At 35.2% G+C, this 121,896-nt stretch overlaps 3 protein-coding genes and 1 long non-coding RNA gene across 6 annotated transcripts; 3 read left to right on the forward strand and 1 right to left on the reverse strand.

Moving 5' to 3' along the window:
- Window positions 1-12,661: 12,661 nt before the first annotated feature.
- Window positions 12,662-51,932, reverse strand: LOC129794285 (protein vestigial). The gene is made up of 8 exons (XM_055835071.1): window positions 51,104-51,932; window positions 48,019-48,950; window positions 38,022-38,211; window positions 36,163-36,378; window positions 26,219-26,310; window positions 24,221-24,399; window positions 24,045-24,145; window positions 12,662-16,130 (listed from the first exon to the last, which is right to left on the reverse strand). The coding sequence occupies exons 2-8, from the start codon at window positions 48,112-48,114 to the stop codon at window positions 16,081-16,083; spliced, it is 924 nt and encodes a 307-aa protein (XP_055691046.1). The 5' UTR covers window positions 48,115-48,950; window positions 51,104-51,932; the 3' UTR covers window positions 12,662-16,080.
- LOC129794032 (uncharacterized) lies at window positions 24,931-25,349 on the forward strand. Its single transcript, XR_008750987.1, has 2 exons — window positions 24,931-25,064; window positions 25,128-25,349. It is a non-coding gene; the product is annotated as an uncharacterized LOC129794032 (long non-coding RNA).
- A 6,493-nt stretch (window positions 51,933-58,425) lies between the features above and the next one.
- LOC129794033 (myocardin-related transcription factor A) lies at window positions 58,426-89,133 on the forward strand. 3 transcript variants are annotated; one of them, XR_008750988.1, is made up of 6 exons: window positions 58,696-61,300; window positions 74,803-74,994; window positions 75,118-75,255; window positions 78,489-78,554; window positions 78,656-82,275; window positions 83,044-89,133. XR_008750988.1 is itself a non-coding variant. In XM_055834609.1 (5 exons), the coding sequence occupies exons 1-5, from the start codon at window positions 61,243-61,245 to the stop codon at window positions 81,802-81,804; spliced, it is 3,603 nt and encodes a 1,200-aa protein (XP_055690584.1). In that variant the 5' UTR covers window positions 58,426-61,242; the 3' UTR covers window positions 81,805-89,133. The 3 variants fall into 3 exon arrangements, 1 of the variants encoding a protein (XP_055690584.1); XR_008750989.1 differs by having other exon boundaries at window positions 83,083-89,133; XM_055834609.1 differs by having other exon boundaries at window positions 58,426-61,300; window positions 78,656-89,133.
- A 4,550-nt stretch (window positions 89,134-93,683) lies between these two features.
- LOC129794034 (regulating synaptic membrane exocytosis protein 1) lies at window positions 93,684-121,600 on the forward strand. The gene is made up of 12 exons (XM_055834610.1): window positions 93,684-95,354; window positions 95,605-95,697; window positions 99,907-100,269; window positions 104,854-105,099; window positions 106,051-106,301; window positions 106,379-106,603; window positions 106,674-106,897; window positions 106,967-107,091; window positions 107,622-107,835; window positions 108,163-108,224; window positions 115,920-116,101; window positions 116,964-121,600. Exons 2-12 carry the CDS (start codon window positions 95,662-95,664, stop codon window positions 117,715-117,717), a joined length of 2,682 nt encoding a protein of 893 aa, XP_055690585.1. The 5' UTR covers window positions 93,684-95,354; window positions 95,605-95,661; the 3' UTR covers window positions 117,718-121,600.
- Window positions 121,601-121,896: the final 296 nt, after the last annotated feature.

Consider the following 121,896-nt stretch of genomic DNA (forward strand, 5'->3'; position numbering starts at 1 on the left):
ATAAAATAATTTTAATGCTCAAAAATGCAAAAATTGAAGCCCGCAGCTTTCCCATCTGCGGAGCAATCTCACCGCGGAAAGATCGCGGAAAAATGTACGTAGTTGGGAGTGGAGAAAACGTGGCACTATGCAGAGCATTTGGTTGGTTTGCAACAAGAAATGGGGTCCGTGTTGGGAGAAATTATTGGCACGTTGAGAAAAAGAGGTCTATTGATGAGTATTTAGGAGAGTGCAATGCTTGCAATTTTGATTGGGGTACTTGGGCGACACATTGTGCACATTTCGCTCATAGAGAAAGGCATTCGCGTGTTGCAATTGAGCTGTCATGACATTCGCGGAAGACTTCCAGGAAAAGCGCGCGCTCTGGCACACGCTGGTAACGGTCACCAGCGGTGCCCATCGTAAATACCCTCCTTTGCGTGGGGGACGCGCGTGGTCATAAATCGCGAGGTCATCAAATGTCCATCTCGCTGACATTCGATTAAATATTCATCAACTTTTGCCAATTTTCTGCTGCATTTCTTTGCTGCACATTTCGCGCCCTTTCCACTGCTGTCCCACAAAAATATCACATATGCGCTACGGAGCTTCTTGGCTTCCTTGCAGGGACCCCATCAGGCTGCGTAGGGGTCGCATGTCCATACAGAGAGCCCAACAACAACGAAAAAAAAACCCTCACAGAATTCTTTGGCATCATGGAACAAAAACGAATTAATTCAGACATTTGAGAGACACAATAAAATTCTTCCTCCTCGTTCCCGGGGCCCCGACTCCAAAGGCGCGGGACATTTTTCCGCCAAAGACAAAGTGCCGTGTTTACATTTGGGGAAGAGAAATTTTAACTAATTTTAAAATTGGACAAAAACCACGAAGAAGCATTTTTAGTCACAATATTTTTTGGCCCCGTCTTAATGTGTGTGCACCTCGAGGGAAAATTTACACGATCCCTAACATAATAAACAGCCACAAGAAACAATTTGGAAAACCGAAATATCTCCATCGAATAGAGAAGAGAAATGGGAAATGCATGGGAGCATGGATCTCACGCAAGTTTCAGGATAGTAAATGATAGTATCTGTGGCTAGTTTCGTTCTCTAGCCACAGATTAAAGGATAAGGTCAAAATGTTAGAAGAAGTGATCTCTGATCGATTTTGATCAAAGTTCAATCAGAGTCTCTAAAGGTACAGAAAGATCATAATAAAATTTCAAATCTAGGTGTAAAACGGTTGAGATTTCGGGGTTCCTTACAAGAAGAAACAGAATACAATTGCCCAAAATCGTTCCTTCTTGTAAGGAGCCTCGGGATTTCAAAAAAATTCCGGGAAAATCTCGGAAAAGTTCTTAATTTTAGAAAAGAACATTTTGATCAATTGAATTGTTATTTAAGATTTCTAAATCAAATTTAATTACATAAAAAAAAATGTTTGATTATAATTTTTCAAATTTTTTTCATCATTTTCTGTCTTCTTATTCTATAAAATACGAGGTAAATTGTCGCTTCGCTCCAATTTACCTCGCCCCGCTTCGCGGGGATTTGTTGCGCTTCGCGCAAATTTTAGATGGAGAAAATAATTGAGATGAAAAAGGTCCAATAGAAAAATTATTCGTTAGTAAAAACCGCCTGGTATCAGGAGTCTCTGTACCAAATTTCATCACGATCGGACCAACGGTGTAGAAATGCATAGCTGTACAGGAACGAAATCCTTTCTTTATTATATAGATGGGCCATGCAAAATCTCCAACAGATATTTCAAAGAGAAAAAGTGAATTTCACACAACATTAAAGGCGCCAAATTCAAAAAGTAGTCAAAAAAGCATGAATTTTATATGAGGGCTATGTGAAGGGGGGCTTTGGGGGGAAAATGAATGCCGTTGGTAAAAACCGCCTGGTATCAGTAGTCTCTGTACCAAATTTCATCACGATCGAACCAACGGTGTAGAAATGCATAGCTGTACAGGAACGAAATCCTTTCTTTATTATATAGATATCTCAAAATTTAAAATGGAAAACCGATTTAAATAAGAAAGAATACATTATTCACGCCTGTCTTGGATCTTCTAAATAGGTCTGATCACAAAAATTGAAAAGAAGTAGAATGAGACACTTTCCTTGCTGTTTTTTCAACGTGATTTCCTGGGGAATTGCCCAAAGTGGCATTTTTGGGTGAAAAGGTCGTGAACAGCTGCGCGAGAGCGTGGAAATTCCCCGAAATCCCACTCATAACTCCTCCAAAACAAATCCATCGCCAAGACACTATTTATTGGTGATTTGTTTGAGTGTCAGGGCAAAAGTAAAAGTGCTGCGGCATTTCTCCTCCTATATGGCCTCGCATATATACAGTCGGAGGTGTTAAGGTGTAATTGGAGACACATTGTGGAGGGATTGGAAAAACATGAGCTGACAAGATCAATGGGTTAAGGCGTGTTAAGCGCATCACACACTTGAGGGATCATTAAAACCCATTCTCATGGAGGTGCTTCCGAGATGCATTTTAGGCGAAATTTATGGGTGTTTAACGATTTCCGTGGTTCACATTCGTGGAACCATAAATGTGGGTATTTTGCTGCAATTCTGTGGTATTTGACTGTACAGAAGGATTGCACTCTCGCCTCTTTGCTTCCATCCTCTTGCTATGTGGGTACACGATGACTGTGGAGAAAGCATCCCTTGCTGTGCAGAAGTATATATGGCAAAGTGACATCGCATCTTGCACGCATATATGCACATTACATTCCTCGGGCAATTCGTGAAGACATTTCCAGGGAGGAGATGCCGGCTAAATGCATTGAAGAGATTTCCCCAAAATGAGCCCATAAAATGCCTCCTTGTGGCAATAAGACATCGAAGGGCGAGAGATTGCGCGCACCATGGAGGGTTGATGTGTAGCCCAAAATGAGGAGATCACAATAAATCAGTGCATTGCCGTGGGGTTTTACATGTGAATGTACCGCCAGGAGCTCATTATAAATTTCTGCTCAACATTCCACAAATGATTCCACAATTCCACTCATAAATCCTCAGGCGCATTATAAACCGCATTTGAACTCCTCTTGTGGCACTTCAGGCAGCCAAGAGCTTATTTTTCCAACATTTAGGAAAATTATACAATTGTGAAAATTATTTATATTTTTTTTCTTAAATTATAGTCTCGCGGGAGACTCAAAGAAAGAGCAAACAATGAACATTTTATCGCAAAATGCAACTAAAATTAGAGAAGGAATTAGAGGGCAATTAGAACTAATCTCTTTTATTTTATCTTTAGAGTTGGACTGTTGACTACAAGTGTTTCTCAACAGCCAAGAAATGTTGATTTTTAATTTTGTTCAGGTTTTCAACTTTTTTCCTCCTAGCACGAATGATGCCTCGGCCATAGAGCAGATAATGAGGACCCAATGGTTTCAAAACTTTTTTCAACTATGGGATAATTTCGTCTTGGACCGAGGCTTCAGAGATGTTAGGAGGTGTTTGGAAAACGCCGGTTTTCATGTGTATATGCCGCCAACCATCCAAGAAAGTTGGAGACAAGTTTTTCCGACGAAAGGTGAAAACAAAGAGACTTTAGGAGCACAGAATTCCTTCCGGAAGCGTCGGCAGGGGAATCGCGTCTTAATCCAGCTGAATTAAAACAAGTTAAGATAGTTCTTTGCTCCTAAAGTCTCTTTGTCATCCAAAAAGGAGCACATCAACTTACAGATATTTGGGCGAACCATTCAAGATTATGCACAATGATGAGGTGGGTTGTGGAAGCCGTGAATGGTCATATGAAACGATTTAAGTATAATGCTGATAGGAGATCTTCCTATGATCAACCTAACATTTATAAAGACATTCAATTTGTGTGTGCATTAGAAAATGCATTCGGTAAACGCTTCTACGCGTACAATGACAACATATCTGTTGCTGAACGAGCTCTACTCCTGCTGGATCGAAGAAACTTGCTCCAGCCACTAGTAAGTCAGCTGATTTTAAAGAGACAAGGTTCATTTACAAGGCTCGAAAATTTTAATGAGGAACTACCACGGCTTCAGCTGCAGGATTTTACTCGCGTAGCTGGCCCGTATCATCTCAAATTGGCACCGTCCTATTACGCACAATATCATTTGTCTTAAAGGCGAGAATTTGAAGTCCTCAGAGAAACTGTAGTCTCAGATTACAATGCTGCCATGACTACAATACTCCTTATTGTCGTTTGATGAGGAAGGTTGAGTCACAGGGCTGTTATGATGTCTCTAACTACCCCCAAAAGGCTATGCACAAGTAGTCATGGCCCGTGGGCTCATAGGTAATTGGAAGCAACCAATCTGTTATGACTTCGATCAGCCTATGACAAAAGAAATTCTACATCAAATTGTACAGTGGGACCCCAGTACAACGACCGCTTGGTTTTACTACTCTCGCGCATTGAAAATAATGAGTGTGAAGAGTACATCCGAGTGGTCGTTGTACTGGGGTCCCACTGTACAAGCCTTCAAAGAAATTAACTTCACAGTGCTCACAATCGTGAATGACATGGGGGGAGGAAAAATCGGAAAAATTGAGAAAATTGGAAAATATAAAATTTTATCCCAGATTTTGGAATTGTGCGATTTTTTCTCTACTTTTCTTACCTTTGATTGACAAATTACTAATTTTTTACTCCTCCGGGAAGGTGAACAGATAATATCCAGCAGGAACCCTCTTGGGGCTCTTGGAGGCACTCTGAAGGACACAATTTTCCACTTCGCGTACACATTTTCCGGCTATTTTCCACCAAAAAGCATTCCTCTTTGAAATAATATTCACGAACCACACACTATTTGCAATAAAATTCACAAATACCGCCTGTTTAAGGCATTTTATTTCTTCACTATTGCGAAATAAATGTCCTCAACTATTTATTTGTCCACTTTTTGCACTATTTTAAACTACTTTTAGACATTAAAAACACTTAAGAACTCCTTTGGGACAAAAAAAATCCAAACAAATCTCGCGCGTATTGCTCTCGTATCGCTTTCGGTGCTCTCGGCACTCTCGGCCGTGCGTCCCGTTTTCATCATCAAACACATTCAAACATTGCTCTTCACATCTTGTAATACAGAGATCAATGGCTAGAATCTAAAAGGTTGATGTGATGAACTCATCAGTCCTGCATAAGGATATCATTAAAGTAATGGAAGTTAAAAGTTTACAATCCTGTGATTAATCAATTAAATTCTTTCCGATTCTCTCAAAAACGCTCTCAAAAGTTTTAAAAAATCAAAAGGTAAGGTATGAGATCAAAATTGTCTCTAATATACTAAAACTTTGGATAGTTTATGCGGAAAACAAACAAACTGACTCCATGGGATATTAATTCGATTAAAAATCAATTTATATGTCACGCTATTAGCATTTGATTGGCTATATATTTCTGTTTAATCTTCTAATCATTTTCTATAATCTTTCAATCTCTCGCGGGGCATTCTTCTCTTCTCAGAATTCTATACTGAACCCATCCGAATCATGATAAATTTGCCTTCCTGCCACCATCGCTTATCCAAATCTTTCTTGAGAATTTTTGATTTTTTTTGTTTTAATTTTTTAAGGAAAAGGACTCAGCAAGGGTTAGAATTTGCTCAGTTTTTTTGTCTTGTTCCACTTTACTGGATCAAAAGATGCTTAAAGATCAATCAGAAGACAAAGAGTGTCAGTGAGTTATGCTGCGGTGTAGCGACCGAAGAGAGTGCAACATGAACACTTCCTCCTACCTGCATTTTGGGATCATTACAAGAGTGGAGAAATCCATTAAGCAGCAGGCAGTCTGAGCTGAGGTAAGCGCTATCAATCTTCAAATGTGTCACCACCTGTTTCCCATGAAGTCCCCAATACTCGGGAGCCCCGCAGCCCATGGGAATGGGTGCCGCATGAAGGGGAAGAAATCGAAAATCGAAGCCCAATATTTTGGGTAATGTCTCCTAATCTCTCACTTGTATCTGTGCGTTGTGGCTGGTGGGATTTTCTTAATTATCGCCCAAGGAGAAAAATCTCGCATGAGGAGCGAAGCGACTAAATAAATTTGTTGTGTCCCCGATGGAATTGAATAAAAATGTGGTGAATTAATAAAACCACACTCACCATAAATTCCTCGGGGGCCCATTAGTTGATGAATTATGGCGAGAAGGCTTCACCATCTCAAAATTTGTTCACGCGGGGCGCCAAACAAATCCCCCAAAACAATTTTTCCTCAAAAAAAAAAAAAAAAAAAAAAAATGAAGGAAAATATTGCAGATTTTCCCTGCAGAAATAGATCCACGTCAAGCAGTTTGTTATTATGTATAGAATAGAATGTCCGCACGATGAAAAGTGTGAGTAATTCGATGCGGGGAATCGCAATTCTTGGCGCGACGGCGTCAAAACCGCAAGCAGGAAGATAAACTCCGGAAATTGGCACACATTTCAGTGTTGTCAAATTCCTTAAATTCAAACATGAAATTCCAGAGATTCGTTGTCATGAAATTTATGACTTCGGGGTGAACCTCTTCTCGATATTGGGATTCAAAGTAGCTACCTATTATACACCCGAAATGCCCCTGAGAAACGCGATTGGAATTGCATGTGGAGGTGCAGCCAAAAGATCCATCAATTTTTTTGATTCATTGCTAATACATAACTATGAAATGAAAAATCGTGCTTCAGTGCACAATTTTTACGAGACATTGAATGTTTTTATTGAAATCAAATAAAGTGTATTGGCTAGAGTAATGGCTCTTGGAGTTAAAGAACTTTTTCCTTGCAAATCACAAGAAATTCAGATCGTACCGTCGTGTGGGGCAGCTTGAAATTTTTCTTTTTATTGTATCATTTCAGTTTTAATCTTGAGCCAGAATTTCATTTGTGCCTGGAAATACGTCTTTAATAACCTATTCTAGATCTATAAAAATCTAGATTAGGTACTGAAAAATATGTCAATTGAATAAATTATTTTTACATTAGATTGGGGAAAAATAAGTGAAAATGATAAAAAAAAATTATTTTTGTTGAAGAAATGAAGTCTTATATTTTTCATTAAAAACCATGAAGGCTCTCAAATAAAAATGCACAAAGTAACTCTATGTGACGGTACTGATTCACCTATTTACCTGTGAAAGAAAAATAGGACAATTTTGAATTTTTAAAGTTTAAAAAGCATGCAACGTGTCCTGTAATAAAATCTTTTAATGCGTTTCTAGAATAGAAATTGACAAAAATCATGCTCAAACTGATATAATAAAAGAGAGACGAAAAAAAAATTGAAGATAGGAATTAGAAGAATATTATTTATATCTCTCTGCCTAATTTATTAAAATGTATATTATCTAATCAATTTTTACTAATTTTTTTAAAATAGAGTTAACATATATAAAAGGAACAAATCTGAAAGCTTTTCTGAACTTTTTTGCTTTTCAAAACATTTATTTCGAGGATTTTCTTTAAAATAACTCTCAAAGTGAAAGAAGATCCAGCAAAACCCAAGAAGAGGCCCAAAATGAAAATTGACCTCACAAATTATCACATCTTTTAAGCTAAATTTCCTTTTGAGCTGCATAAATAAGATCTCAAATTACTCCAATAAGCTCCCATTTCACGAGAGAGAGATTACTTTGTAATTAATGCAAGCTTACTCACGTCTAGTGCTCGTCCCTCTCCGAGCTGAGATGTTTTGGGGATCCTCTTCAAAAAAGCGGAGGCTGGGTGATTCCCGATGGGAGATCACGGTGGATTGATGCTATCGCCATGGATAATTTATTGGGAATCGATAGAATGTGGACACGCAGGGACTCCATGTCGTGATTGGAAATGATGGTGAACGGTGGGCTTGGGAGTTCCATTCCCGTGGTCCTGTCAATGACATCGCATTCCCTGGCACAGACTCCTTGCGGTGCCCGCGTCTTCTAGCCCCAGCAAAACTACAACGTATACATACACACTTAAAATTTTCACCGTAAATTTTACGGAATGGGCATTCTACGGTATTTCTGCACGCATCTTAGTTAAAATTCTTTAACTAAAATTTTAGTTAAATGAATTTAACAGAGAAATACGAGAAAACCGAAATATTTTAGTTTTTTTAACGAAATCTTAGTTAATTTCTCTATGATGTCTCCGTATATTTTAACAAAAATCTTAGTAATTTTTACGGTAACGACAAAAATTTTAGGGATTTTTTTTAGTAATTTTAACTAAAATTTTTTAGTAATTTAAACTAATTTTTTTTAGTATTTTTAACTAAAATAAAACAATTTAAACGGTTTTTTTTGTTTTTGTTTTTTTATTAAAATTATAAATAAAAAAAAAAGTATTAAACTCAGGGGGCTCACAAGTTGACTCCCTGATGGAGTGAAAACTTCCACAAACAAGACACAAGAACTCCTCTGCGCGTACAAATTGGCTCCCGGATGGGACGAAAACTTCCACAAAGAAGGCACAACTTCTCGGTGCGTACAAATTGGCTCCCGGATGGGACGAAAACTTCCACAAAGGCACAAGAACTCCTCGGTGCGTACAAATTGGCTCCCGGATGGGACGAAAACTTCCACAAAGGCACAAGAACTCCTCGGTGCGTACAAATTGGCTCCCGGATGGGACGAAAACTTCCACAAAGGCACAAGAACTCCTCTGCGCGTACGAATTGGCTCCCGGACGGGGCGAAAACTTCCACAAAGAAGGCACAACTCCTCGGTGCGTACAAATTGGCTCCCGGACAGGGCGAAAACTTCCACAAAGAAAGGCACAAGAACTCCTCGGTGCGTACGAATTGGTTCCCTGATGAATGATGTGGGAAATCTCGGTGCTTTAGCGCTCACGCAATTCCCTGTCGGTGAGTAATGTTGTCATTTAGATAGAATTTATAAAGAAAATAATTAAATATGGCATTACCTTCTTTGCCGGAAATTCTGAATGAGCAAGAACTCCTCGTTGCGTATAAGATGACTTGGGACGACGAGATGACGTGGGAAATTCCCTGAAAATTCTGATGAAAACTTCCCCAAGACTGCTCACAACTTCACTGCTTGACATCAACTGACAAAGTTTTTCTTCGCGGCGTTTCTTCAGGAACAAATTCAAAAACCGTTTTTTTCAACGAATATTTTAGGTAATTTTACTAAAATTTTAGTGAGTTTTCATCGAAAAAGACTAAAATTTAGTTTTATTTTACTAAATTTCTACGTAATGATTAAAAGACTAAGAAATTTAGGTTTTTTTACTAAAAAAAAAATTAACTATATTGATTTCGTAAAAAAAACCGAATGAATTATTTAATTTAACTAAAACTTTTGAAAATTTTCTGGTTTTCCGTTTAAAAAACACAAATTTTCCCGTAAATGTACATTTACGGTGAATTTACCAGCAAATTAACTAAAATTATTTTTAGTGTGTATGTACCCATAGGAGAGAGGCAAATATTTAAGCGCCATCCCACCGAAAATAGAGTCAATAAATCGATCACACCAATGATTTATGACTGGTGAGTGCGAGTGTTTGAGAGGGAAATATTAATTTGAGGTGTTCTGTGAAAAATGAGCCAGATCTCGGATCCATCGGCGATTCCACAAAACTCCGATTGCTGCCCACCGATAAGGCCCTGGCCACAAACCATCATGTCTCGCTCAGTGATCTATTAATATTTCTCTTCCATCGTGTCATCTACACTGTGTTTACTCATGTCTCTCTGGATGATCCCACTGCTTTGTCTGCAATGGATTGGTTTACATGGAAGATATGACCGTAAGTGAGACGAAATTGCTTTTGGGATCGAAGAAAGATTTTTTATATGGAAACAGTCATTTTAAAAAAAATTGTAAAAATCAAAAACAATTATTCATGAGCTAAAAAAATCTGTAAAATTTTGTATAATGTGTTGATTTTTAAAAATTGAAAGAAAAATGTTTGAGACCTGATGAAGAATGCGTAACCCTCCGAAATGTCATATTAATTTAACCCTTTTGCATCCAATGTGGCAAAGCAAAACATCTTCTTCAACTTCTTCTGCGTGAATTTAGATGTATTTCTAAATAGAAAAAAATCATATTGAATTCATAAAAAATTGGAAAAATAAAATGTTTTATATTTGGGTCTATGCAAGACCCAAAAAACGCAAAAGGGTTAACAAGAAAATGATTAAGAAGTATTTTCCGGTTCTTCATCATCTTTGGACTTGCCTTCCAAGAGTTTTAATAAGAACAACGTATTTCTTTTTGAGAAAAGAGGAAAATGTTTAAAATTTTCCCTCTAATTAACTATATAAAATTGGCCAACAGCGCCCTCGTCCACCGTAAACGTTTTACGTGTTAAGTTCTACAACCTAAGAATTTTATAGCTATTGACAGTAGACTTTTAAAGAGTTACTTAGCTACAATATTAATAAAAAAAAATATTTTTCTTTTGAAAATATGAAAAGCTTTTAACATTTTTATCTACATATTTAAAGAAAATAATACATTTCACCTGAATTTTTGATAAATAATATATTTTTTTTTAAATTCGGTTATTCAAATAAAGAAGCTACCACTATGTAATCCAACACAAATCACTGAGCAAAAACTAATGTAGAACTAGAAAAAAAAATACAACGATACACGACATGATCAATAACCTTCCGAAATCTCCAAACACAATTCTTCTGCTCTACAAATAGGTTTTGCTCCCAAAGCTAGAGCGGTGGATACAACACTCACGCAGTTACCTACCTATTGCGGATGAAGCATTTGAAGTATTGCGAATGGAAATTGCTCAAGTACCTGGAAGTTTATTAATCACTCTACAATTTGCAACATTCGGGATTTCTCAGTTCCAGATTCGCGCATCAGAGTGGATTTTTTTTAAATACATTTCATCTGTTCGTGCCAACGATGGGTGGGAAATAAAATTCCAGTTGAAATTTCAAAAATATTTTCGTAATTAAACACCGAGTTTTTAGCATATTTCGGCGGATTTTATGTGCTCGCCCGCAGCCATCAGCATTGTAACGACATTGTCGTCTATGAAGTCAATTAGCAACATTCATTTACGCATTTTTTCGCGGCTCTGTTTCTCCCACATTTGGGTTAAAAAATTTCCGCAATTGCAGAGGCTTCCATGCGCATAAATTCATAGCCCAAAAATGTAAATCCATACCGTGCAACCTGTTGGCCATATAGAGAAAGAAATTCCCACACCAAGAGATCACTCGGTGTCTCGAGGAAATTTAAATAAATCACAGAAAGAGCAGAAAAATGATAAATGGACAAACATCCCGCCCTTTTTTCTTCACTTTAGAAGCACCCGGGAAAGAAGGAAAAAATACATATTCACCCTGCAGACGATTTTGTATCATATTTTTCACCCCAATAACTTTCTATATAGCAAAAACAGCAGACACTTTTTTTCCCCAACAAACCACTCGACAGATAATAAAATAACACTCGAAATGGCGAGACTATAAATCAATTTTGCTGCAGGAACTTCTGGTGCAGAGCCGCGAATGGAATTTTCTGTCGCGAATTTGCACACGCAAAATGCACTTGGGCGGAAATTTCAGGACAATCGCTACATTTCTTGCACCTTGTGGATAGATATCTTACTGTGACATCAATGTAGAACGGAGGGAAACTCCCAATGCAGTAACTTGGAATATTATGTATGTTGCGAAAATGCAATTTGCATGCTCATTTTCACCTCAGAAAAATTTTCAACTCAAAAGAAATTTAATTTTCTAAAAGCTCGTGGAAAAATGCTAAAATAGTTTTTTTTTTTTAGTTTTAAAATGTGAAAAATATACCTAAAAAACAGCTTTAAATGGGCTAAATTAAAAAAAAAACTGTTTAAAATTAGGACTATTTGACAGTTTGTGCAATTCTAACGTTTGACGTACTTTTACTGTCATTTTTCGTTTTTGTTTGACATTTCCTTTTTATCTATAGATGTTTTTCTTAAAGTTTCAAGTTTATTTTTTATTATTGTCATTTCTTTTCTATAATTTGACACTTCTTTTCTAACGTTTGACATTTTATTTTTTAATTTGGCATTAATTTTTAAGTATGACGATTTTTAGAAAATATGACAATCTTATTTAAAACATTTTTCATGTAATTTTTAGCCTGGAAATAACTTATTTTTTTGATAGAAACCAAACTTGTTAGCCAACGCCATTAAAAAAAATGTTTTTTTTTTTAAATCTTTAAATGAAATCCATCTAAAGGATAATTTTTTCAAAAATTCATTAAATTTTATTATTTCTTCTGCGAAAAGCTGCAATTAAATTTTCAATTTTCACATTTTTTTTTTTTCAATGTTCCTCGAAACATTCCCACATTAATCTCGCATGGTACCTACTTAATGGCCGCATCCCAATTATCCCAGAATTGTCCCTGGTTGAATCCAAACGCAGCCAGATGAAGTAAAAGAGCGAAATCAATCACTGCAAGTGATCCTGAACCGTTGAGTTGCGTCTGGTGGAGTCTGGGAATTCCATTTGGGTCTAATTAGAAAAATTGTCTCATAACATGGCGAAAAAGACACTGTGAGTGTCCTTATTAAGACCAGGAAATGATTTTTGGTGAAATAAATCATCCAATGTGGGACAAAAATGACGAATTGCCCAAAACAACACGCATATGGTACAGACCATCCGCAACGATAAATCAGTGGATTTTCAGGGGGTGTGTGTGTGAAGAAAAAGAGGCTTTTTAAGTGATTTTTAGAGCAACATTTTGTCTCCACTTTCTTTATTCATCTGTCTTTCAGTAATTCTATTGTATATTTGGATTAATTTTAATTTATTTACAGAAATTTATTCTCTTTTTTTGCCACTTGAGTGATGATTTTCTTTCTCCAAAAAGGGGTTTTCTTCTTTCTTTATTTTTCTACAAGAAATGTGTGGTGTGAACAGATTTTTTTTTCTATAATCCAGCAAACTTTTTTCTCTTTAAATCTAAGAATTGTAGTGATTGTTTGACATAATGTCATCCTGGTAAAGAGCTGTCAAGTAGGTAATGTCACAATTTTGACTGAAAAATAACGCAACGGATTTTTTTTTACCAAATCCATATTTTATTTCTTCCTTTTGTGGCTTCTGAAAGATCTCTAATTTTTTCCTTACAGTGTAGGTATACATTACATTTTCTTATTTTATTAAACATTATGATTTTTTCGTTCAAACTATGACATTTCATACTCAACCACCCCATGTTTAATATTTTTCTTATTGGTTTTTACAATGAAAAATTGCACAATTTCGATCATGTTTACGGTCTAATAATTTCATTTTTACAATTTTTCATGCAAGAACAAAATTCTTCGATGGATTTTTTACCTTGTTTCATAGTCACTCAGACATTTTTTCTATATTTACACAAAAATTCCTTATAATCAGCTCAGTTACAAAGAATCTAACAAAAAAAAAAACTCTGTAAGTTTCTCAAATATTTTAGTTTTTCTATTTACAGAAATTATTTGCTAAACTTATTTATTTTTCTTACTATTTGTGAAGTTCTTGTATCTCTTTTTTTTATTACACATTATTGGTAGATTTTCTTGCCATGTTTTTCGCTCAATAAAATCATTTAAAATGATGAAAAGAATATCTATAATTTTTTTTCTTTTAATGGAAACAATGAAAATTTAATTTTATTCAAACAAAAAAAAAGTTTACATATTTAATTTAGTTTTTGCTGCATCCTGTTCGGGGAAAATTTTTGCATTTGAATTATTCATGGTTAGCCAACAAGTTAATTAATTCGGAAAATTTTCAATGAAAAACATCCGCCCAATGAGTGCAATTAATACTATGGAAAATTCTTGTTCTAATGGACTCTGTTACTGCGTGAATTTTGGTCACATAGATGAAATTCACTGGACTACACCGTGCTGTTTTCATATTTCTCTCTTTGACTCCTCTGTGGCTCTTTTCATCACAACAATTACTGATTTTCCATTATCATTAACCCACGAGGGCCTCTCAATTGAATTTGTCCACCACTCGACATTCAGTCATGCGGAAAAATTTAGGATTTATTATTTAACCATTCGGTTCTCGTTTTCCATAATTTTCCACATCGCTTGGCAATTAAGTCGGAAAAAGAGAAGGAAAATGTTGCAATTTTGCTCGAATTTTGTGTCATTTACCAAATTTTTAATTTTTTAAGTTAAAAAAAAATTACGTCAATAATAATATTGTGGAAAAACGAGTTGGAGGGCATTTCCAGCATTTCTTTGTTCTTTGCCGTATCACGAGATTAATTCCTGGGTGCATTTAATTGGCGGAAAAATAAAGAGTCCATGCAAAATAAAACTCCTAAAAGTGGACTAATTAATTTAATAATATTTAATAAGTGCCTCCAATTTTCCGCCAAGGAGAAAGAAGTTAATTCATGGAAGAGGCCTCTCGAGTTTCCCTCATGTTGGGGGACTAAATTGCAAGAAATGGCGTGAGTTGTTTGCATATGCGCGCAAAGGAAAGCGAGTGTTTAATAACAATAAATTATTATACGAAAAAAAATATAATAACATATAATATTGGGAAGAAAATGTGCCGAACTATGATGAAAAAAAAGGAGCGATTATTAAATTCAACAATAATAGTCGCGTGTAATTAAGTTAATTAAACATGGCAACTTGCAATTTATAGCGGTTGGTGCCGCTCGATGGGAAGAAAAACTTTTCTTAAATAATTCGTGTGCATAGGCTTGTTTTTTCTTCGACTTCAAACACCAATTACTGTCTGATAGCTTCGCTCTTTTTTTTCCTCTCGGGCTCTCTATTTTTCTTGTTTTGGCATCAATCTCTTTTTTTATTCAACGCATCTTTTTATTGCATGATTCCATTTTCCTATAAACGCGCAAGAGCACGTTTTTCCAATTGGCAAAGTGGCGCGTTTGTTTGATTTTTCAATTCCTCAATACAGTCTGTTTGATAATAAAGTGTTTCTATTAACCCATTCGCGTGAAACATTAACTGAAACATGAAACATTAAATTTTCCCTAATTTGAGTTATCAAATTTTAATTGTTTTGCCAAGTGAGAAATGTGTTTTTAGATAGTAAAAGAAGATAAAGAGGACGTTTTCACTGAGAAATATCCACTGATACAATATACAAAATAAAAATCCTGATACAAATAACGAATGTTTCAATGTTTTTATGTTTCATGCGCATGCGAAATGTTTTAAAAAAATTAAATTATTCCGTTAATATGATGAAAATAATGAAAATTAATGTAAAATTAGCGCCCTCTGTAGAACAATAAACAAATCCAATTTTTGTTGTAAATAAGTATAATCTAATATCGATTTAATGCCACACCTATTTCTCAAACAGACTGGAATGCACCCACAATACATGTTTTGCTGTGTTCGTGATTTTCTATATAAAAATTTACACAATTAATGTAACGTTTATGTAATTAATACTTTTTATCTGTTTGAATCTCATAATAGAAGTAAGAAAACATTTAAATAAACTTTCCGCCACTTCTCGGTTCTTTTGATGTTATACATACATATTTTGTAATGCAAATTTCCTTACAAAGTCACTCACAGCTCGTGGCGAATATAGAGATGGAAATTTTCTCAGAGATACTGTTAAGAGACCAAAAGAAGTCCTTTTCCGGTGTAGAAAATTCTTTTTCCACATGAGACGAATTAAACTCTCCAAATGGATGTTCTCATCTGAAACCTTTCGTTGTCGATGAAACCTTCAACAGGGTGCCAAAAGTCCCTCACTTTTAGACGCAATTTATATGTTTTTTATGATTTTTTTTTTTGTTTTTAACCACGCTAAGACGAAAGACACAACATTTTCACGGAAAATTTGAAAAGAAAATCTACAACGAACACTGACTCGTTCTCACCACAAAAAATCATGCTACACGCTCTCGGGTGATTATTTTTTTTCTTTAAACTTACTATCACGATTTTTTTTCTTTAAATTTCTTCTTTATTTTATTGAGTTTTTGTACCACAATTCGTTTATATGCTACACTTTATTTTTTAAATTAGTTTTCACTAGAATAAACTCTGCGTGTTTTATTCTCGACACATCTCTCTTAATGGTTCTTTTAAACTAATACTGCGGCACCAATTTATCTTTGCTAAATTCTACAGCCTTTTAGAACCAGTAGAGGTCTTTCGATGATTCCTGGACTTGGGCTTCGAGACCTGAAAAGATACAAAAAAAAATAGTTCATAAATTTTAAATTTTAAATTCAAAAATTTAAAAGGAGTTTATTCATTCTTATACGGAAAACTCTTCATTTGAAATACAAGTTTCAGAATTTGCTAAAGAATCTTTTCTTTTTTACATTGATATCAATAAGAATGAGGTGGGAAATCTTTGTCTAAAAAATATTAACAATGACGTCAGCAATGTGGCTCTTTTAACGAATGAAACATGTACGTTGATGTTTCATCAATGAGCTTTGCAATGTATTTTTATGTTTCATACATTGGGTGAGATGAAAACACAATAGTGACGTCATTGTTTGCATTTTCAAGCAAATATTATTTAATTTTCTCTTTTATTTAAACCAAGATTCCATATTTAACCTATTCTATGTATATATTCTTCCTTAAATAAGTATCTACTTTAATTCTACAATGATCGGTTGTATTGGTTCTCTGTTACGTCCTTTTAGAGATTTTCATGTACAAATTTAATTTAATCGATTGCAGCAATGTTAAATGTATATGTAGTCAGAACCTCCCCAAGTTCACTCCTGTATGTCCATTTTATCTGGTCAAAAGGGAAACAGGGGACAAGGCAGAGGCAGATACAGTACAGAAGCTCTCGGCGGTCCAGTGTGTACTCCAAACCCCGGGCGAGGGTGTTTTACGCCATTGTGTCGCTTTGGGGTGGTGATGAATGAAATGTCTGCCGAAATGCACGACGGGATGGCTTCTCCTGGAGGGCGGCGAAAATGTCTCTGCTCCCGTCCAGTACGCTTCCCCCTCGTGGAAAATTTATGACTCCACTCGCACACAAGGGGTGACTACATGAAAATGTCTGCGCGGTGGTGGGGTGGTGGCTGAAATGAATTCTGCGTCCTCCACCGATGCGCGTCTCGGGGTGCTCAATGCAAATTTCCACCCTCCATGTGTGTTTGTTTGATGTAATATGCGGTCGTGGTGACAATACCCACATCCGTTTGTGCCTTCGAGACTACGAACGCGTGTTTGTGAAATCTCTCCCCATCGGGTTCAGCCCTTGTGCGACATCACAAGGTGTATTTATGAGGTCTGCAAACATGCTTCACTCGCTCCCCCGAATTTCGCCTCCCTTTTTTCCAACAAGCCCACACATCAACCGTCCAACCCGGAAAATCGGAGGGAAAGTTAGGGTTCAACTGAGTTTGGATGTGGGGTTCAATATTAGAGAACATTTTATGAAGGGTTGCTTCTGCCACTCACAATTTTTCCTCTCTACACGGCTCTACATCGGGTTTGTTGATGAGGTTGAAAGAGTAATGGGGCAAAGGGTTTAGTTGGGAATAAAATTCAAAATGTTCACTGAACTTTTGAAGCAAACAAGTTTAACCCTTGAAATTTGAAGAAATTAAAGGTATAAAACAACCCTTAGGAATTAAAGTTTTAATTAAGCACAAATTCATTTAACAAAGAAAAGTTTTATCCTTTAAAGTTCCCATGATGGTGAATTTTTGATATGTTAGTTTTTAAAGTTTCTGTAAAGCTTCTAATATTTTAGTGCTTAAACCTTATGAGGGCTTTTTTGGTGGGAGCTGAGATGCTCTCTCCGGGGACCTTGACGCCTCCGGAGAGAGCATCTCAGCTCCCACCAAAAAAGCCCGCAAAAATCACGTCAAGAAAAAAACCACCAAGTAAACCTTATGAGTTTTCCGCCGTTTTTCACAAGACAACCCTTAAGAAAAATCTAAAGAGCAAAAGCTTGCTCTTTAGTGAGAAAAAACAACGAACAACGTCTTTTTAGCAAAAGCTATGGGTACAGCTTAAACCTCTGTTTCAAGGAATAAAAATCTTCCATATTTAACAATTTTCTACCTTTCCCTTAGGAATTTACAGTAAAAGTTTAAGGATAAAAACTTGGATAGCAATGCCTCGTTAGAATATTCTTTTTTATACAAGTCCCCAAAAAATTTTCAATCAAAGGTCAAAAATCTTAAAGAGATGTCAGAGATTTGAAACTCCTACGAGCCACAAAACTCCGCAGGGAAAGTACATTTTTTTTTGCTCCTTCCGTATCCTGGAAAATTGATGTCTTTTGGGGAGAATGCCAGCGGATGCGCAGATGAATGGCAATACTGCAGAATGGGTGGAACAGAGAAAAACTTAGGGCATAAAGTTGGTGCAAAAGAGAGGTGAAAAATTGCGCGAAAATGATATTAAAGTGGAAGCTGTGCGAAGAAAAAGTAATAAGGAAAGAAGCATGAATATCTCGTTGAGGCAACCAATGCAAGATGCCGTCGGTGAGCTAAGGACCGCCTCTTTGGGGCATCGCGCGCTCAATGTATATCAACACAGAGGCCCCCAAAGGTTCCCCGCGTTGATTGTAATCTCGCAATGGTGCAATTGAGTGGCTCTTGTGGACGCGATCAACTTGCGAGAGAAACCATGTGCAAATGTCTCAGATTCCCGCGCATGCAAATGGCCATTTGGGAGAAGGGAAAAAAAATAAAAAATTAAGCTGCGCCGAAGTCGATGGCGATGCCGATAGACATTTAAGGTGACTCCTAATTAATTGTTCTCTCACATTTTATGGGCAATTTACAATTTAATGGTCCCATACTCGCACCTCAATTTCTCCATTTCGTTCACAAACTGATTCAATCTCTTCACATTTTCACACTAAAAATACATAACATGGGAGGAACCTATATAATACTCTCGAAAAGCACTTAAATTAACCGAAGAGCTTCTGAAGGAGCATGGGAATGTTTTTTTATTAATAAGAAAATACATTTATGAGGCTTTCCAATAAAACCAATAAGTACCTAATAAATTGGAAAGTTAACGTTTAAGTTCTAATTTAAAAATTTAAATTAAGTTATTGGCAGGAATTTTGACAGAAGTATAGCTACATTGACAGCTGTCATTACATGACAGTTATTAATCAATGACAGCATTCTGTAAAATTAAATTTTAATATTATTTATTTAATTTACATGAATTTAAGAAGAAGTTGTCTAAAATTAGGATCGATTCAAGATATCTACACGAAAAAATAATAAAAATTAAACCATTGACATGAATAACTTTGACAGAACTTTAAGTGACAGTTGTAAATGTCACATTGACTTTTGCAATTTAATTAAACTGAATTGAACCAATAAATCCGCCTCAGTGAGATGTTCTAATTTAAGGTCAATCAAACCCTTACCTACTATTTTCAATCGATAGCACTTATATTGGCAAATTCTTGAGACGGAGTCCCAACTAAAAAAATTCCTCAATGGTTTCCATTCAGTCTGAGTTAAAAAAAAACACAATTCCACCACACTGTTGTGTGTATGTTGGATCGATGAGGAATTTCTACAGTCCATATGAAGGATTTCAACCCAAAATTCAACAAAACACTTCATTTTGACCAGAACAACAATGCCAAGGGGAACCAATTTCCACTGCGAATTTCTCACCAGAAATTTAATTAAAAGCCCCGGTGTAATTTTAAAATAATATCAAACATTTTGCACATTTAATCATTCCTGGGGTGCAAAACGAAGAAACTCCACCAGGGATATTTTTCCTGGATAATATGGAGCGAGAGATGGGGCAGGAGGAAGGGTCGATGAATTTTGATGGCGGAAGAAAGAGGAAACTCTCGGTGATGGACTTGCAGGAGGAGATTCAATTTGAAAGAGTTGGGGGGTGGGAATTTCTCGGATGGAGTCAGTGAATTAAATGAGGGTGGATTTTGAGGTCTACGCAAGGGGCAAAATTGAGGAATATTACAAACGTTTCTATATGCTTTGTTTGTGCTTAAATATTCCGGTGCATATGGGGTTTAATACATATTGAAAGAATATTTAGAATTTATTTTATATTTAGGGGAAGCTGGGGCTTGGAACTTTTTGTCTATATTTTCAAGGATTCATCCCGGTATCTTTGTGTAACAAATTAAATACCTTCACCTTGAAGTAAAAATAAAATTAAATCCAAAATTAATTTTGATAAAACCTTAATAGCAGCCCAATTTACAGTTGTGTAGTACAGAGATATTTTCCGCAATAATAAAATTATTTCTTTTGTAAACCCCCAAAAGACCATGTGGAAGGATTTATTTCTAAAATTGTGAAAATGTTTAATTATATTTTATACGCTGCGGTTCTCCTGTGTGGCCAAGAATTTTGAATAATGAATGAAAATTCCCCCTCAAATGGATTTTTCTTTGCTCTAGATGCTTTTGAAAGGCGAATAGAAAGCCAGTCACATCTGGAAAACGCGTTTATGGTGTTTGAAAATTTAATTAAAATTTTAACTCAAAAATATCAAATCTCATGAGAATTCTTCAATGTTTATTGTGCTGAAAATTAGAGAAATACCCGAAATATTTTCCATTTCATCGACTCTCCCTCAATTCCAAACGTCTGTGGACGAATTAAAAAAAGAAAGAAAGAAATAGAGCACACCAAACGGATCCATAAGAAGGTTTTTTAGAATAAAAATCAGAAGCCTATTTCCATGTTTTTGTGGAAAATTCTTAATTAAATTAAATAAAAGAAAATCCCCTTCTTGTATTTTTTCCATTTGAATAAATGAAAACTTTCTGGATGAATTGCAGAACTGCCTGCAGATCATTTTGCACACCCATCCACAACCACCGTGGTACAGCACATCGCGGCTCTGATTGTAGTTTGCTTTGGTGGAAGGCAAGAAAATTGGTATGAAATTAAAAATGGAAAACAAACACAAACACATCCACGAGGTGCTATGGCAAAAAAAGTTGCAAAGTTTATGCGAATGCAGACACATTGAGTGGAATATAAAAAGAAAAATGCCATAGAAAGGAATGCTGGAATGCAATTTATAGAGTTGCACAAAAAAGTTGTTATAGAAGCATTTAATATGAGTCTCTGTTCCTTTCCTTTGGAGATGGATCATTTTTCCGCGCAATCCTTTAGCTGATTTGGGTGTGAGAGCATATGTATATGCGAGAAAGCGTTGTACAGCTTCGTGTTAAAATGTACACCGAATTTCTTGAAATTAATTATTATGTATGCCAAAAATATGCGTTAAAAATCAGAAAAAATTTTGAATACTTTTTTGAATTTTGAATCATAAAATGTTTGTTCTTAGTAATCCACTAAATTCAATGAATCGTTAAATTTTTTTTAAGTTTCATGAATTTGATAATTTTTGAAGAAAAGGACCTTTGTTCGGAAAACTTATGAAATTAAAATAATGGGCCTAATTCAGCGACCAAGGAACCCTTGAAATCTTTGAATTTTTTTACTGAAATTTCAAGATTTTAAACGAATTTCAAAGGTTTCTTGGTTGCTGAATAAGGCCCAATATTTGAATTTGGCGCGCGCTCTAAATGGTGAATTCGAGTGGTGAAAATAGAGAATGTGGGGAAAAAGGAATGACTTGGCAGCAAAAATGATAGATCGGATTTGGAAGGCAAAGTGTAATTTATCGCGTATAATTGAGGAAATTTAGTGAACAACCTTATTCATTTTTATTTCAACAACGAGGTAAATTGTCGCTTCGCTCCAATTTACCTCGCCCCGCTTCGCGGGGATTTGTTGCGCTTCGCGCAAATTTTAGAGAGAAAATAAATTGTGATGGTTTAAAGGCAGATTTGGGCCACTTATCAAACCCAAAAGAAAAAACTTGCAAAGAGAAGAAATCATTTTCATACAACAATTTAGGCGCCAAATTCAAAAATTTGCAAAAACTGCATGAAATCTCTATGGAGGCTACCTGAAGGGGGGCTTTGGGGGGGAAATGAATGCGGCCATCTGAAACCGCCTGTTATAAGGAGCCTCTGTACCAAATTTCATCGCGATCGGTCAAACGGTGTGGATTTGTATAGAAAAGTCGGAACGACGATTACCAACAAACAGGCCTTTCTTTATTATATAGATGGGAAGCTCTCATCGAAGGAAAAAGAAAAAAAATTGCAAAGAGAAGAAATCATTTTCATACAACAATTTAGGCGCCAAATTCAAAAATTTGCAAAAACTGCATGAAATCTCTATGGGGGCTACCTGAAGGGGGACTTTGGGGGGAAAATGAATACGGCCATCTGAAACCGCCTGTTATAAGGGGCCTCTGTACCAAATTTCATCGCGATCGATCAAACGGTGTGGATTTGTATAGAAAAGTCGGAACGACGATTACCAACAAACAGGCCTTTCTTTATTATATAGATAAATGAAATATTTTATATATCGAAAGAGGTGAAAAACACAATAATGACGTCATTGTCTAGATTTTGAGGCAAATTTTTATCAGCTTAGAAGTTTCTAGCAGAAAATGCAAAGTATTCTCGGTAATTTTTTAATCTCCATCGATGTCCAACAACAACGAATAAAATCCTTTTTAAAAAATTCATCCAAATTTGACGAGGAAAAGTTAAATTAATCCCGATTTTCGCTTTCAGTTAGTCTTCTCTGGTGTCTTCGTTTACGCTGTACACCGCATTACATGACTTAATCCCCCTTGGAGTCCATTCACTTTTTCAGTGTCCATGGAGACGCTATAGAAAAGTGCGTCCAAAAGGAAAACTCCGCACTGTGTGTCTTTCCCCCGTTTAGAGCAATTGATTTTTTTTTATTTGACTTCTCGGTTTTTCCCTCTTCTTCCACTTTAATCGTCCTTTTGACGCAGAATAATGGTTGGGTTTCATAAAATTAATTATCATTTCACGTTTTGTCGACCTAATTATAGTCTCATCGAGAATTTGTACCTCACAAACTCTCTTTTGCTCCGCAACCATACGCATAGGCGCATATATAGCTAGGAGTTGGTTTTTTTTTGTTAGTTAGTTTAGTTTTGCCACCACTTTAGGAAAAGCCACCATAATTGGGGGGTGGAGTTTCATTGATATTTTTTCCACACACACCATTTAGCCATTGAGTATTCTTGCGGCAGTGCTGATGCGAAGAGGCAAACGGGAGGAATGTATGGTGGACTTCTTGAATGGCAGCAAAGGAATGTCATCGGGTTTTGAGCCACTTGCGCATATGCGCGGAGGAAGAGGAGCGCAATTAAAAGCGCATGCATTTGTTATATTAACATTCCGAGCGGCTCATTTTGACAAAGATGACTATCTGTCATAATCATTGGCCATTTGTAATGCGGATGGTGATGTGCCGGTTGGCTTCTGTGGTTGTCTCTGATGAGAGAGATTCGAGGGTTGTGACAAGGTGTCTTCTCATATGGGGGGACAACCGCCAGGTATATTCGCGATGAGTGAGATGGAGATAAATCCGACGGCTTTTTGCCAATATATGTGCGAAATGCATTTAGAAGAATGAGCTCGACTGCGTGCGAGATGATGGATCCACTTCTTGAGTGGTGCCCCAAACGAGATTTCTCATCCAATCCCTTCTTTGCGGGACCGTGCCGCAATTTGGCGGTCAACAAAGACACTAAATCGCCACGAAAATGCCAGGAATGTAGATTCTCGGCAATTTGTGCCCTCTCACAGACACGATACTTTTTACTCAAACTTACTTTTTGTGCCATCAATCGATTTCTCTGTGAGCATCTTTTCGGTTAATCTTCGAAAAGATCAGTGAGTCTTTCCTCATGATCTTGATAAGGTATTGATGAGGTCTATCAGTACTCAGATTTAGAGATTCGATTTCTTTTGGTACGGAGTAATGAGATTTTTCCTTTTAGTAAATTCGTAGCAAATGATTTTAATTTGTGATTGAAATGATTAAAATTGGACAACTAGAGAACCATTAGATTGTTCTTTGCAAAAAGAATTTAAAACTAAAACCATTAAAATAATTTACCTAAATACGTAATTGAATCGAGAGTTTTATCGTGAATAGTGAAATTTAATTTATTTCAATCCAAGCCTATATTCCTTAAATCATTTATGTAGGATAAAAATGTAGGATATATGTATGTATGTAATAAACTTACCGGCCATTGAGGGGTAGCTAGAGTACGCGGCGGCACTCTCGAGGGCATGTGCCGTCTGTTGGTCGTGATGCAATCTGTAATCGAGCATTTGAGACCATTTACTACGGGCGCATATTGTAGAGTACATTGGTAAGAGAACTCAAAGGCCAGGCTCTAGCCTCGCCAAAACTTCTTACCTCGACCCATGTCCATATTGCTGAGGCAGCCTCAGTAGACTCCCATATTGAGCCATGTTGTGGTGATGGTGGTAAGCGTGAGCCGCATGGGCGTGCGCGTGAGCCGCGTAGGAACCGTAATGATGAGGAACCCAGGGATCCGTTGAGTAACTTCCGTCCGCCGAATACAGGTCCGGAACCTAAAATTGGGAATTATTTTTATTATTTTAAAGTAAGTTTCTTGATTTCAAAGAATATCAGTTTTGATTCAGAATTAAATAATTGCATATGTTAGATTAGATAGATTTTTTAGGCCTTTTTAAGTGAAGAATTGAGGATTATTTTATTCAAATTATTTTATTTTGTCAAAAGTTAAATAATGAAAAAAATTGATGTTTCTGAGATCTTTAAAAAGTCAGAAAAAGACATTTCTATTTTTCTCAATTTCATTGCATATCGTCATTTCCCGGGCTAAAATTTTCATTATCAATTCAACAATGGCACGTTTTAGAATTAAAAATTCTTTTTTTACCATAAAATATTTTCTTTGCTGCTTTGTACATTCTAGAAGTTTTGCCACACGTGTGGGATATCAAGTGAAACTATTAAAAAAATGAAACTTAAAGTTATTTCATTCATTTAAAGAATATTAAGGAATTTGATAAGAAACTATTCAACAATGAAATTGATAAGAAATTAGTATAAAAGAGTAGCTTTAACGCTCATTTTTCATACAAGCTTCGCAGTTGTCTTCAGAAGTGTTGACAAATATTAAAAATCTTCAACAATATGAAGCTCTTCAAGTTCTTAATCTTCACCATTTTCTTCTTTCTTGCTTTAACTACCACAATGGCTGCAGTACAAGGTAAGTTGAATAAATATAATAATTTTTCCTCAGAGATTTACTAAATTGAATTTCCTTTTCCAGGGAAGGGCAAGGGAAATGGCAAAGGGAATGAAAAATGCATCGATGAAGTCTGTCAACAAGTTTGTGAACAACATGATTACGAGAATGGAGGATGCATTACTCATGGAGAACATGCTGGAAAATGCATGTGCTATGAATATTTTTAATATCACAATTTCTGCATAATTTATTTGATGTTTGACCACGCTGTATGTTGGAATAAAATTGTGTTGGTTTGGTAAATTTTCTTTCTTATTGTTCTCTCGAAATTGAGAATGTAATGATCTAACTAAATAAAAGAAATCTTATTTCATTGTAAGAAAGCTGTTCGTTTTGATTAAGCTTATGGTTTTCCGGGTTTTCCTGGAATCCTATTTGCCAGACAGAAAAATTTAAACCATCATTGTTTTATTTTTCTGAAATATTTTACAAAATTATTCTTTACTTACTTTGAAATATTTAAAAAAATATTATATTAACTTAATAATATATTAATTACTCGCTCTGATTTTCTTAATAGAAAATCTTGATTTATCCTTTTTTAATATTCTTTATTTTTTCAAAACTACACCTATTTTTTCTAAATCAATGGGCCCAATTCAGCGACCAAGAAACCCTTGAAATCTTTGAATTTTGTACTGAAATTTCAAGATTTCAAGCGAATTTCAAGGGTTTCTTGGTCGCTGAATAAGGCCCAATATTATATAAAAAAAAACATTTTTTCTGCCCATGTACGAACATTTTAAAATTATCACTAACAAACCTGTTGACTAGAAACTTGAATGGTAAATAAAATATTGTGCAAAATTATTTCATTAACTTTATCTTTCACCTCAAATTCATCACGATACAAGGTAAGAAATCATAATTGATGTGATTTGAAATCAATCACAAAAACACTAATTAAAATCAATAAATTACCACGCGAGATGAAAGGAATTTGTGTTTTAGGTCAATCAGTGTATATTAATTGATTTTTTTGTTCAAATCTTCGACAACATTAGATGGGGGATAATAGAGGGTTATTAGAGGTTATTCTGAGGGTTAATTTTCAGTTGAATAATTTTTTTTAAATAAAATGTTACATAGAGAAAGGAAATGCGATTACTTACTTGAGGATGTGTGGGCGCCGGAGTCGGAGGTACGTAGTTGCTATTCCAAAACGATGCTGGAAAATTTCTCGCCGACATCGGACTGGATCCGTCTGGAAATTACAACAAAAATTATCCACCTATTAGTGCAACAATTAAGCATAATTTTCCCATCTGTTACACACTGGCAAATTCACAAAGACAATGTTGCCGTTTGCAAACGTCATAAATTGCCGTTGATAAAAGAAGTAGCAAAAGGCGGGAATTTAGAGAAATATTCCACGCGCAGAGAGGGAGGTATATGAACCAGATGAAGAAGGAATCCCATACTTTTTTTCACTTACCCCCCCAAATTGCCTGTGTGACTTGTTCGGCCCTTTTGATATTGGAGAGTGGTCCATGGGGCACTTTGTAAACTTCTCTCTTCATCGATATTTTCGCCACAATTCTCCATGGCATCCGCGACGCGATCTCTCTCTCTCCATCCATGCAACTTCTTTTTCCCGCGATCACCAATGGTCAGCATGGAATGTGTGTTTTTGCCATTGGGATTCGGTAGTGTTCTGCGAATGTGTCGTAAGACGAATTTATAATTCAACCCATTCCGATAAAAAATCGATTAGATCGCTCTTTGGAACTCACTCCGGAGAGAACATCAAACAATTCTTGTTCTCGCATATTTTCCCATAATACGTCCTCTTTTTCCACCAATATTTCTTCTTTGGGTCGCCCCGTTTCCTTTTACCATTACCAAAAAAAAAGAAGCAAAACCTTATCGTTTTTTTTATTTTGTAACTTTTTCTTGTTCTCCCTCATAAACTCTTCCACATCCACTCTTTTTCCCTCAACTTTGGGTACCAGAAGAAGATTCAAATTGAAATATTTTGTATCAATGTGTTCATGTGAGATTAATTTATCGATAAATATGCAAAATTCATCTTCAACTCCGTGGAGGCGCCTGGTGTCCTCGGAAGAGAGAAAAAACCATTGAAGATAAATCACCAAAAAATCACGTTTTGCTTCATTAATTTCATCCTCGCTGTGGGTTTACGCATTTTTCTCAGAGTGTGCAAAGAAAGAAAGAAAAGAAAAAGCCCAAGAAAGTGTAACTGCGAGAAAAAAAAACCTCCCAAAGTGCCTTCAAACATATAAGAAACAATTAACATCAACTGAGCAATAAATAACCGTCGTCTCAAAACACTCTTAGTCGCAAGGAAGGAAAAAGAGTGCTTGAATGAAAAAAATTGTCACACACTGAATAATTCCTCTTATTCGCCGTACCATCCACAAAAATGAGACACACTATAAATTTTATAATTCATGGTGGCGGAGCACATGTTTTCGCAATGGGAGATCAAAAGCACATCACAAGAGAATTCCTCGTCTTTCGCTCAATTGTCTCTTAATATGCCAAATTCGGGGAGTTGTATTCTTTCGCACGAAGAGGGAAAAGACTTGTGAAAAATTGTATATTTTGTCAGGGAAATTACGAGAAGGAACAACTAATTTATTTTGCACAATTTTGCATTACTTTCTTTGATTTTTTTAGTGTCTATCAAGAGAATTTTCTTTTAATTATTTTAATTTTATTTCAGTTTATGAAAGTTTTATTAAATGAGCTCATTTTTCTTGATAAGTAGATCAACCCAGAAAACTACCAGGCGTCTCCATCGTGTTATCTATTTTGTTATCTATAAATTAGAAACTTTAAACCTTTTGAAATGAAAAAGAAAATACGATGACTACCGCGAAGCTTAATCTAAACTTTAATATACCCACACAGAGCTTTATTGAATTTTCTTTACGTTTTAAAATTTTCTTCCTTCCCATATTCTCAACCATTCTTCATCATGATTAAACTCCTCTTCATTTGAGCTTTTATCTTTGTGATTTTCCTCCAAGAAGCGAAGCAATAAATTGTTCTTCAACAATGAAATCACCCCACCATAAAAGCTCTGCGTGCACAAAAAGTTAAGCACCCTCTTATATTTGTCATCAAAGAGCCCATTGATTTCTGTAATTGTTCCGTGAGAAGAGTTTGCTCAAGTGAAAAGAGTCATTTTGTGGGGTTGTGACTCCCCATTGCGACAATTCCACGTCTCTTTTTGAGCTTTTCAGCGCAACGTTCTTCTTTTGAATACAAATTCACTTTTTTATGCCAACTTGGGGTGAAAAATGGTGAGAATTTGTGAATGGATTTCTCTGGGTTGACGCACTAATTGTTCCGATAATGCTCGTTGAATGAATTTGCATTTATATTGACAATCAACTGCCATAAATTCTGCACCATTGAGTAGATAACCTCAGGCAGGAGTGCTTCTGTGCATTGCGCGGTGTTTCTAAACGAGCAAGAATTGCTTAATTAAAAAACTTTTCAACGAGAAGAAAATTTCTCTTGCGCCGTGTTCTTTTCCTTTTGAGTGCGCGCCCATGATAGTAAATTAAATGTCTTGCGGTGATTTTCCCCAAAGAATGTGTGGGCAAAAAAAGAAGGGCTGCGTAGGAAAATTGTGTCCAAAATTAACTCGTCTGCGTGAGGAATTTTTCTTGGGAAAAAGCACAAAGTCATGCCGGTGAAAATAAGAGACCAAAAGAAAATCCTGAAGAGTTAATTTCCATTTAATTGGTTGCATTTCGGTCTTTTTTTTCGTGTTTGTAAGTTAATTTTGGGGCATTTTTTCCCTACACACAGTGCAGTGATGAAGCGCGCGCCCCTTTTCACCTCAACCCCATTAATTCAAACCCAACCGGAAAGTGATTTTTAATTCAACGTTAATTTCCATTGAGCCCAACTAACGATTCGTTAAGTGTTTTGCGATCATAACTGTCGCCATCAATCATAAAGATGTGCACTGAACGTGTTAGGTTTGGTGGTACATGCGGTAAGATGACGGGTGTTTGCGAGAAGAGGAGTCGCAGGGGGAAGAGATAGAAGCGGAGGAATTCATCGGAAGATACGAGAAAGAAGAAGTTTGAGACAAAAAAATTAATTTATGGATTTCAGAAGCTACAAAAGAGAAAAGAGACATTGAATTCCATTCTTGAAATTGTTCCATCACATATACCAACACAGCAAGGTTTATTTACAAATTTTGCTCATAGGCTTTTTCAATTGAGAAAATCATCAAGTGAATTCCAAGTGGAATTAAAAAGAAATGACTAATAGTAAACTTCAATCAATAAGCTTCATGAAAGCTCTCAATGATATCTAATTTAAAAGCTTTAGTACAAGACAATTTGCATACAAAAAAAAATCAGCGAAAAGTGCATTAAATCAGAAAATCAAATTTAATAGAAATGTCGCATAAATAAGCAAAGGATGAGAATAAATTTATGGTACTTTTAGTGATTTAACTGAAGGTATAAGTAATCATTAAAGTCATCATTAATTATTCTCGTGAGTACCACAAATCGCAACGATATGCAAAATGTATTTCATTTTCTCCTTCCACCCCTGTCAGTCTCTCTTTTTTCCCGCCAATGCATCACCACTCTGTCACTCAGGCACTTAATGAACTCCACTGCTCATTAGAGTTCTCACCGAAATAATTAAATTGCGAATTTCAGGGAAATTAAGGGAATTTCTGGGAAATTTTAAGAAATCAAAGACATTTCTTAGCATCTCAAGGAGGTTGGTCGCAACATGGTTGCAATGATGGGCTGAAAAAAAACTTCAATGTGCATTAAAATTTTATTTTATGACACAACTAAATTGACAGCACCAGGTGTGACAGCTGTCAAAATTTAACTTCTTCTCGTTTGAATTGTATAAACAATAAACGAAGAATAATAGGATTTGTGTCAATTTAAATAAATGATTCAAAATGCATTCTTTTCACAAAAGAATAATTTTTCTTTTGCAAAGTAATTTTCTTTCACTTGCTTTAATAAAGACCTACTAAAGCGCATTGGGTTACTAAAATATCGCCTGTGAAATTGAATTATAAAACGGATTGCGCTGCAGTTTTGTATGGTGCATCGGAAAAGCTGCAGCGGTAGCGAAATTCTTGACCTGGGGCCAACTCTCTTGAACATCATCAACACATGAGAGGAGCTGTTTTGCTCCACATTGCCCACAGGGACTCCCCGAAGTGAATACTGTGAGGAATGGAATTTCTGAATTCCTTTCTTTTCTTTCTCTCTCTCTGCTTTGTCTGCTTCGGAGTCGCTCCATGGAGAGATTTTTTTTTGAAAAATATCGTTACTATACATACTTCAGGAATAGGACCTCTCTTCTATTGTCGAGTTCTATTTTATTTGCGATTTTCAAACATTCAACGAGGAATCTTTAAGAAAATTATTGTGTAAAAAAAGTTAATTGGCTAGAGTGCGAAAATAGAGAAAACCTTAAGTTTCATGCTGATGAAATGAACGATTTATTGAAGAAAATTGCAAAGAAACTTAAGAGAGTTATCAAATAGTTGAGTGAAAAGCTCTTCAAGGGATGAGTTGTTCTGCAGATCAGAGTTGTGATGCATGATGATTTTATAGATAAAGATAATTTATTAATTTAAAGGATTTTAAGGATTTTTTTTAATTTTATTAAAAGGATTTATCTCTATCATTTAAGTAGTAAATCATCAATTTTATAGTTTTTCTTATGACAAAGTATATCAAATTCAAAAAGAGGCGTATGCTGCATGTATTTATGCTTCATACGCGAATACTTCGTATGTTTAAATTTTATAATTATCAGCTCTAAAAGATTAAATCTTTCTAAACTTTTCTTGATTGTAAGAGACACAACACATTGTTTTCTCTTGTTCTTATCAATATCAAATGTTGCATGCATCAAGCGTTTAAAGCTGCAGTGGAATAAAGCATTTGCTTTACCTTTCCTGGAACATTCTTCCTAAATTAAATTAGCAAATTCTTCTTTACTTTTTTTAACAACTCTGATCTTCTCTATACAAATGCCTATCTAATTTGACGATTAGGATGTTTTAATGTTGACTGCAAAAGAGGCATGCATTTGAATAAATTGTCAGCAGTGAACATAACAAAAGAAAAGCTTCAAGTTAATGCGACAGTGTTGCTGAAAAAAGAAACTTCTAATGTGGAATGCATGCCTTTGTCTCATCACCCAAGCCTCGTGTTGATTCAAAATGTCTCATTCTCTGGTGGCAGTGAACGTTTTATCAAAAGTTACTTAATCGATGAAAATGTGTTCTTTAGCCCGGTGATAAATGATGTGAAAAGTGTCTTGCAATTTGATTTGCGCTATACTAAAGCATAGTTGGGTGAAATCTTTTGATGCAAAAGCATGCAAAAATTTACGTGATTTTCACCGAAAAATAAATGGCAAAAAGATTTTGCAAACATTTAAAATATTTTGCACGCATTATTAAAATAGTGCTAGCTCATTCATAAAATGAGTTGGCCAACAGGAGTGATTTCAGCAATGCCTCACAGTTGACGAATATTTAGCATTTCGTGCGTTTTTGATTGCACTTTGGCGCGAATAGCATGCTGGCTTGAACCAAGGAGGGATACAGTGGGCAACAACAACAAAAAACATAACTCAATTGCAAGACTTCTCCGCCTCGCTGTGCCATGTGCTTTTGCCGGGTTAAAAACGTGATTTGATGCCGTGGATGACGGTAACGATCCGGGCGTGACAATCTCGACTCAATCTCATGCACATCGATTGAATTTTTATGGGAAATCTTAAGATTCCATACTAATTTATTTCATACTCGCCCAACCATTCGCGCAGGTGTCACGGCATCACCAGGCGCCTCCACATTGCACTGAAAGCTTTCACATTTCATTGGTCAGGAAGTTATAAATTTTCGTTGGCAAAAGAAACGTGCGGAATGAAGAATAATTTAACTTGAAGTAATTTGAGGGAAATATTCTTGAGAAAATCTCACGAAAATTCACTATTGCAGCTCCAATCATTTTTGCATGAAAACACTTCTCCTTCAGCACAGCATTACAGCTGCTAAGAGCAATGAAATCCCCTCTTTACTTATTATCGTCTAATTGGACAGGACACATGTCTCGATAAGTGTTTATGCTTGTTTATATGTATGCTAAAAGACACCCAAAAAAGCACCTCTAAACTTCATTCATAAATTAACATCACTTTACAAATTTTCCAAGCTGATTTGTTGTGTCATGCGAAACAGACAGCTAATGTGGTGCATGATAAAAGTGCCGCGTTCATGCTCAATAATTATCTATTTTCACTCGTTTATGTTTGTGTATACAATACCCATATGAAAATCAACTTGCTATTTGTTTGCCGTATGATCATGGAAATATTCGTGGAATTTATGAAATTTTTCATTGTAAATTGTAATGATGAACAGAACACTATATAATAGACGAAAAACAGAGCAAATTTTTCAGTGCAGTCTTATGCGAAGCATCAATTTAATGCTCCAATGTTCATTATTTTTTTCTTGTGGCCATAAAGAATAGATTTTGCAGTGAGATATAAGTCAGGTTAATTAGCATCTTTAGGCATATTGCTGTGAAATGGGTGTTTTGCTTATATATTTCCTTTACATTGTTGTGCGTCAGTTTTTTTTTTCTATTTTATTTTATGCTCTCAAATTAAACTCCAAAGTTGAGGAAAATTTATGCTGCTGGAACAAGCTACAAGTAATATAGTAAAGGAGTTTATTCACTTCTATATGGGCTAACTCCTCATTCGAGAAAATAATCAAGATACATGTAGTCTTGTAAAGAATCAAAAAAATCATATAAAATTGCGAAAAAGACCCGCAAAGATTTGTCAAAAAATATAAATAATGACGTCACTATTGTGATTTTTAGTTCTTTTAAGAATTGAGCGAAAAAATAGCAAATAAATTCGCCATCAATGAAATTCTTAATGCTAATGCTGCTTAATGAAACATTTCAAAAACTTTTCAGCTCAGTTTTCATTTCCTAAAATGAGATTAAAACTTCAAGTGTTCATTTTTGTGTGGAAAATCCCAAGAAGTGTGTGACATTAACGATGAAATTTGAATATTATTTTCCTTATGTGTGATGCTATGTGTATCTGTCGCGTAAAAGATTAAGAGATATAGAGAGCGCGTTGGTTTCGCGGGAAGGCCCCCCATTTGGGGCGAATGAGAAAAGTTGTGCAGACGCACTCCCTTCCCATAAATTAACATCACACCCGATGATTTATTATGAAATTAGTATTTTAATTAAAGATATGACTTTATAATTTGCACATGAGTCGTGCGGGAAGTGGGATTGTGAGGAGACAAGTTGATTCGCTGCTCACCAGTGTGTGGCAAATAATAGTGGCAAGAGTGAGGCTCGAGGACGAAAGGGCGAGTGTGACAAAACTCTTAAAGAGGATGATGGATGTCACAAGAGGAGCAATTAGCGAACACATTCGAGTCACTCGTGAATTGTTAGTGCCTACATATGATAAAATCATTTACTTGCTGATTTTATTGTTTCTTCACGGGAGCTTTAGGGGTGCCCCTCACCTCCTGCCTATATATGGTTTAGAAGATTTATGGGGTGAGATTGAATTTCAATACCATATAAAACAGCTTCTCATCAGGAGGAAGTTTCACCACCTATTTTGGGTATTTTCCAAACTACGCGATACATACAAAGACAGAGAGAGAGAGAGGAAATCACACAGGAGATGGAAGGAGACCCCAAAGAGAGGCGAAATGTGTCAAAACTATGTGGAAACATATAGAAAAGCATATTCAGCGTTCTGGGACGACACACGAAAATGCCACAAATCGTGTATGAAAATTTCATTGAAAGACTTTTGTTGGCTCCTAAATCATGGACTAAAAGGAACAACATTTCGTAAACATAAAAGGAGGATGATAGTGGGAAGTATGTATATTTTTAGAGAACATACAACATTTTGGAAAACTTCACAAGATTTGCAAATAATTTGGATGTTGGCTCAAGAGAGAGAAGAAAAATAAGATAATTGAATCTTCTTAATGACTAGGCACCTAAAGAAAAAACTTTTCTTTTTTTGTGATCAAGAACAGATAAAATCGTGAATTTTAATCTTTAAATTCCCTTTTCCCACATTGAGGGCAAAGGTAGAACGTATAAAGGGCTAAATGTAGTCATCAAATGGTTTAGAAAGACTGCGTAAAAAAAGTCTTTTTATTGTTTCACAATTTATGATGCACCTGAGAGAGTCGCAGATGGTCACATGGAACGAACGTCTTCTGGGAGACGACTGGTTGAAAGGCACGAAGTAGCGAAATTTGCTTATGTCGATCCCATGTTCTCTGTCCCTAACATCCGCAACGCTCCACTGAAAGTCCGATCCGATAGCAATGATAAGGTGGATTTTTACACACTCTTTATTCTCACATTGACTTCGCGTAATCGCGCTAAAATCTCATCGAGGAGCAAATTCGCGCGGAAAGGCACAATTTTTTTTGCGCGCGCGATTCATGGACAATGAAGCTGGGTGTGTATATAGCTAAAAAGCCAAAGAGAGCGCAAGATTTGATCGTCAAATTGTGTCCTGCCGATGAGACACCTTCGAAGAAATTCATTTACTTGGATGGGATCCAGACAAATAAGACAATACGATGCTTGCGTTCTTCGTTCCATGCGAATTTCCCAGCTTTTTTCTCACACACCTTCCCATGTATCGTTTTGTTCCATTATGTTTGGGATTCTGTGGCTTCTTTTTTTTTTTTTGAACATTGCCTTTATTTTTCCTCTTCTTGAATTTTTATTGTCTTCCCCGATGCTTCTTTGGGCCTTTTTATCAGGGAAGAATGACACAGAACGAGGGGGATATAAAAACGGTGCACAGAGAGGTAGGAAAAAAAAAGCATCGAGCTAATGTATTTGTTTGGCTTTTGTCGGCGACTTCTTGTATATATGCTGCGGGTTCTCTCTCTGCCGTGCATATAGTAAATCACCGAATGGAAACAGTTAACAAGGTTGTATCATTTTCAAGAAATTGTCTACCGTTATTGGTTCCGACGCGACCTTTCTTGGTGTCTCCACTTCGCCAAATGGTAATTAATTAATAGTGCTAAACAACACTCTTTGAGGATTTTGCCCATACCTACATAATGCAGAAAAGATCGAGATTTAATTCCCGAATGTTGTTCAAGCTTTATGGTGTGCTATATCAGATTTTGGTATCGAAATAAATGCGATTAAAGTGAATTTAGAAGCTTTTTCGATCTCACAAATTAGAGCTTTAATTCCTGATACCAGAAGTTCGTTACAAATTTAAAAAGAAATCTCTTTTTTTATCTTTTGCTTCATATTTTACAAAAAGTATTGAAGAACTTTTAATCGTTACTTTAATAGCCCAGAAAATCCTATTAAAGAATTTAAAATACATAAACTATGCCATAAAAAACAAAATTAAAATAGCAGAGTGAAAATCCCTCATATTTTAAAAACAATATTATTTTTTAACAAAAGGGGTAAATATCGTCAATATTATAAATTTAAAAATATCCTTTTGTATGGGTTGAAAGGTAAGACCACCAAACGACAACCCCATTCTGTCTAATTGATTATATAGGCAGGCACATCCCTATTCGATGAAAAGCCAACTCATAGACAAAACAGCCAACCATTAAAATTAATTATAGTCCTCTGTGGTCTAATTCCTCGACCACCTGAAGAAGATGTTTCGTCCTTATCGCATCGATCGAAGAGGGTACCCTTTCGACAGACACCATGGATGAAATCAGAAAAATCGGGTGAGTCATAAATCTTGATTAGGGGTCGTTGACGCACTCAAAATGCATTTTAACAACAACTTTCCAGGCTACGCCGTGTACGGCCAAAAGGCAATAAAGATGTCAAAATATCGAAGAAAACGCCCAAGACACGCGGTGAAAGAAGTCATATGTACGCAAGGAAGCACACAATTGAAAGTTTTTGGACGCCCATTTGATTTATAAACGTTCTGGGGGAAATTTATAATGTCGCCAGGGCAGTAAAATATATATAAAACAGGGAGGATTTATGGAGAAACTCACCTTTGCTTTCCTTATTGCTAAAGTTGAGTGCGCGGGAGAAGTGCTCGTCAACTACGGTGGCGGCATCTCCGCTGTAGTGCGTGAAAACGACGCACGTCGCGGATACGTATTGTGCTCTGGCGGGTTGTCCGTCGCTCGTGGGGTCCGCTGCAGCCGCATGGGGTGATTCGGGACCAGATGAGCAGGAACTGTCATTGTGAGCACTCGGTAGGGGACCTATGAGATCGAAAAAGGTTAAGGTTGAATTTTAATTAATGATAAATCTGATTAAATTGTGATTTTTAGGGATTTTTTGTAGTCAAATCATTGGCTAACTGAATAAGGCTAATGTTGACTCAAAAATTTCTTAATGGCACTTAAATAACTAATTTAAACTCATAATTTATCTTACGTGTAAGAAGCATTTCATCTTATTTAGACTTAATTTTTACCCTGATTTTTATCTAAGGTTTGGCGATAAAATATTTAAAACAGAAGCAATTTAAACCTCTTAACAAGACGCGAATGTTCCCTTTAGAAGAAGAGAAGTATCTAAGACCCTAATGAGGACACAAAATAAATAAAAAAGCAAATATTTCTGGGAAATCTGGATTAATATATTTACTTAAAAAAAAGGTTTAAAAAACATTTAAAATTAATTCCAAGACACTTTAGATAGAAGAATTCTAAATTCAAAGTTCTTCCTTTTTTTATACAAAAAAAGGAAGGAGAAAACGCATATATAGAATAGGTAGTCTTCGCAACATAGAAGGATACAAAAGGTTTAACACCTATACCTCTTGGCAAATCGAGCGCAAAAGGTATGAAAAAGTCGCTGTATGGCTTTTGAATAATTTCACCTTGCATTGATTCCTTAATTGGACAGTGAAGTCGTGGGATATTTTGCGTCATTGGCTGCTAAAAGAAGCCCATCTATATGGTTGCGACGTTTGTTTGATGGACAAGGCGTTGCGCGCTGATTTTGCTAATGCACCACCTGAAAAGGTGGACAGGTGGTTTTCTCATGTCACCGCGGTGTCAGTGCTTGATACGAAATTATTAATTTTCTTCGGTTTATATAGAATTTTAAAGCCCACAAGGTGCATACGGTCTCATTTGCTGTGGCGCGTTTTCTATATATATACACGAAAAACTGTCCATCTCGCGAATCGTAAATTACAGCGCGAGAAGGCAATTAAGGCACAATGTCTACATTTTTGCATGTCGTTATTTGTGACACGAGCACTTCATATTCCTTTCGGGTGTCTTAAACACATTCATGTGATGTGTTCATTTGTAAATTAAAACGATTCCTACCTCTCACGATGCGAAATCTCCCCGAAAAATCTCAGAAATAACACAAATATTTGCCTTTATTAATTGACGTGCGATTACGCGAAAACCCACCATCTCGCTCGGGAGCACGCAACATGCCGGCACAGACCAGGGAGGTATGGCCCCGGTTCATTTGGGAATTTATCAAGTGTCACCCTGCCGCGGGGAGGAAGATATCTCTCCGCACAAAGGGGGAGGGGGATGCCGTCCACTATACAATGGCCCCCAGCATCCGCGCACCCAAAAGTCACACGAAACACACAAAACAATTAACATAAATTTGTACGACGTTATTAGTGAGTGTGGTGAGAGTCAATCAATTATTCGTCTTTAGTGGCTCGTAAAAGCCATAAAAAATCCATTTAGAATGAATACAGAATGAGGCAAGTGAGGGAGGCAAGAATCTCGTTCTGTCTCACGTGGATGCCTGCCTAATTTCTCACCAATCTCTTGGTCATCCCCCTATATACATGCCAAGAATCACAACAACAAATCACATCAAACTCAATGATACGAATTTTCATTCACATTTGTCAGGAAAAGACTCTCATTTTCAATTGGATGACTCCGATGACTCAATACGGCCGTGGATGCAACGGACTGGGCTGACGATGCCGCAGCCGCTGGGGCGGCAATTGAGGGTGGCAGGATGGGGCTGCATGGTGAATGTGAGCTCCCTGATGCGCTCGATGGTGCAAGAGGAACGCCCGATGATGAGTATAGATCCTGGTTGAACTATAAGCAACAAAAGAGAAGAGAAAAAAAAAGGAATTTCAGTGTGAAATTTATTGATTTTCCCAGCCACACCATCCCCCCAGATTGTCTTCTGGGTGTAGGGAAGGGCAAGAGCCATGGTGGAGGATGTGAAAACAAAAATAATGTCAATAAATTAAAGTGGGTAGCAATTCGTTTTTCTCGAAAGCGCGCACATTTACACCAAAATGTCGAATCTAATTTTAGACAGGAGTGGAGAGAGACGCTTTAATTTTACGAGGCCACAGTAAGACTTCTTGAAGACACAAGCGGAGGGAAATCCTGTGCACAAGGAGATTTATATCGACTTTGTTCAGTTCCAATTATACTGCGCGGAGATGCACAATAAAAATTTACACGTTTTAAATTGCAGAGATTCATCGATTTATTCCCCGTCGATCGCACCTTCTTTTGCAAAGATAAAACTCCTCATTCTCACCATCATCCTCTTATGATTCTACACATCTTCCCGCGCTCTGTCTCGCGGAGATACTTATCGGTATAGACGCTTTCGTGTTTATCATTTTAATTATCGATTGAAGATTATGTGCAAAATGTTCCGCGTATCGAGTATCATTGAGAATATTAAAAAATGCTGGGACTTGTAAGCTTTAATAGATTTTTCTTAACTTTTTTTTTTAATAAAATTGCTTGGAAGTTTTAATTGAAAGGACAATAATTTTAAGATTTTTTTTCATGTCTTTATCTTTATATTTTCAACGGTTTTAATTTAATTTTAAAAAAGGTGTCATTATATCTAACAGATTTGTATTCGGAAACTCATACACAGTTTGATCCTTAAATTTGATCTTCTTCAGCAAGGGGTGTTTATCTGGCGAATATTTTGGTTTTTAGGCGACTCATCCGAATATTTCTGAAGATCTGAATGTTTGACTTCACATGAATATCTTTTGCAAAAAATTGAACAACTGAAAACCGAAAAGAAACCAAAAACGTATTAAGGACTTTTTGGTTTTTTATTCTATTTTTTTTTGGGTTGAATTCACTATTTTTCAGCATTAATTTACTGCTTTTTGGTTTGAATTTAGTCTCTTTTGAGACTTTAAAATATATATTTTTTCATGTTTTGTTCCTCAATCTATGCAATTTTACATTTACTACTTTTTTGGCTCTCTTGTTAGCTCTTGAAAATTCACAAGGACAAATCGTTTAAAAAATTAAAATATGAAATTTTAATTAGAGATGTTCTTAAATTAAAACTCGCAGCTACATTATGTATTTTGTAGTACAAATATGTAAGTTAAAAATTGAGTCAACAAAGACAAAGGCTGAGTCATGATAAGATATTTGAGTCACAAATAGTCTTTTCTACATAAAAGCAATAAATAAAATTATATAAATTAATTATTTAAATCCCAACTTGAAAATGATTTAATTTAACTTCCAATGCTTCCTCCCGGGCTTCCTCAACATAAAATATTTTCTCGATGTCAATAAAAGTGCTGTCAGTATGTCTGACACACCTGTTTTATAGGTACGGAAGCTTTCCGCAGTGAAATTTAAAAAAAAATCCAATTCAATAAATATTTTTCAATTATTCTCCCAATGTGCGGTATACCACAATATTTTCCCATATAGTTCTTTTTTCTTGCCTCCACTACGTGCTTTAATGAAATTCATTGTCAGTCACTTTTAATCACATCTGTATCGATTTCCTCTGCGATTGCACTTGAGAGCAAAAGTTTTCCCCCTCATTAGCTGCATAATCACTCCAAGAGACGTGTCTTGATGGATTTCTTTGTCATTTCTTTGCTTTGGCTGGTCTTTTGGTGTACTCGTGTCCAAAAGCTTACCCTCCTCCTGGATCCCCTGGGCTAGAGCCACATGCTGTTCCCACATGAGACTCCCTCCCAGGCGCGTCTTTTTTTGCCTACCGCGCACACACCATCTCCAATGCGAATGGAACGCAATGAAGAACGATGTGTAATATCCAGCAGATGATTTTATACTCTGTGGCCTAATAAATAATTTATTGGATTCGTGTGCAGCCAAAGCAAACAAGTTGTTATCTCAGCGACAAGTGCGTATCCATTTATTTGTGTGTCATCGACAATATCACGAGTGGATTATAAATTGAATGGGTTAATGAAGTTGGAGCGACTCAATGTACTTTGAGATGGGGATCCTTGGAAGTGCGTATGTACAACGTCTTGAGATTGTGTGTGCTTCTAATGAAATACTATAAAGTGGCGCTGAAATTCGTTCGTCTTTGTACCAGGGTGACGTACTTCACTCCACTCAAGGAGTTTATCTCAAACATCTTCAACACCATCTTCATCTCCGGAGAAGAACATTCTATCGCCAGAGATTGGTTATTGATGTACTGATGGGTACTTGTATATAGTTGCAGAAACCATATTGAATGATTTGCCGACGGCAGAGCTTTGAAAGTCTTCTACTGCAGAAGCTTCTTTAATCTTTGATAGAACTTAAAGTTTTGTTTTTTTAAATTTTTGAATTAAAATCTTTTAAAAAAAATGTTTATGAAACAAATAAATATCGATTTTAGCTTTTTTGATCATCAGATAAAATCTTACTCAACAGAGCTTAAAAAATCACTCTAGGATTTCTCCAGAAGAGATTTTGTTCATAAAGAAAATGTCGGAAAATTCATGCTTATGATTAATCTAAAAAACCGATTTTAATCAAATTTGATACTAATCTTTTGCTTCAAATAAAATGAGTTAATACCTCAAAAAACAGAAGATTTTATTTCTGATAATTAATTTTATTAAAAATAAAAACTTGAAAACATCATTTATAAAATAAAACAAGAACATTAAAAAAAAAAACATTTCTTGTTCAATTGCCATAACAACCCAGAGACCATATAGTAGTGAAGCATCGAAAGAAGTTAATGAAAAATTTGCAATGATAGAGCTATAAAGTATTTTTGTTGGCATAAACTGACATTAATGCTTGTAACTGCACACAGTTCATCAAGTTTTTTTTTTTCTTCTAAAACCCCCTTTTTGTTTACGCGGCAGCTCATTCGTGTTTTCTCCACAAATTGCATTTTGCATATAAACTTGGCGCGAATGCATTTGAAATGTATACAACATGGAGTCCCCCTTTGATGTAAATACAACATACAAAATTTCCATCGAGTACTTCATTGTTGGGGAAAAATTGAGTAATTGATTTCACGTTTTTAGCACTCATTTTGTGCATTGTTGCGCATTTAAAGAGGATTTTTTTTATTATTAAATCAAAAACTCACAAACCTTCCTGTCTTGTCCATCAAACACGAGATTGCAATTCTTCATCCAAAACTTTGAATTTTTTGCTTGTTAGTTTTTTTTGTTTCTTTCTTTTTCTTAAATCTTTTGTATCGTGTGTGGAAGAAAACGAAGAAAATTTATATGAGGAGATTGATTTCGAGCCACACACCATGATTCTGTCCAAATGGAAATTCAACATGCGAATTCGGTGTGTTTAATGATGGTCTTTAATGATCATATGTGGTGATTGAGTGTGATCGTGAGACTGTCTGAGAAAAAAATCATAAAAATGAAAATGAGCTGCGATTTAATAGATTTATTGACAGCGAAAAGACATCAAATTGAGTGAATGAGGCCAAAACCTCATGTCAGCCGGGGAGTCACTTTTGGGTTGAATATGATGAATGTTGGAGGCTAAATAATGTGTTAAGTCAATGCTAGAATTAATATTGTGCGTGTTTTACAAGCAATTTGCACTTAATTTAATTGCTGTATGGTCATTTTATACGTTACAATGGTTTAAAATTGTGTCAAAGTACTCTTTTTGACAGATACAGATGTCAAAATTGACATTTATTTCTTATTCGTTAATTTTCGAAAAGTATTCGACATGTTTTGATTCCTCAAATTGATCTCTTAGATTTAAATTGACATAAGTAAATATGTATGACAGAACTAAATTTTATTTGTCAAATATAAAAATTCAAATAATTGTCAGTTAAAAAACGGTGGCTTTCACAATAAAATCCTTTGTACTCCCTGTAAAAGATTTGCACTCCAATCTTTGCTTCAACAAAGTAAATATCGAAGGTATTTTAAAACATCGCCAAAACAGAAGCAAAACATGAAATGCAAGAGGCTTTACCTTTAAAAGGACGTTATGTAGCCAAAAAATCACCTAAAGTGCCTCCGTGTGTTATAACCACCGACCCATCCCCGTGCGTCTTAGCCATAAAGATTAAAACGATTGGCTTCTGTATTTAGTATCCAAAATAAAAGTACTTGCTTCACATGATTTTGTTTTTAACACACAAATTCAGATAAGCTTTTTTTATTGCCTCCCATCATTTGCTTGAACAGACATTTTTACCATCGTGCTCAATACCACCGCGCTGTGCCTCCCGTGTCCAAACGGCAGACCTCATGTCCGTAAAGGTAAACGCGAACGGCGGATGGGTTGAAAGGAGGCACGGAAGGAGGCAGCAAAAGATCGGAGAAGATTTCTTTTCTAATGTTCGAAGAGTCGCAAGAGGAGATGGATGCTGATTGAGCAACATCATCGATTGGTAACGAAACAATCGATCAGAACAGCGAATCCGTGTCCAAAATGAAATGACTTTCGACTTGGCGCGAAAGATGAAAGCACCCGGCTGCCTCCGAGGACGCCGAACCTCGTGAGACGCAGGGGAGTCCCAGGGAATACCTTTCTCATGCTGATACTCACCCACAGGGTACTCCTCCAAATTATTTTTAGCCGGCTATTGGATTATATTAAATTATTTATTTTAAAAGCTTTCGTCCATCAGTTTATTCAAAAGCAAAATTTAATGATTTTCTTTCCAAGAAAAGGTAGATTAAGAAATAAGATTGGCTATTTCTTTCAGAAGCCGAGATATAGCGGTTTATTTATGTTTTTCCCTCTCTCTCTTTATTTTAGTATTGTTTGATACATAGAATGATAAAGACATGATAATGACTCTTAAGAAGGTATGCAATAGAATTTTTTTCTTAGATAGCCGCGTATGACTTGTTGAAATCACCGCCAATTTTCTCTCTGCACAGTACACCAAGCACCACATTACTTACATACATAGTATGTAAACGTCCAATGAGGGGCTCGTATGGAGGAAAGAAAAGCGATCGTACTGCCATGGAGATTCGCTCGCGATGATGGCTTATCTTACGGAGCGGCCTCAATCAAAAGCATTCCAATTGTCTTAACGCCCAATTACTACACTCACACACAACCCATGGCTTCTCAGGCGATGCGTAAGAAACTCGCGCATCTTGCGGTGTCCTCACGAGGACTCACAGATGCGCGGCCATGGGGAAAAGAGAGATAAGTGGAAGAAAAAGGGAAACGCCGACAAAAGTCACCAAACATTGTATATAATGTTCTCCCCGCCGTGAGGCCCCTCCTGCTCTCTGCCGCTCCGCCCGAGGATCAATTAAACTAATTAGAGCCGTGAACATTTCTCAGACGCACTCACGGCAGAATTCACGTTGCGGAAGACTTCGCATTGTGTCTCCACTTTAGCAATGAACATTTTCATTGTGAATTGTGCACCTTCTCCCCCGAAGATGCTCAAAAGCTTCGCAGTCGATTGTGGCATTCTCCTCGGAATTGTTTGTTCTCCTATCTGCACTTTCTCTCACTTTGCGTTGGTGGAGGCATCACAGGGGAGTTCTTCTGTACAACATCCCAGGTATTTTCCCTCGAGCATTGTCTGCGTGAAACTTATTATATAGAGGAACATTTTGCTATGAGCTTTTTTTGCGCAGGAGCAGCAACATATAGCATTGAGGTACAATAATATATTAAAATTAACCCAGATTATACTTCGGATTTTTTGTTAGTTAATGAAATATTTGCAAAGTCGGACTACAAAATTATCTGAAGATGTCAATTTTTAACCGAAGTACTTAAAATTTTTCCTTTTAACCCTTTCGCGTTTCTTGGCTCATACGCTGACCCAAACGTGAAACATTTAAATTTTCCAATTATTAATTAATTAAATTGTTTTTCCAAGTTACAAATGTATCAAATTCACGCAAAATAAGCCAAAGAAGACGTTCTGACTGAGAAAAGTCCTTTGAAAACATCTAGGCAATAAATATCGCGATAAAAAGAGCACATGTTTCAATGTTGGATGAGAAAGGGTTAATCAAATTTGTTTGAATTTTGTAAATTTTTTTTGCCACTTTCATGCACTTAAAGGTCAACGAATAAAATTTTCCCAGCGTGCTAAATATAGTGAAAACTGTCATAATATCTAAAAAGAAAATTTTAAAGATCATTTAAAAAATCATTTTAGTCACCTCCAAAAATGTTTTTCTTCTTTACTTTATGCAATTTAAAAGTTGAAAGAAATACGTAAGATATTTCCGCATAATATCAATTACAGTGATAAAAATTGATTGCATTCGCAATTTTGCGATGGAATTCAAAACACTCGCCGTGAGAAATTCTAAAAATCCATCAATTTTAGCAGCTCATCGAGATTTTTTTCTTTCCTGTGAGACATTTTTAATTTATTTATTTTTCCTTCCATCATTGCATTTTTAATTGAATGGGCGAATAGAGAAAATTCCATCAAGGACGCCATCATAAACGAGAAATTGCTATGAATTAATCAATTAAATTTTTATGAAATGCAATTATATAATTTTCCCCTAAAATGGCTTAATAAGTCATGCCTCCTAGTGCACCATGAAAACTGTCACATTATGTAATTAATTTATATCAATAATCCATAAAATGAGATCACGATGCAAGTTGTGCTCGGGCAGTGTGTTTTGAAAAATGCAACATGGGATGGAAGCATCGACGAAAGCGATGAGATGTCCAAGACGAGTGAGTATCGGTACTGAGAGTGTATTAATTGGCATGATGATGATGATTGTGATGGAATAAATTAATAAATTTTCCTCTTTTGGTTGCCCATCAATCACCTCATTGATTAATCATTAAATCACATGTGGAGAGGTACTTTTGCAATTGAAACTGCACCACACACACGGGAAGGAAATTCTACCTACCTACCTATTTTATCAATATTTATGATAATTGTCCAATGAGAGTGTGCAACAAAATTGCATGATTCCCAGTTCATTTATCCCTGAGCTTTTTTTCTCCCCCGCTAAGTGCGTGGAAATGTATGGATATGTTTGCGAAAAAAATGCAATAATTTATTCAAAAGAATTTACAATTTACGCACCTGCAGCTTTTCAATTTATATACAGTGGGACCCCAGTACAACGACCACTTGGTTGAGCTACTCTCGCGCATTGAAAATAATGAGAGTGAAGAGTACATCCGAGTGGTCGTTGTACTGGGGTCCCACTGTACATATGTATGTGTGTTAAAGTCACTAACGTTTTGCCTTTGAATTTGTGACCTATTTTGTACGAAAATTCTAGGTATTTGGGTTGGGAAAGCGAAATATTTTTACTTTGGAAAAAATTTTCAGGAGAATTAGAATTGGGTAAGAAAAAAAATTCATTTTCAAGGAAGGAAAATAAAAAAAGAATAAAAGGAAAATTCCTCATTTTCATCCCTTAATCATCTACTAATGATTTTCCAGTGAGAAAAACCCGCCTTATTGAAAATTATCCTCCACAATTTCTATTTTAAAATTATCTTTTAAAATGCTTTTGTAAAAAATTCTACCAATTGTTTAAATTACAATGCGATTAAAAGTCATTAATTAATTGCCACACAATTGACTTCGAGAGAACTTTCATCGTAAAAGAAGCCGAAAAATTCAGCCCCTCCCTCCCCCCCCCCCCTGTGGGTCAATACGAGAGAAAATGCAGTGAAATTGCAGAAATATATTCAATTGATACAATTTTAGTTATAGGGAAATTTATATGGGCAATTAAATGCATTTCAAAATCTCTAATTAAATGCCACGAATTCCCCCATTGAAATATCTCACTAATTGAATATGTGTAATACACCGTCGAAGATGATCTACAATTCATCTCTCCATGTTTGGGGATTATGAAGTGAAGCACACAATGGCAAATTCAGGGCGTACATACGTTCCCACATTTGCCAAAAGGGATGCGTGGGTTTTGATGCCTCCCCCCCTATATTGGGGATAACTTGGGGATGGTTATTGCAAACTTTTTGGGTGAATTATTGCCATAGTTTCCGCCTGAATTGCCTCCCACAGTGCTACTTCCCCAATCTCCACCACATTGCTCTCAAAAGCAGAAAATGTTCTCTCTAAAAGGACCCCGCGTAGGAAGGAAGAGTAATTAAGTGAGCACCACACGCCTGGGGCACTTAAAAATGTACAACCATAATAAAATTTGCAACCCTAATTTGAAATTTATTGCCACACCGTCTCTAAAGTGCGATTTTAAACTTATTCACAAATGTATAAATTTCATTAGAATTATTGTTTAAGCCAAATGAGTGTTTTGACTTTTTTAATAGATATTTTAGTGCGAGCAAAAGTTAAAAGCTTTTACTTTTATGAGACCAATAAAAATGTAATTAAAATGTCGAGGAATTATATACAAAGCAAGTGCGTGATTCACATGCTCCAAATATTTGGACAAATTATTTTGATGGACAGCATTGTAGAAATAGCAAGTTGAATATTTAATCTCGTCATGTCAGTCCAATTAAATGGGCGATAAGATGAGGTTTGTTCAATTTTTTAGGGAGAATTTTTCTTAAAATATAAACTTTTGGAGGTACTGGGGTAAAGTTAGTCATGCAAAAAATTAAAGTAAAGCCTAGAGAAACTTAGAAAGAATTGAACTTTATAAAAAATGTTTATTAATCAATTTGTGGCTTTCAAACACATTTTTAAGGGGTATTTTAGGGGGACATGATGAGAAAATTATTATATTTTTTTGAAAGAAATTTAGAATAAGAAAATAACTTAGAACTTGGTAGTTTTATCGACTTTATCAAGCAACTTCTTATGACAAAAGGGGAGCTTTTCAGAGCTTTAATGCGTAATCAAAAATATAACCAAAAAGGAGTTTTTAGATTTTTTCTTATTCAAAGACGTTGAAAATTAATTGAAAACGAATTGAGAATTGCCAACGTTTGACAGTTCTAGATGTTAATTTTAAAGTTTTGTAATCATTTTCTGACATTTGACATATATTTTGTAGCATAAAACGTTCGCTTTAACACCTGACGTTACTTTTGTAGCGGTTGACATTTCTCTTCTAACGTTTAATTATTTTTATTTCTTTTCTAACGTTTAACGAACACTTGACGTATAACGAAGTCTTTTTTTAATGTTTGTTTCTTATAAAGTTTGATGTTGCTCTTCTAACGTTTGACGTTTCTTTTAAATGTTTGTCATTTTTTTCTAACGTTTAATATATAATTTATGAATAACATTGCCTTTCTGATAATTTTTTAATTTATTTTTAGAAGTTTTAGAATGAAAAGCTTTAATGAGCTTTTAGGGTGCGCTTTGAAACTTCCTTCCATGGATTTTAGTGTTTCTTGAATGTGTTGTCGTAGTAGAAAGGGTTAAGTTCAATTTTCGTGTTTTTTTTTTTGTTCAATAAAATACTTTGTAACATACTTTAACATAAAGAGGTGTCAGCGAACTTGTTCAATATTTTTTAGAGCATCGGCAATTTATTATACATATAGTAACTTCTATGGTTCTGCTGTTACAAAGTCGTTTTCAGTATAATCTTAACTTTCCCAATTGAGGTCATTGGGGTAATTGTTTAACCACTTCTCTGGCAATTATTTCGTCTACTACCCACAAATGGATTTTTTTGTTGGTAAATAAAGTTTATATAGAATCATACGAGATATGTAGTATAGGTATGTATAACTTACCCTGTCGTACTGGTAGAAGGATCTGCTTGGTCCAGCGCGTCCGTACAAGTATGGATAATAAGCTCCGTACATCATTTCCGGACAAGACACGGCCATTGCGAAATTCCACTGTCTCTTCGTTCTCCCTGTCTTTCTTGCACTCACGGAGTGACTCCCATTTGGTCAGCTACAGTGCAGTATCACCTCAAGAAATTCTCTTTGCAAATCTCACACCACACGGGCACTTTGTGCCTTTTGGTTTTGCGATGAAAAATGCACCTTGAGATCCAAATCGATCACTCACCAACTCCGATGTTTAGCTGACGATCAATCAAATGATTTAAAACAAAATTAAACTCTTTTCTCTCGCGACACTCGAGAAAATATTTATTGTGTCTTTGTAGATCAATGACAGCAACAACCGCAATTACACTCAGAGATTTGCAATTATAAACGTCAAGGTTACTAAAACGGGAGTTTCGTTCTTACGTGCGCACCGCGTCTTCAGCATCGCGCTCCTGGCGCACAATGCCCATGCCCAAGTGACTTATTGCGAGCGGCGTGCGCATTGGGGATCGCTCGATTTGCACAATGATTGTCGATTCAAATGCACAAACACTCCACTATATATGTATGTACCTATATAGCTCCAATATATATGTACTTTATAATAACCACAAGACAGCTATGCCTCCGCCAATGCAATTGAGTTCCCTCGTGCGACTTCACTATGTACATATATAGCCCAAGTCCATTAGATATCTTGCTCTCCTATACTTTTAGCTGTTCTCTTCGCACTTATATTGAGAATTCTAATAAATTATGTATCAATTTTTTTCTTTCATGCTCCTTCTTGAATTTTCTTACTCAACCGCCGTCGTGTATGCTGATTGCTGCCTTTTCTGCATAAATGTAAACCTCACTGACTCATGCCGACGCCGCTTTTCATGCACCTACAATTTCATTTTTACAATAAAGATATGTAATAGTTTTTTTTGCTGTCGCGCTCTTTTGTTCTTCAGCGCGGTTTTTTTTGTGCACAGAAAAATGAATTTCTCAACTCACTCTTCTTCAATATCGCACGGCAACACTTTCAATTTTCCACATTTCCCAGGTTTTTGCTCATTCGCAGTATGAGTAACTTTAAATCGATTTTTCTTTATGATGAAGAAAAAATTGTCGCATTATGTTGTACAATGGAGTGAAATAAGGTGTGAAAGGCCTCTTTATTCTTGAAACATAATTATATATAAGAACTTCTTGGAAATCTGAATGAAAAAAAAATTGATTTAATGTTGCGGAAAAATTAAGGAAAAACGGAAAATGGTTTGTTCTATTTGCTTGCTATTATTTCTTAGCATTTATAGATCTTTTTCTTCTTATAAAGTCCAAAAAATAATTTAGATTTATAGGAATAGTTATGTTTGACCCTTTGGAACGCCTCAGACACTTAAAGAAGTCAAACTTCCAGTTCGGCCATGCAAAATTCTATAGGAAAAAGCGGCTAGAATTTGCTGGTTCCTAACGTGTTAAAAAGTATAGAAAAAAACGATTTTTTTAAAAATAAATGAGGGATATTTTTAGAGACCTAAAAATCTGATCTGATAATCTCTAAACTATAACTAATTATTTAGGGTAAGCTCGAGCTTTCTTATCATAAATTTCAGTATGTATTTCAGATGAATCCGATTAATAAGATTAAATAAATTGCTAATTAAAGATCTCCATTGAATCTTTTTACTCGAATCTCTCCTAATATTATTATTTACGCACCAAAAATTATATTTGTGTAGCAAGAATTGATTTTAATTATAGATAACATTTTGCAATAGAAATTTTTTTAACTTTCGTGATAATACGATTATGTTAAATAAAAATAAAACAAATAACGTAAAATAAATAAATATTTTATAAGCAATTAAATCTTTCTTCATAGAATCCAAATCAGGTCAAATATTAAATTACAATTTTTTTATAAGTGAAAAAACCTTTCAGTCATGAAAGGGTTAAACGAATCTATTATTTTTGTATCAAAATATTTCTTTAAAGTTTTTTTTTTACAAATTAATCAGGATACTATTTTAAAAGGTAGCAAATTTTGCATAAATAATTGAATGATTTTTTTAATTCTTTTTATGTTAACCCTTTGTTACCAATTGTTTTTATCATATAAAAACTGGAGAGCAGTCTAATAAAATATTATAATTTTTGCATTCAAAGAATTCATTTAAAACGTTTAAAACTTTTTCAATAATAATATCTAATATTTATTCTATAAAATATAATTTTAAACAAAATCTGAAACAAAATTTATAATACTTTCATTTAATTAAGATGGCTACATGAGGGTTAATTTTGTTATGGCTGCGGAATAAAAACTTTCTGATACTTTAAGCTTTTTAGGAAATCTTTCAAATAGATTTTAATGATTATAAAAAATCTATTATCATCAATAAATTCTTGTAATTTTTTATATCAGTTTTTTTGAAAAGAAAAAAAATATTCAAAAATATTAATGACACGACATGTGTTCGATTTAGAAAAAAATCTTTCTTTCAAAATTGTAACAATAATTATCATTTATCATCCCTAAATTAAAATAACAATGAAAATGATGTCGCTGAATTTTCTCACATTGTTTTCAAAGATGAAAATTGGCAAGAAGAGTTAATTTGCAATTTGATCTAGACAGACATTTTGTGGCGATATAGAATAGAAGATCTTAATGATGCCCCACTATGCTATAAATTATGTCTTTTAATTTTAATTCAGAACAATGTGCGACATGATTGTCGTGTTACACCCACGACTCAATTAAATTTTGGCGCGCTCTCTCAGCTCCTGTAGCTCTATTAATCATTTTCCACACAAAACTCGCAGAGAAATGAGCATTTTTTCTTCTTCTTCAAAAGTTTTGCATTTTGAGTTCCTTAGGATGCTTCACGTGGGATTTTGCGTGCGGAAAATCGATGCGTTAATCCATTATAATATTCAATCGAAGAATGAGAAAGTTTTTTTTTCTTCACGAAAAATTCACTCTTGCGTGCACTCAAAGAAAAAGGCAGTTGGGCAATTGAATTGCAAAATACACACAAAAAAATTGTACCCGCTAATAAAGGATGAATGGAGGAGCCTTGCGAAAAAAAATCACAAATGACAGTCACAGCAAAAATCAATCCAGACTTTATTGATTCACACGATGGTGGAAAATCCTTGGCATTTTTTCTCTATGTGCTATCACTCGTGTTTTTATGTGTGATAACACTTTTGTATTAAAAAAAAAAATGCAGAGTTTTTATGAGACACACGTCAGTTGGATGAATTTGCTATTGTTTTCACCTGTGCTGAGGATAAAACATGGGGCACACTCCACATTAGCCCATTCACAGCGAATACTTATGGACTTTTATCACTCATAAATTAAATTTTCCGTCACAATCCGCCTGCATCACTCGTTTTTGCTTACACACGCACGAAACCACGAGAATTCGTTGGTATTTTGACCACTTGACGTGTCTTTCACGTGTGATTTGCTATTCCGGTAAAATCCTCCTCGGCGGCAAAGAATGTCTCTCACGCAGACGATTGGAATTCCACAGATTTAGTTTATATATATATTTTTTTATTTGTTATTCTTCAAGTCAAAGAATACAATTTTTCACACAATTTTCCGTTAAAATCCTCAATTTTAGTTCAACACAGGACACTGTAAGGACTCTTCCGTGTGATTTTTGACACAAACACAGGACTTTTCCGTGGGAATTTTGACACAAACGTAGGATTTTTCAGGTGAAATTCGCCCGAAAGATCAAGTTCGCGATTTCTCGTCCGGGAAGCGATCAAAAACACGTTCATACGCACGAAAACGTTGAGCAACACAGCACAACGACTTCGTGAAAGAATGCGAGACTTGCTGTGGCTGCCCGATGCGAACTATGGTAGGGGCTTGACTCCACCTCAGTCTGGTCCTCAAATTGTGGCTTGCAACTCAATAATGAAGCTGTTGTGGGCGGAGTCACCGCATGCCCAACCTTCGCATGAGATACACTTCCTGGCTTTCTGGGGAGACTCAATAAAATCCCGAATACCCAACGAAGTGTTCGGCAACATAATGGAGACTCCACGCATACAAACTCATCCTGCGATGGTCCTGCGCATTAGGACTCTTTCTCCCTTCTTCACCTTTTTTTTAACGCAGAACAAGAAGCAAAGAACTCCTGTTTATAGTTTCCAGTTCAACGATATACGAGGACCATGGACTGTATGGACGACATTCGAGAATCCTTTTCTGGCAGCTAACGCTTCATAAAATTTTGATAATTCACTGGAAGACGACATAAAAATGTCCCATTTTGTACTCCCACACACACACAGGAGATGTCGTAGCTGAACAATTAAAGTTACGAGTGAGCTCCCATTTTAAAGGAAAAGAAGCCAAGCAATTTCTATGGTTTACTGGCTCTTTTGAATTTGGATTCTTTTCTTTTATTATTCCCCATCAAGGGTTTTTTTTCTTCTGTCGTTTTTTGTGAGTTTTAAAATTATGATATCCTTCTATGACGCACGGTAATTTAAAAAAAAAATACATAATTCGTAAAATTTAAAGCGGAGTCACTGTTAAGATAACTTTTTTAGGTGAACATTTGTTACTTTAAGAATCAATGGGATTTTAAGAAAAGAATAATTTGTTCTACAAATTCAGGTAAATGAAATTATTTAATTTTAGGCTAGGATCTCAGGTCAAAATCTAGGTCATTTAACGCCAATACATGCTAATATTATTAATTATTCTATATTACATAATTCAGAATTAATATATAGAAAATAAACATTTTTAAATTCAATTTAATTTAATTTAATAAAAGCTATCACGTTTGGTTTTTCAACTTCCTTACTCCTAAACCTTTTCCCGTCAGTATAGAAATCAACGTGAAACATAATATTTTACCGTATTGAAAATAATTTATTTTTTTAAAGGGTAAAAAAAAACTCATTAAATATGCGTAAAATAAACAAAAAAAACTTTGAGAAAATCCTTTGAGATTAGTAATTAGAGTAAATATTGATGAAAATATTGGATTTTCATACGGTTGCGAAAGGGTTAAAATTTTAACACGGATTTGTCTATTTCGGTTAAGGAAAGAATTTTATGAATTTAATACGCCAAAATGATAATAATTTGAGAATAAATATTTCTTATCTGGTTTGAAGTCAGATCTCGCAAAACAAAAAAAAAATAAAAATATGAAAATATAAAAATATGAAATAAATAAATAAATAACCCTGATATGCTCAATTTTTTTTGTTTTGCGTATCAGGGTTAAAAATTTATTTAAAATTTCACTCAAAATTAGAAATAAAAAAAAAACAAAACGTCTTGAGAAAACCATTTCGGAATGAGGCTGAAAGAAGGAAGATGTTCTTACATAACTCCATCTCCTAACTTTTCCTACAATCCTTCCAAAACCTACATTCTAAAATATCCTAAAAAAATTAAAATAAAAAAAATGGGATACAAAGGGGTTGAAAAAAAAACATCTTTCATTTTAATTGAACCAAAAGAATTAAGAACAATGACTACAGAGATATTTATATCGTCCTGCAAAAAAAAAAAAAAAAGAATTAATAAGCAAGAACTTTGCTGAATACCCTCAGTGAGTGTTTTGCACCTCCTCGGCCACAATGATGATGGATGTCGGTGGTCGTGAGCAAAAAGAGCAAGATAATTGCAATCCGAGCCCGCCATTTTGCGGTAGAGTTTAAAGAGAAGAGTGGCAAGTGGCCTTTTTGCTTCCATCTTCATTCCTCTGCACATACTTTTGCATTGTACTTATTTTATTGTGCATCACATCCTTTCCTGCTCTTGCTACCAATCCCAAATGATGGTGGGAGTGAGATGTGAGAAGGACTGGAAGTTTCTTCTGTGATTCAAGTCATTTTTCCACGTTCTCGCTCCTTCTGCTTCTTGAAGGGCCTCCGTGGTCTTCTTCGAGACAATTCTGCAATGTGAGGCGACTCTCAATTGCTGCAAACCAACGAGATGCTTCCACGAATGCTGGAGAAGAGGGAGGGTTGCGTTCTATATATATATATATATATATATATTGATTAACTGCCCCATGGAATTCCTCCCTCTCTGTGAGCTCTCTGTAAGCATTAATATTCATAATTTCCACTGATAACAATTACCTTTAGATTTTATTCTCAATGCGTATCCGATAAAAATTTACCTGATTGGAAACAATTGGAAAGGAAAAAAAAACGGAAATTCATTTATAGTCTCTTTGTCTTTATGGATTTACAACATTGTAGGTAGCATAGGTAGCATGTCATTATGTATGTATGTTGTTCTGATGATCCTACTTAAAAAAAAAAGATTTTTTTCTTCTTAATTTCGTGTTTAATTGATTTTATTTATTCAATTTTTTATTTATTTATTATGAAAAAAAAATAATCCAATGACATTTTCAAATAAAAATGTACGGGTAAGCTGACCAAGCTTACGAGAGCTGTGTTTCTTTCAGTGTACCAATTTTGTGAGAGCAAACTAGAACGTAAATTAATTTAAATACGCGCAAAGTCGGTAAAAGTTGAAAAGTCATACCCTAAGAAATGTTTGGAAGGCCATATCTCGGGAACGGCTCCATAGATTTTCGAGTTTGAGCTATCGTTAGAAAGGTCTTAATCTCAACTATAATATATTAAAATATGAAGTAAATCGATAATGGCATTTTCGAAATATTCGAGTTCGAAATTTTCAAAAATTTTGATTTTGACTTTAGCGCCTCTCGCGGTCATTTCTCGAACTTGCAATGTTCTAGACATTTGTAGGGCTTCACGAAACCTTTCATTTGCGCTTGAGTTGATCAAAATCGGACTTGTAGCACCCGAGATAAGACATGCCAACTTTGGAAGGCTATATCTCAAGAACGGAGACATAGATTTTCTTCATTTTTGGCATGGAGCTAGATAATATGGTCAGCTATAACATATCAAAAAATGAAGCAAATCGATAATGGCGTTTTCGAGATATTCATCGAAAACTCATCGAAAATTTTGTTTTTGATTTTTGGCCCCCTAGCGGTCACTTTTGAAACTTCGGATGTTCTAAAGAGTTGTAGGGCTTGTTGAGAGCTTTCATTTGAGCCTGGGTTGATCGAAATCGGTCAAGCCGTTTTCGAGTTATGGTCGATTTTCGATGAAAAATTGTGGCGGCCATATTGACTAAACGGCTTGACCGATTTTCGAAAATGAGGTATCGTTGGAAAGCTCTTGATGGTCCCTACAACATATAAAAATTTCAGATTTTTAGCTATAATAGGGGCTGAGATATAGGCAAAACAAAATTTTAGGGTTATTCAAAATGGCGGACGGGGGGGTGGGGGGTAAAATTTGACATCATAATCGGATGTCTTCCAGTCGATATTTAAACTTTGCCGTTTACCGCAAGTCTCTATCTATCACCGTTCTCTCGCAATTTAGCGTTGTACTCCGGCCGGACGGCCGGACGGCCGGACGGCCGGACGGCCAGACGGCCGGACGGACGGCCGGAAAAAAAATTTTTTGGCGCATACGTTTTTTGGAATGTGGGGACCCTAATTCGTGCTCATCCCAAGTTTGAGCCCGATCTGACGACTTTCGATTTTGCTCGGTACACAAAAGCTGTGTCTGAAAGAAACACAGCTAAAAGTCCAACATAATTTTCTCTGTGAATTTTTTCCAGTCAATATAGTTGCTTCAGGGAGAGAATATTAACATTCTCGTCGTTGAATTGTCTTCTGTACTCAATAATTCATATTTCAATGCACGATTCATCCGCAACTCGAAGGCAATGTACTTTTTTTATGCTGTCAACCATAATCCAATTAGTTTTTCGCGGCTTTTTCACGCTCTCAGGGATGTTCAGGAGGAACGGCGAATTGCAGAGACATGAGATTTTCCTCGCGGTGGTGCCTTCAATGCTTCATGGGCTTCCATTCATAAATCAATCAAATGTAAATTCGCGATTACTCGCAATGAGCGTTCTAATTGCAGAACTCGATCTCTTGACGGCTAACGTGACCGCTCACTGTACGATGGGCTGGGTTCATGTTGTAATCATTGGGGGGAAGGGGGAGACAGGAACAGAGTCATTCATCTTATGCTCCTCACGTGATCTCAGAGCAAGACCCAAGTCAGAGAAGTTTTCTAAAATTTATGCTTAAATCAATGATTTTTTCTTTTGCAAAGAAATCTATTTTTGAATAAAAATAAAAATAATTTTTCCTGAAAATACGAATTTGCGATATTTTTAGATAAAATATTTCTTCCAGGATGTTTATTTCCCTGAACCTGTAAAATTCAAGTGAACCTTCTTGTAAATTTGATTTAATTCACCATCATCTCTGAAGAGTAGATACACCCACCACAAAGGATAACCCCACCCTACACAATGAACCACTCCCCATCCCAACTCCTGGAAAAACCTCGATAAACTTTTCCCTTCATGCGGTATGGGGGTGGAAAAGCAAAGAAAGAGAATAAATGACAATAATGAAAATCGTTCCCTCAATTTCCTCCGTCAGTGGCTAGATTTCCAAGAAAAAGCATCTCAACTCGTTTTCCGCCCACTTTTGAGTGTTTCAGGTGCGCTGCAAGGAATTTTCTGTGGAAGTCAAAGACAAAAGGAAAGATCAAAGGGAAATATTTGGGGACTCAGAGGGAAGAAAATTTTCAGTGTGGGGTTAAATTAAAAAAGATATACACGTGTTTATTTTAAAAGAGAGACTCCCTTAAGGAGCTTCTCTTTTTACATTTACATAAAATGTACCTACATATACCTACCTACTTTATATTTTCCTAGAATCTTTAACCTTTTGTACCTTTTGCACTTTTCCTTAAATGAATTTTTTTTTAGATAAAGGCCACGAAGATTTTTTCCTTTGCTATCTGGGTATACATAATAAGGATGGTAATAAAAAAAATTAAAGTAAAAATTTATAATTCAAACAATGGGTCTTATTCAGCGATCAAGAAACCCTTGAAATTCGCTTGAAATCTTGAAAGTTCAGTACAAAATTCAAAGATTTCAAGGGTTTCTTGGTCGCTGAATAAGGCCCAATATTTATTTATTTTAAATTGTTTTTTTTATTAGTAAATAGATAAAAATAAAAACAAACGTTTGTCAACGGCACATAATTTGAAATTAAATTTTCCTCTATATGCCGCCATCTATAATTCGACATAAAATTGCTCAAGTTCATAATAAAACTCCCATTGAAGAATGAAAAATTTCAGAATAATGTGTGAAAACTTCATGAAATATATTTCACTGAAAATTTGATGAAATTTTAATTCAAATTAACGTCTTTTACAGAAATTTCTGGATATGAATTCCAATAGGTGAAATCAGATGTTGAAATTCCAATAAGAAATATTTCTTATTGGAAAATTTATTCTTATTTAAAAAAAACTTTGCATTCAAGCTCCACCTTTCATTAAAATACAATGCAGATTTCTTTTCATTTAACCCTTGCTTGGAGAATTTTGCTGGCCAAAGTGGCCATTTTTTTTTAAATCGTCAGAGAATAAAATCTCTTCAAAATACATATTGTAGTAATTTCTACAGCTGTTTGTAGGAAAGCTCCATTACTTCAAGATCGCCGAAAGAAAACATGAACAATGAAGGTAAAACTTTTGAGGTTAGAAACCTCGATTTTCCAAGAGTTAAATAAAATGTAAACGAATAAAACGAGGATTTGTATCTCTAAAAGAAAAGGTTCTTTATTTGATTAAATGGGCTAAAAATCATCAAAGGGTTTACATAAGGCTCTTATCACAAAATTATAAAGTATGTACAGCTTTAATGCAGAGTTAGTTTTATGTAAAATTAATTTTTATATCGCTATTGTTTAATGTAGAATTTTCTTGCAGGATTTGAAAGTTATATTGAATGACTTAAATTCAATTTACATGAAGTATGCACCAAAAACTACATAAAACATTGTTTTAGATTTAGATTTTTAGCCTTGGAATCCAGTATTTTTAACCTCAAACTATCATCTAATTTTTTTTTAAAGAAATCTTTTTTTTTTTTTAATTTCTTTTCTACGAAAATGAAGTAATTAAACTTCTCTACATAGAATTTTTCACGATAGATTGAATAATTTTATTTTTGGCCAATTTAAAAAAAAAAAAGAATTGGCCACAGTGGCCACCAAATTCCTGAAATTCCTCCAGAAATCTTTCGGAAATATTAAATCTTAAGAATTTAAATTAATGAACAACATTTTACGGTTAACAAGTAATAATTTATCTTTATTTTTGTTTAAGTTAACACACAATTTTTTTCATTAAAAACAGAAAAAATATGGGGAAATTTTGAAATGAAAAATTCAATGTGACATTTTAAATTTCACGCAGTTTTCCGTACCTTGATGCGAGTGGCAGTTTTTTTGCGTAATAAAACGTCAAAGAGTTGTGAATGCAAGATGCCAATTTTCGTGTGAATTTCTTGGAGAACATCCCCCAAAACACCCAGGAGGTCATCTCAGTGGTGAAAAGAGTGCATGAAAATCCTTTCTGGCTAATTTTTGAGTGCAATTGAGGAAAAAATCGAGGCAGGAGGACGAAAATCCAGGTGAGTTCCTTTTGTACCACACCCCAAATGTTCTTATTTTGGGGCATCTCATCGGGTTTGCGAGGACATTGGATGCGTATGTGGGGTGATTCCCTCTTGGGGGTGTCTAAAGAAGAGCTCCTGATGGGAATTTGGGCAGAGAATGGCAAAATATCTGGATTTTTTCGTGGTTTTCTGTGTCAAAGATGGCTCTCATCGAGTCATGCAAATTCCATCGCACATTTCACCCAATTCTACCTTTAGGATGGAGTTGTTGTTCCTTGACGGCGTATCCTTGGGGGCTACGGAAGGAGTCTGTGGCGAGATTGTTGGGAAAAGGCAATTCAATGTGATATTTACTTGCAGATGAAAATTACGCATTTTGTTTGATTTGATGGAATATTTGGGCCGGGGCGATGTCAGCGCCACACACCGGTGTAGCTGCGGAACTATTTGTGACAGCAAGGCTGATGACCACGATGCTTTGCAACGTCCGCAATTTTATCGAAAAAATACCTCTTATCACTTGATAAGGCGGCCAAATGAGGCGTCGTGCGATAGAGTAACTCTCCAGGTATCTGATTGATAAGGTGGATTTGGCTGACAAGTTGATTTTCAGGGTGATTTTGCTCAGTAGAAAAATCACCTTTTGCCCATCGCTTCAGCCCAATATTGTATCTGGGCAATGTCCCGGAAATTTGCATCTAAAGTGCACCCAGACTCGCCAGGAAGTCCATCAAAGCGTGGAAATTCCCTAAAGGCACCCCAGAGGTCGTCCTCACGGCGCAGTGCTGCCCCATTTTCGCGCGAGACGCTGCAAAAAGGTGCCTGAAAAATTGAAATGTCTGTGAATCACGGTCTCTGTGTGTAGTGATAAGATGTGGACATAGCCCGAGCTGTTTTCTATCCTCACGGTGGTTTTGCAAGACGAATCACCGTCCCAAAATAGCCTAGAAGAATCCCAATCTCTCGCTCTCGGGCGCCATCCTGTGCGTCTGCGTGAGATGCGTGATTCCCTCTTTCTCTCTGAAACTCGCCGTGCTATCGCAAAGGCACCCATTGACCACTCACACACGGCTAAGCGAGATCTAGAAGACACTAAACTCCAATTTTTCACTCATACAGATGTACTTTTTGGCTTTTCTATGGTTTTGTATCTAAAAATTAAGGAAAATTCCTTAGATTTTCATGGTTTTTAATGTTTATAGTTTTATGATGAGAATGGTGTCCTTATGCTAAAATCTTGGCTTGTTGGATTAAATGTTTTTGAATGATTGAATAGTCTAACTTCTAATAAAGTCAGGGATCGAAATCTAAGTCTATATTATGGTCTATAAGATCTAATAAGATTTGGCAGAACTCTGGCTCTTCTATTTGATTCTTTGATTGAGACAAGGATACAGCTTAACAGGATAAAATGAAGGATATAGATTCTCAGCAGAATTGTTGTTCTATTGAATCCCTTAAGTTTCATTACACAGCCGATTCAATCAATCTATACATAGAACCATTCGTGATCACGTATCTTAGTGTTGATTCACTGAAGCACGACGGCTTTTTGCACAAAATCTCGTGTACTCGGCGTGAGTGAGTGTGTGTGTGTGGACACAAGATGAGTCCGACGACTCCCAAAATTCACTATTCGACTTCTCTGATCCACATTCTCTCACACACAGCATTTTCTCATCTCTCGAGGAAAATTCTCACCCAAAGTGCAAAAATTGCGATCAAATGTAGAGATTGTGCCTCTCTGGGTGGATTCGTTTCTTGGGTGTTCGAGGGGAAAGGCAGTGTTGCGAAAACTTTTTAACATTCACAATTTTCACTCAGCACGGCGGGTTTTCCTCAACTTTTCTCTTTTTTTTTGGGGTGCTCCTTAAGGTGTTGAAAACACAAGAAAAAGGCACTCGCTTTTCTCCTATTCCCGCGGATCTTCCGCGGTAATTGTGCGTGAAGGATTCATCGTGATTGCAGTGATTGCGAGAGGTGAGTGCGAGAGGTGAATTGCATAAGTTTGTGATCGAGAATATTCCAAAAGTTTTGATTAGAGAGAAATCAAAAGAAAAAATTTACTAAATTCTCCCAAAGACGGGTGAGAAACGAACTCATCTATGGGCCTCGTGCACGCCAGAGGGGAATTTTGTGAAATAATTTTGCTAAAATAGAGAAAATATATGACATTTAAATGCACGAAAAGTGTGTAGAAATCATAATCTTTCCATCACACATTCTCCCGTCAGTGGAGAAATTTCCGTTTTCATAAAAATAAATTCTCATAAATTTAATTTAAAATTGTATCCTCCCGTGTGTGCTGCTGCGCGAGAGAGTGGAATCCTAACGACAGTGTTGTGTGTCAACTTGGTGGCCAGAAAAATAGAAAAAAAAAGTTGCGCGAGTAGAGTTGAGCAAAAAAAAAATAAAAAGGTGACAAAAGTGTGATAAAAGCGATCTCCTCGTGCGACACACAACATCAGTGACCAGGAAGAGGTGGTGTGAGCCGAAACCGGGGAGGATGCCGCGGGATGAGCAAAAGGGGCCAAAGTGAGTGCTTAGATGCGATTTAATCGTGGTGTCAGGACGTGGCGAAAGTCTCCGTGGCGGCATGCAAGATTGGTCCGTGTGACGACTTCTGGTGGCCCCAGGAAATTATGCCCGTTAGCACCGATTATGGCGAACCACCTACAAAATGCTGCAAATATTGCGATGGTAAAGAGCATTCTACGACTCAGTCCCCAACAATTTTACATTGAAATGTCCTTTCTATTGGCTGAATTTAGAAAAAAAAGAAACGATCATTATCCCAACACACATAAAAAAAATAAAAAAAAGTTCTAGCTTATGGACCAGCCGGGTTAACTTTTTCGACACCTGTAATTGTTTTTATACGAAATGTTTTTTAAAGTTCGTTCTCAACCACTTTGCATTGTAATGTTTCTTTTATTAGGTAACTGAATTAAATAAAAACGATCTTTTTCTAAAAATTTTAAATAAAAGATTTAATTTTTTCATTTTAAAGGTTTTTTCACTACGCGTGTATGTAACAAAATACAATTTTTAACGGTTTCAATCGATAGTCCAGCCGGGTCAATTTTTTCGACGGTATTTTTTTACACCTCGGAATGATATTCAAAACCATTTTGCATTGAAACGTTTCTTTTATTAACTGAATTAAATAAAAACAATTAAGGGATGGTCACGTTATTTTGGAAACTCTACAGGAACAAAATGGCCAAAATGTGAGAATTTCAAATAATTTTTTTGAGCACAAAAATTTATTTTCTAAATCGAAATTACTGAATTCTTATCATTATTTGGCCATTTAACGAGAGTACAAGCAAATTTTGAATTTTTGGTTTCAAAATTGGCTTGAAAATCGCTCTTGAAAGTCCCCGAGTTTCCAAAATAACGTGACCATCCCTTATTTTCTGCATATTTTAATCTAAGATTTTTATTTTGTGATCTTTAAAGATTTTTTTACAACACGTACAAGTAAAATAAGATTTTGAAGGAATTAAATAGTTTGTGGTCCAGCCGGGTAAACTTTTACGACAGTATTTTTTACATCTCGATCTTTACATGATTTTTATAACCATTTTGCATTGAAACGTTCCTTTTAACGGAATTAAAATAAAAACAATTATTTTTTGCATATTTTACATCTAAGATTTTATTTTGTGATCTTTAAAGATTTTTTTTACAAAACGTACAAGTAAAATATGATTTTGAACGATTTGAATGGTTTGTGGTCCAGCCGGGTTAACTTTTACGACAGAATTTTTTACACGTCGCGTAAAAAAATCCATTTTCATTCAATAAAATATTCATTGATAGTTTTATCTGCTTTATCATTATTACCATCCAGAATAATTTTTTTTTACATCTATTACATTGTAACATACGTAAAAAAAATTATCATCGTAACGCATTTTATAAATCTTCCAGTTCATAAATCACATTAAAGTTGCAAAATCTTTCATATGAGTTTGGCTGAAAAAGGAATATTTTGGTACGTGTAATGCATTATAAGTGATGCAGAAAGATTCTGCGGGTTATGTAAACAAAACCATTCTTGGCACTTTGTGATGGGTGCTTTTATTGTAAATTCTTTGGAAGTTCTCGAGGAGTTCTTGCTTAATCCAAAATGAGTTCATTCGCTTCGTTTCCATTTTTATTGACTTAAAATTGCTTCGGGTAGCCTGTGAGTGAGCAAAAATTTTCCTCGCACACAAAAGTGTTGGAAAAGATACTTGGATAGAGAGAAATCTTTGGAATTTTTCGTGTCTTCAATTTCTAATTTAATCACTAAATCACAAATGAAATTCGATGTACTTCAATTGATTTATATAAATCTTCTTGTAAATCTATTGTTTTATGCGTGTTTGACTTTTCTTGGATTGAATTTTCTTTCTTTTTTTTGTGTTGAAGCTTTTCTCCTTCTTTACTTTCGTAATGATTTGGGAAGAAATTATGTACATATGTAGCTATAGAAGCAATAAATGTTGGAAATAGAGAATCTGGATATATTTTGTTAAATTTTTGCACTTGTTTGTGGGAGAAAACAATGACGTAAGCTAGTGAAAATGACTTCTGTGAAAAATGATTGACGTAAACGGAAATTTGTGAAAATCCTAAAATTCCAAATATCTACATATATTACCAAGAAACTATTATATATATTTGCTCGTAATTTGCTATGAATTCATTGATGTTTCTTTGATGCCAAAAAGATGCAAAATTTGTCAGATTTATTGATCCCTTTTAGCTTTATTTATTGAGGAAGTGGTCATACACAATTTATCCCATACTACATGCGGGTAATGTTTGGCATTGATTGAGGAAAAGTTTCTCATTTGAAAGTTTTTCTCCTTTTTTTTCACGGGATGAATTTATGTATTTTTTTATGCGGCAGGCAGGCATAGAAGAAGAAAAAATATGTTGATAGTGGGGGATTACACCATAAATTTGTGTTTATCTTCCAATCAAATTAAAGATCATCCCACAAACTTTTTGACCCTGAAAAAAAATTGAACGTGCAGATTATTTCAAGGTCAAACAGATGTGTGAATGAAAATTTTGGATTGGATCTACCAAAACTCCTTCCACGCTCGATGAAGATCTTTTTTTTTAATACTTGTGCTCGCACCCATTTAACAAGCACTAAATCCCGAGAAAAATTTGCGAGGCGCTATTTACGTGGTATTTGAATTTATGTGCGATGCTTCACGTGGGTGGGGTTTTGGTTTAAAAATGGGGGTGGGATGTGATCTTTAATTGAGTTTCAGGCTCTATAGGAATTTCTTAGCGTCCGGAAATGTGGTCTGTGTGACAGTTGTGCGAGTGAGATGTGCGAATCTGATTGCTAATCTTGCAGAAAATTCGCCTGCATACAATGTGATACAAAAATGTTAATTTCGCACGAGGAGTTTTGCTCCCAAACACATCATAAGACGGAGAGACTGAGAGGGAAAAGCTATTAAGATTCTTGTCTAGTATTTTAGAAACTTTCTCGACTGCAAATTATTTTTTTTCTTTCATTCTCAACCCGTTTCACCTTAAAATTAGCACTGCTGGGAAGGAGAAAGAAAAAGAAAAAGTATAGATATACTTTTCTTTAAGCTTTTTCTTCTTTAAAAAAAATGAGAATTAGTGTGAAGAAAAAGTGTCTGTGAATAAATAATAGAGAGACAAATTAATTTTCCACCCACAATGGACCAAGGAAAAGTTTCTTTTTGTAAAAAAAAGAAAATTTAATTGATCTTCCTGGCTGAATTCTCTCTTTTTTTATCTTTGGCATTGCTAAATGGTAAATTTCCGCTGCTTAGGTGTATGTGGATTTTTTTCTTCGTTTTTTTTTTGATTTCAGGGTTTTTCACTTGATTTTCTCACAGACTTTCTCTCCTCGGTGCTTTTGACATTATGTATCGGTTGATTTAGTTGAAAGACCGCAATTTCATTTATTCCTTTCTTACTAATGATTGGTTTAGAATTATGTTGAGGATTATTTAAGGATTATTTCCTTATTTAAGGAAAAATTAATAATAAATTTATTTACTCTCGTATAGGTTCTCTATAATGTTTCAAGGATTTCTTTATCCTTCTTTAAAATATTTATAATATTGAAATTTTCTTTCTTATTGCGTACCTGATGAAGGAGGGAGTTATAAGCGAAATTTTGAAAGAAAATAAAACCATAATTATTTAACAAACTCCCTGATTTAAGTTGGATCTTTTTACTCATAAAAATAAATTGCTGAAGGACTTTACACAATTTGTATAGGAAAATCTTCTATGCCAAAAATATTAAGATTTTCTAGCCTTGTACAGATGAATTAAAAAAAAAAGTAATTGTATAACTTTTCCCATTTCCACTGCAATTAGTTGAAAAAATCAGCAAGGATTTGCCAAAAATGTACATAATGACGTCATCATTATAATTTTTTGATTCTTTACAAGACTATGCGTATCTCGATAGTTTTCTTCGAATGAGGAGTTTTCCATTACAAAATCGGGAAAAATTCTTTCTTAAAATTATGTCTAAAAAAATTGTAAAAAAAATTTTCGTCGGTCATTTCAATTAGATAAACTAAATGGTCTATTATGCTCTGTGCGTAAATGATCAGAGAATTCCTTGGGCACACACAAGATGTCTGTTGGACTTAAGATCGTATGATCAGCAATTGTGTTGCTGCGAGTATAGAAGAATTTATTTGTTGTGTGATCTTCATGGCATTAGAAATTCTTGGACGCATGTGAGAGGGAGAAATGGGCGAAAAAAAGTTTTCAGAGAGAGAGCCAAAAGTTTTATTTTAGTATTAAAATTCTAAAGAGTAAAATTTGCGTTTAAAAATGTGTCTCGTGCATTTTGGTGTGGCGGCACAAGGTTTTCTTCTCTCGTCGTTTTTTTTTCTTTCTCGTCTTTTTGCTTTTGCATCATCTAATTCTAATGGTGGTACGTCGTGTTGTCAATGGCTGTGACGGTGAAAATGTGGGCTTGTTATTCACGATATAGACAAGAGTGAAATTTTACCTCCCATGCCACCCCTCCGGGTGTGTGTTTGGCTGGGTTCATCATCCAAATGAAATTTGTATATATACGATTTTAGCACACATATAACATTGATGGCGCAAAGGGACGGGGAAAGGGGGTACATGTGTGGGGAAAAGCCACATAAAACACACCACATTTCAATGGCATTCATTCTGCAATACAAAAAGTGAACATAGCGAAGTGATTCAATGAATAACCAGCGCTTTTCCTTTTTATTTTTCTTATCGTGCTCTCTCTTTTACGCCTCCTTCTTCAGGCTTCGCGTATAATACATATTAGTTTTTCGGGGCATAAACTGGCGGTAGTTTCCAACACACATTTTCTGTCTAATGTGTGTTTATTCCAAATTTTCTTCGCAGATTTCGCTATGTATCGATGTAAACGATGATGTTGCTCCCTCAGCAGTGGAAAATCTTTATTACATAACAATAAAATGTACATAGTCATGTTGGGAGTACATGCAGGCAATATTGAACGGAGTTGAAATGCTTTTTCTTTGATTATTGTGGTGGTACACTTGTAAAGTCTAAATTGATACTGAATGCTGAGGTAATTCTAAAGTGTTTTGAATAAAAAGCTAAATTTTATTATCTACGGTCACAAACTATCCAATGTCGTCCTGCATTTGAGGATAAGCTCTTGATAAAATTTGTAATGAAACAAACAATTATTGCAGAAGAATGACGAAAAGCTGTGCAATGAATTGTCTTGTTTTTCTATTTAATATTGAACAATTTTATACTCTGCAGAAGACCTGAAAAGCTGCATAAAGGAAAAATTCCTAAACAAAATATTTCTAAAGAAGAAATAAAATATAATAATGTTGTAGATTCGGTCAATTTACAAATGTTGTGGGAGTCAAAACGCGGGATCTGACCTTTAGAAAATACTCTTTTATTATTTCTGCGACGTTTCGGAGCTTTATTTCTCCTTCCTCAGGCCTGCAAATACATTATGGACAATTTCTTTATATAAATTTCTAATTTTCTTTAACACAAATTTAATTTAATTTTCTTTAGTTCAAAGTGTTAAAGAAAATTAAAAATTTATATAAAGAAATTGTCCATAATGTATTTGCAGGCCTGAGGAAGGAGAAATAAAGCTCCGAAACGTCGCAGAAATAATAAGAGTATTTTCTAAAGGTCAGATCCCGCGTTTTGACTAAAATATAATAATTAAAGCTCACATTAACATTTTTATTTGTACTTAACCGCCCACCCTTGATAATATTCTTTTGCAAAAAAAGATAGTTTCTAATTCTTGTTTATTATTCACACAGAATGTCCCTGAAGAATTTTCATCGCTCTCTTTTTTTTTCCTTTTCACCCAAACAGAATAAACAAGAAAAAAAACTAGTTCACAAAAAAGTCAAAAATATCCTTCAAAATTTGCGCACTAATGACTTTGTTAGTTGAGTCTGAAATCTGTGTATTTTTATGTTTAGCATTTCCTATGTTTCCTAACATTGCACGTCCACCACCAAAAAAACAACCAAGTCATCCTACGAAGATCATTAAAAATCAATATGTTGGGAATCATTAAGCATGAAAATGTCTAAAATTAAAATAATCAAATGAAGCATAATTTCAACAATGTCTCTATATGATTTTCTTCCGAGACATTCTCGGCATTTTTGTAACGTTTTGAATTTTCTTTGAAAATAATTACACCACGCACCTCGAGGGGTAATTGAAATAAATTCACCTCAATCGCGTATAAAATTCATAACAATTCTCATGTTTTGAATTACAACATTTTCATATAAATGCACCACACATCATGTTTTTCGGGCAATAAAATTTAAGCACTTAATTTTAATACGTCCAACATGCGGTATCTCATAAATTTTCTGTAGGCCGACAAATTCTAAATGTGTCACATTTTCACAAAATTTTTTTACAGCATTTTTGGGAAAATTTTCAATGAAAAGCTTTGAATACTTTTAAAGCTTTTAATTTAAAGTTTGCGAAGGTTAATTGATTTTAAAAGTTTGTGCACAAATTGTTACCTTGAACCACGTGTCTATTAATTTGTGATTCAAGGCAAGATATTTGGGTGAGAATTACAAAATTATTTAAAATTAAATAAATTAATTTACGTTGAAAAATAATATTGGAAAAATATGAAAAAAAAAATAATGATTTCTTTAAAACTGAGATAGATTTTATGTTGGTATGCTGAGTAAAAAGAGATACGAACAGATTTTGCATTGTAGTGCCTAATGATGTTTTTATAACTAAATCGAAACATCGCTGTAAATGTTGAAACGTTTGTTTTATTTTTAATTGATTGTCCTTAAAGAAAAATAAATTCCTGTTTATTCCCAATGAATGTTCGAAGCATAAATTTATAACTACTGCCAACATATACTTTCAATTCATAATTACTCTATGTTACCTAATTTATTCAAAATTCAAAATTCCTTGCGACACTCAATCGCAAGTTTGTGTGAACACAATCCACACGGTAAAACCCTCCTAATTTTAATCCTGAGTTAATTGGGAAAATCATATATGAGCGGGAAATGCTCGATGTATGAATTTCCATGTTGGGAAAATGTTCCAATTGACGCAAGAGTCACGTTTAAGGCTGAAAAACACCATAAATTTCCAAGTAAAGTCTTTCACCTAAATTTCCCAACAAAATACTTCCCGTAAAGTTACAAAACGATTGTGTGATACAACACAAGTGGCAGCTTGAGAAAATTTTCTTCTTCCCCACTAATGATTTTCCCAAAGTGATCCTTTTGTACATAAAATTCCTTTATAGACTAATTTTTCTGTAATTTACACCCCCCCGAAAATACCTCGTGTATTGGTTTCTATAAGTAAAATAGTAGCACAATTTATATAGTTCAAGTGACAATATTTATGGTTGTTGGCTTTTCACGTGCCACACGTATAGACGTAGCAAAAAAAAACATATTTTCGTATGGCAAGTGCCACAAATAACACAACACACACCAATGTCCTCATGACAAAGTCAAATAGGAGACGGGGGGGGGGAGTTTGCGGGTGGTGGTAGAGGGAATTTTACCTTTCCATTTAATCGATAGTGGAAAATTAATAATTCAGCCTTTTCTTCATCATCATCCCGGCACAGTAAATACGAGTGTATTCTCTCACGTTCACCTTCGGTTTTCTCTCCTATTAGAAATTATGCTATTATGTACAGCACATTTTGTGCCTTTCTGTGCCACATTTTCCATCATCATCAGCCCACCCCCTCACCGTGTTGTGTTAGATATTACATACTCTGCCCCCATCTCTTTCGCGCATACATATTGTACCCTGTGTGTGACCTATACGAAAGCTTGCCATTGAACCATTTTGGCTCTTTAACCTCCAAACAATCACCCAGCCCCACAAAATACAGAGAGTAATCCCTCAAAGAAGGACATGATGATCGATGTGGATTTTTTTGCAAGCATCCTTCATAAAAAATCAAACGAATTATATTCTCTATATTGGAAAATATTGAGAGAAAAAAAATCAATGTCCCTGGATGGGCACCCCTTGTGATTTTCCTATATTTCCTATATTTCTCTTCTTCGTGAAAAAAAAATGTGAAAAACGTTGAGAAAAATTCATTGATATATAGAAAGATGTAGATGTAACAGAGAGAAACCATAAAATACGGGTGTGATCTCTCATGTTGTCTTCTCACATGAAAGATTTATAAAAAGACGATCAACACTTCTTCCAATTTTTTTTTCTTATATTTTCTTCTCCTCTATCTACAATTTTTTCCTAAAAGACTTTTTTTAAATCACAAATCTCCATCCCCAATATAGTTTTCAATGTGCTATATAATGCCACACAAAAGCTGTGAAATTTGACAAATTTAGACACATATTAATGAAGTAACAGGTGAAATGAAGTCACATATTGCTTTCAACACGATAACTATGCGACAATGCTTTTAGCAAAGAACACTTATCAAAATGACAGAACAATTATGTGCATAAATTGAGAATTAAAGCTGAAAATATGCAATGTTGAATGGTGATAGAAGCGAGATTCACTTTTAAGCATTTAAGAATGGGGTGACAATTATAATTTTCTTTTCACTAAATTAGAGGAGAAAAACTAACAACTCAGCAGGTGCTCCATAAGTTAAAAGAAAAAGGATTTATTGAGAAGGTTAAATAAGAGTGTTATGTTTTGAACTAAACAATAACAACAGAACGATTTATATCAAACAATGTTGAGGACAACTGAAGCTTGTTTTCTAAATTGTTTTCAATCAAGAACACTTCAGCCTTAGATTACCTATTCACATAAAAATTATATTTCTCACTTTGATAAGATACTGAATGATTGAAGTGCATAATGTTAGGTACAATGATAGGTCATGATTGCCACACAATGATTGAAATATTCCATAGAGATTCGTGTGACATATCATAATTCATTTTTTTGTATGTATAGTTGTAAGCAACTGCACCATGAACGCAATAGAAAATTCTTATTTTTTGCATTTGAAACTTCCCTTTGGTACATATCGATCAGGCTCATCGACGAACCTGCGGGTACGGGATGACCCAAAAATCCATTCAGATTTGCTCTAAAATCAACAGGAGAGCCAGAAAATGCAAAAAACTGATTTCAGTCAAAATTATGTCTAAACTTTAAGGGAAAAATTGAAAATTCTTATTTTTTGCATTTGAAACTTCCCTTTGGTACATATCGATCAGGCTCATCGACGAACCTGCGGGTACGGGATGACCCAAAAATCCATTCAGATTTGCTCTAAAATCAACAGGAGAGCCAGAAAATGCAAAAAACTGATTTCAGTCAAAATTATGTCTAAACTTTAAGGGAAAAATTGAAAATTCTTATTTTTTGCATTTGAAACTTCCCTTTGGTACATATCGATCAGGCTCATCGACGAACCTGCGGATACGGGATGACCCAAAAATCCATTCAGATTTGCTCAAGGGGGCAATAACTATGGCCTAAGATGAACCCAAGTGAACGCAAGATCGCAAGTGAGCGCAGGTGTGAACGCAGGAAATGTATGGCTAAACGCAAGTGAACGCAAGAACGCAAGATTGAACGCAAGCAACTGCACCATGAACGCAATAGTTATTGCCCCCCTGTTTTTTAATGTAGATGGAAAGTCGCGAATTTAGCGATGTTTCCATAAATTTTTATTGCTTTCATCAGGCTCTGTTAATTTACAATGCTTTAATTTTATAAACCTTACTTTGAAAATATCAAAATTTCTGTAAAATCTGAATAAGAAGAGAACGAAGAAAAGGAAACCAGAACACCTATTTAAAAAAAATCCTGCGTTCATCACTGACCTAGATTTCATAGAATAGGTGGAGTTTTAGTACAATGTTGTTTAGAATTGAGCTTCTGGAATGATCCAAGTATTAGTAAAATAAAAACAGTGATAATTTTCCTCAAAATTTCTTTTTAAATGATTTCTTATCAATCCATTTAATCATGTTATATGTATATATGCTTTATCACATTTAAGGGGAAACATTATATAAAGATTAGTGCGATAAAAGTGAGTAATTGATATCGCATTTTTTCGCACGATAAGTCCCAAAATCGCTGTTACACCTAAGTTTGTTTCATTGGCATTTTTGTCATGTACTACATATAGGTATACATAGATACGTGCTAGTTCTGTGATAGAAAAAGTTTTGCCAGTTTTGTGGGTTTCGTTGTGCAATTTTGTTGTGGGTGAAATGAGGAAAATTCCAAACATCCCAGAGGCTGTAGAAAGTGATGGTTAGACAAGAAAAGTTCCTGTGTGTATTTGATACTGGGTGCTAAACGATGATGATAAATATGCAAATGATTTCGTTAGCTGTGTTGTCACCTACACGAAAAGCTAAATATAGTGAAATGATTCAAAAAGGGCAATTAATTGCATGTTTAATATAAAGTGTGCATCAATTCAAGCGTATATGTTGGTGGAAATTTTTAATTGAAATTCCTCATGGCTGTATTTTCATATATATTGGGTGGATTTTCAAAGCCAAAATTGCATTAAAATTGTGTGTTTGTATTAAGTTATGTACACACAGGCAGTGGGTTTTCCTATGCTATATGTGCACAAAAAGTTTTCCTCCCTCAATACATATGTATGTAGGTAAATTGTGGCAAAAGTTTGCATTGATGTAAAAGTTTTTTGAGTATTGAATACACACAAAATTTCTCTCAAATATATTTCACATTAACTCATTTCATTTGGTTGTGGTATTGCATAAAACGGAAAGTATAACGCCTAAGTCTGATTGCTCTATTTCTCTTGATATTTTTAGATTCTATAAACATCTTCTTCTTTCTCTTTTCAACATGCCACACGCACAACTCTCCGATTCATTCGTCATCTTTAAGATAAATAGCTTTTGTATTATCGCATTGAAAAATTTGTTGTGTCGAATTTTTCACTTTTTTTTTTTTGCTTCAACTCATTTCGTTCTCACGTATATTGAGTTTAAACTCTCTTGACGGACATTTCACTGCATTCTCAAGTATTTTTATGATTTTGGCAGATTTGTTGATTGAGTAAATCACATTTTGTTAAAGAGCTCCATTCTTACACTAAAAAGGCACCAAACAGTTGAAGTGTTTTTTGTGAATTTCTTCTGTTATTTTGATTCATTTAAGGACTATTATGTATTTGGGATTCTTATCTATTGATCCAGATTTAACAAAATGTCTTTTCAATGTGAATTTGTTGTTTTAACCCTTCAGATGAAGACTTAACTGAATTTGTTCAGTTTAATCGCTATTTTTAGATATTTTTTCTACTTTAATAAGTTTTTATCGACTTAGCTTAAAAGCACAATTTTTTTAAAATAATTTAGAAAATATTTTTCATGAGTCTCGAGGAATTAAAAAACTCTGCACTGTCTTTGAATACTAAACATTAAGTTTTCAGGCATTCTGTAAGATCAAAATATGTTCATTTTGATTATGTGACATAAAGGGTTGAGCTTTTCTGTAAGAATGGTGGGAGTTTTCTTGAAAATTTTCTTATGAATACGCAATAAGATTACAAAAAATGAAAAAAAAGTAAAAAAAAATCCTTAAGTTTTTTTCGAAAATCAAAAATAAGATTCTAACTGGACTTGAACCTACAATACTATACATCAAAAGTCACAATGCTAGGCACTAAGCTAATAAGAGTCAAACAAACATTTTAGAGAATGTCAATATCTATATTTTTTAAGTAAATATAATAAAATAAAAATAAAAAAGATAAAAAATCAATATTCAAAAGAAAAAGTCAACATGCCTTTTAGGACTCATTTTCACGTAAAGACATTGAACATCCATTTTCTTCCAGCCTGTTGCTTGGGAAATATCTCTATGTAAACGGTCTCATACAAGAGATTCTTTTAGAAGCCCCAGGGGTGGAATTTATACAACACACTAAACTTTTTTTTTCCTTCGCGAAAAATTGCCTCATTGCCACTGTGAGAAGAAATTTTTCTTTCCTGGGAACATAGTCAAGAATTCCTGGGAGCAGCGCAGTGTGGAAAAGCGAGGGTAAAAGAGAAGAAAAGTTGTGTAAAAAAAAAATAAAGTATATTAGGAAGAGACACCGAAAGTGAGGCAGCGAAGAAAATTCTCTTGTGTGTGTGCGCTGTAAATTGTAGGTGGAAGTTGGATGGTGATAGCAAAAAGCTGTGCTTTTTTTGTATGCCTCATCCAATGTTGTGTTGTCATGTAGTTTTCACATATTATTCTCTATCGCTCATTGTACAAAATTGTGGCACAGACTAATTTTCTTATTCTCTAAGGAATTTATGGAAGTTTTGCTAACTACGCTGAGGAATCATATTTAACTACTTTTTATTGTATTTTAGGGGGAATAGGGTCAATATTTGAGTGTTTAGATCTTGTAAAATCGTTGTAAAATTGGATTAGAGTTTATTATTCGTGATAAAAAGAAATTGTGTCTTAATGCGAACAGCCGTGCCCTTGAAAAACGTTTAATCCTTAACGGATTAAATCAGGTCAACATTTTGGTTTAGAAGCTTTTAACGGTTTAGAAGACAAGGAAACAAACTATGTGATATAAGAAAAAATCAATGTCTTATCAAACAGCGAGTTCTTAAAAAAAAACCTTTAAGGTTTATCCTTAATTTTTCAATAATCTTTAAGATTTAACCATGTTCTGATTTAAAGTATTTTCTTAATTCACGTTATCGGTTATCTTGTTTCACTTTAAAACTAGTTTATCATTTATTTTAATGCTCGCATCTTAAGGATCTTAGAAGTAAAATAAAAACAAATTTAAGGACTCTTTTGAAATAATTTTTTAAAAAAAAAATAAAGGTTTATCTTTAATTTTTCAATAATCTTTAAGGTTTAACCCTGTTCTGATTTAAGGTATTTTCTTACAATTCATATTATCTTTTATCCTGCTTCGCTTTAAAGCAAAGGAAGGATTTGTATGTAAGGATTTTACAAGTAAAATAAAAACTAATTTAAGGACATTTTTGAAATAGTTTTCTTAAGAAAAAAACATAAGACGTGCCACTATAGCACTCCAAATGCGAAAAATGCGTAAAAAAGAAGAAAACATGCAGAAAGTCTGGGCGCCCGGGAGTGATGTGAAAGGCGGAGGAGGATTTTCTTCTTTTTTTCCCATTCCTCCTCCTCCTCCTTCTGGTTGCTTGTTAGAAAGAGAATTAAGAGAATTTGAAGAGAATGAAGAGTAAAAAAAAATATGTGTATAACCCAAAAGACAGAGACCAAAAGCATGAGAAACTTGGCAGAGATTTGAATTGGTGGAAACCTATTTTCATGCCTATGCTAGTGGGTAAAAATATTGTTTACCAATGGTGAGGAATTTTGTTTTGCCCCCAAAAAAGAACGAAATTGCTCCGTTCTGTGCAGCACACACATTTTCGGCTCACGCACATTTCGTTTCTGCTTGAACTCTCTGGGCGATGTATTTTGCCATTCCTGCTGATGGATTGCCTATTCTCAATGGGAGTTTTTCTGGAGGTGCGACGCGGGGGAGGGGCGGGAGTAAAAACGATGGGGTTGGGTGGAAATGTGCGGTGAAGAAGGAAATATACACACACATACCTTTTTTTTTATACGCCTCATGCCTTAGAGATTATGACTCAACTTGTGACGCAAAGGAGTTAATGAAAATGTATTTTTGGGTCCATTTGCAGAGTTTACGGATAGCGTGGATGGACCTGTATCGTGGCGTTTAACGCTCGATCAGGATCTTATTGACACGCTCCAACGAAGTTTTCCAAATTGGTTCAATTCCACGGCCATTTGTGAGTCTGAATCCGTGAATATTTCCACCAATTACCACTTTTCTGGGCAATTGCTGACATCCATTGACAGAATGGCTGAAGGTTTGTATTCCAGCCAGTGGGGGGAAAAAAGGGGGGGAGAAATTTTCAGTACAACCTCCCCCATATAATGTAATAAAATCATTCCTCTTTATTCAATTTTACTCCTTCTCATCCATCTTGAAGGCGAGCGTTCAGCAAATACAGCATCAACGGACAATACGAGTTCATCACTAACAAGTGGTTTAAATACAAGACATTCACCGCCTAAGGCTGTTGTCGATTCCAGTCCGCTGCAGCCGGCGATGGATAAGAACAAAGAATGTGAGTATATCTCATCCACCCACTCACTGCTTCTGACAATCATTCACATCCGCTATGGTGCAAGTAGACGATGAAGAAGGGGATAGTATGAGGGAAGGGGGTGAATTTTCTAAGGGAGAGAGAGAGAGAAATGCGAGGACAATAGGAGGGTGGGTGGTGTGCAAAATAAGTTTTCTGCGAAAACCTTCTTTTGCCTTGGGAAACTTGACTAGCATACACACACACCCACAAGAAGGCCAGAGTGAGAGGAAATTAATTTAGAATTCCTCGTCGTTCCTTTTATAACACTCGGAAGGAATTCTCGGTGATTTTCTCTCTTCTACTGAGAAATTGCTAAGTGATTAAATTTTGCTCCAAAGGGATTATACAGCTGGGAAAAAAATCTTATTGTCACGTCATGATGGAGAAAATAATATCGCATTTACCTTGTGTGACTTCTCCTCCGCAGCAATGCAGAAAGTTCCAAAGGGGGAGGTAGAAAAAAAAGTGAGAAAAGCTCGGAAAGTTGCAGGAAACGACAAAAGTTCAATAAAAAGTTTTGATAGTGGCGACTTGAGTGTATTTATGAAAGGATATTTTTGCATAGTTGAACTTCATTTCCTGTCTAAAGTTTAATTACAATTGGCAGGATTTATTCTGAGTTTGAATATTTTATTCATTTTATTTCAGACATGGGAAGGATTTTTTCTCTGTTTCAATAAAGAAAACCTTTTTATTTATAATGGAGTTTACACTGATTTACGTAATAAATATTGTAGAGAAGAAGAAAAAAGACTAAGAAGTTAGCAAAGATTTGAGAAAAAATGCAAACAATGACGTCACAATTATATCTTTTGTGTCTTTAAACATATGAAACATTCACGATTATGTTTCTTCGGTGAATTTTTAAGTGGATGCATTTCTATTTAAATTGGATTTACATTGGATTGAAAACCATGAAAAAGTCAATAAAAAATTGAAAAGATCTTTTCAAAAATACCTAACTTGTCAAAACTCATCGATGAAACATCAGGCAGTAATGTTTCATGTTTTGAAACAAAGAGCACAAAAGTGACGTCAATGTTTGCATTTTTTGGCATATCTTTACTTGTTTCTCCAGTTGAAAAAGGCGAGAGTTGCGATTTATTGGTTCTTTTTTAATTTTTTGTAAGATTATGATTATCCTGACTATTCTGATTGAGGCTGCAGTCCATAAAAAATGAATAAACTCCTTTGCGGATTTTTTTCTTTTGGGTTTGTTTTATGGATTTTTTAAAGCATATATTTTCAAGAATTTTTTATTGAATAAATTGTTGAAAAAATAAACAAATGGCGTGGATTCTGATAAAAATCTTTTCTTTTTTTTCTAACAACTTGAAAGTTTTTGCGAGATTTTTAAATTTTCCTACAAAAACCCGATTAAAGAAAGAAATAAAATATCATATTCCTATAAGATTTTTTCCAGAATACCAAAAATCTTACAAATGAACGAAAGTAATGAAAAAAAAAGACTTATATCGGAATCTACTCCAAAGTCAGCATTTGAGCTTAATTTTCCTCTGAATTTTCCGACCAATCTTGATACTTTTTTACTTTCTCCCATCTAAAAGTAACTATTTTCATGCACAAAATTGTATTTTAATTGTTTCAATATTGTAAAAGAAGCACATCTAATATTCTCAAGTGTTTCAGTCTTCTCAAAAAAAAAAAAAATATCAGAATCTTCTCAATTTTCTACTGCAATCCGAGGATTGGGAAACACTCAATATTTATCTTCCGCATAGTTCTACCACTCTGTTGATACAAATTATATAAATACACCCGAGAAAGATTTAGTGCTTTTGCAAAAAGTGCATACGAGCCACGTACATATACATTGTTTATTTAGCATTGTAAATTAAAATGTAAATTCAAGATTAAGAGATGATTCGTACGGTGAAGCAGATGTAACTAGTTAGTTTATTTGGGTTTTGTGATTCTCCTCAAATGAAAAAAAAAAACGCCACACGAATTTCTTTGACCTTGAATTCCTCGAGTTAAATGATTCAGAATTCAAAGAGATGAGCACGTGAAATTTGATTTTGAGACATGTAACGTTGTTTGGCGTATAAAAAGACCTCTTATTAATAATTTATGTATTAGAGAGAGAAAAAAATTGGGGGTAAAAAATCCCTAAGAGTCAGCCCTATGGGAAGGAAAGTAATAGTTTATAGGGGAAATGATGATGATGTCACATGAATGTTCTTATTGATTTTCATGGAATGCTATGGAGCTCTTCCTTCCTCACAGAGATATGTAATCAAAATGGCACAAGATCTTTCTTTATACCCCATATTATGCGCCCCAAACTTCCTTCAAACACACACAGGAAAATCCATTGATATGAGATTGGAAAATTGACTTCATGGCAAATAACTATAAGATTATCAGTTGGATTTTGTGGGGATGATGGTGAAAGAAGGAAGCAAAAAAGCTCCACAGAGTGGTAAAAGTTTCAAGAGAGACGAAGGAATGCCAACAACTTTTCCCTAACATTGTACTATAGTTGTTTATATATATATTTTTTGATGCAAAGAATATAACTACACCAAGACGAAAATCCCATGTTATAGTTCACGAGTTCTTTTGGGCTTTTGGCTTTAGGATTATGCAAATTTCTTTGCCACTCACTTGGTGTTTGGTTGTGGGTGTTGACGTTGAGCCACACAGCGGAAGGAGATTTTAAGTTAAAGACAAAGAGGTGACAACTTTGTGAAATATTCACAATTTTAGCATGTTATTGGGTCATTGAATATTGATTAGAAGAATATCAACGAGAAGAAGTATTAAGTTTCCTTGAAAGTTGATTTCTCTCACTCTTTTTTTGTTTGTTTGTAAGATTTTTGTTGATATTTCAATGGAAATGAAGCATTTTTTCAATAAATAAAATGATTTTTATGAAGAAATTTATTTTTTGGAATTACTTTATGAAAAACATGAGGTATTAAATATTGGAGCACTCGCAGCACTTTGAGCGTGTCTCAATATAATCGTATTTATGCGAAATTAAATAATTTGGTGGTAAAATTCTGTCATTTTCCTCACAATTTTCCTCTTATGCTGTGTATAAAAAATTCATCACCATGCGGATGGGAGGGGTGCGCAATACGTTAACAATATAAAAGGGAAAATTCCGCTAAAGAAGCTGGAAAATCCATTGCGAAAATCCCTTATTAAGTATTCCTCGTAAAAACGTCTCTCACTGTATTTTTCAGCTCTCAAAGTGAAGCTAATGATGCGAAGGCCCATCACTCAGTTGGTGGAGCAAGGGATTCTGCCACGTGAGTATCAAAAATTAATATCTCCAAAATGGGTGTAATGGGGCTGGGGAGAGGGAGAGAGAGATTGAAAGCAACAAAAAAATCCTTTTTGTGTGTTGCAGCCCTAAAGACATCGCCGGCAATTCATGAGCAGCGAAAGCAGCTGCAGAGAGCTAAAACGGGGGATTTGCTAAAAGCAAAAATCCAACAGCGACCAGATCGGCAGGAGTTGGAAAGGCGACACATTTTGGAGCATGATGAGAGTCATGTGGATCCGAGTTTGGCGGAGAAGCAGCGAATGCTGAAGAAGGCAAGGCTGGCGGATCAGTTGAATTCGCAAATTTCACACCGTCCCGGACCGTTGGAGCTCATCAAGAAGAACATCCTGCACACAGAGGAGCCCATTGAGAGGATTGTCAAGGAGGGCTTGGTGACGTTCAAGGCAACAAGCGAAGGGCTCCTGAGTCGCCCCCAGCAGCCACATAGCTACATCACATTCGAGGAGGATTCCCAGAGTTCCGAAGGGGATCAACGATCAAGTCCTGCCCGGGGTTCCTCCACGGGGAGCGATGTAATTGAAACAGCAGCAGCATCAGCGGGAATTGTAACAGTTGCCCTGACAATCCCCACAACGGGTGGTGCTGTAATGGTTACATCTGCTACACCAGTCCTTCAGAGCAAATTCCACTCAATTCTCGCACCATATGTGACTTCGGCACCACCACCACCGCCCCCAATGCCCATAAAGAGTGAAACAATCCAAATAAACTCCGAAACACCGCAGAGATTTGCCGAACTCTGCCAATCTGTTGTTGGCTACGTCACCACGAATTCCACATTGATTCCAATTGCCCCAGCACCGAGTCCCTCATCGCTGGCATCAACAAGTTCGAGCTTAAGTCCCATTTCGTCTGTTCCATCGCCGCAGCAGCAGCAGCAACAGCCCGTACGGCCGGCTTCAATTGTTTCCACAACACCCAAATCCGATGCACCCGGAAAGGATAAGTACCGGAAGAAGAGTAAAAGTAAACCCGTTGTGAAGGCGCGTCCAATTAAATTCCACGAATACAAAGGTCCGCCAAATGCACAGAAAACCAGCTCATTGGCAAGTAGTGCGCAATCCGAGGAGACATCCTATCAGTTGCTGCTGAAGCAACAAAACTGCCTCCTTGAGTACCTCGAAGGGCTCAACAAGACATCGAGTCAATTTATCCAACAAACACCCATTAAGTGCGAATCATCCGCAAGTAGTGTGATCTCACAGCCAATGCCGTCGCCAGCACAATCAGTAGCTTCCTCAACAACGGAAAGTTGTTCAGGTATTGCCGTGGAAACCACCACAGCGGCGGAAATTGCAAAATTGGAAAAGATGAAAGTGTACGACCTGAAGTTGCAGCTTAAAAAGCGAAATCTTCCCGTTTCCGGACCTAAACCCCAGCTAATTGAACGCCTTAAGCCCTACCTTCCGCTGGAACCGGTTGCCGTGGCACCGGGACCGGATTCAACGGCTGGAAGTGAGGTAGCAGATCTCGATGTTGTGTGCTCAATGTCACCGGAATCGGATGAACCGGAGGGTATGGAGGTGCAACCGTATGATGCGACAATGGATGAAATAATGTCACCAGCTGTAATGAATGAGGATCTGGTGAAGGAGCAACAGAGGAAGATTGATGAGTTGCAGCGGAAACTCAAGGAGAGTCAAGATGAATTGCTGCAGATGCGTCAGAGTCAACCACCCGTAGCGGTATCAACGGAACCACCACCGCTTACGCAGAAGATGATTGTGAAGCAGCAACTTGAGGCGAAGATACAGAAGGAGAAGCTGCAGCAACTGGAGAATCTGAAGCGGCAGCAGAAGCAGGAGATTAAGATTGAACCGCAACCACAACCGCAGCAGCTGCAAGTTAGCGATGGGCCAATGCAGCAAATAACCGATGCGCAATTGCAGCAAATTCAAGCCGCTGCTGCGGCGGGTAAGAATAATGTGGAGATTGTGTGGAACGGTGAACCGACACTCCTGCTTGTTGGGTTGCGCGATAAGAAGGAGAACCTGAGTCAACAGACATCCATTCCAAGAATACTCGTACCGATTGCTGCCAAGAATGACGTTGATACGTCAACGGGGACCATGCTAAAGCCGCAGGAGATTCAGGTGGTTGGTGTGAAGCAGGATCCACAGCAACAGGTTGCGGTTCGTTTCGATGAGATGCCACCAGCGGAGGCATTGAAATTCATAACGGCTCAAGCTGCGTCAACGGCTACAAGTACACAACCGGCTACAAAGACAAATGGGAAGATACCGCATCGGAATTCTCAGATGATTACGGACGTCCTTGAGATTCTAATCAGGAATGGGGAACTTCCGGAGTCAGCAGCACAAATACCCGCAACACCAACAACTCCGGGAACAGTTGCTGGAGCGCCGCTAATGGAGGGGATTGTCTTTACAAAACCTAGCGCTACTGCCGCGGTAAGGGAGGTCCAGCAGTTTAGTGGGCAGGAGAATGGGATGAGTACAAGTGGGGGTGATGTTGAGAGTATGGATTTGTTGTCGCCACTTCATCCGGATCCGTCAATTGATGCGGAAAATGCCGTTGATACGCTCAATATGTTCCTGGAGCAGACATCAACGGACCTCGATGCGGGTGGCAAGGAATGCGATCATGTGGATCTCAATCATTTCGATGATCTTGCATTTATGGAGTTGATGAACCATCAAATGGATATGGATATAACGGAAGATAGTCCAGCTGAGCAGCCACCACCACCGCCGCCCTACAGTCGAACGCGCCGTGAAATGAATCCGAGTCTTCAACCCTCACTGTCGGAGTTGATTCAACAACAATCTGGCGGTGGTTTCTTCAGCAATGGTTCCCAATCGTCCACAACGGGGAACAACAATCACTCCTCTATGAGCAATAATAATCTCGTGAGTGAGATCCAAATGGAAATGGATGAATTTTCCAATTCGCTGCCACCATTTGATTTTCCCGCTCTCGGTGGTACCCTAAGTCACGATGTGGACAACCCAACGCCACCGTTCACCTTCAGCACAATGGGCAGCCTTACTAGCATATCCGCCACAACTGCCGACGATGCAGTACCAACAACGAATGTCGTCACAACATCCCACTGTGGTGCTGAACAGAATCTCTACGATGCTGCACATGTTGCCATGCAGCAGGATAATCTGCTGGATTTGCTCAGTTTCGATGATCTCCGTATGTCCGGGGAATCAATGCCATGGAGTGAGGTTGATTTTGCCGTCTGAGGTTGGATGGCGTGCCGAAGAGTGGCCTAAAACATTTAAGAACTTACAAACATGCTTCATGGCTCAATAGTTGGGCATATTATGCATTAATCCTTAAGCAAATAAGGCGCGCAGAGAGATTTGCGAGATCTAATACGCAGAGAGAACGCCGAAAGTGATGAGAATCTTCCCTCGAAAGGACACAATCCCATTAATGGACTTCTACAGCAACAAAATAAAATCATATTTTCTAATATTTTCTATATAAAATAAAATATTTAATCCACTATTTAAGGAATAAAAAAAAAAATACAAAAATGAATGATTGGGAATGTTTCAAAAATATTCCCTTCGTCAAAGTCAAAACTGGGTATATAATGCATCCAAGATTGCTCCCAGAAGAGAATCCCACGCATATGTGGTTGAGTGTGCAAAATGAGCTGAAAGGAAAGCTTCTTATTATCTGTATAGGATGAGACTAACATTGATTATGTAAGTTCAGCTTAATCCATCATGACCAATATATTGTTTAGGGAGTGATTGTGAGAGAGAGAAAGGAACGCACGAGAAGACACAAACTCTACTAGTATGGACTAACTGCTAAAAAAAAAGAATTAATGAGAAAAAAAAACTTTGAAAAAAAATCAGCTTAGGTCTCTTGGGAAAACTGTTGGAATTGACATATTTTTAATGTTTTTATTTTTCTTGGGGTTTTTCTTAAACTTGGTTTCCAAATGTTGGTTTCATTTGTAGCCTAATTGTTTAAGTGTAAGAAAGTCACTTTCTGCCATCTTGTGATATTCCTCAAAACACAAAAGTAGGTTTTTCTCAGGATCTACCGGATGGATTTTGATGGGGTAAAAAGCAAATGAAAGAGGAAGCATCAGTGGACAATGTACCGGAATAGATTTTAGAATTTCGAATTAGAAGCTGAGAAAAATAGTAATATCTTCTTATTGACTTTTCTCAGCTTCTAAGTCGAAATTCAAAAATCTGTTCCGGTTCATTCTCCGCTAATGCTTCCTCTTTCATTTGCTTTTTATTCCATCAAAATCCATCCAGTAGATCCTGAGAAAAACCTATATTTGTGTTTTAGGGTAGTTCTGTGAAAAGGTCTAAAAATCTCAAGATGGTGTCGCACCTAAGATGGCGAAAAGTGATTTTCTTACATTTCAATAATTAGGCTACAAATATAACCAACATCGGAAAACCAAGTTTAAGAAAAACTCCAAGAAAAATGAAATGTGTAAATTCTAACAGCTTTCCCAGGAGACCCCCCTTTAAAAGTCGATATTTAAGGACAAAATTGGATGACAAGAGAAAGATCATTCGGGATAAACAGAAATCCTACATAAAATAGACATTAATGAGAATGTTTCTCCTTGAGAAATAACTATATACATAATACTAAAAAAAAATGTAGATTTTGATGAAAAGAAAAGCATGATAATATTCTAGTTAAATTTTTAACAATTAATTCCAGTGATTTTTTATTGAAATAATAATAAAAATAACTTAAATTTTATGATGAATTGATGATGAAGGACGATTGGATAACAAAATATTCGAGATGTGGAAGAATAAAAATGAAAAAATTAATAAATTATAAGTGCCTGCGAGATCATTGTGCATCAATCAATGAGATTAGACAAAATTTTACTTAAAATGTGTGTCTCAATTTTAAAAGAAATTCATTAAAAAGATTAAACAAAAATTAATTTAAATTTAATTTATAAATCAGAATGTGAATTTTTATGGAAATTTCAAGTGAGAAAAGGGGGATTTTATGTTATAAATCTTCTGGTTGAATTCGAAATAAAAAACTTAAAAATATTAAAAATAACTTAAAAGTTATTTTCAATTAAAATTTAAACTCTGATTGAAACATTGGCGCAAATGTTTCATGGATTGGAACATTGAAACATGCGGTCTTTTATTCTTGATTTTTATTCTACAGATGCTCTTAGAACTAATTCTTAGTTAGAACGTATTCTTTGCCCTCATTTTCGTGAATTTAACGGATTTCGAAGTTGAAAAAAAAAAAACAATCAAATTCATTGAAATTCAGAGAAATCTAATGTTTCACGTTTGGATCTACGTATGACCCAAAAAACACGAAAGAGTTAAACAATCTTTACTAAACTTTTCTTCAATGTCCTAAACTCTACAAAATTTAATTTAAAAAAACTTATGCAAATTTTAAAATAAAGTTACAAACACGAATAAATATGAATAAACTCCTTTCTCACTTTGAGAATTTTCCATTGAAAAAAAAAATAAAATGAAGACACACAAGAAAACTTTTTTTTTCTAAGAAGAAATAACAACTTAAATTAAAATATTGATAGTAAATGCGTGGATAAAATGTCCAGCATGGAGGAAAAATTGGAAACAGAGAAAGAAGCGCAGGGCAGCACATTAACGATAAAAGAAAAATGTTTAAAAAAAAGGAGAAGAAAAGAATCCAGTGAACAAGGAGAGATAAATGTAAATCCAAAATGCGAAAATGTTGCAAGAATTTTCGTTTTGCTTTTTGTTCTCCATTCTCTCCTCTTATTTTCATGTTTAAGATTAATGTATTACCTCCATTCTCACGTGAAGGCACACAGTCAAAAAGGAAGAGCTGAAAATCTAATTAATTTATGTTTTGTGTTCAGCACATTGTTTCACTTTCATTTTATTATTTTATTTTAAAACCAGTTACTATCACGAATGGCGGTGAGAAATGAGAGAGGAGGAAAAAAATTATACTTGACGAGTCAAAATAACTTTGAATCTATGCAGGATTTTTTTAAATTGATTTTTCAGAGAAGAAAAGCTCACAATTCCCATCTGGTGAATGCCGAAGAACATTCAGGTGTTGATCATGTTTAAAGATCACACAAATTGACACCCACGCTCTCTTCCAACCTCTAATATGTAGCTCGTTTATGAATATGATTGAGAGAATCGAGAGAGCAATATTGATGAAAAAAAAAAGAGATTTGTTCATGTAAACAAACAGCGTGAGAAAGACGATAAGAATGTGTTGGGGGTTTAAGTGTTTCAAATAAATAACTCTTAAATTTTGCCAGCACATTTCAAACAGAGTGATGTAACTGCAGATGAAGAAAATATCGCCACTAAATGTTCTCTCCTGGGCAAATTATATTTGAGTTCTCCACGGGGTTTTTATTGCAAATTTTCAAACGTGTTGTTTATGAATCTCTAAACCATCACACAAGACATCAATTTTGAGTATCTTGAACTGTGCGAGACAAGTGCATATGTTTACAAATTATATTTTGCTATTACACTGTTGCATTTTAGCTATGTAGTTTGTGAGTGTATATAGCCTTTCGGGGAGATTTATGACTTTAATTTGAAAATTTATATTCGTACCAGAGAAATTAATTTGTGTGCCATGTTGCTGGTTTGATGTTGGGGCAGAAAAAAAACCCCGTTGGGCTATTCATTTTCATTGGGGGAAAGCGCGCTATTTATACAGAGCTTTTTTTATGCTCTTGGCAGACTAGAAATTTAAATCCCCGCCAATGAATTAAGCTCATTCATGAATTTTTTATTGCTTTTAACACCTAAAATTTGCAAAATAGACAACACAGACGTAGGAAGAAGTCTGCGTTCAATTGAAGCTTCCAAATAAAAACAAATAGAGAGCTTTCGGAGAATATTTTCCAAAAGCTCAAAAGTAACAAAACGACGCAATAAGTTTTTCCATAGAGTGAATTATGCGAAGGCACAAAAGGCGAAAACTTACAAAGAAGGGAAAAAAAGAAAACACTAATTACTGCCATTTAATTCCAATTTAAAGCTCTTCTCACGGGACTTTTGAATAAAGCCAAAAAGCACAACGAAATATCCTCTTAATTGTATGAGAAATGATTATGTAGTCTCACATAGACATGGGGTGGTATTCTTTCTCTCATTTTGATAAATGATGAAAGTTGAGGAAGGAACCGAGAAATTGTATGAATTATTCTTCCCAGAAGACTTTTGCATGCACGAAGAGACAATTCCCCTAACGCAAAAGAAGGGACACACGAGCACACAGAGAGGACCCAGAGAGAGAGAGAGTGGTGGGGGTGTAATTACAAGAATAATTGTTGCAATAATTGCAAACACAGCTAATTCAATTTAAAATGAATCGTGAGACTTTTTAAATGTCTCTACGTCACATTTTGTGATCTCCGTGAGCTTTTCTTCAGCCCTTAAAGAACCATGACAATGACAATATTTGCCGGAGAAGGTGTGTGAGAATGTGTGTGGGGAGGAAGGTTGAAAAATAATAAGTCATAGAGGAAGAAATTTATGGAAGTATGGGATGGATTTTGGGGTGTTGTCTATTGCTTGAGAATTCTCCCAAAATTAATGGATATGATGTGTAAATGGGTCTATAGAAATCACAGGACAAAAGTGATTAAATTCCTTCCGGGAAATTTTGCGACGACAAGGACGAAGAGCAATAGAGGGAGAGAAAATGAAGGAAATAATTTATGCATTTAAGATGAGAAAATACGAATGGGAAGTGATAAAAATAATAAAGCAAATCCCGTTGGGTGTGAATTTGCTATATATTTGAACGGGAGAAGGACGAAAGAATGGAAAGAAATGGCACAGGGACATTTGTCACGCAGGATCTCCGTGGAGGGTTGAGGTCATAGGGAATGATATGTGTGAGATTTACCAGTTAACCTTTGGAATGCGGAGGCCTTGGAGGTTACGTAGAATGCGAAGGTGGGGTCGTTGAGCGACCCCAAAAAGAAGGCCAATTTTCTCCCAAACTATACAACCTGGAGTTGTCGGGTTAGTGCCTATAGATTCCTTATATAGTCCTCTTGCACCCTGCACCACAAATTTTCCACCACAAAACACGTAGAAGAAGATATTTGGGAAAAACATTTTTCACTCATTTTTCACAATTTCTTTTTGAGAAATTTGCCAAGAAACTGCAATTTTTTTTTCACTCTTCCCCACATTCCCCTCACTTCCCGCAACGTGATAAATGGCAATATTTCTCGAATATTCTTTATTGTTTTGCACATTTACATGCTTCTAATTATGTTTTATGTTGCTTATGCTCTAAAAAATTTTCCGCAGCATGGCCGTTACACCAATTTTTGAATTCCCTTCTTCTACATTTTCCTTAATAACTTTTCTTGTGGTGGTCGGATTGAGCTGAAATTTTTACACAACCTCCTCAGATAACCAAAGAACTTATTTCCAAAAGATGGGAATGGTATCTTTTATATTTATGGAGATATAACACGAAATATAGCGCTGGGGTCGTTCAACGACCCCGCTCCGCATTCCAAGGGTTAATGTTCACACCGTATTATAAAGGACTGTTGCTCAGTAAGTTTCAGAAGAGGTTTTTAGAATCTTTGGAAAGGCTTTTTTTAAGGCCTAATAGAACGATTGAAAAATTGGCTTAAAGATAAAGAAAAGCTCTTCTTAAAAATATCCCTTTTTCAGGAAATTAAAGTAAAGAACAAGAATCACGATAAAAGAAAAAACAATAATTTTAAATTATTTGAATATCGTCTATTAAATCCAATTTTGCTCAATTAAATATTCATAAAATAAATCATAAAAAATGAATGAATAAAATTAATTTATTGAATTAAGCTCGAGTGTTTCAAAATCAATATCATCAATTAATAAATAAATTAATTGATATGGAATGCAGAAAAAAATAATTGCTTAAAAAATGTTTCATTTACTCTCATGGGGCGTAAAATGGATGCGAAAGCGCTTCGTTTAAAGTTTAATCCTAAAGTTTAAAAGTTGAAACTTTCTAAATCACTTTAATTTTTTTTTAAATTAGTTATCCGTTTTATTTTTAATTCTAGTTTTGGAAAATTTTCTAAAGCTTTAGAATACCTACAGAACAACCCTCTTCGCTATTGGCCTAAACACTCTAAAGCTCTGACAGTTTAGGTTATTTTTTAGAGTTTAAAATAAAAATATTCCAGCCAAATTATTACAAAAGAAATTAAAAAATTATTTTTTTCTGCGGTCTAAAAAATGTCAAGTGATTAAATAAACGTCAAACACTAAAAAAGAAGTGTCAAATAAGAAGTGTCAATCGTTTAATTTAACGTCAAACGTAAGAATAATAATCAAACGTTTGAAAAGAAATAATAAACGTTAGAAAAAAAAACGCCAAGCACAAGAAAATAAACGTCAGACATCAGAGACGTCAATCGTAAGAATTGTCAAAAAAAATTGAATTTGAATGCAACGAAAAAATTCTTGAATAGATTTTACACTACGTCGGAACATCATAACACATACATAACGATCCTGTCCATTTTATCAGAAGATTCTAGCGAAGATTCTAAAAACTTTGAGAGCAACACGTGTATTGAGACTCGAAAGCAAAGAGACAACTAACAAAGTCGCACAAAATGCTTCCATAAATAAAAATGATTAAAGTTAATGCAAAACGGAAAAATATATAGCAAACATTTTCCTCCTTGCCCTCGTTGGCGTGTGTCGCCCGTGCGTGTAATTTTATACTTTTTTCTTCACCCCCCGCGTGCTGTTGGGGTCGAGAGGGTGAGGGATGGTTAGAAGAAGAAAAAAAAGGCACAGAGAAAACTTATTCGTTGACAAAGTGGAGGGAAAAAAATGTTGTGCTTTCCACGCTGAGCCGTCCCCCGAAAAAAAAATCAAGGGGGGTTGATGGCACAGTGTGTATGAGTCTGTGTGTGTGAGTAAACAGAGAGAGCTTGAATCAGGGATTTGGATGAGAAAAGAAAGCACTGTGTGGTGTATAAAAAAAAGAGAAAGTTTCGAGGATAAATATAAAAAAATACGATATAGAGTCTAATGAATTACGTTACATAATAATAATAAATTTACTGAAAGTAAACTACAGGTGAACTACGGCGAGAATAACAATGTGTAATGATTAGTAATTGATATTACATTATGATTTCTTTTTTCTTTTCTTTGTATAACATGCTGATACGAAAATTGATTTTTAATTTTCTCATTTTCATTTTACATTCTCTCTTTCCAACGTATCCTTTATGGAACATTTTTACATTAATATGATTTGATTAAATTGAATTGATGAGAGCATGAAAATATATTTTCTAAATAATCGTGTTTCTCAAAATTAAACAATAAAATTAAATTCTCCATTTTTTTTGTGAAAAATGTAAAGGAAGTGAGAAGGAATTGTTTTGTCAGGTGCTGTTCCAAGGTTTTCATTGAAAATTTTCAATTTTAGCGTTTTAGTCTCTTTAATTTTAAGTTACTAAATTAAGAAAAAGCTATTAAACTTAAAAAAAAAGAAAATGAATATAATTGCAAAATATACAAAATGCAACATTTTGAGCAAAAGAATTGTTTTTCTTTCGTCTCTTTGTGTTTGAGTTCCAGCTGTGTTGGTGATGCTGTGTGAGTTGAAGATTTTCTTCTTGAAAAGAAGCTTAAATTCTAGGTATTCTAGGTAACTGAGAGTCATTAAAGCTGTCAAAATGGGTCATTTAATTCCTTAAATTCAGTTCGATTCCTTCAATTTGATCAGATTTTACATATTTTTTTTAAAGAAAAATCCAATCATTTTAGCCTATGAGTGGGTGGATTCTGATGTGAAAAGTAACCTTTCTATACGAATTTCTTGTAAGCTTTTTTCCGCATATGTGTGAGACAATGAGCAGAATTCACTATTCAATCGGGCTTAAAAATTTAAGTCGGTTTTTAAATCGGTCTTAAGGTTTTAGGTCAGTTTTTTTTCGATCTCACTTAAAATTTGTAAGTCGGTCTTAAAACTTTTAAGTCAGATTTACAGATTGCATATTTTTCAATAATTTTTTTGGACATCAAAATTTGTATTTATTACAAAATATACAATTTGTTAATCTGACTTAAAAACCTTAAGACCGAATTAAATTTTTAAGCTCAACTGAGTAGTGTCTGCCCAAGAATGCTTTCACACTTACATGATAACATAAATCATTTAAAATAAATTTTAAATAAAACTTTTAAAAAATCGAATAAGGAAAAGTTTCGTTTCAGATCAGTATCTAATTAATAATTATTTAGATCCCTGAAAAATTCTCTGCTCTATTTTTTTTTAATAGCAACTTTAATTAATTTTTAATTAGACAATTCATTTAAGTAAGTATAAAATTTAAAACATAAAGGAAAAATATCAATTTTCACATTATTCAAAGGAAAAAGAAATTCCAAGTGCTAAAAAAAACATTGGGGCAAAACTCCATTATTTCTTCTTCCTTCCTAATTAATTGAAACTCCGAAATTTTTGTCTGATTCCTAAACATGAAATTAAATCCACGTTTAGGGGAAATTTTTTCGCTAAAATTGACAATCCACAATGGGGGAGGATGGGAATCTTTTTGTGAGTGAAAAAGTTATTTCGTTGTCAGGTAAATGGCTTTCAGGTTTGCGGAGAAAAGTGGCAGTGAGGGGTGGGTGGTGAGCTTCTCCGGAAGAATCCCGATGAGGTTCCGTGAAAAATAATTAGAAGAGGCAGAAAGGCGTAATTGAGGAATTTTATGAAAAAAAAGAGGGACGAAGTTATTTAGGAGAGAAAGGAAATTGCCACTGATTTCCATATGCCATGAGATTATTTTTAAGAGCCACTGCTTATCTCCATTGGTGATCTTATGGTTCAATTTCTTGGGTTTACGCATTTTTTTTCGTTGTAAATTATGCAGCATTTGAATTTGCATTTTTTTTAAACGGTTAAAATGTGGGGCTGAATGTATAAAATATTAATTAAATTGAGAAATATTCATAAAAATCTCCAATTTGGGGATGGTTTATGTAAATTTGGGGCCGATAACATGGTTTAATTGAAAATATGATTAATTTATGATTTATGTATTTAAATCCATTGACCAAAGGGAGTGTTGGCTTTAAATTTTAAAATATTGATTAGTGTGGCTGATGGCTTTCTCGAGCTTTCAAGGGAAAATTATTAGGGTTTAAAAAAAAAACTTTAAAGAAAATCTTTTGTGATTGGTTTATTATTTTTTGTGGCAATATTTATCAAAAAATTGTAGCAGGTACAGCACACAGCTTTCGCAATGAAGAAAGTTAATTATTTTCAAGCACTTGTCGTTTTACCTCATTCTTCCTTTTTCAACTTTTGACTTGTCAAACTTTATTTCAAGAAAATCTAACACCTTTCCGTCTCGGTGTTTAATTTTAGAATTATACGTGACATATTTTATGGGAAATAACTTTTTTTTATACAACATTTCGAGGTGGACCCGAAGAAAGTTAATGAACGTATAAACCCCACACCATTCGTGTCACCGATATTGCTGAAAGAATCAAAACATATATTTCTTTTTCTAAAAATATTTCCCCCTTATGTCGGAAGATTTATTCAAATATAGAGGTTTGCGAGTGTGCCAGTTTCCCACCCCCTGATCGATGGGAGAGTCATTAAAATTGTAACCAAAGTGAAAATGTGAATAATTCATGCTATTGCTTCTCTACGTATAATATAGTTTTTTTGTTTCCCTCCAACTTTCTCCCCCTCAATATTTATACATTATGCCCCTTCAATTCCCATCGCGGTGGGACCCTTTCGATTTTTTTGCCCCACTGAACCGCCCCTTGACTTTATTTGCTTTTGATTGCTTGCCTATTTCTCACTCTCGTGTATTTTATTAATCAAGTTTCCTTCAAGATCCCTGCCCTATGTCGCATTTTCTCCCTCCGTCATTTCACTCGCTAAATTATTCATCTCAATCTGAGTTTTTTTTTTCTACTCACCCCCATATGCCTCACACGTCTTCAGCGACTTTTTCCAACCTCCCAAAATATGGGGTGGTCAGCTCCATTGAGAAAAGCAGTACCCGGAAAAAAAATTCACCCCCAAAACAACCTGGTCCCAAATTACCACCCACACACGGAAGTTTATCCCCATTTGCGCCCTTTGTTTCGCTTCTTTTTTTTTCACCACCACACCATCCACATCGAGGTCATCCGACATAGGAGTCCACCTTGTCCATTTTCCTGACATGTGTGTGTATGTGTGTGCCCTGTGTGTGCTTTCCCTGCCGCCTATCCACCCGCACAGTCCCTGATTTTCGCTGGCAGCCCCATGAGACTCGCCCTGCATTGCAAACACCCACCCACGCGTCGAAGCTCATCATCTGAGCTCCCGTTTCTGTCGACAAACACGCGGATTATTTGTTCCGGAAGTGTATCGCTTTTACCAGCGCGGGGGTGTGAGTTGATGAGGGGGTGGACAAGGGGTGAACTCACGACAGCAAAGCTCAACCCACGGAAATCACCCCAATATATAGGCGCACACTGCACGAAAGGGAAAGGAAAAAGCGTAAATGTGTTGCACATAAATGTTAAGATTTTTGTCACACTCTATTTGTGTTTTCTTATCGAAAAATAAACCTCTTAATTTGTAGACAGATAGTTTTATTGCGCAGTAAATCTGTGAAATTCGATATCAATTTGTAGGCAAAATTTATAACATAGGAGGGGTTTATTGGAAATATTTTTTTTGTGTGTGAAAATTGTTTGAAATCAAAACTTTTGGGGTGAAATTGAAAGCTAAAAGGTATATACGATTAACCAGGCGTCTCCACTGGTATGCATATCATGCATAAGAAAATAAATAAAATATATACGGGAGAGTGGGGTTAAAAAAGTCACTTAAGGGTTTAAAAAAAGCACAAAATATCATATTTCCCAAATAAATAAAGCGAAATGTATAGCTCATTTCTTATGAGATTAGCTGCCCTATAACTCTTTCTCAGATCATTTTGTTTTATCTAGCAAGGAAATATGATATTTTAAGCTTTTTCCAAACCCTTAAGTGACTTAATTAGCCCCGCTTTCCCCTACGTAAAAGCACTAAAAATACGTAATTAGTTTACAACTACCAGGCGTCTCCATCATGATTAATTGAAAAAATATAAGGGATTTGGTAAAACCCGGCGTCTCCATTGCAATGTTTTGCTAAATAAAATTTCTTTTTAATCTTTCTTTGTATGATAATTTATTGATTTCATTTCCTATTCCTAAGCTTAAAACAAAGTTTTTCTTAAAAAAAAATCTTCAATTTCTCTTGCAAGAAAATCCCTAAAAATTCTCAAAAATGTTTTCTTTTGCTTAATGGACTCATTTTCTGATTTGAGCTTGTATTCTAATTCTTGTACAACAACACATAGTATGAACTTAAATAAAAAATAAAATAGTAAAAAGAATATCCTTAATCCTGGCATGGTCTCGTTCTAAGGATAAACAGGAAAGAAATTGACTTCGGGAATTTTCAGAACATTGAAAACAAGTTCGAAAGAAATAATTTAAAATTAATCATTTCATGAGTTTTCCTGCAAAAAGAAAATCTTTCCCGTATCCGTAATCGCGAGATTTCGAATCTCCCACATCACGTTTTTCCTATCATTGTTCGCCGAATTCAGCGGTGGTGGTTGCTCGTGCCGTATGCGCCCCATTCCACTGTCGGAGCCATCCCAGGGTTTCCCCAAATTGCCCTTGAAGCTTGCTGGGAATCACCTGGAGAAGTGCGGGAGAGCCCTCCTCTGGTGTTCCTCGCGAGAAATCTCTGCCGCGCGACAGAGATCAATTCATAATTCAGCGTCCGGGGTGGTCTCCCCTCGAGCCTCGACCTCACACAGTCCGCAGTCCCCGGGGGTGGGCCGGAGCTTTTTTGGGGTGGCCACAAGTGGGTGGCCGAGGACGTCGGTAGCGCCTGTTGCCCTGCTGTGACGGGGGGGTTGAGTGGGTGCGCACGCGTACGTAGGAAAAGCGCAAAAGCTCTCTCGCTCACGACTTTCTCTCACTCCCTTTAACGTCTCTCCCATCATCCAAAGAGCATACTTTTCCCAGGGTATAAGCACCCAAGAGTACCCAGTTGATGACGAGAGCTTTAGGGCATCGTGTGTGTGTGGTGCAAATTAGAGGGATATAACATTTTTCTTTTTATTTTTTATTAATACTGCATAGAGAACTTTTTACACAAATAAATAAGATGCCCTGTGTGTGCTCTAGCCCTCGTTCTAACACCCACACACGCGGGTCACGCACGTAAATAGAAAAGTGCGAAATACACAAACGATCCAATAGTGTCCCGGGCTGAGCCCTTACACACTTGTGGAAGTTCGGCTGGTGAGAAGCTTCGCATCCAGAAGGGAATGTACATAAAAAAGTAAAATGCCCAGCTAAGGAGAATAACAAAGAATGAAAATCCCCCAACCCCACGGATATTAATAGATTTCGTGTCTGTGTATGTGTGTGATTTTTTCCGTGGAATTTGGAGTTTTTGGGGGTGGTTTTAAAAGCGACGCAATGAGCGTGTAAAGTGCTGGGGAAACCTTGGCGAAAGCTTAAAAAGAAAAGTTTCGTTGCAAAGCTCCTTTTTTTTGCAACAAAGATGATCAACCCCATTTCAATGCAATCATTTTTATCGTAGCGTCTCTATATTGATAAGGGAGTTTTTTGTCTGAGATTTTTTTCTAAACCTGACACAAGTAGCTAGAACGTCAGGCGGAAAATCCAGACGTACGGAGAAAATTTTATCAATGTTCAAGAAAGTTTAAAGAAAAATCGAATCAACAAAAAGTCTAACTCACAATCATCTACAAATATTGGTAGGAAAAAAATAAAGTTGTATAGAGGACGTCTAGTTGATAATGTATAGTGGATGTTTTTAGTGTTTTAAGTGTAAAAAAAAAGAGTGAAATTATTGAGGGAGAAGAGGAAAAAAAAAGTGGTGCTCACTTTATTACTTTTTATCAAAACATTTATCGGGTGATTTGGAGTGGAAGGTGGAAGCTCAAAAAGAGACACCCAGAGGTGAAAAGCAAGTTCAAACATATTGAAGGGTGGAAGAAAAATTACTGGTCGGGCGGGGGAGGTGGACTATCAACCTCATCGATGGTATATCAAGTAAAAAAAAAGGTCTCTCGCTCTCTTGTCTAGGATCTGACTATACTTGCGAGTGGATATAGGTTTGTGTGGTGCGCAACCAGTGTGTTACAATCATTTCTTCTTTTTCCACCCAACCACCCATCGCGCCATACCTCCCCTTTTTGGGAATCCACATAGCGCGACTGTGGCGGAGAAATTAGGAGGGAGGGGAGGTGGTTGACAAAAGAGAGAACATAAAGAGCGCATATCCTTGGGATCCTTCATGTTGGCAGCATTCAATGCATCCTGAGAGCCCGAGAGAGTGGTCGCGAGGGTGAGAGTTTAGTGAGTGGAAGGACACAGCCGTGTCAGGACATATGCCAAATTGTTGGCTAACACCCGTCATCAAGTGAATAATCATCCCTGGCCGTGGGGTTTGGCCCACCTGGCCACCCACAGCCCGGACACTTTTCTAACACATCCCCATAAGCCCCATACCCACCGCGGGAGGTATAGCGGGCAACACATCAAATGGTCGATAAATATATATTCCAAAGCACTCGGTGTATGGAAAGTTTGTGCTCCTGGATGTGCGACAGAGACAATTAATCAAATGATGTGCTTTTAACGTGAGCTTTTTCCCGCACACCCAATCGCAACACCAACCAGAAGAGCCCACCGAGGAGACACCCGAGGTGAGAGAATTGACAGCACTTTTCCTCGCAATTTCCCACCCACACCCAAACCCATGAGTTCCCTTGACACCATTCCTCCACCCCGTTCGAAGCAACAATTTCACCCCATATCCACGCCTCCAAACCTCCTTCTCATTTTCCTAGACAATTTCCCTCTATACATGAAGGACGGTATGGGAGGATACTGTGTAGTATAGCAGAAAAAAAGCTTTACAACAATTTTCCTCTTTTCTCTTTCTCCCCCACACAGAATTCCCAGGATAAATTTCTCATAGAGCCACCAGCTTAAAAACCACCCCCAAAAAAGATGCTGCCGACGAATGTGATGTCCTTCATGAAGAAGGTAAGTTCGCCCCATCCGTGGTACTCAGGAATAGCAGGTAGTTGCTTGATTGCCAGCCAGGGAGACTTTAACCCCTCTGATTAGGGGATTTTGCACTGTCTGTTAACCTTCAGTCCCTCTGTCTTCTAAATTATTCAAATTCTATTAATTATTCAATTTATTGTTCCTTCGCACGACACTTAAAGACTTTTTTATGAATCTTTTTGGCGGTGGAAATTTTCAAAAAATTCACACAGAAATCCCCCCTCCTCCCCCTCGGGAGAAAACGAAAAGATTGCGTCTTTAAGGTGCCATTGATGGAGGAAGCTTTATAGTCAATGGGAAAGTCTTAAATTTTCATTCAAACTCTTTTTCGGGGTGGGGTGGTGGGGGCATGGAAGTTTTCTACATCATTTATGAAGAAAATCATTCACTCCAAGTCACGTTATTCACATTTTTCACCAACATTTGGTACAAATGTTGGTAGAAGCAAACGATTTTTTCCTTTTTTTTTTATAAATTCTTTAATTTTATTCCTTCCTCGAGTTTTCTCTTTTCCTAATTTAGGAGAAAACTGCAAAAATATAAAGTTTAACGATTTTTTAATTAAAAAATATAAAGTCGCTAATTTTGAGTAAAAAATATAAAAGTTTAAAGAAATAAATCCTTTGAAAAGTGATTTTCTCTAGAAATTGTTTCTTGGATATTTTAAAATTTTAAAGTAAGTATTTATAAAAATGAAAAAAAAAGCTTTTTCAAAGCTTTTGCTTTAGAAGCTATTTATTTGAAACTAATTTAACTCTTTAAAAAATCACAATAGTTTCATTCGAATTCAAAAGGTAAAATTTAATTAAAAAATCTTTTTTTTTTAAATCTTAATCTTTTTCTTTTCTAATTCTCTTCTCGTAAATTACAAATTCCCCCTGTGTACGTCATACACACACATAGTGATTTTGTATCTCAAAATTGAATCACCAAAGTTACTAAATCTATGGAGCTTCCATAAATATTACCCTCAGGTGCAATTTTAATATATATCATTGAAATGGAAATGAGATAGAAGACTAAAGTACTCGATAAACTTTTCCTTATGGCTCCTCTATGGGAAAATGATCCAAAACACTAACTTTGTGATTGGATTTGAATTCTCGGGAGGTCAGAGCTGTATAAATGCTAAAGTAACTTTTTGAATAATGTCATATTAAATTGCAAAGTTTTTTTTTTTGGAATGTTTTACAATGATTTAACTGACCTTTTAATACTAAGAAATGGTTTTTGTTTTCCATTCTGTGTCGGTGCAAAAAAAAGAGAAGAATAAACAAGGTCTTACTAAGCGTTTTGCAGCTTTACCTCGCCTTGTTAAAATCGGATTAAGAGCTTGTTTTGGAGGTAAATGGAAGTTGTCATTTTAAATACCTTCTTATGCATATATGGGGGAGGCGCCCCCGGAGGAGTGTTTGTGAAAAGCGAGCTCAGCTGTGTGATTAGGTTCTGGGGGGATTTTCAGTGTAATGTGAGAAATCTTGCGATTCACTGCCATGGAATAACCTCGAAGAGAAGGTGAATTTTTCATTATGCTCGTGCAATTATTTAGAAGCCCCAGGTTGTATTTTCCGTATTTCCCATTTTATCATTTTCAAAATAATAAAAAAAAAAACAAAAAGGGTTTACTAAAAATTTTTCCTCTGTTTTGGGAGGTTTGATTTTCTCCCCATCAAAAAAAAAGGGAATGCTCTAAAGACGGTCAAGTACTTTGTTGTCTTTTTATGGACGAATTTTCCGCACACAGAGAATTGGAGTAAAATGTCCATGATTGGGGATTCGAGAGCTCTCTACCCTCAAATTGAAAAGTTTGTCCCTCCTAAATCACACACTGAAAACAAAAGATTTTTAAATTACCCTCTCGACAACTATAATAAAATTACACCAACATTTCATGAGGCGACATTTCACCCCCATTTCGTTCAATACGAAGTTCAATACCATTCAATATTCTTTGTGGCTTGGCTACGTGACTACGAACCATGCTTCACAGCTATTGGATGTGACTGAAAATTCGCTCTGTATGGAGTATAATATTATGATAGACTTGGCTGAACCCTAATAATTGATTCAACATTTTCCTAAAATTTTTGAATAAAAAAAAATAGTTTTTCCGGCAGTTTTTTTTTTATCTAGGCATTGTCTTCTTGAAATTCATAAAAGGAGTTTATTCATTTATGTCAAGGAAACCCCTTTCATTCAAAACAATCGGAATATGCTTAGAAGAGAATCAAACAAGCATAATAAATCTCCTAAAAGAAACTTTCAATTTTCTTCTGGATCAGTTAGAAAAAAATCAGCAAAATCTACCTAAAATACGAATAATGACGTCATTATTGTAGTTTTTTTTTAAACAAAGACTGAATATATTTGAATGTGAGATTAGTAAATACCTGGTTGATTCATATTCTAATATATTTCCAATGAAAATGTGCTTTAGAATCTCTTCCACTTCCCACGATGAATGGTGTTCTAGTTTCATTCGCATATCCAATTTTACAGATGATTCACACAAGAATCAAATATAACGCAGAGATATCGCGGCTTCCCCTTATTGCCTTTTGTTCTCGAAAGACGAAATAATTTCTTGCTGGCAAATAATTCTTGGAGAGCTTCTATGCCACCGAAGCTGTGAGACGAAATTTCATGTTGGTTGCACAGAAACAAACACACTGTGCGAATGTCTTCCGCCACCCACCCAATATTCCACCCGGTGCCCTCGAGGCATCAACGATGAACACCTCTAAAATGGTTTGCAGATCGATGGGATGAATATATGTGGGGACGGATGGGATGGTAAAGAAGGGACGAGAAAGGGGGGCTTACGAGGAAGGAGTCTGGGAAAATTGTGTGAGCACCTCGCATAGGAAATGAAGCAAATCACGAATTAATGGGTGAATGAAATTGAAATGAAATGGAGAAATGCTGTCGATGGGGTGGCAGCTTCAGCTCTAAAGAGATGGGAACCCATCGAGATGTTGCGCAGCAAGAGGGGGTCACAAACCATCTTGTGCATTTCAACAATATTACTTATTTTTCTCTTTTGGAGTGAAACGAAAGAAGCTTCGAGGAGTATTCGTGTCTATTCCATTTTCAATTGCCAGAAGGAATTGTTTGGTGGCTTTTCACTCCATCTTTCTCACCACCCACCCCATATAATGGAAAATTCTCCTCTTTTTTTTTTCTTCGCTCCTTTTTGACTTTTCTCCCAATCGTGCGACATTTCAGTTGCTCCGCTAGCTTTCATTTCCTTCTTTTCATTGCGCGAAAATTCTTTCACACAATTCGTGAAACGTTTTGAAACATTTGAGCTCTCTTTGACGCTTTAACCAGCGGAAGTTTCCAACTCACAAAATGATGGTGTTTTGATTGAAAATTTTATATTGAAATTTCTTCTTCAACAACAAAAAAAACTATTTCCACGAAAGGAAAATCAATTAAATGTTCATCTAAATTTAGAAGAAGTAGGTTTTACTGCAGGGATATATTGTATTTCACCTGCTTGTCAGAAAATCATATATGTTGTACACTGTTTGGAACTTCTCTGCAAATTCAAGATGAATAGTATGTTGTTTTAATATAATTTCAAACTAAACATGAAGGTAGTACACCAAAAATTTATACATGAGGAAAGTTTCTAATTAAATTAATTCACTCATAACTTTGTACGAAAACGGAAAGTGTTTTAGGTGACATATCAACTCACAATACTGGAAAAAAATGCAAGATTGTAGCTCAATGTATTAATTTCTTTAATTTAAAAAATTTTCCTTGCCTTCTGATAAAAAACTTGCTTGAAAGCTTCCAGGAAAAAGCTGCGGAAAATCTTTGTGAATTATTTTAATTAATTCTTTTATAAAATTTTCTTTAGTTGGAATTTTCTTTGAAGCTAAGTTTTCTCAAAGAAATGGTCTGATTTAATAATTTATTTAAAAATAAACTTCAAAAAAGCTAGTAATGATTTTCCTGGAAATTAATAAAAGAAAGTTTATTATAATTTTTTATAAAATATAAATTCAAGCTCATGCTTCATTCAAGGACTCTTTCCCTCTTCTTAAAGCTCTTCACTCTTGACGATTACTTGAAAATCTCTGGCGTAGATCAGCGATGCCGAATCTTTCAAATGATTCTCATTGAAATTTTTTAAAGCAAAAATAAGAAAAAAACTTTTTTTAAAATTTTTTACAGATGGTGGCTGCAGACGAGGCACAGACGCAGTCAGCACAGGAGTCAACAGGGACGTTTGGTAAGTTCAAGCAAACCCTTTCGACGTCGCTGCTGACGGCGCAGGATAAGGTGCATAAAATGTCACCGAGACCATCGCTCGTACCCGAACCCGATCCCCAACCTGCTCCTGCGCCTGCTGAGCCCCAACATGCGCAGGGTGCGGAAAAGGGTGACCCGTCGAAACCACCCCAGCGGTCGGGCGCCTGTAGAGTGTGCCTAAAGTCCTTCAAACCAGACGAATTCAGTAAGACGTGCTGTGAGTGCCAGCAGCGTGTCTGCGAAGATTGTGCCAGCTACAGTAAGACGGAGGAGGACAAGGACGTGGTGAGTGTCATTTCTCTCCTGTTTATCCATCCACAGAAGGGGTGGGTGCCCCTTCTGTGAGTATGGGGTATATAAAAGATGATAATCCCTCTACTCATCCTCATCCCGCGTCCGGCACGTGAGGCACGGAAAGAAAAGGCTCTCAAAAAAGGGTGGACACATTTCCATCCTCACCCCCTCCCCCCTCCCCCCCGTATACACAAGTGGGTGGCATGCGAATGGCACACAAGTGTGGTGAAAAGGGAGCGACCGGAGGCATATAAAAGGAACTTTCCTTTGCCCCCATTGTATACATAAAATTGTGAATATATATCACGCAGCATGTGTACTGCAAACTTGTGGGATTTTGGCAACGACCGGGAAAACCCATCAAGTTGAATTGCCAGAAAAAAGAGAAGCATGAAGAACAATTCAAGTCGAATTAACTCACGATTGCTGCAACTTTCCTAATTACTCACTCAATTGAGAATCAAAAGCTCCAACATAATTTTGTGTGACTACCTAAATCACGGCCTTGAGGATTTTAATAAGATTCTGTTCTTTACACAGTACTTTTTTGCGTGTGTGGGAGATATTTTGACTTTCTGAGGAGAGACAAAAAGCTACTTACCAAAAAAAAAAGCTTCACTTACATACTCTCCCCGCATATACTTATGTATATGAAAGAAGGTAATAAAAGGACATTTTAGTATCAATTTCACTCTCACACTGTCACAGTGGTTACAGTTGAATCAATCATGTGCATAAGCGGTGATAAAATTCATGAATGATTAAGTGAGTATTACGAGGCATTAAATGTGAATAATTTAAATGCGACAATAATCATTCTCACAGAATCCCTATTCTTGCGTCAATTGCTTACAAAGAGCATTTAATGTTGCATTTTTTATGATTATTTCTTGGATTTATTGTATGAAAACCATGTTACGGGGCATTGCCACAAGAAAGCATTAATCTCAACCATTTTACACACTTATCTCAGGCTGAAATTGTACTTTTTGATATTTTCTCGGTAAATCATTTTAAATTATATTTTTTAGAGATAAATTTGTGTTTTAAAAAACGATTTAGTGGTGCTTTTGTGCTGTTTAAAAAAGTTTTAGAAATTTATTTTATTCACTTAACAATTTTGAAGCCATAAAAAAGCTCTAGCGTGTGGGAAAATTACGAGAAAAAATCGATATTTTTCAAGGTGTGTTTATCTGTATGAAATTATTGGGATCTTTGGAAATATTCGCGATTAATTGATAAAATATTCGGATGATTTGCCAAAGATTTCGAAATATTCGTTTTTAGTCTCTAAATGGCTCAGATTGAGAAGCTGAAGCCTAAAAAATATTTAATCAAGTTTCAAAAGGACTAAATTCTTAGCTGAGTAGTAAATTTAACCCGAAACGTGGTAAATTCAAGCCTAATAAAAAACTAAATTCAAGCATAAAAATATTTCTGTTTCAATCCTAAAAAAGTCAGAGATTGAAGAAAAAAAAATCTTAAAAAATATTAAATTTATGCCCAGAAAGAAAGGTAAAAAAGTATAGTAAATTCAAGTTGGAAAGTAGTAAATTCAACCATAAACGTGGTAATTTCAAGCCTAAAAAAGCAGAGTCTAAAAAAACTTAAATTTTCTTTTATTCTAAGTCTAAAAAAGGAGTAAAATTGTATCCTAAATGTAAAAAATTCAAGCTGAAAAGTAGTAAATTCAACCTTCCACAAGTTAAGTGTCAAGGTAGTACCACCTTGAGGGATACGAAGGGCCTTAGCGGCTCAGTGATCTTTAGCACTGCTTGGGGGGACAACTACAATCTACAAATTGAACCTGAAACGTGCTAAATTCAAACATAAAAGTATTATTTGTGTTGCAACCCTAAAAAATCAGAATCTTCAATCTCAAAACGCTTAAAAATTTTAATCAAAACCTAAAAAGCAGTAAATTTAAGCCCAAAGAGGCTATTTTTCGATTTTTATTCGGTTTCATATTAGTCGGCTGTTATCAGGGGATGTTGTTATCAAAACCCTCGTAAATATTTAGAATGATTCCCCATAATATTCAAAATATTCGTTAGATAAACACCCCTTGATATTCTTGACATGATAAAAAAATCTTTTTTGATTCACTTTATTTACAAAATTCATTGATTAATTCGGAAAAACTAATATCTGTCGATTGAATCAGTATGAATTATGTAGTAATTGAACATGCATTGTATTCACCTAAAAGCTCTAAAAGCTCTGAAAGTCATATCATTAGGTCAATCAGTATATAGAGGAGAGGGATAATTGACTTTCTAAGCGTGACTTTGATTTACATATTAAAAGTTTTTCCAAAAGCTTCCAAAGTCGTTGTAATGATTTTTTGTTCATTTACCTATTTTTTATTTTTATTTTTTTCTCACTATAAAATGCTGCTCATGTGCCCTACATTTTGAAAATTAAATAATTTACAATTAACTCTGTATAATGATGTTGGTGTATGGGAGCTGTAGGAGAGCTCGTCAGGGGATATACGTGAGCGTTCACCACTATTGTTGTATTATGTGGTATAACATGAAAACCGAAAGAGAACATTAAAATTTCATACAATTTAATTACTTGATATCTCGGAAGCGATACGTTAAAAAAATCCAAAATTCACTTTGGTATCTATCTCTCAGCACGATGTAATGTAGTTTAATTTATGCTCTCTCTCACAACAGCTAATATGGTGGATATGGTTGAGTTTTCAAGCTGTTGAGCAGAAAGTGCATCAAAAATTTATTCATACATTTACGTATTAATTTTTAATGTGAAGGCATTCCATGTGCACGGTGCGTTTTATGGTGGACAACATAGGGAAATTTCTGAATTAATTACAATCATACACACACATAAACTTTTTGCTTTCCATGTTTCGTTGAGTCCTTCAAAATTAGCATAATTGAGTGGAGAGAAAAGGAGCTCTCTATGACTCCGCGATGAGTTTTGGGGAGGAATTTCCCTATCGTGTTTATTTTTCCTTAACAAAATGAGAGCTTTCTCGTCAACAAGAGAGCTTTTCTGGTCTTTCTCGTGAATACTTATTTATATATAGAGCAAAATGGGTATAGGCGAAAAGTTTTGAAATCCTCCGCAGCAATGATCTGCGGGAAATACCTCTTGCACACTCCTTTCAGTAAATAAACATACTTACAATTATCCAGGGTGGTTGGGACAAGGGCATGGGGGATGAGCACAAACATCAACGTCAGTTTGTGCTTCCGTGAAAATTCATTCAATTCATGCTCAGTGACCGTAAAGCTTCATCTGCTGTCTCAACCTCTTCTTTTCATTTTACTATTTTCAATTTCTAAAGACCCAAGGTTTGAATTTTTGTCGAGATTGTTGAAAAAAAAAAGAGAAGTATAATATGAGAAATGGGCTGAATGTAACATAACGTTGCATGAAATATGAGTAAGTGGCCTTGTGTTCCCCATTGGTACACCGGAGGAGAGGGCTGATAAGTTGTCTGAAAACCTTGCCGAGGAATTATAATTAAAAGTTTTTGATTCTTATTTTTTTTTCAATTTATTTTTGAATTTAAAAAGTTTCAGTGAAGAAATTCCATTAAATATCACAGCATATAATTATGTTTAAAATAATTTTAAAAGTTTTTTAAAAAATATTCAAATGAAATGTAGAAATAATTTTTCATCATCAACAAACAACATTTCCATAACAAACTTTTTAAATAAAATTAAAAAAAAAAGTTTTATGAAATTCATCTTTTTACGTTGAATTCCATTCAGTTCATTTGAAATGGATGTTTTAAGATTTTTTTTAGCTTTTTCTTTATATCATTTTTATGTTAATACAACAGAATAGTTATGTAATTAGGCTTATGATTTTTTATAAATATTTTTAACATGAAAGAATTTTTTTTTGTAATTAAAGCTCTTTTCTTATATGCGTATTCCAAATAATCACATATTAGATTTTTAAAAAGCTTTAAAAGCTCACTAAAGCACTTGAACATAATAGAAAAGGAAATCTTATACAAAAAAAAATTGAGAATTTGCCAGCCCCTTTTGCAATATTTTTCATTTCTTGCAATATTAGCAAAAATTTTGGAAAAACCATTAAATCCGTGTGGGGACTTTTTGTGTTTTCCATGCAGAATGTGACTTTGTAAAGTGTTGGATGTGGATATAAAAACATGAGGATGTTTCAGGGTAAAGATTTTTCCGGTATACATTTTATATAAGCGTGAGTTTTGTGATATAAAACTTTCAAATCGATATCACTTTACATTCCACACAAAATTCGTATAATTTGCCCAGGAAATAAACTTTTCTCCATCTCACAGGGATGGGGGTGAAGAGAAAGATTTTCCATGAGCCCGAGGATTGGAATTTATTGGATTTCTCGGACGTTACAACATACTTTTTGTTGAGCGGGGGGATGAGGGTGAATTCCTGGAATTTCTAAATATTTTCTCCTCCGTTTTTTGGCTTTTCCCAAAAGCTCTCCTCCCACTCCCACTGAGAGTTATCCACTTTTCGACTCAATTTACTTACACCCCAATGACGAAGGGTCCTTTTTTGTTGCTATGTTTGTATTTACTTACTTTAGCGCACATGGAGATGCAGTGTCTGTCGCCGAAAGATGTCCTCGAGGGTTTGCATCCCGCAGGATTCGACGGATTCAATGCTGGAAGTGCCAATATTGGAAGTGCTTGTGCGTCGGCATAGTGATGCAAAATTGGGCTCAACGACAACCCTGGGACCTGAAAATGGGTTGGGTTTGGCGCCACCACGTAGTCCGGAACTCAGGAGGCACTCAGACGTGTCACCGGCCTCACTCAAAGAGCTCGAAAAGGTAATGAAAATACCATGTAAACTCATAAAATTCCCGCATTTCTCTGGGAAACCAAGAAAGAGCAACAGGGGCTGCTAACTATACATATGTGTGTATAGCTAGTATAAAATGGGATTTAGTGGTATCCAACATCAACGTGTAGGTATTATTCCTCCACATATTCTTCACGAGGAAATTCCAGCATTTAGAATGACATTAGGAACCGCAAATTGGTAAACCAAATGTACTAAAACTCCCCAAAACTAAACTCATTCTCTATAATATCATTTTCCTTTGCTGGGAAATGAAAAATCCCTGTGAGTGAGATAATCCCGCATCTGTTTCTGACAGCTTTCCATGAGCGTACATGCTTCGTTTTCTTTCTTATATGTATGTCAGTGGAGGAAGCTCATACCTCTAAAGAGATTAACATCAGTTTTGGACACTATTCCTTCAAGCCGCTGCCTCCCTTCCCAAAACTTAAGGGAGGTTAATTGGATTTTTCAACAAAAGGGCTCTATAGCTCAAAGTAATCGCTACGTGAAATAGATATATTGTAGGATATTTTAAAAGACGGATTGTAGATATATTGTCAATTAATTTAATTTGTAGTAACCTTTTTTGGTAGATGCCCTATATCCACCAAGGTATGAGCGGCGAGCAATTGAATTTGTATTTCTTTATTAAATAATTCTCAACATACCAAAGTCAATTTTGTGATGGAAACATCATCAAAATCATTGATATTTATTCGGTTCTGTTTGATTTATTAATATTTTCTCCTCCTCTGCTGTTTATGAATTATTAATTCAAAGCTATGCACTCTTGGAGGAAATGTGAAAAGCTCAAAAAAGTCTTAATTTTCCAAAAAAAAATAAACGCTTGATGAAGAATTTGTTCTTTGAATTAAAATTTATTTTATAGTTAAGCTAAGAATTTATATTTCAAAAATCCTTGCGAAAAAAATGGCAGCTGAAGGGTTCAAAGACACCAAACAGGGACAACGAGTGGAGACGTGGACGGAGTGTTGCACCAAGTCGCTCATCGAGTCCTCCCAGAAGGGATTCCCAGTTCGACATTCCTCCTTCGAAGCTCAACTCTCGACGTGCTTCCCGTGTTCCCGTGCGTCAGCACAGCTACGATGATGACGTTAAGAATTCTTCAATGGGAAATGTTAGCACTATCGATCCTGGCCTCGGGATACCATCTCCAATGCCCAGAAGGTTGCTTTTGTCAAGCACAAAATGCAATTTTTCACCATTTAACTTTAATTTAAACCCCTTTTCTCCTGCAATTGCAGGGCTTCAGCCTATGATGTCTTTGCTCCGGGAATTTTAGCACAGGCAGCTCAAGTTGCTACGAAAAATGTCCCTCCTGATAGAATTTCATCGCGTAGATCGTCATTCCGGGTACCACCACCCGATGAACTAACACAGAGTGATTCGATTCAGAGTCCGGACAAGGGAGGTGCAACCCTCGGGATTGATGATTCAGAAAGAAGGACACGTCGTCGAGGATCCCAATTGTAATGAATCTTCCTCAGCGGGAAATCCTTTGAAAGTCGTTTAACCGTTGGCTTTGTTTAAAACTTTCAGGCCTGATATCTCGGCTCTACAGAATAGAAGTGCAAACCCCATGGTGATCCCACCACCTTCGTACCAAACCCCAACACTGGAAGACCTAGAGGCGCCCAGGCGGCAGACATCGCTCGATGGAGAGGCCATAAAAATCGTTATTCATGATGTGGATTCGGGGCAAGGTTGTGCCTCCAAGAGGAGAGTTGTCTTGCGCAGGGATCCTTCTGATAAGGCGCATCGAAGTATGATTGAGTTTGATAAAAAATCTTAAATATTTTCTGATAAATTGGGGTGTTTTTTCTTCTCTCTAGCTCGTGGTTTTGGCATGAGAGTAGTGGGTGGTAAGACAGGAGCTGATGGTCGTCTCTTTGCCTACATTGTATGGACAGTTCCTGGGGGTCCAGCTGAGAAAGCAGGCTTACTACAAGGCGATAAGGTAAAACAAAATTAGTGAAGAAGTATTCATTAAAAAATTCTTATTTTTTTTAATTCCTAATTTTTAAAAAAAAATCTTAATTTTTTATTTTCTTGTTTTTACTTTTTATTATTTCGAAATGTAAATTCACGGGCGGCATTTTCAATATCTTTTTTTAAAGGAAAATATTCTGAATTTCTCTTTTTACAATTTTCGGTTAATTCTTAATTTTTTTAGAAACTTTTCTTAATAGAATATGAAGTGAAAATTCAATATAAATAGTATTTTGCAAATGTATAAGAACCGCAGGCAAAAAAAAAACAAGATTTTTAAAAAAATCAATAAAATATGTTTTGAAAGGATGATCCTTTAGCTTTAAATTGGTGAAGAAAGCATCTAAAAATATTAACTAGAAATATCTCTAAAAATCATTTTCGTTTTGGGTCAGGGTATGACCTAAAAAAAACGTTAAAGGGTTAAAGCTTCAAGGAGCTTTAAGATATGTGATTTTGAGCTTTGTGGTAGTAATGTGTAATTCTTTTCCCATGCAGATTCTTGAATGGAATGGATATTCCCTGATTGATAGAAGCTTCGAGGAGGTTTGTGCCGTGATGGATCGCACGGAGGACGTTGTGGATCTCTTGGTGGAGCACGCCACCGACTATCGAATATGTGATTTACTGGAGGATGGTGCAAGGGATGTTGGTGTAAGTCAGACGGCAACTTCCAAGGCGTCGACTGAGGTGTCTCTGGGCTTGATACCAGGTGAGTGGGTTCTATGTGAAAATCAAGCATTCATCCCATCCTGGGCATTTCTCATTTATTTTCTTCTACTTCTTTTTCCGAACCTTTCTCTGTGTTATTTCTCTTACCCACCCGCTAAAACCATATTTTATTGACCTTTTCTCATCTCAATGTTTAATCTCTGTGACAAATCCTCTGACATTTTCCCATGGATATATACTTATAAAAAATAATATCTCGTTTTTAGTCGCAAGATATTTATACATAATATAGGTGTAGTTTGGTAATATGATAACCCTCTACCTCTGTTTTTTTCTTTCTCGTTTTTTGTCTTTCTCTCTCTGACAGATAATGAGTCGACGGACAAATCACCGTCATCCCCGACAAGACGAAAACTTCCAAAAACACCGGTATAAGAACAAAGTATTTAAAAAAAAAATATTCTTTACAGTGCCACAAACAAAAAAATATATATATTCTGAAAAAAAAAATGATCGACACACATCACCAAAAACCACATCATTTTATCAATGAAAAATATTCTATCTTGTGTAGAGACATTCTCAGCCAGATTTATATACATCAAGAAACTATATACATATTTCCTATATATATATTTATTGGATATATATAAAATGATGATATTATACGTGTTACATACATATGTACAACATTGAGTAGCTTATCAGAAGTAATTGTACGTTGTTCTTTTTTGCCTATATTTTTTGTCACATAGTCAAATAAACGTTCATAACAATGGGCGTCAGTGTGAATAATAAACTCTTATATAGAAATTTTAATTTAAAACAAAGTTTAAAAAAAAGTTAATACTTCCCATTTTTTTCTTCTTTCTTTTAAAAGAAAATCTTTTTTTTTTTTTGGTAACTATCATAGAGCTAGTTAAAAGAAAAAGGAAAATAATAATAATTGCAATGACATTTTTTGATGATGAACTGTGTAAATTTCCACTGAAAGAAGATTAAGTGAAAAAGACATGATAAGCATGAGAATATAAGCGCGCTAAAGGAAGAAAGATGGACAAGCGTGAAAGAATTTTCTTCAACGATTTTTCTTCTTTTTATGTTTCATTTTTATCCACTTGCAAAAATTCCTTTCTTTTTCTCCAACACACACACCAAGAGAAAGCCAATGAAAGACCGCGTGAAAAATGGCTCAACGCGTTGGGATAAGCGCGAAAGAGGATTGATAGATGGTTATTTATCTTACAATTAGATGGACAAAAGTTAGTGAGATTGTGTTGCATTCTTTAAGGAAAATAAGAGAGGAAAATTCTCTATTTTCCTTTCGTATTAGATAAAAGTTCTATAGAATAGGTTATTTTTTTATGTAAAATAGAGGAATTTAGAAGTTAGATTATTAGCTGGGAATGCTTAGGTTCCGGGTTGGTGTGAAATGAATTTGAAAATTCAATAATTAAACCATGGTTTCTAAAAGTTCTAGTTAGAATCTTCAATCTGTGCATTTGTCTAGCCAAAAGTTTTTTTTTTGAAATGCTTTTCACGTTGAAAGCTTGAGAAGTCTGAATATTTTTGACATGGCTTGAGATATATAATTTTTGATTTTCTTATGCACACAAATTAAGAAATATATATCATCGCATTCCAGTTGTGGGCGAGAAATAGATCATTTCGTCACACCCGCACTGTGCGAGGTGCTCTGAATTTCAATGTAGTCCCTTCCATGTGCGATCTTCGCTGTGGAATTTTCTCTCTCGCAAATTGGCAAAAAAAAAGAAAATTGCAAGGACCCACGTAAAAATCACTGAATCATTAAATTTGCTCCTCATGACACTCAATTTATTTCTCTTTCGTGCCAACATTATTCAAATTGACACACATTTATACCTTCCATTGACACCGCAAATGGTATATACCCACCCACCCTAAAATGCAATAAATTTTTAATAGGTTCTTTCTTTCACTGTGAATTTTCGCTACATTTTCCCACTCATCCCAAAAGGGGAAAAAATCTATTTTTAAATCCTCTACCCTCAACTTTTTTTTATCACCTTCAGCTGTGAACTTTCTTCTTCCAGCACAAAATGCACCTTTTTTTTCTCTCAGTGCGTGTTCTTCGCACATATTATATATTTTCAGGAGAAATTTTTAGAAGAAAATTCTACATTAATCTATTTCGAAAAAAAAATTGATGGGTATATAGAAAAAAACATTAAGAGATAATCTTCAAGATAATCAAAGAGAAAATAAACTTTTTTGTGAGCATATTGGAGAAAAGATAACATTCTATACAATATTTTTCTATCGTGTTTTTATTGATTCCAAGTATTTTTCTAATTCCATCGTCTTTTTGGATTTTTTATTCCATTTGGGAGTAAAAGAATAAGAGAAAAAAAAAAACAAGAAGCAAAATAAAGCTAAGAAGGAGAGATGCTATTTAGGATTTTTTCGATGAGAGGGAAAAAAAGTATATAGGGAGAAAGGTTTTAAAAAACAAGAATGAGGCTGTGCTTTAAAAACTTTTGGGGGATGATAGAGAGGATGTTGAAAGAAATGGAAAGATGGAATAAAATGCGCCATTTAAAAGGGGTGTGAAAGTCCAAACAATAAAAACCACAAACAGCTTGAGAGAGAGAGAACTTGGAGAGAAGGCAAAAAGCTAAAAGATGAAGAATTTAGCAAAAAAAAAATGAAACATCTTTTTCGGTAGGAGACAATAAAAAATAAATAAAAAATTAAAAATGATCCCCTGAAAAACATCACTTTCTCCCTATTTCTTTCCTACCTCCATGAAGAGGATATTTTTTGATGAGGTAACACCTTTTTAAATCCAAACCCTTTTGTAGCATCCACACAGAGTTAATTTTGAAACTTTTAGATGCATCTTATGGAAAATAGTGTGAAGGAATTATAACATTCAAAAATCCTCTACGTGCGAGCTTTCAATGTCTTCCGTCAAAGTTAAATATATATCAATATGTCTCAAGAGTTTTGGAGAAGTTTCACAGAGAAATGAGACTATTTAAGAATCAAACTGACAATCATTGTAGTAAATCTGAATCTTCCTTCCTCAATTTATTCATTCTGAATCCTTTTTCACAAAAAAGCAGCACCGTATTTTCAGATTAATGAATTTATTAACGAATAAATTGTTAGGGATTTTTTCTTCTATAAATTAACAATTAGAGATTTTCTTAAGCATTAATTTTAAGAGGTTTTCTTTATGCTTTTCTGGGTATATTTCTGAGTATTCTGACATGGGAGAGATCTTGTGAATCTCTAGCTGTAATGAAAAACAATATTTTGATTGCAAGGATTAATAATTTATAATACCTACACCATTCTAGTTCTATCCATCAGGAATCTAAAGCTTATTTGACACCTCCCCCCGTATATCTTCATCTAAATTAAACTGAACAAGGTGAACAAGTCTATTTTGTATGTTTTTGGGAAATTATTTAGCTTAATGCTCTTAGTGTATACACAACATGTTCGATTGAGCTTTTATCTGTCTTCCCAAATGCACAGCTTTGTCCACACAATTTCACATGATTTACACGATGAATCTGATAAATCATTCTATCCAATGTGACAATCATAATGATGGATATACGCCCAAAATGTTTTTCAAACAATCGATTGGATGGTCATAATTAAAACATTCGCCAGTTTTCATCGGTTTTCGGGTAACCATCCTCACGTAATTGAGTTGGTTTATGGTTTGGGAAATCGCTGAAAGCTCTTCCCAATGTGTATGCTTTTCAAATTTATAGCGTGCAGTGTGTGTTTGTCTCACTAATTGCTTTCTAATGAGACTACAAACCATTGGAAATATTGTGGAAATTGCATTTTGAATTTATTCTATATTTTCCGAGGAAAATTTTCCAAATAAATTAAATTATCATTAAATCCACATGGGAGGTCATACACCATCATTGATTAATCCTTTTCTATCAAAAGAAAAAAAAAACTCCTTATCCACACACTATTTTCCATTCGTGCCATTTAAGGTCATTTTTTGGAGAGATTTTAAGTGAAACAAGAAAAAATAACAGAGGCTCTAGATAATTGTTGTAAGATGTAGAGAAATAAAATTAAAATCTAAATAGAAAAGTCTTTCGTTTACAGAAAACTTACTATATATAGATATAAAAAAATAAAAATCTGACAAAGTGTTATTAAAGAAAAAAAAATATGGAGATGAGAAATTTTATAATTTGTGGCAATTCCAGGACAAGAGGCAGGTTCTTCGAGAAATGCTACACCACATCGTTACTTTATAGTAAATGTTATTAGGCGTTAAGATCAAGACAAAACCATATTAAAAAAAAGATATATAGTGAAGCAAATTTGCCTATGTTTCTGTATTAAGGTTGACAAGGATATTACTAAAATGAAATAACATAAACTTATTTACTCGATGCAAAGAAGGACATAAATGGATAGGAAGTTGGAAAGGCAGGACAAAATACAAGAGAAATAAAATTGAATTTAGCAAAAGAAAATGTAAAACATTCTCATTTATTTTTTTTTATAGTTGAATAACAAATTTTTTCAATGCATGCTCTAAGCTTTGTCTGCATTATATTTTCTTTATTTACATTTTTATTTTATTGATAAAAATAATTTTTACTTAATCTAAGAAATTATCTCTGCAAATTAGATATGAATTAGTTTTTCATTTTATTACCTTGCATTATGAAAACTTGCCGCAAGACAATTTGCATTCCGTCAAGAAATAATCGAGAAAACTCTTTAGAGATGAAATAAAATGCATTTTTAGATGATTTTCTTTCTCACCTTCTTTTTTTATATTGATTTGTTGGACTTGATGAAATTTTCTTTTAGATTTTTTTCAATTCTGCTCCCCTTTCTATATTCCTTGCACACACCAATATTTTTTTTATCAATAAAAAATTTCAATATCAGCTTAGTTTTCTTTTAACATTACAAAAAAAATAACACGATTTATAATTTGAAAAAAAAAAATACTTGCAAACAGTCGGTGGGAACATTAAAAAAATTCTATTTGTATGTAGATATAAAAAGAAAATTTTGTGACTTCAAACAAAAAAAAAGTATCTTTCCATCATTCACTCTCTTTCCTGATTCATGTCTTTGGTGTAATATTTTGTCCGGAAAGACACACAGCTATAAAAAAAAATGTAGAACAAAACACGCCACATGAGGCGCACTATATAGATATTTAATATATATAAAACTCTCTGGAGGAATTCTTTTTTATTCTTTCACTGTGTCTGTTTCTTTGTGAAGTCTATAAAACATGAGAAAGACACTTAAAAACCCTGAAAATTTTACTTTTCTCCTTGTTTTTTTTGTCTATCTCACTGAGAGGCTGCTTTAAGGATCAAGTGAAAATTTTTAAAACAGAGTGAAAATGTATGTAAATCACTTGATTGCAGAAACAATGAAGTTTCTCTCATAAAAAAAATAAAGAATGATTATTTTGAAAAGGATAAAACACAAAAAATACTCGCCCTTGCTATGAACAAAGTTTATTAGGCTATTTTTGTCAATCTAATGGTTCAATCGGTAATGCTAAGTAGAGGAGAACTTTTGTGCTAAATATTCTCTTCAGCGAGAGAGTCAAAATGTTAGAGATATTTCCTAATCTTGTTTTAAATATTATTTTTTTTTTAATTACACATTATATACATACATAAACACAGTTTCAATCATTCTTATTACCTTTAAAAATAAAGGAAAAAGAAAGATTTATTCTCTCGCTAAACATGGCTAAAGAAAAAAACTAAATTTTTCTAAACTTTTTAATTAAGACATAAATCTTCAAAAAAAAGAAGAGAAAGTAATAGAATTTAAAGGAATTTTCAAAATAACGCCCCTACTTAGCATTTCAATTGAACCTTTAGTCTTGTCCTATGATTTTTGTTTTTTGGACTATCACTCTCTTTACTTTCTACCAATTCACTATTTAAACATTGTTACTTCCTTTTGAAAATATGGTAAAATTGTGTGTTATCACTGTTTAAAAGAAAAATTATCTCTTTCTTCCTCCTCTACTGTTGAATATAAAACACTTTTCTTCAAAACATTCCTTCATTTCTACTCATTTATTTCTCTCTCAAAACAATACTCCTCCATTTGCTCATTGAAGTAAGAATTTTTGACACATTTTCTAATAAGATAACAAATATTTCCCACAGAGTGGATTTCTTTTAAATAGAAATAAATTAAAAGCCCTTAGTCAACATTTTTTTCATCCCTGTTTTTGAATATTTTTTTCTCTCTCTCATACAATGGAAATTTTGTAATGTTCAACCACATCTTAGAAATTTAATAAAAAAAAAATTATATCAAACAGTATAAATTTTAAAACATTAAAAAGCAAAAAAAATACATAATTCCGTAGTTCCTGTATGAATTCATAAATATTGCATGATTTCTAGCACAAGTGTCTAGCATTGATGTGTTTTATGCATGATTTATACACACTTTGATGATTTTTTTCTTTGTCAAAAAGCTTGTGTGCGAAGGAAAAGTCTATTTTTGCCAAAAAGCTTTTCCTGGAAATTCGAGATTTCAGCAATGGAAAGCTCCATTGAGGCTGTTGTTAAAAGTTTTCTTCATTGAAAATTCTCATGGAAATGTTTTTTCAGCACAAGTACGCGTGATATTTCATTGTTGGGGATTCCGGGTAAAATGGGCAAAAAGCTAAACCATAGAAGCTCGTGGTCCGCACCATGCCTTCCAATTATCTCATAATTATCTGGATGTGGATTTAATTAGCGTGAAATAATTGCTTTAATTAATTAATATCAAGTGATATTGGACTCGAACTCTTTAATCTTCTTCTTGTCTCTTCAAATAGGGGTAGAAATTGGTCCTAAATATATTTAAAGCGTGGGGGATAAATAAAGATAATTTATTGATTAAGTATAAGTAAATGTCTACATTAATATAGTAGGAAAATCAAAGCTTTTCTTTAGAAAGCTATTTTAACATTGGCTCAGTTCCATTGCACTGATGGTTTTTTTTATGATTGATTCTTTTTTTTTTCTTTACACCCTAATTAAACTTAATATAATTCTCCTACCGTATTTTCAAAGGAGCTTACCTCATTCTTATTGTGAAAGCTCTACATTCGAGGAAATTATGAAAATCATCGATAAAAAGCATCAATACAAAAGCTTTGTGCATTTAAAAATGCAAGATAGTAACATTATTTTTTTGCATTTTTAAGCAAAACTCTACTGGATTTTCCCAGCTGATCCCAAAGGAAAACTTCTCTGATGACTTCTTTTCTTTGATTCTCTGTAAGATAACGTGAGTTCTGATTAGCTCCTCGACCAAGTCGCTTTTTCTATGGAAAGCGAATAAACTCCTTTTCGGGATATTGTAAATTATAACAACGAAATACCTTTTAAAATCATTTTAAAATTAATTTTTCAATTTCCTAAGAATATTTTTCTATTAAAAGCTGAGTTGGAAAAACGTTTAAAAATTTTAATTTCATGAAATGGAAATCTGATTCAATTTAATATGCAAAAAATAGGAAAATTTCTCAATTTTTTCCGCTATTTCCACATTTTACAGCAAAATATGCTCATATTTTCCAGAGGGGATCTGGATGGATTATTTTTATACATAGAGAAGGGGTTGGAAAATGGAAACTGCAAGATGGTTAAATTATGCAAATTCCTCTGAAGTCTCGAATCCTTTTATGCCATTCTTTCTGCATGATTTGAATTTCCTTTTGCAGTGTTTATTCGCATGAAGCTCCCCATATGTGTGTGATTTGCATTGCTCAATTTCACTGTAATTTGCTTGGGTGATTTCGCGGGCTGAGGATTTTGTGTGCATTTTGGATGGGAGATCAGGGCACAAAGGCGTGACCTCTTTGTTTGGCACATTCGCAAAAGGAAAGTGTATTATTTGTCTGTTTCGCGGGTTTCCAAATCAAAGATTGGCGGTGCAAGAAAACCCGCACATTTCTCGCGCATCGTGAGGGGGTTTCGATGTGATTTCTGGGGGTCGTGTGGCGCTGTGGCGAAGGCATTGTGTGTGTGGAGTTATTGGCGGATGTCGGAAGCCCGGATGTGCTGCTTTGTTTCACCCACATCCAACATTTTGTGTGTCCCTCCGCAGGAGCAAATAATGCGAGAGAGTCAGGTGTCAGGGCGTGTTCAATTGCAAGTGTGGTACCATGGAGAGAGGAAGGAGTTGGTTGTCTCCCTGATGGCGGCTGACGATCTAGCGCCGCGGGATGAATTCAGTGGCTTTGGTTGTCTTCCTGAGGCCTACGCCAAAGTTCGAATCCTTCCCAGAACGTAAGATACAAAATCCTTTCATTTTATTTTGGCATATTTGTGCGGTTAAAACTCCCCCGCAATGTGCGTGAGTCAGCTGAATGAACTTTGTTAGGGGTTTATACTATATATAGAGTGAAAGAAAAAAGCTCTTCTTACCCCCCGGAATCTTTCATCTTATAGAGCACAGAAGGAATTTTCCCGTCACCGCACTTTGTTCTAAAAATAAACCATTGAAATTCCTTTGGAAGAGAATCATCTCTTAATTTGCAATTCCATCTCTCGTAGTGATGTACCAACGCCCGCGTTCAGTAGATGATTCATGGCTTTTTTCTAGAGCTGCAAGCTTCTCAATTTGCGAAGAACTTTCTGTGCACACGCAGTACGTAGATGATAAAGCACACCCGGGGGATTTTTTTCTGCAACAGAAACTTCATTTTTTTTGCTATTTAAAATGAAGTTCAAAGTACTGGAAAGAGAGTTTGTTTAGACTAATGATGCGAAAAGTTATCTCTGACTTTCTAAAGATGGTTACATAGAGTGGTATTGATTAAATAAAAATATGTTTTTGGGGTTTGTTTTATTGTTTATTTAAGAAATTGGAAAACTATTCATGAATTTGTTAAACAATTAAATATTTAAAATTCAAATAAGATATTTATTTTGCAAGATAGGGAACTTTTTAGCTCTCATCAGTACTTCTTTATATCCATATTCAATGGGCAAAATTTATAAACTTTTTTTTTAAGGAAAAGGAATAGTGTAAAAAAAAATATAAGATCAGTAATATTTTGAATTTTTAAAACGTTTTAAATTCACAAGAAGTTTGCCCCTTGAATTTCCTGAATTCAAAATTAGATTTATTTGGTGATTTATTTTATAGGAGCGATGGTTACATAGCTCAAACAGAGGTTTCAGCACCAACACACAATCCAATATGGAATGCAACCCTCACATTTTCCTCAATAACTGAAAAGGAGCTCACGGGCCGTGTCCTGGAGATTGCTCTGTGGGACTTTATTCCCTACAGCGAAAGCGTCTTTCTGGGTGAATGCAGTGTGGACATTGAGAAGGCTTTCCTCGAGGATCGAGCAATTTGGTATAGGTTGCAAGATCCAAAGCAGATTCGAGCCTCCATGTATGGTAGTACTACGAGCATCAATAGGAGCGCCTTTGCAAGTCCACGTGGCTCAATATGCGGTGATCTGCAGCGTTTACACCATCGTAGTGTGCACAGTAGTCGGGATAGCATCAAAAGATCCGTTTCTGAGGACGTGGACTACATGGGTGGGTCATTCCTGCACCCCAATCATGCATGGATGCCTGGCTCGAGGCGTGGTTCATCGCAATCTGAAACATTGGAGGTGGAGGTGTACCAGCTGGTGAAGGATTTCTCAAAGAGTCTTCCTGGTTCGCGGAGATCATCATTTCAGGATCGCGATGGGAATCCGCTGCCTGACTCGGAGCATCACGCCTCACATGGGCACCTTAGGAGCAGCCGACGCTCCTCATCGGTGCACCACTACGACCCAGATGAACTCTTTGCCGATGGTCGCAGTGTGAGGTACACGGTGGACAAGTACGGTGCGTCGAAGAACATTAAACAGAGTCGGATGTACTTCGACAGATCGAAATAGTTTGGAACAAATAACAGCGAAACTCAATCAATTTATCGACTCCAAAACGACTCTTATAAGAATGGAAACCCCATAAAAGTAGATGTATGAGAAGTCACCTATATAGACCTCTATACATACCACATTAGTTTGTTAGGTAACATTACTCAATAAACACCATAATAGGGATAATAATTCAATGTGACTCACTTTAAAACTTGATGGAAAAGCGACAATCTAACGTAGCATGATTCCTAAACTTTAAGGACTTACACGCATTATAAATCCATTTTGACACTCATTCCCATATTTACGTATTTGCCTCCTTTTTATCGCCTCAATGTCCTTTTTAGTTAAAAGAAGAAAAAAAAAACATAGTAGAAACTTTCTTTTTCTGTGCTCATTTTACGGAAAAGGGAGGCTCATGAGGCGTTATTTTGGTAAATTCAAATTAGAATGATGATGGATAAAAAAACTTACGAATTTTCGATAGACTCTTGGACATATCAAGCTATAATAGGAGGCATTTGTGAGTGCTTTTGTGCTGATTAGAAAATTAAAATATTCAAATTTTATGCTAAAAAGGCATAATAAGGGATGAACCAAAGGAAAATAAAAACTTAAAATAATTGCAAATTTAAACTTAAGCATCTCAAATTTTCATATAATAACTGAACCATCCCTTATTCGACGTAAATCTGAATACATAAATATTCTTTAGAGTTCTAAACTCAACATAATTTTCTCAACATGTCCTATTAGCCAGCTAAATCCCCCTTGGTTAGCAAAGACATAAACCGCAGAAATATTTACACCGTGTCCCACATAAAGTGTCGCAAAAGCATGAATATCAGAACAAGAGAAAGATTTTTTTTTATAATTCGTTTTTATTCTAAAATTTGAAGAAAAAAAATGCTAAGATGCTAAAATCATCGAATTTGCAGTAAAATATAAAACTTTGGGCCTTATTCAGCAACCAAGAAACCCTTGAAATTCGCTTGAAATCTTGAAATTTCAGTACAAAATTCCAAGATTTCAAGGGTTTCTTGGTCGCTGAATCAGGCCCTTTATAAACTTTAATCATTTTAAATGGTATCTGTCTCTAATGAAATAAAAAAAAGAAACTCTAAATTATTATTTTAAAATATAATTTTATTTAAAAGACGATGCTCAATAGCAAAACCACTCACAAATGCCTCTCTTGACGTATAAAACAAATTTAAAAGAAATGAATGACTAATCATCCCCTGTTAAACCCACCCACATGTGCTTCTTATCACAAATACAATGTACAACAAGAGAAAATCTTTATCAATTTTCACACTCTAAGCAACGGAAAGTTAAGTCAATGTGCAAATAACAAAAAAATTGAAGAGAAAAGACGAAATATTTCCAAATAAATAAATGTGATTATAAAGGACGTTATCACTTTCAAAATAAAAATGTATAGAAATGAGAATGATATCAAAGGGAAAGGAATTGAATTTGCATTTGGGAAGACTTTTTCGTACCTACATATAATTTTCATCACACTACAGGAACAATAAAATATATTCACTAACGTGCTAAAAGGCGATTTCACGCAATTTTACCAGAATAAAATAAATGAAAAGTACTATATATAAATATAAAGAAAATACAAATAAAAAAAACATAATGAAAAAGCAAAATTCCATATTTAAAGCAACGAGATTAGATTTTGTTGGGTGTGAAGAAAAAGGGCTCATGGGACATGCAAAGGAATTTTTGTGCGCTTTGATGAGGAATTTTCATCACATTGTGGGTATATGAAAAAAAAAGTTAATCAGGTAAAGAGCTGGAAAAATCAGTGTTTTTTTGCGGGGAATAAATTAAATGAAAATAGTCAGGAGCACGAAATATTTCCGCATGTTGAAATGTTGGAGAATTTATTTTTTGTTCAAATTGTCAGGAGAGATATTCCAGCGGTGGGAATTAAATAATAATATGTTGAAAAAAAATGAAAATTAGGAAATTTAAAAACAAATCACAAAACTATCGCCTATTGACTGTTCTACCACTTTGTACTATACCTACAAAGACAAAATTAAAGAAGAAAAATCAAGAACTTCGCAAGAGAAGCTAATTTTTGGTGAACACAGTTGTTGTTTGTGTCGCTCTAGAATCTATGAGAATTTATATAGAGAAATTAATCTACCCTAGAGCTCTGATCTTAGATAAATGCTCTAAGTAATCTCTAATATTAAGATTAAACTTTCAGCAATTTTTCCAAGTTGTTCGAGAAAATGAATTAAAATTTCTTTTTAAATATTCATTTCTAACATTAAAATAAATAAAATTCTTTTTTTTTACTAATTTAATAATTTTCTAAACTAAACATTACTTGAAATCCTTAAAATAAAGTTAACAATGAGGTGCTATTTCTCATAAAAAACTTATATTTTATAATTATTAAACCTTTCAATAGTTTATTGTGAAAGTTTTTAATTTTAAATCAATTTCAAAGAATAAAAACTTAATGCGAGAGGATTTTTGAGAGTTTGAGGTTTCCATTTGTAACTAATCTTGTAACCTCTAAAACAAAGCCTCAATCTAATGGATTTTCAACATATATCACAAATCCAAAAAATAACAAACAACGGCACTAACTTGAATAAAAAATCACTACAATCATCTTGTCTAGATATTTACTAATATATAAGAATTTCTATATAAGTATAGATATTTAAAAAGTAAACTGTAGTTTTAGTTGGTTTTACTTAAGGCAAGGAAAGATATAAACAAGGATATAAACGGTAATTAATGCAAAATGTTGGTGGAAAACATGTAGTGTAAATAAGATTTTAAAGGACTTTTTTTTATCTTATTTTCTGCTTAAGAAATCTTCAGCCTCGACTTGAAATTTAACCGAAAGACTTTTAAGGAAAAAATTAATTTTTCTTGTTTTTTTATGTTTATTTCTTTTCAGAAAAGATTTCATATCTGTAGTCTCTAATAAAACTTAAAGAGAAGTCCCAAATTTCTCGTAGAAATTGGTAAAAATCTTTTACTTTTAAAGGGATACTAGAGCCATGAACACCTATTAGCCATTATAAGGTAACATTTCTGACTTTGAATACGAGTTTTTTTTTTTCAATCAAATGTAGATTTTCTAAGCTTCATTGTTTTAAACAATAATAATTTGAAATCATAGACTTTTTCTCGAACAACTTGCCTACAAAAATCACCTTAAAAATAAATTTCTTTAAACTAGGAAATAGCTCCAGCAAGAAAACAGCTAATATGTAGCTTACCAAAACCCTAATCAGAATTACATGTGAAACTTGAGCCATGAGATGGTATATCAAGTGGCATAAAAGTTATGTTTGTAGTAGATAAAAATAAAACAGTCTGAAAAAGTATAATAAAACCAAAATACATCTCCGCAAGTTTAATTTGCAAATTCTTCTCTGAATTAAAAGAAAAAGAATTACAAAATAAAAGAAAATACAAAGAAGTTTCCTGCTGCTTGTCAATTTCTAGAAACACAAACAAAAATTGTGCCAATACATTTATATAGAATTTAAGTGGAAAAACTAATAATATAGAGAACATAAGAAATATTTTTGTTAGGCTGTATCTAAAGAAAAAAAAAAAGAATTGCTGTGTATAAGAGAAGAAAGAAAACTATATCGTGTTGAATAGAGAGAGATAAAAGATATTTATTGCAGAAAGAGGGTATTTTTGAACATGCAGAAACACTTAAAAAATTTCAAACTCCAGCATTGGTTTTGCATAAAGAATGTTGCTGCCTTGCGCGGAGGGCTTTATAGGAGATTTGTTCGGAGGAAATGTTTGGATGCAATTTTTTTGGGTGAATTTATTTTATTGATGAAGAAAAAAGAGAATGAAAAAGTGTTTAATAAACATTACAATTTGAGATCAATTTATGTGTCGTTTCATGGCGTTGTGATTTTGGCCCCCATTGCATGCATTACATATGCGCCAAGTAGGCGAAAGTGAAAGTCTCACATGTGGTCAGCAGCAGGTGTGTAGGAATCAGGGATAAGAAGTCTCGTCAAATTGGACTATTATGATCATGTAGCTCACGATGGAGGCCGTCATCTGGAAGTAAAGGAAAAGGCATGCAAAAGGCTCGTGTTCGGTATATTTTGCATGTTGAGAGAATTTCATTTCCTGCCCCCAAATCGATCCAAAAGATCTGCACCTACAACTACAATG

This window comes from Lutzomyia longipalpis, chromosome 3, assembly GCF_024334085.1.
Source record: "Lutzomyia longipalpis isolate SR_M1_2022 chromosome 3, ASM2433408v1".
Taxonomy (NCBI): Eukaryota; Metazoa; Arthropoda; class Insecta; order Diptera; family Psychodidae; genus Lutzomyia; species Lutzomyia longipalpis.

What these genes read in the sequence shown, in the direction of transcription:
- LOC129794033 (XM_055834609.1), top strand. Translation starts at nt 61,243, where the DNA reads ATGCCCGTTAGCACCGATTATGGCGAACCACCTACAAAATGCTGCAAA. An exon ending in CATTGACAGAATGGCTGAAG is followed by an intron (nt 74,995 to 75,117) that starts GTTTGTATTCCA and finishes TCCATCTTGAAG; the next exon opens with GCGAGCGTTCAGCAAATACA. An exon ending in GATGGATAAGAACAAAGAAT is followed by an intron (nt 75,256 to 78,488) that starts GTGAGTATATCT and finishes TGTATTTTTCAG; the next exon opens with CTCTCAAAGTGAAGCTAATG.
- LOC129794034 (XM_055834610.1), top strand. Translation starts at nt 95,662, where the DNA reads ATGCTGCCGACGAATGTGATGTCCTTCATGAAGAAG. An exon ending in CACTCAAAGAGCTCGAAAAG is followed by an intron (nt 105,100 to 106,050) that starts GTAATGAAAATA and finishes AAAAAATGGCAG; the next exon opens with CTGAAGGGTTCAAAGACACC. An exon ending in CCATCTCCAATGCCCAGAAG is followed by an intron (nt 106,302 to 106,378) that starts GTTGCTTTTGTC and finishes CTGCAATTGCAG; the next exon opens with GGCTTCAGCCTATGATGTCT.
- LOC129794285 (XM_055835071.1), bottom strand. Translation starts at nt 48,114, where the DNA reads ATGGCCGTGTCTTGTCCGGAAATGATGTACGGAGCTTATTATCCATAC. An exon ending in TCATCCAATTGAAAATGAGA is followed by an intron (nt 36,379 to 38,021) that starts GTCTTTTCCTGA and finishes TCGATCTCATAG; the next exon opens with GTCCCCTACCGAGTGCTCAC. An exon ending in CGGCGCCCACACATCCTCAA is followed by an intron (nt 24,400 to 26,218) that starts GTAAGTAATCGC and finishes TCCCAATTTTAG; the next exon opens with GTTCCGGACCTGTATTCGGC.